The sequence below is a fragment of the Lynx rufus genome, unplaced genomic scaffold, assembly GCF_022079265.1.
Source record: "Lynx rufus isolate CCGP_SWC_20201006 ecotype Redwood Valley unplaced genomic scaffold, mLynRuf1.p SCAF_4, whole genome shotgun sequence".
NCBI classification, from domain to species: domain Eukaryota; kingdom Metazoa; phylum Chordata; class Mammalia; order Carnivora; family Felidae; genus Lynx; species Lynx rufus.
The window spans coordinates 69,991,486-70,135,664 of record NW_025814856.1 but is presented as its reverse complement, the minus strand read 5'-3'; the positions used below and the strand labels follow the sequence as shown (position 1 = coordinate 70,135,664).

The following is a 144,179-nucleotide window of genomic DNA, read 5'->3' as shown; positions in this document are numbered from 1 at the left end:
CCAGCTGTTAGTAGCATATTTACAGAGTTGTGTAAACATCACTATAATTTTAGTAGACATTTCTTATTCCACACCAACCACTAACCTACTTCTGTCTCTAAAGATTTACTCAATCTGGAGATTTCATGTAAGTGGAATTATATATAAGGTAGACTTTTGGGTCTGGCTTCTTTTATGTTTTCAGGATTTATCCTTATTGTAGTCTGTATCAGTACATCATTCCTTTTTTATTGACACACAATATTCCATTATATAGGTATATCGCATATTATTCATCCATTCATCATTTCATGGACATTTGGGTTCTCTTTATCTTTTCACTGTCATGAATAATACACGTTCACAGCTATGAACATTCATATGCAAGCCTTTGTGTGGACATATGATTTTCATTTCTCTTGTGTATATAACCAGGGGTGGAATTACTGGATCATGTGTTAACTCTATATTTTGTCTTTTGAGAAATTGTCCAGCTGTTTTCTAAATCATATGTACAATTTTGTATACTCATTAGCAGTGTATGAGGGTTCTAATTTCTCCACACCCCCATCTGTATTTGTTATTATCTATCTGTCTGATTATAGTTGTCCTGGGCATGAGAAGAGGTATCTCTTCATGGTTTTCATTTGCATTTCCCTAAAGACTATTGACATTAAACATCTTTTCATGTGCTTAATGGTCATTTGAATATATTCTTTGGAGATTAATCTGTTTAACAGGCAACAACCTCTCTGACCTTGGCCACAGCAACTTCTTACTAGACAGGGAAACAAAATCAAAAATGAAGTATTGGGACCTCATCAAAATAAAAAGCTTCTGAGCAGTGAAGGAAACAATCAACAAAACTAACAGGCAACTGACATAATGGGAGAAGATATTTGCAAACGACATATAAGATAAAGGGTTAGTACCCAAAAATTTATAAAGAACTTATCAAACAACATGCAAAAATATAATCCAGTGAAAAAAATAGGCAGAAGACATGAACCAACGCTTTCCCAAAGAAGATATCCAGATGGCTAACAGTCACACGAAAAGATGTTCAACATTACTCATCATCAGGGAAATACAAATCAAAATCACAATGAGATATCACCTCAAACCTGTCAGAATGGCTAAAATTAACAACTCAGGAAATAACAGATGTTGACAGTGTTGCAAAGAAAGAGGAACCCTTGTGCACTGTTGGTGGGAATGCAAACTGGTGCAGCCACTCTGGAAAACAGTATGGAAGTTTCTCAAAAAATTAAAAATAGAGCCACCCTACAACCCAACAATTGCACTGCTAGGTATTTATCCAAAGGATACAAAAATGCTGATTCAGAGGTGCACGTGCACCCCAATGTTTATAGCAGCATTATCAACAATAGCCAAATTATGGGAAGAGCACAAATGTCCATTGACTGATGAGTGGATAAAGATGTGGTATATATATATATATATATATATATATATATATACACACACACACACACATATATATATACACACACATATATATATACACACACACATATATATAATACTAATTGAAAATCAAAAAGAATGAAATCTTCCATTTGCAACAATATGGATGGAATTAGAATGTATTATGCGAACTGAAATAAGTCAGTCAGAGAAAGAGAAAGATCATATGATTTCACTCAAATGTGGAATTTGAGAAACACAACAGATGAACATAGGGGAAGGGAATGAAAAATATGACAAAAATAAAGAGGAAGGCAAACCATAAGAGACTCTTAAATACAGAGAACAGACTGAGGGTCACTGGAGGGTATTGGGTGGAGGGATGGGCATTAAACAGGGCACTTGCTGGGAGGAACACTGGGTGTTATATGTAAGTGATGAATCACTAAATTCTATTCCTGAAACCATTATTACATTATATGTTAACTAACTTGGATTTAGATTTAAAAAATTAAAAATGAATGCTTTCTTTTTGTTAAATGCATTTTCTGTATCTATAAGGAGAATCATATGGTTCTTATCCTTTCTTTTATTAATGTGGTGTATCATATTCATTGATTTCCAAGGATTGAACCAGCCCTGTAGCCCAGGAATAAATCCCACTTGATCATGGTGAATAATTCTCTTAATGTACTGTTGAATTTCATTTGCTAGTATCTTGTAGAGAATTTTTGCATCCAGGTTCATCAGGGAGATTGGCCTGTAATTCTTTTTTTTTAGTGGGGTCATTGTATGGTTTTGGAATCAAGGTAATGCTGGCTTCATAGAATGAGTTTGGAAGCTTTCCTTCATTTTTATTTTTTGAAACAGTTTGAGAAGAATAGGTATTAATTCTTCTTTAAATGTCTGGTAGAATTCCCCTGGGATGCCATCTGGCCCAGGACTCTTGTTGGGAGATTTTTGAGGACTGATTCAGTTTCTTTACGGTTACGGGTCTTTTCAAATTTTCTATTTCTTCTTGTTTCAGTTTTGATAGTGCATGTTTCTAGGAATTGTCTATTTCTTCTAGATTTCCCAGTGTGTTGGTATATAATTTTTAATAGTATTCTCTTATTATTGTTTGTATTTCTGTGGTGTTGTTTGTGATCTATCCTCTTTCATTCATAATTTTATCTCTTTGGGTCCTTTCTCTTTCCTTTTTGATGAGTCTGGATATGGGTTTATCAATTTGTTTATTCTTTCAAAGAATCAGCTCTTGGTTTCATTGATCTGTTCTACTGACCTTTTTTTTTTTTTGGTTTCTATATCATTTATTTCTGTTCTAATCTTTATTATTTCCCTTCTGCTGGCTTTAGGCTTTATTTGCTGTTCCTTTTATAGCTTCTTTAGGTGTAAGGTTAGGTTGCATATTTGGGACCTATCTTGCTTCTTGAGATAGGCCTGAATTGCAATGTACTTTCCTCTTAGGACTGCCTTTGCTGCATCCCAAAGGGTTTGGACTGTTGTGTTTTCATTTTCATTGGCTTCCATGTATTTTTTTATTTTTTCCTTTAATTTCCTGGTTAACCCATTCATTCTTCAATAGGATGTTCTTTAACCTCCATGTATATGAGGGATTTCAAAATTTTTCTTGTGGTTGACTTCAAGTTTCATAGTGTTGTGATCTGAAAATATGCATGGTATTATATCAATTATTTTGTACTTGTAGAGGGCTGCTTTGTGACCCAGTTGTGATCTATTCTGGAAAATGTTCCTTGGGCACTCTGAATTTATACGTTAAGTCCATTTGGTCCAATGTGCCAATTCAAAGCCACTGTTTCCTTGTTGATTCTCTGCTTAGATGACCTGTCCATTGCTGTATGGGTGGCATTGAAGTCCCCTGCTATTATTGCATTATTATCAGTGAGTTTATTTATGTTTGTGATTAATTGATTCATATAGTTGGGTACTCTTAAATTGGGGGCATCAGTATTTACATCTGTTAGATCTCCTTGATGGACAGACCACTTAATTATGGTATAATCCCTTTCTTCATCTCTTGATGAAGTCTTTGTTTTAAAGTCTAGTTTGTCTGAATTAAGTGTGGCAACTTCAGCTTTCTTTAGATCTCCATTAGCATGATAGATAGTTCTCCATCCCCTCATTTTCAATCTGCATATGACTTTAGTTCTAAAATGAGTCTCTTATAGGCAGCATATAGGTGGATCTTGGTGTTTTTTTTTAATCCATTCTGATACCCTATGGCTTTTGATTGGAATATTTAGTTCATTTACATTCAGAGTGATTGTTGAAAGATATGAATTTAGTGCCATTGTGTTACCTGTAGAGTTGGTACTTCTGGTGATGTTATCTGGTCCTTTCTATTCTTTGATGCTTTGATGCCTTGATGCTTTAGTCTTTTTCTTTTTTCTCCACTCAAAGAGTCCCCCTTAAAATTTCTTGCAGAGCTTGTTTAGTGATCATGAACTCTTAGTTTTTGTTTGTCTGGGAAAGTCTTTATCTCTCCTTCTATTCTGATTGATAGCCTTGCTGGATAAAGAATTCTTGGCTGTGGGGCAGCTGGGGGGCTCAGTCAGTTATGTGTCCAACTTCAGCTCAGATTATGATCTTATGATTTATGAGTTTGAGCCCTGCATTGGGTTCTGTGCTGGTGGTGTGGAGACTTCTTGGGATATTCTCTCTCTCTCTTCCCCTTTCCCACTTGTGCACTCTCTCTCTGAAAAAAAAAAAAACTTCATATAAAAAAAGAATTCTTGGCTGTTTATTTTTCCCATTCAACACATTGAGTATATCCTGCCACTCCCTCTGGCCTGCCAAGTTTCAGTGGACAGGTCTGCTACTAACCTTATGTTCTACCCTTGTGGGTTAAGGACATTTTGTCCCTAACTGCTTTCAGAATTCTCTCTTTATCTTTGAATTTGCAAGTTTCACTATGATATGTAGTGTTGTTGACCTGTTTTTGTTGATTTTGAAGGGAGTTCTCTGTGCTCTTGAACTTGGAAGCCTGTCTCCTTCCCCAGATTAGGAATGTTCTCAGCTATAATTTGTTCAAATAAACCTTCTCCTCCTTTTCCCCACTCTTCCTCTTCTGGAACCTTTATGGTATGGATGTTGTTTCATTTTATGGAATCACTAAGTTCTCTAAATGTCCCTTCGTGATCTAATAGTTTCCTTTCCCTCTTCTTTTCAGGTTCATTATTTTAAGTAATTTTATCTTCTATATCACCTATTCTCTCCTCTGTTTCTTCAATCCTTGTTGTGACTATCCAGTCAGTTTTGTATCTCAGTTACAGTATTTTTTACTTCAACCTGACTCGTTTTCAGGTTGTTGATCTCTTTGCAAGGGTTTCTCTGGTGTCTTCTATGCTTTTTTCAAGTACGGCTAATAGTCTTATGACTGTTGTAAATTCTTGTTCAGATATATTGCTTATATCTGTTTTGAGCAAGTTCCTGGCTGTGATTTCTTCTTGACCTTTCTTTTGGGGAGAATTCCTCCATCTTGTCATTTTGGCAAGAACACACTTTTGTGTGTTTTGAAATCTTGTTATATTTCCTGCACCCAAGAATAATGCTATGTTAAGAAGGGGTCATACACTGTCCAGGGCCTGGCACTTCAGGAAGGGTCTCTGGTGTATACTGTGTGCACTCTGGTTTTGTGTTTTTCTGCTCTTTCTTACTGCTCAGTCCTCTGAAGAGTTCTTTCTTGCTTGCAGTGGGGAATGTTTGGGCGTTTTTACTCGGTGTGTTTTTATTTGTTTGTTAAAATAAGTCTGGAAAAACAAAAAAAAAGACAAAATGGAAACAAATGAAACAAACGGAAAACAAAACAAACAAAAAACCAAAAAGCCTGATGCAGAGAGAAAGAGCGAGAGAAGGAAAAGGAAAAAAAAAAAAACCCAGTCAATCAAAACTCTAAACTTGATGCCAAAGAAAAGGAAAGGTAAAAGAAAAGAAAGAAAGAAAAAAGAAAGAAAGAAAGAAAGAAGAAAGAAAAAAAGAAACCTGGTTCAAAAAACAGAGAAAAGGAAATGAAAAATCCAATCAAACAAAAAACTATGAGTTTGACTCTAAAAGAAAACAAAAGAATAAGAAAGAAAGAAAAAAGAAAGGAATCCTCGCATTATTTCCACCAGAACTCGATGTATAATTTTGAAGCACTCGATTTTCAGTGCACTTGGTGCATGGGGGGGGGGGTGCTGCCTGTGCTGGTCTTCTGTAGAAGAGGTCCCTTGCACTGGCTCAGAGTCAGTCTTGCCTCAGTAAATAAGCAGTTGCTGGGCACAGGGGGTCAGGGTTTGGTGTAAGCGGGTCCTGCCTCCACTGTGGGCTGCTGTGTTGTTCTCTGAAGTCTACCTTGTTGGTGGTGGGTGTGAAATGGTGCCACCCAAATCTCCCATCCCTGGACAAAAACTCTCACACCCCCTACTGTTCAGGAAGCAGTGAGGGCAGTAAGTTCACCCTGAGCCACAGTTCTCCTGTGTCTTTTTCTTTTTCTTTTTTTAAAGAGAAGTTCCTTTTTTAAAAAATGTTTATTTATTTTTGAGAGAGAGAGAGAGCATGTGAGTAGGGGAGGGGCAGAAAGAGAGAGGGAGTCGGAGGATCTGAAGTGGGATCTGCACTGAGAGCAGAGAGCCCCTTGTGGGGCGTGAACTCACTAAACGTGAGATCACGACCTGAGCTGAAGTCAGACACTTAACCGACTGAGCGACCCAGGTGCCCCTCCTGCATTTTTTTCCTTTGGTGTACAGCTGGGATTCAAAACTTGAAACCATCCGGACCTGTCCCCTTCCTCTGCAGTAGGGCCTCTGAGTGCTGTGTCTGATGTCTTTTGTCTGAGAAAAACAGTCCGACACCTGTGCGGTACGTTGAATCTATGGTTTAGCACTGCTAAAAGCATCGACAAGGTTTACGCCCTCTGCGTGTGCCTCTGCCCCTACTGTTAAAAGTAGGCCTTTTTCTGGGGGCTATAAGGTCTTTTGTCCTTGGACAGGCAATATACCCTCTTCCAAAAGTACTCCAGGAAGGGGAATGCTCTCTCCCAATGAACCCAAGAGACCCATACACCGTGCTTACATTCCAGACCAGCTCTCCCCTTTCCAGGAGTGCATGCTACAGATATGCTTCATGGAAATTTTTGTGCACTTCCAAAATGTCAGAGTTTGAGCTCCACACACTGCAAAAAATCTGCAGCACTCAGTACTTCTTACTCCCCAATCAATGGTCCAAGAGGACCATATATTTTGTGTGAACCCGATGCCACATTCTCTCAACGCCTCTTTTATTCCCCTCCCTTTTGTCCCTCTGTGGATAGGGTTTTCTCCCCTGTGGGGCACTGCCATTTTTCGCACCCTCAATTCATTTGCACGCAACCCGCACCTGCCATGCTATCTCCCTCCAACTATGTAGATCCTTCTGAGGATCGCCAGTCCTCAGATCGATTTCCAAGTTATCTGGCCTCAATACAGCTGTGTTTGAGGGATGAGGAAAGCCCAGGGTCCCCTATTTCTCTGCCATCTTAACTCTTTCCCCTTTAATAGTCTCTTATGGTTTGTTTCCCTCTCTTTCTCCCCCACCCCCCCATATGTTCATCTGTTTTGTTTCTGAAATTCCACATACGAGTGAAATCATATGGTATTTGTCTTTCTCTGACTTATTTGATTTAACATAATACACTCTAACTCCATCCACATCATTGCAAATGGCAAGATTTCATTATTTTTGATGGCTTAGTAGTATTCCATTGTACCACATCTTCTTTATCCATTCATCAGTCAATGGACATTTGGGCCGTCTCCATAGTTTGGCTATTGTTGATAGTGCTGCTATAAACATTGAGATGCATGTACCCTTTCCAGTCAGTATTTTTGTATCCTTTGGATAAATACCTAGTAGTGCAATTGCTGGATCATAGGGTAGGTCTATTTTTAACTTTTCGAGGAACTTCCATACTGTTTTCCAGAGTGGCTGTACCAGTTTGCATTCCCACCAACAGTGCAAGAGGGTTCCCCTTTCTCCATCTCCTTGCCAACACCTATTCTTTCTTGTGTTGTTAATTTTAACCATTCTGACAGTTGTGAGGTATTACCTCATTGTGGTTTTGATTTGTATTTCCCTGATGATGAATGATGTTAGGCATCTTTTCGTGTGACTGTTAGCCATCTGGATGTCTTCTTTGGAAAAGGAAAAGTTTCTCTTCATGTCTTCTGCCCATTTCTTAACTGGGTTATGTGTTATTGGGGTGTTGAGTTTGATAAGTTATTTATAGATTTTGGATACTAACCCTCTATCAGACATGTCATTTGCAAATATCTCCTCCCATTCCATAGGCTGACTTTTAGTTTTGTTCATTGTTTCCTTCACTGTGCAGAAGCTTTTTAATTGATGAGGTCCCAATATTTCATGTTTGCTTTTGTTTCCCTTGCCTTCAGTGATGTGTCTATTAAGAAGGTTCTCCAGCTGAGGTCAAAGAGGTTGCTGCCTGTGTTCTCCTTTAGGATGTTGATGGCTTCCTGTCTCACATTTAGGTCTTTCATCCATTTTGTGCTAGTCAATTTTCTTTTTTTTTTTAAGTAGGCTCCATGCCCCGCATGGAGCCCAACACAGGCCTTGAACTCATGACCCTGAGATCAAGACCTGAGCTGAGATCAAGAGTTGGACACTTAATCAACTAAGCTACCCAGGCATCCCTTCTTTCATCCATTTTGATTTGTTTTTGTGTATTTTATTTTAGTGTAATAAAGTGGTCCAGGTTCACTCCTCTGCGTGCCGCTGTCCAGTTTTCCAAACACCACTGGTTGAAGAGACTGCCTTTTTTCCTTTAGATATTCTTTCCTTCTTTGTCAAAGATGAGTTGACCATATAGTTGTGGGTCCATTTCTGGGTTTTCTATTCTATTCCATTGATCTATGTGTGTTTTTGTGCCAGTACCACACTGTTGTCTTTAGTTGTTTTAAGATAGCAGTTACTAAATAATTTTTCATCCCATCACTCTGATAAATGATGCCAGCTCTTCAATAGCAGCAGTGGGACACTGGAAGAGGTGCTTCAGTGGGCACTGGGGATACATATCAGAATTTCTGGGAGGCATTTGCAGTTCAAATGACCTCCTCTGATGACTCTAAGATGCTGGATCAGGACTTCTGATATAAGGGCAGATTTTAAGGTATGATGTGGCCAACTGTTCTATTTGCATTGCCACTACTTTACACTCACAGCTTATAATCTACAGATGCAACTCCATGCATTGCATATATCTGCAGTTTCCATTTGACTCTATAAATAAGAGTATATAATCTAGACTCTGAATATGTCAGCCAGGGCACAGCTAATATGAAACAGATATTCTTTGATATTACTATTTCCTAATTATAATAACTTAATAAAAGTTATTTTTTAATGTTTATTTTTTTTTTATTTTTTCAGAGAGAGAGACCACGAGCAGGGAAGGGGCAGAGAGAGAGGGAGACCTAGCATCCAAAGTAGGTTTTAGGATCTGAGCTGTCGGCACAGAGCCTGATGTGGGGCTCGAACTCATGAACTGCAAGATCATGACCTGAGCTGAAGCTGGACGCTCAACCAAATGAGCCACCCAGGCACCCCCAGTAAAATCAAGTTAACTAATTTAACAGTCAGCATGTGGGAGGATGTTTTTTTAATCTAGTAAGATTTTGAAATCCCAATGTTGTTATTTGTCAATGCAGCCTCAAAAGGGAAGTGGAGAAAGCTTTGCAGGGGACTTGCTTGGGATCCTGGATCTTCTGGAGTTAATAAGATAGGGCAGAATGAATGGTTTGCAGCCATTGTTGGGGGGAAAAAGACCTGATGCCTGCTGTATTCAAACAACTGTCTGTTGAAGAGAGCTGAACACCAAAGTTGGAGAACCACTGATATTGATTGACTTTTCCTGCTTCTCTATTTCCCCTTTGTCTTCTCTCTGCAAATCCCCAGCACCTTTGTTGCTACCTGCTGGTGGCGAGAAGAGTCTTGGTGCTAGAGCTTTTGTAAACATTAATTTTAAAATGGGATAAGCTGCATGTCTGTAAGTAGAACAATTCCTGAAGTTAAATACCAGACTTATGAAGAAGCAATATTATAGATAAAGCATAAATTTTCTTCTCAATTCCTAATGACTTACCGTTTCAAATCAAGACACGCAGAGATTTGAGGAGGACAGAAAACTTCTAAACACCTTCTCTTTTAATTTGTGATTACATCTGAAATTTAAAGTTGTGGTTCAATTATCATTTTACTTTTTTCCTTAATAAAATACTTCTGAGGCATGAGGTTGTTAGACATAAACTTATTTAGATAATTCTTTTGTTCTTTTGTGTAAACATAGAATTTGTTATATGATTATATATGTTAATTATAAAAATTAAATGTTACTCATATTGAAAATGAGAACTAATCACTGTTGACATTTTGTTTAATAGAGTTATTGTTCTTTCCCTCCTTCCCTCTCTTCTTCCCTCCCTTCCTTCCTTCTTTCCTTCCTTCCTTCCTTCCTTCCTTCCTTCCTTCCTTCCTTCTCTCATTCCTTCCCCTTTAAATAATGCAAACTATGACTGTAATATACATACTCTTATGATCTGTTTTTCGACTTGCCCGTGTATGTTGGACATTTTACCATGTAAACACATTCTCCCTCAAGATTTCATGGCTGCATAGTTTATTACTAAATTCATTGTATCATTTATTATTAGAATTTAGTAATAATTCCTCTTGACATGTTTGTTTTCTTAGAATAAATTTCTGCAATTGAAATTGATGACAAGTACATGTTTTGGGCCCTAAAAAACCCACTTTATTGGCTATAATTGATATACAAAAAGCTCTACATATTTAATGTATACAACTTTTAATTAATTACCTTTCCCAAAGACTTCCCTACTTGCCAATAGGGTGGAATGTGGGCGGGGAAAGGGGTTAGTCAGGGAAATCTTGCCAGGAAATCACCACAGGTTTCTGAGCCTCCTCTGGAGGCTACAGCTTGCTCTGGGGTGAGGGTTGGTCTGTCTGTGCGCCTCAGGGGTAGATCTCTCTGAGGCACATGGGCAAAGAAATAAAAACTTGTTTTATTCTCTTTTCCTCTCTCAACTTCCCCTAATATTTTCTTCCACTCCCTCCCTAGCCTGGGTCTAAAGTAGGAGAACGTGGTGGGTGGGGGATGGTTGGGGAGTGGGTGGGAATCCCAGGTTCCTTTTTCAACTTCCAACCTGAGTCTGACTTCCAAACTGAGATGACCCGTCTCCAAATCTGATAAGTAGGAACCACTGCCCTCTACTGTTTGCAGTGCTGGTGAGGGTTTAAATCTTTCCAATTCCAGCTCCCAGAAGAGTGCCTTACTTCTGGAGGCACTGCCTTACTTACTTCTCTCCTCCAACAGCTCCTAGAGTGCTCTGCTGGAGGGTGCAGGGCTGAGCTACAAAATGTCCACCTGCTAGTTAGGAAAATTCAGCATTTGGGAAAGGAGTAGGAGAACCACCAGGTACAGCTGGAGACGAGGTGAGGAATATAGAAAGAGGACTGAAGAAATGCCCTTGAAAAGATACATCATATAAACTAGAAAGTGGCAGCAGAATATAAAATTAAGGGAGAGATAATCATCTGGAGAACATGTGCAGACTTCTGAAACATACCTACGGATGCCTAGAAGTTCCATGTGAGCTTCTTTGAGACTCACCTCAGCCCTGAGGTTTGGAGAGTTAGAGGAGCCTGCTGAGGGTCACAGAGCTGCCACACAGGGACATAGGCAGGGCAGTGGACTCAGCCCTACAGCCTCTAGGGACCCTACTCCTGACACCCACTCTGAGCTCCAGCCAAGGCCAACTCCCTGGGCCACAACACGTGGAACCAGCTCTGAGCTCCAGCCTGTCTCCCTGGTTTGAGGAACTATCTAGAACATTTTTTTTGTAAAAAAAAAAAAAAAGAAAAGAAATCCATTTTGCTTTCTTTTCTTTGGGAAGGGAGCTTCAGGTTACACTTTGTTATTGTCTCATTTGTTCCCAGCTATAATTCTGTCAGGTGGACAAGGCCAGTATTGTTATTTTCCTTGTTTAACTGAATGGATTGAGGCCCAGAGCAGGCTAGCAACTTGGCTGAGGTAACAGCTAAAGGGTGAGACAGCTGAGGCAGAAGCCAGAGGATTAGCTTGTGTCACCTGCCCTCTGGGACCCTGGGAACAGTCTGAGACCCAGCAGGAGGCAGGGTAAAGGGTTTTAACAGCAAAGGGTCCTCATCCCAGCCCCTCTATTATGAAGGCCAACAGCACTGAGTACATGAAGAAGGTCTTTATTCCTTTGTCTTGTGCTGTGTTTAATTCTTGCTTTCTGATAACATGCTGCACAGTGTAGCCTGGAGTCTTTGGATGAAGGAAGGATTACTCATTGTTCAGGGCCCGCCTACTCGTTGCCCACATGCCACTGTCCCAGCTCAATAATGCCAAGGCCCTCCAGCTGTGTTGCTTCCCTCAGGCTCCCTTTCCCTGGAATTCTGGGGTCCCTCCTGGAGTTGAAAACATCCCTTGGAGGCTCCTGCTTTCCATTTGAGCCTTTGACTATCCCACCAGCACTTTTCCTCCAGGCCACCAGGGGTCACTGTAGTCTGCATAGAATTCTTGAGGTTGGAGGCTGTCCCAGGTTGTCCTGCAGAGTTTGGGATTACACCCAGTAATTTCAGTGAGGGTGGGAATGTGGATGTCAGGTTGGATGATCTCCCTCAAGCTTGATGAGACCATTCTCATGTCCTCAAATTACTGGGCAAAATTTCCCTCAACTCCTTCCCTGTGGGTCCTGTCAGCTTATGATGGGGAGGGTAGTATTATTTTTTACTCCCTGAGAGTTCATTTTCTCCAAATTCTGCTTACATTTTTCTTTGTTGGCATAGGTAATTGTTTATTCAGGAGTTCACGCTGATGGCACAATATCTGTCCCCATGGCTAAAAAGTGATGGTAGTGGTGGTGATGCTTCTTGGGGGCTTAACAGAATGGGTTAAACCATTCTGTTGCTGAGGCAACTCTGGGCTGCTGGGACCAGTGCAACGACTTTGCTCTATGGGTTCAAACCCTATTTCAACTGCCTTCTTACTGGCTGTGGAAACTGGGTAATTCCTTTTTTTTTTTTTTTAATTTTTTTTTTTCAACGTTTATTTATTTTTGGGACAGAAAGACAGAGCATGAACGGGGGAGGGGCAGAGAGAGAGGGAGACACAGAATCGGAAACAGGCTCCAGGCTCTGAGCCATCAGCCCAGAGCCCGACGCGGGGCCCGAACCCACGGACCGCGAGATCGTGACCTGGCTGAAGTCGGACGCTCAACCGACTGCGCCACCCAGGCGCCCCGAAACTGGGTAATTCCTTAAATCTCTCTAAGACTCAATGTTTGGGTTGAAATTCATGTTCACCTGGAAGCTGAGAATGTTCCAAATAACCTTATTTCCAAATAAGATCTCTGCAGATATAATTAGTTAAGATGAGGTCATACTGAATTAGGGTGTGTCCTAAATCCAATGACTGATGTCCTTATAAGAAAAAGAGAGGTCAGAGAGACTGGCACACAGGAAGGAATGCCATGTGAAGACAGAGGCAGAGACTGGAGTGATGTGTCTATAAGCCAAAAAAACGCCAAGGATTGGCAGAAGCCACCTGGAGCTAGGAAGGGGCATGGAAGGATTTTTCCCTAGAGCCTTTAGAGGGAACAGGACTCTGCTGACACCTTGATTTTGAACTTTTGGCTTCCCAAACTATGAGAAAATAAATTTCTGTTCTTTTAGGTCACTCAGTTTGTGGTAATTTGTTACAGCAGCATGGGAAACTAATACACTCAGTTTCTTCAGATGCAAAGCAGGGATAATGTCACCTCAGAGTTTGCTGTGAGATTAAATAATGTATGTTTTATGAATGGCTGTGCAGTCACTCTGATAGCCAATTCACAGCTCTGGATGGCTGAAGGCCATTTGCCAGGCATTTAGTAAGCCCTTAGAATGTTAAAAGTTATTACTTGTGTTGATTTCTTTGCTTTTGAGTGTCCTCATGGTTGACAGCCTCCTCATTCTTGGGAATCCCCTCCCACTTCATCTCAGGTCACCTTCCCTGTGGCCTTTTCACTCTTCACCCAGTTAGCAAATCCCTCAACCCAACACCCTCCATGGCAGCACTGGGGTTGTTTTCTCGGTGCCCTGCTGCTCTGAGGAGCATGAGCCTCCCTTCAGTGTCTCAGCCACTGCTGAGCCTGTGCCCTTCACCTTCATGGGCCTCCTGCCATCTGCTTGGCCCTCCCATCTGCCTTCCCCAATGGGACCAGTTGAGTGGATGCAAGTGTAGTGTGGCCAGTGGAATTGTATCTACACCATACTTTTGCTTGTGAGGCCCGGAGAGCAGTGCCTGTGCCAGGCACCATTAGTGCCTGATGTCTGGTCACAGGACCACCTCACAGCAGCTGAAGGGCTAGGGCAGCCTGAGAGTTTGTCTGCATTCCGTTCCCACTGTGTCTTGTCATCCACATCTGAAACGAATCACAGCATCTCAGCTACAGCTTAATCCCCCTCACAGATTCCCACGCTGTTCCCTCAGAGCATAAACCAGTTCCAGTAACTACTCTTCAACACTCTCAGCCTTCTGCTGCCAGCTCCCATCTCTGTCACTCGGCAGCAGGTGGACCCCTTGTCGCTTCACATCTTCTGTTCTGCAATAGGCAGAGCCATACCAGACATAGGATAGAGGTGATTCAAGCACAGGGCCTTTCTGTTGGGTTTTCAAGGATGAGTATTGTAGGTAACTGAGATGGTAATTGAACCGAATTCATCAGTTCACTAAATATCTGTGCTTCCCGTGTACTAGGCAGAGTGCTGTATGTTGGAATTTTAAAAACAAGTGAGAATTTCTTCTGCTGCTTTCCCGGTAAGACCACCAAGTTGACTTCCACCCCTCTCATTTCTGCACGAAAAGGCCCGGGACCTACAATTACAGTAACTCTATGGATTACAAAATAATTCTACTGCTGATCATCTCTATGAAATACCAGAAACTTCTCTGCTTCAGACTGGGTATGAATCTTGATGTATCCAAGAGGTGTTGTTCCTGTCCATTTTACTTCAGGTGGTTTTTAAATATGTCTGCACATTCCTTGACACTTGTCCTATCAAGAGGTGGAGTCTCTGACCCTTCTTTTATCCCAGTCATCTCAGACTGCTATAATAAAATACCATAGGCTGGGGCTTAAACATTTATTTCTCACCATTCTGGAGACCAAGTCTGAGTTCAAGGTGCCAGTGTGGTTGGGTTCTGGTGAGCGTCCTCTTCCTGGTTTACAGATGGCTACCTTTTTGCTATGTCTTCGCTTGGCAGAAACAAAGAGAGGGGGCAAGCTTTTTGGTGTCTCTATGAGGACTCACCCTCAGACCTCATCTAATTACAATCATTTCTCAAAGACCCTATTGCAAATATCATCACATTAGGGACTTAGGCTTTAACATATGAATTTTTGGGGTGAAACAAGTCAGTCCACAGCACCTTGATCTTGGGCTTTTGTGACTGCCTTGATGACGAAATGTGGTGGTGTTGCATGACTTCCAAGGCTGGCTTATAACAGATTCTATAGCTTGTGAGGGTTTCCCTGGGATGCTTACTTTTGGAAGCCAACCATCATGCTGTGAAGAAGCTCAGCCCACATGAACAGTGCATGTGGATGTTCCACCAAGAGTGCACACAAGATCCAGCTGACAGCCAGCATCAACCACCAGACAATCTTTGAGGAAGCCTTAGAGAGGACTCCAGCCCTCACCACTATCTCTCTATAACCACATGAAAGAGTCCAAGTAAGAAAGCATCTAGCTGAGGCCAGTCCAAGAGTGATAATTACAATAAATGGTTACTGTGGTTTATGCCACACAGTGATGGATAACAGAACAGCAATCCCATTGGCTATTTGATTATTGCCCTTCAGAAGAGGGCTGACTTTAGTGTGCATGGTCCCAGCACCCCTGCACATTAGCTACATTAGAACAAAGGGCCCCCAGTTTTCTGCTTACGCTCACTGTACACACATTTAGTGCAGCCGTAGAAAGATACTGAAGCTCTTTGACTATAGCAGTGGTTCTCAGCCACGGCTGCATGTTACAATCACCTGGGGAGATTTTAAGACTTCCCCCCATGCCCAGGTGATAGTCCAGACAAATTAAACCAGAATCTTTGGGGATGTGGTCCAGGAATCAATACTTTTTAAAGTTCCCCAGGTGATCTTAATGTGTAGCTCAGCTTGAGACCCAGGGACCAACGCAGTGAGCATCCAGGCCAACTTGTTGGAGCAGTGTGGGCATTCCACATCACTGAAAACAATGATGCCAGTCCTCCTGCACCCTGGAGGAGCACTGTGACTCTTTCTGGGAAAATAGGAATAAATGTGCTCTTCTCCATTTCACTTCCAGTGAAACATATTGTTCCTGACCTAGATTATTGTTCTACCTAATGTCCTCCTTTCTGTCTCTTCTCTTTCTCATCCCTTCTCTTATCAGTGCTCAGAGTCCCATTTCCTTCATGAAGTGGTCCTGATCATTCCTTTCTGCTTAATGAATCACCCCAAAGCTCAGCAGATTAAAACAATAATAAACATTTATTACTTTATATCAGTTTGTGGGTCAGGAATTCAGGAGGGACTTAGCTGGGTATTCTGCCTTGGAGCCTTTCATGAGGAGTCATGTAAGGAAGAACTAACATTTAAAGGTTTCACTGGGGTTGGGGTATCCACTTCCAAGATGGTGCACTTATGTAACAAGGAAGTTGATGTTAAACTGTTGGCAGGAGGCCTGGGTTCCTTTCTATGTAAACTTCTTTGCAGGGTTGCTTGAGTGTCCCTATGACACAAAGTGCCAGAAAAGTGATCCAGAGAGAGTGAGGAAAAAAGCTGTGATGTCTTTTATGACCTGGCTTAGGACCACACATCATAATTTTTGCAATATTCTATTGATTAAACAGGTCAGGGCTATTCATTGTAGAAGGAGATTCCACAGGGTTTAACTACCAGAAAGTTTGAATTATTGGGGGTCAGCCTAGAAGTTGGCTGTCACTACAGGCCTCAATCATCTCTTCCTTCTTCCACGCTGCCCCAGTGATTCTCAGATCTGGATGATCTACAGGATCATTTGAGAAGCTTCTAAAAGTAAAGATTCTCAGATGCCACCTGAGATGTTTTGATTCAAAAAGGTATATAATCCATATTTTTAGTCTCCTGAAGCAATTCTGGTGGTCACAATAGGAACGTATGGTCTCTTTGATTTGGGCAGTTAGTTTCTGGTCCAGGTGGGACTCTTAGATTTTGTTCCCATGGGCCAGGCCACATAAGGGGGACTCTGTAATCCCAGAAAGGAGTCCCTGTGTTAGTTCAAGAACTGCTATTTTGTACCTTGCTCCTCTTCTGGTCACTCCTTTATTCCCTGGCTCCCCTTGTCCTTATCCCCACCATACCAATTGCCCAAATGGTCATTTTGATGGATCCAAACCTTTAACTTAGCCTCTCATCCTGGGAAGAGAGTGTTTTCAAAGACTGAAAAATGGCCTTATGACCTCCTACAACTATATATGGCCTATCATCATGGTAATGTGTGGGTGGTGAAATAGAGAGGGTTTTGAGTAAACCTATTTTTTTCATCTCAAAAATAAAAGTTTCGCAGGTCAGCTGGACAGTTCCTTAGTTATGCCAGACACTCTCCTCATCCAGCCCTTGTGTTTATTTTAGCGTCGTGTGGTTGAGAGCACTGACTCTGGAGCCAGACTTCCTAGGTTCAATTCCTGCCTCTTCTATTTACTGTCTTTACTGTCTTTCTGTGGTCCTGGTCCTGCATGTGGTAGCCAGTGGAAATTGCTCTTGTCCCTGCTTATTCTTCACAATCTGTCCTTCCTCAGGGGCTGTGGTGTTCACAGCATGGGCAGCAATCTGTGCTAGAGCTTGAGAGGTGTCATGAATCTGAACACATGGCTGAAAGGTCGTGATGAGGAGGGTTTGGATTCGGGGTTCACAAAGTAAGAATGAGTGTGACCTGCTGAGAAATTGCAGGAAGAATTCCAGGGTATATGGGGAAAAGAAGTTAATGAGGATTCCCAGGGTTTGATTTGAAAATGGGGGAAATATTGGTACCATTTGCTGAAATGGGGATGATCAGAGGGACCCACAAGTTTGAGCAGAGCTGATAAGAGTTTTGTTTTGATTTTACTGAACTTGAGACACCTACTAGGTATCTAACTCAGCACTGAGATATCTGAGGTTGGATCTCAGAAAAGACATTGGGCTAGAAATAGACTTTCAATAATCATGAGCACGTTGGTGTCATTAAAGCCAAGGGACCAATGAGATGTCATGGCATATGACTGTAGATAGAAGAGATGCCACCCCGGGCTCCATTTAGAGGGTGAGGAGCCAGTGAAGGGCCCTACAAAGGAGCTGTAGCAAGGCAAGAAGCAGTGCAAGGGGGACCATGGGTTCCAGAGAAATGACTTTTTTAAAAGGTGAGAGATACTAGAACATATTATATGCTTATGGTGATAAGCCAGGATATAGGGGTAGATTTATGATGCCAGAGGGAGGGAAGATAATTATAGGAGAAACGTCCTTGAGTATAAAGGAGAGATAAGGTCCAGAGCACATGCAAAGGGGCTGCTTAAGAAAGAAGCAAGGACCGCTGGCTACCTGCCATGGAGAGAACAGGGAGTGGAGGAGTCTAGGTGCAGGGAGATCAGCAGATGTGGTGGCAGGAGATGATTGCATATTTAGTGAGGACAAGATGCTGGGGTCCAGCATGAGAGGGGTGTGGGAAATTCAAGCACTGAGGAGTAATGAAATAACCTTCAGGGGAAATGAGAGAGCAAAGGATTCTAGCAATGTGGTAGGATGACTGGGCAGGGTAGGGTCCCTTTGGGATTTATGGTTATAAAGGAGAAGAGAACCCCCTCTCCCCAAGAGGAAGCAATAGTCCAACTGAGGCAGAGAATTTGCCTCCACTTGACAAAACTAGGAAGAGAGCTACAGGGTGGGAAAACCAGGCCGAATATCGAGGACAGGTGACACCCATGGTGTAAGAACAAATGGGGCATTTCTGTTACTGTTGCTTGGAAGCAGCCAGAAAAGCAGCCAGGAATTGTCCAAGGCCCCACTATTTCCCCTCATCAGGGAAACAGCTATTCAGCTCCCTGCCTGTTCTGCTCCACACTTTGGGAAGGAAGCAGTGAGAACAGCCAACAGGGACCCACCCAGTGAGGCCATTTTCCATGCACTTGTCCAGTGTGGCTGCTCTGCTGAATAATTGTCAGAAAAAGGTTCTTGACTGTAGCCCAGCTTCTGACACAACTAAGACATTTGTAATTGGAAGGCCTGCTTCAGTCTGTGGCTACTTGACGTACTCCAAACTTTGAGGCCAGTTGACTAGGTGGGCCCTGAGACAGGACTTTGCCTAGAACTTAATTTTCCTCAAAGTTGACCCAGCAGACTTGATTTCCTTCCTCAGGGGGGAAATCGAACTCCTGGTCATAAAGTCTACCCTTCCGTTCTGCTGGCCTCACATGGCAGGCATCTGACCAGCTGTGGAGGCTTCCAGAAGTTGCAGCCTCTAGCTGCCAGGCAGCAGCCAGGACATAGTCCCCATCCTTTTTGCATGTGGAGTTCAAGGTTAGCTGAGGTGCTGTCTCAGGTTTTGTCAGGAAACCACAATATCAGATGGGTGTCATATCTACTAGAGATCTTGGGACATAGCTATCCAAGAGCTTTATGATGCATGTCTTAGTCCGCTCAGAACTCCAAAACAAAATACCACAGATGTGGGGAGGAAGGCAGAGGGCTTAAACAACAGAAATCTATTTATCATGGTTCTGGAGGCTGGCAAGTTCAAGATCAAGGCAGGATTTGGCTTCTGGTGAGAACTCTTTTCCTGGCTTTCACTGCATGCTTGCATGACAGAGAGAGAGAGAGAGAGAGAGAGAGAGATAAAGAAAAGAGGTCTCCTGTGTTTCTTCCTCAGTAGGACACCAGTTCTAACAGATCAGGACTCTACCCTTAACCTTAACTTTATCCTAATCAACTCCTTAAGGCTCTATTTCCAATCAGCTACATGAGGTTAGGGCTTCAACATATGAATTTGGAGGGGACACAATAAAGTTTGTAGCTATCCTATGGCCTCGCCTGGACTTGATGAGTCCCTTTTAGAGTCCAAAACAGGCTGTGTCCAGGGATGTTTGGTTGCTCTACCAGATAACCCAGTGGCTCTGAAAACAAAAATGGGCTCCACTCCAAATAGGTGGTTGTACACACTGGAGTATGAGTTTCTGACTCCGCTCACTTTGGTTCTCTGGATTTCTGGGGGTGGGGGCACCACATCAAAGTGGACATGTTCTGCTATTCAGAGTTATGTGCCCTGGAAAAACAGGCTGGTGTTACAGGTCCTGAGGCTAAAGCCCTGTTGGAGGAAAGCACCTCTCTTGCTACTTTATGTTGGCCTTCCTGACACCATGGTGCTGTTTCAGGCATCTGATGTGCCCAGTGTAAGATGACGACCTCCTCTTGGTCCTGGCTCAGATCTAGCAGGGAGCTGTGTTTCTTGAAGGCACTGTCTCCCTGCTGCCTTCCCAGATTGTTTGACATGAGCACTGGGGAAGAGGCAGGAAATCTGTTGTTAGTGTACATCCTAATTTTAAGTATAGGCTTAGTAGATTTCCCTCTGTTCTAGCTGGGACTAATTGACAAAAGTAAAAGTTGAATCTGCCTAGAAAAAACAAGGGACTTTGCTGACTCTTAGAACTAAGAATTCATTCAGCATGTTTCTTCAGCAATGCAGAATTCTGGTTTTCAACCCTTGTTGTCAAGAGTTGGTTCGTCTCTTTCTCTCAGCTCTGCTTTGCTCTGGGAAGCTCTTCCCTGGTGGTGGGAAAAATGACTTCCAGATGCCCCAGGTTTACATGATCCCCATAGCTAGCAATCTGCTAAGGAAAGAGAATTGTGTTTCCTAATGCCCTCATCCCTCTGCCTGAATATTCTGGTTGGTTTTGTTGGATCATATCTTACCCCTTAACCAATCACAGAGTCTGGAGGGATGGGGCACACAAATAGGCCAACTTTATAATGGAAGAGGCTGCAATCCTCAGTTTTCAGCCTTGACAATATTATTTTGAGGGCAGAAGTTTCCATAAGAAAAGCATGTGTCACAGACCAAAGTGTGAATACATCTGCTATTTAACTTCTCTAGTGCATGCACTTGAGGTGGGGAGGTTTAGCTGGGGTGTATTGACACACACAAGAGAGCATCAGGAATCGTACCTGCCACTCTCACAACAATGGGACCACTTGGTTCCACACTGCCAAGTTCACACATAGCTATCCTTCTGATGCCTCCATTTAGAAAACATTGCAGCTTGGTTTTTGTCCTTTGTACATCATACTTTTAGCACCTTTGCTGCCTTTGGATTTTGACGAGCATTGTCTTAAATGATGGATACACAGGATGAGATTCAAGGAAACCTGACTTCCCACATGCAAGTATGTGGTACTTGGCCATAATCTTACAGTGCTTTGGCTTCCTGCCAATGAATTTTTAAATTTTTGGCAAGTGTTCTTTGGTTTGCCCTTTTCTTTACATGGTGACCTATTCTCCAGCATGTCCCTGCCCCCTCAGATTCTACCCCACCCAGCAAAGGGAACCCAGGTGGTGAGGACTCATGGTGGGGATGTGGATGGCAGCTATGATGGGTTAATTTCTTTGAAATCCTGTTCCTGGATTCACTGAATATGTTTTACTTTTTGGATGAAAACCCAGCCCCCATCCCCAGTGTTCATCATCCTCCAAAAGAGGGATAGTTTAGTGAATGAATAATATTTGTGGAATTAATTTTAAAACTATTTGCTCCAAGACAATCATGGGAATGTCTCAATGTTAGATCACTGAGTGACTTTCAGAATCATAGCAGGAAAGGAGTAGATGTTTTGTTGTCAATCATCTGGAATGATGGTGATGCTGGACAAAGCACAAGGCTCATGGAGGTGAGCCTGAGACAGAATCAGGGGAAAGTCCTAATGTCTGTGATGGGACTGTTTGATCAAGGCTCTGATGTTTCGTAGGTATGGATCATCCTGATTTTGGGACTGTGGTGCCATATCTAGTGCAACAATATGGAATTCTGAGTGCAGGCCCCTGTGCTTATTGCTTAGCTTCTAGAGAAAGAGAGAGAGAGAGAGGTGGCATCTGCATCTTCTAGGCCCAGGAGCACAGTGGTCTTAGAAGCATCAAGGCAAGCACAGTGGTGGCATGAGAGCCTGGACTGTGCTTGACAATGAGACAAGACCCTGGGGGAACCCTCAGGAATACTTGGGCAAATTTTAAAGCATGCTAATCTCTAAAACAAAATACCCCTGTGATGTGGGCCAGATACATGTGACCACCTCATGTTGACCATTCTCTGGTTTTCCATGTTTAATCCTTCTGCTCTGGTATCCAATTCAACTATTACTTTCTGGCTCCCAGGCTGTGGCTTTGCTTGATCTTTCCCAAACTCTAGCTTGATCTTTCCCAAAGGTGGTTAGTGGTCAGCTCTGGGAAAAGTATTTAGTCAAACTTCTCTGGGTATTCAAGTCCCAGGTAATGAATGCAGAGCCTCAGATCCCAATCAGAGAATGACCCTTTAGGTGCTGCCATCTGTCCATCATATACATTATCATCTCTAGGGAAGCTGTGAGAAAGTATTTCCTATGTGTTTACATGAAGACCATAAAGATGAAAATAAGCAAACCCTTGCTATAGCAAGGGAGTCAGCCACCATAACTTGCTTTTGGCAGAAACTCAGATGAGGAGTAGGAAAGCTTCATTGTGGAAAAAGCAGAAGGTTTTAGTGTGTCCTGATTGGAGGCTGTTGTCATGGCAAAGCTGGAGATGGGTACTAGAAGGAGGACATTCTATGTGATTGGTTACATTTATAACCAATGTGTAACCAGGAGTGTATAATTGGCTTTCTCTGCTTGGACCTAAGTTGGAAATAAGGGCAAAAACTAATGAAGCTGTAAGTTGTTAATCAAGTCCTGGCCCTTTGGGGCCAATTGTTACAGAAGCTGTTGTTTGGTTTCCTGGATTGTTATCAGAGATAGCAGTCTGACTTCCCCTAAGTCTGACTTATGGCAGGCTGGCTTCCTGGGCTGCCTGCTGCAAGTTGTAGGTTAGCTCTATTTTTACAAGTAGGCTGGCCATTGTCTGTTTATATGTTCATTCTCTCAAGTGCTTGGACATAGTAACAAACTTCTAAAAAGTAGCTATTATTGTTATGGTCACCCCCACTGAGGATGCCCCAATTGTTCACCCAGATGGTTTTAGAACTAGGTATTGTTTAGGTCAGTGGCTTCTCTAAAGCATGCATGCCCTGGGCTATTTTCAGATCTGGATGATTAGTTTTGTGGCCTGTCCCTGCTGAGGGAGCTCTTCCCAGGTATTGCTGTATCAGTGCGGTCAGAGTCTTGGGTGCAGTTGAATAAGGCTCCTTTCCTAGAGGCTCCAGGTTCCACAACTGATTTTATCATACTCTGTGCTTTGTGTTTTAAATTCTCTAGTATTATAATCTTCTCTAGGCCAGAAGGACCTGCTACCTTCTGAATTCCTTACCAAGTCTCTCTCTCAATTTCTTTTTCTCCTTGTTTTTTCCTTCCTCGTTTCCTTTGGTATTGTCCCTTGTTCTCTGGTTTTTCATTATTTTCTGATTATTCTTCTGATTGTTTCCCCATTTTCACAGCTTCTAAAATATATCCAGACTGGAAAATTATATTAGTTTTCTTATTGCTGCGATAACAAATTCCTATAAACTTAGTGGCTTAAAATAACACAAATTTATTATCTCATTGTTCTGGACGTCAGAAGTTTCACTGAGTTAATACCAAGGTGCCAGCAGTGCTGTGTTCCTTTGGGGGTTTCTAGGGGAGAGTCCATTTTCTAGTATTTTCCATTTTCTAGAAGTCACTTGTGTTCCTGGACTCACAGTCCCTCCCTCCATTTTCAAAGCCAGTTCTCTATCTCTCTAAGTCTGTCTGTCTTTCTCTGACTTCTGTTTCTGCTGTCATACCTTTTGCTCTGGTTCTGATTCTTCAGCCTCCTTCTGAGGACATGTAAGTACATTGAGGCCACCTGGATAACCGGAGTAATATCCTCACTTTAATATCCTTAAATGAAATTACATCTTCTAAGTCCCTTTACCATGTAAAGTAACATATTCACTGGTTCTGGGGATTAAGATGTGGATATCTGCTATAGGCTGAACTGTGTTCCTTCAGAATTCCTATGTTGATGTTCTAACCCCCAGTACCTCAGATTGTGACTGCGTTTGGGAATGGGGTCTCTAAAGAGATAATTAAATTAACATAAGGTCATTAGGGTGGGCCCTAATTCAATATGACTGATGTCCATATAAGAAGAGGAAATTTGGGCACAGACACAGGCAGAGGGAAGATAATGTGAAGGTACAGGGAGAAGACAGCTCTCTACAGCCAAGAAGAGAGGCCCCAGAAGAAGCCAATCCACCAACACCTCGATCTCAGAGTTCCAGTTTTGAGAATCATGAGAAAATAACCTCCTGTTGAACCCACCCAGTCTTTGGTACTTTCTGTGTCACAGTCTGTGTTATGGCAGCCCTCACAAACTAATACAGCATATTGTGGGGATATTATTCTGTTGACCACAAGAGTTATGGTCTAAAGCTTGTCTGAGTGTAGTCTATTTTGCGAGTGGTAATATTTCTCATTTTATTTGTGACATTAGAAATCAGAGGCCTACATGCACTGAAGTGCTTAAATGAGCTGAGATGATATAAGCCTCCCAGTAATTGAAAGGCTCTGAGTTCAAAATTTGACATGGACCTCTTTTGGAGATAGTTGGGAGTGAATTTGTTTTGTTTTGTTTTGTTTTGTTTTGTTTTGTTTGGTGAGAGCATACAGGAGCTGAGTTAGGACTTTGAACACTGGTAGTTAGAACAAAGAGACACTCTCCTGACAGACATGACAGCCTGTGGGCCAAACCACAGGCAGTGGTAGAGAGGTAACTGCATGGGGTTCCCATGGTGGACAGATATGGTACCCCCCTGGGTGCAGACCATAAGGGGTGGACTGTCTCAAATGAATTTACAAACCGTCATAAAGTTGACTAAAATACATCTGCTTTTTATAGTCTCCACTTGCTAGAAATTCTACACAGTGTCAGTGATAGAGTCCTGCCCCCCTGCAGTAGAGGGTAAGTGGGGATGGGAGTGAGTCTTCCTCCCTCCCCTCAATACTCACCACTGGGACCACATGGTGTTAGAGGTGACTGGGAAAGAAGAATATGGAAGAAAAGAGGTTGTGTTACAGGATCACAAAAATATTTGTGCAATTATTTAATGTCTTTCTCCCCCACTAGCCCACAGCAGCATGAGGACAGGGGTTGTGTTTGTATAGATTATCACTATAGATATAGATGGTTTACCATAGTGTGTGGCACATAATAGGTCCTGAAAATATTTCGTGAATTAATTAATTAGTTAATTAATTGAGTCTGAAAGGGAATTTGGAGAATGAGATGAAGCTGACTTATCATTTGTACACTATTTTGCAATTTTTGAAGGACTTTTGTGTCCATTTTCTCATCTGATCCAAATACGTGAGGTTGCTCATATTTGGAGGATTCTGACAATGATGGTCCCATTCAGAGAGGCACAGGGACATGCCCACAAGCCTGTGATCAATGGCAGGACTTGGAAAGCAGTGGTCTGATCTGTCCCATGGTGTTCAGCTGCCTCCTTTCCCAGATAAAGAAACTAAGACCTCACTTTTAAGGAGAATTACTGGCCAGTATCTCTGATGAACATGGCTGCTAAAATTGTCAACAAGATACTAACAAATCAAAACTAACAGTACATTAAAAGAGTTATTCACCATGATCAAGTAAGATTTATTTCTGGGATGCAGGGTGGTTCAATATCCACAAATCAATGGACATGATACACCACATTAATAAAAGAAAGGATAAGAACCGTATAATCCTCTTAATAGATGCAGAAAAAGCATTTGACAAAATACAGCATCCTTTCTTGATAAAAGCCCTCATGAAAGTAGGGATAAAAGGAGCATACCTCAACATTATAAAGGCCATATATGAAAGACACACAGCTAATATCATCCCCAATGGGGAAAAACTGAGACCTTTTCTCCTAAGGTGAGGAACATGATAGGAATGTCCATTCTCATCACTGTTGTTCAACATAGTATTGGAAGTTCTAGCCCCAGCACTCAGACAACAAAAAGAAATAAAAGGCATACAAATTGGCAAGGAAGAAGTCAAAATTTCACTATCCACAGATGACATTACACTCTATGTGGAAAACCCAAAAGACTACCAAAAAATTCTGCAAAGTCACAGCATATAAAATCAATGTACAGAAATCTGTTGCATTTCAATATACCAATAATGAAGCAGCAGAAAGAGAAATCAAGGAATCGATCCCATTTTCAATTGCATCAAAAACAATAAAATGCTTGGGAATAAATCTAACCAAAGAGGTAAAAGATATGTATTCGGAAAACTATAGAACCCGTATAAAGAAATAGAGGAAGACACAAAGAAATGGAAAAATATTCCACGCTCATGGATTGGAGGAACAAATATTGTTGAAATGTTTACAAATGTTTACACTACCCAAAGCAAGGTACACATCATTGCAATCCCTATCAAAATACCACCAGAATTGTTCACAAAACTGGAATAAACAATTCTAAAATTTATATGGAAACACAAAGGCTTCAACTAGTCAAAATAATGTTGAAAAGCAAAGCAAAGTGGGGGACAGACAGCACAATTCTGGACTTCAAGGTGTATTACAATGCTATAATCATCAAGACAGTATGGTACTGGCACTAAAACAGACACATGGATCAATGGAACAGAATAGAGAACCTAGAAATAGACCCACAACTATATGGTCAGCTAATCTTTGACAAAGTGGAAAAGAATATCCAATGGAAAAGGCAGTCTCTTCAATAAATGGTGTTGGGAAAATTGGATGGTGACATGTAGAAGATTGGAATTTGACAATTTTCTTATATTATATATAAAAATAAATTCAAATGGATGAAAGACCTAAATGTGAGGCAGGAAATCATCACAATCCTAGAGGAGAACACAGACAGCAACTTCTTTGACCTTGGCTGTAGCAACTTCTTACTACAAATGTCTCAGGAGGCAAAAATGAACAATTTTTTGTAAATTTTATTTACAAAATTTTATTTTTTTACAAACTTTAATTACAAAAAAGAGAGAGAGCATGCTCAAGATGGGGAGGGGCAAAGAGAGAGTGAGAGAGAGAATCCCAAGCAGGCTTCATGGTGTCAGCACAGAGCCTGGCATGGGGCTGAGTCTCAGAAGTCATGAGATCATGACCTGAGCTGAGATCAAAAGTTGGACACTTAACTAGTTGAGCCACCCAGGCACCCCATGAACTATTGGGACTTCATAAAGATAAAAAGCTTCTACACATCAAAGGAAACAACTACAAAACTAGAAGGCAGCCAATGTAATGGGAGAAGATATTTGTAAATGACACATTGGATAAAGGGCTAGTATCCAAAATCTATAAAGAACTTATCAAACTCAATGCCCAACAAATGAATAATCCAGTGAAGACATGGAAAGAAGACATGAATAGACATTTTTCCCAAGAAGACATCCAGATGGCTAACAGACACATGAAAAGATGTTCAACATCAATCACCACCCGGGAAATACAAATCAAAACCTCAATGAGACACCACCTCTCACCTGTCAGAATGGCTAAAATTAACAACTCAGGCAACAGCAGATGTTGGCAAGGATGTGGCAAAAGGGGAACTTTCTTACACTGTTGGTGGGAATGCACACTGGTATAGCCACTCTGGAAAACAGTTTGGAGGTTCCTCAAAAAGTTAAAAATAGAACTACCCTATGACCTAGCAATTGCACAACTCTGCATTTATCCAAATGATACAAAAATAGATTTGACGGACCCACAAACTAATCTTTGACAAAGCAGCAAAGAATACCCAATGGAATAAAGACAGTCTCTTCAGTAAGTGGTGCTGGGAAAACTGGACAGCGACATGCAGAAGCATGAACCTGGACCACTTTCTTACACCATACACAAAAATAAACTCAAAATGGATGAAAGACCTAAATGTAAGACAGGAAGCCATCAAAATCCTCGAGGAGAAAGCAGGCTAAAACCTCTTTGATTTTGCCTGCAGCAACGTCTTACTCAACACATCTCTGGAGGCAAGGGAAACAAAAGCAAAAATGAACTACTGGGAACTCATCAAAATAAAAAGCTTCTGCACAGCGAAGGAAACAAACAGCAAAACTAAAAGGCAACCGACAGAATGGGAGAAGATATTTGCAAATGACATAACAGATAAAGGGTTAGTATCCAAAATCTATAAAGAGCTTATCAAACTCAACACTCAAAAAACAAATAATCCAGTGAAGAAATGGGCAAAAGACATGAATAGACACTTCTCCAAGGAAGACATCCAGATGGCCAACCGACAATGAAAAAATGCTCCACATCACTCATCATCAGGGAAATACAAATCGAAACCACAGTGAGATACCACCTGACACCTGTCAGAATGGCTATCACGAACAACTCAGGCAATAACAGATGTTGGCGAGGATGTGGAGAAAGAGGATTTCTTTTTCATTGTTGGTGGGAATGCAAGCTGGTGCAGCCACTCTGGAAAACAGTACGGAGGTTCCTCAAAAAACTAAAAATAGAACTACCCTACAACCCAGCAATTGCCCTACTAGGCATTTATCCATGGGATACAGGTGTGCTGTTTCTTTTTCTTTTTTAAAAAAAATTTTTAAATGTTTTTATTTATTTTTGAGACAGAGAGAGACAGAGCATGAGCAGGGGAGGGGCACAGAGAGAGGGAGACACAGAATCTGAAGCAGGCTCCAGGCTCCAAGCTGTCAGCACAGAGCCCGATGCGGGGCTTGAACTCACAGGCCACAAGATCATGACCTGAGCCGAAGTCGGACACTCAACCCACTGAGCCACCCAGGCGCCCCCAGGTGTGCTGTTTCAAAGGGACACATGCACCTCCATGTTTATAGCAGCACTATCAACAATAGCCAAAGTATGGAAAGAGCCCAAATGTCCATCGATGGATGAATGGATAAAGAAGATGTGGTATAAATATACAATGGAATATTACTCAGCAATCAAAAAGAATGAAATCTTGCCATTTGCAACTATGTGGATGGAACTGGAGGGTATTATGCTAAGTGAAATGAGTCAGTCAAAAAAGACAAAAAGCAGATGACTTCACTCATATGAGGACTTTAAGAGACAAAACAGATGAACATAAGGGAAGGGAAACAAAAATAATATAAAAACAGGGAGGGGGACAACACAGAAGAGACTCATAAATATGGAGAACAAACTGAGGGTTCCTGGAGGGGTTGTGGGAGGGGGGATGGGCTAAATGGGTAAGGGGCATTAAAGAATCTACTCCTGAAATCATTGTTTCACTATATGCTAACTAATTTGGATGTAAATTTAAAAAATAGATTTGAAGGGGCATATGCACCCCAATGTTTATAGCAGTGCTATTAACAATAGCCACATTATGGAAAGAGCCCAAATGTTCATCAATTGATGAATGGATCAAGAAGATGTGGTACACACACACACAATGGAATGCTACTTGGCTATCAAAAAGAATGAAATCTTGCCATTTGCAACAATGTGGCTGGAACTAGAGTATATTTTGCTAACGGAAATTAGTCAGAGAAAGACAAATGTATGATTTTACTTATATATGAAACAAAACAGATGAAAACAGGGGAAGGGAAAGAAAAATAAAAACAGAGAGGGAAGCAAACCATAAGAGATTCTTAACTACAGAGAACAAAGGAACTGAGGATTGCCAGAGGGGAGGTGGGTCGGAGATGGGCTAAATGGTTGTGGGCATTAAGGAGTGCACTTGGAATGAGCACTGGGTGTTATATGTAAGTGATTAATCACTGGGTCCTATTCCTAAAGCCAATATCACACTATATGTTAACTAACCTGAATTTAAATGAAATCTTGGAAGAAAAAAAATACTTTGCAATAAATCAGCAAAAATATGCAAGACCTCTATGGTGAAAAATACAAAATGGTGCTAAGAGAAACTAACGACTTATGTAATGGAGACATACACCATGTCTATGGGTTAGACGACTTGGTAGTATGGAGCTATCAATTCTCCCCACATAGGCATTCCCTGCAATCTCAATCATAATCCCAACATGACTTTTTGTAGAAATTGACAAGATGAGTCTAAAGTTTACATGAAAATGCAAAGGACCTAGAATATCCAAAGCCATCTTGGGAGAAAAAGAGCAAAATTGGAAGGCTTACACTCCCCAATTTGAACACTTGTATAAAGTTAATAATTCTACAGTAGTCAAGACATTTGGTGCAAGCAGAAAAATCAACAAAGAGGTCAAAAGAACAGCAGAGAATATCCAGAACAGGACCCACTGGTGTTTAATCATGACTTGACTTGGGAACAGTGGCTCTTTTGAATTCATGTTCAGCATACTCAAGACAAGGAAGTGTGTGCCAGCTGAAAAAAGACCCTAATTTGTAGGAAGGTCCATAGCTCATGGTAGTATTTCAGGAAGTTAAAGTTTAGAGCCATTCACCATAGGCATTGGGTAAAATCATCATTCTCCCTCCTCCTTCATCTTATATTGTAAGTAAGAGTTATACGACAGATATAAATCTGACCTTGTGGGATGGAGCAATTGTTAAATAATTGACACCACCTTCTCATGCCATCCATGTATCCTAGATGTTCTGTGCCAGTCCTGAGTTCAAGTAGTCTATTCTGTGATTCTCAGATCACCAGTCCTTATTCAGGATTCAGAATATTGGCACGAAGTGGGGGCATGGGTCCTCTTTCTTAGACAGTTCCGGTATCGAATCCCTCCTGCATGACCTGGAGCCAGAATGAACCCTTTCCACCACAGGTGGTAATTATAGCCACAGTTATTAAACCCTCGCTTGCCCAGTTACGTGACAAGCACTTTATATACATTGGACGATGTAGTCCTAACTCAACCCCAGTTGGGAAGATTATTTTGACTACTAAGTTACTGACAACTAGGTAAACTAAAACTAGGAGGAAAGGTGGATTCTTCTAAAGAGAGCAGGGAGCCACTTAGATTGAAAGCTTTTTATGGATTTTGATGCAGGTTTACAAGTTTTTAACTGCAATTCTGAAATCCAAACAACTCTGAAAAATGGAACACTTTTGGTAACAAATTTGGTCGCAAAATGCAGTCCTACATGCTGACAGAAATTGTGAATCTTCTAGAGGGGAGTAAATTATTTGCCTGTGCAATCATTTTATCTTGGGAGCATCTCAAGGGAGTTTTATTTAGGGAAGTGATGCCCTGAGATAATCTTGCTTTTGCTATTTAAGACCTCCTAGTTTCTTTTTCTTTTTTTTTTTTAATTTTTTTTTTCAACGTTTATTTATTTTTGGGACAGAGAGAGACAGAGCATGAACGGGGGAGGGGCAGAGAGAGAGGGAGACACAGAATCGGAAACAGGCTCCAGGCTCCGAGCCATCAGCCCAGAGCCTGACGCGGGGCTCGAACTCCCAGACCGCGAGATCGTGACCTGGCTGAAGTCGGACGCTTAACCGACTGCGCCACCCAGGCGCCCCTCCTAGTTTCTTTTTTGCATAAATTTGTAGTTTCCTTTTAAGTTTACTTTGATTCACTCTTTACTGGGAAAATATGGCCGATGGTTATTTGATGGCATTCTATACTAACGATCACATCTATATGCATGATCTTCAAGCTTCATAAAGCAGTACTGTGTTCATTATCTTGTTTGCTCCTCGGGAAAACCCCTTCTTTTTTCAACAATGCAGAAATGGAGACTCAGGACACACAGGTGGCAGAAGCAGAACTGGAGCCTCTAGCATTGCCAGGTTCCCCAGGCCCAGGGCCCATCAGGAACAAACCAAAGTTCTGGCTTCAGGACAGCTTGTCGATGACCCTCACCAGCAGTAAGAGTCTCATGTGTTAGTTAATGCACAATCTGCATACCTCCAAGTGAAAAAGTTAAAGAGAAATTCAAAGGATCAGCCATGCCCAAGGTGGAAAGATGAGTGACTGTTCTATCTTGGGGTCATTACCTCCCAGGATTCAGACCACTGGGAAGCCCATGAGCATGCTGGTCACTTGTGTGTTCAGGAATTTCAGCCAGCTGTTTCCTTTGTCTCAGGTTTCTCTCCAGTCTAGTGTAAAGTCAATAAGTCATGATAAAGTACGTGATACGTTATTGACCTATAGGGTATGGTGGTTCAGGGAGTTTTATTGCTTCTCTACCAGGTTATATAAGGGTCTGGTTCCCAAATTTTGGCAAGAGCGTGCATCTGAGTCCTGTGCTGTCTAGGAACGTAGGAACCTGGAGGCACTGCAGACCACCTGACTCAAACTCCATTCTGGAACAGACCACTGAGGCCCAGGAGGCGGAAATCACTCGTATAATGTCAGGAAGTCAACTTGCAGAAGAGTTGGGGCTGACATTTAGTTTCTTCACTTCTGAGTACTTCTAACACGTCACACTGTCATTTCTGAATCTCAACATTGATGACCTTCGGCCTTTATGCTGTAAAGCACAAAGTGCCACCAGCAGAGGGCACCATTAATCTATTGGTGTTTTTGACAATTTTGGTTTCTAGTCCAGGCATTGTAAGGAATGCATTAATATTTGATAAAATATAATATGGGGATATTGCATTCATAATTTTAAGAATATATGCTGAGTGTTTGAAGGCACTGGACTTTATAAAAGGATATGAAACATTGTGATGTACTCTAACCTGGAGACAGATATCCCTATGACACATGGAAGCTCATTTGAAAACCAGGTTTAGAGAAGCATCAGCATTGGCTGAGTACCGCAGAAGCCACTGGATATCTCTGTCCCTGTGTCATCCAGGCACAGAAATACACTGCCATTTGTGCTGACAGAAAACAGGTGGCCACAACTGGATTTATTTTTTCTTTTAGAACAATTCATCACTGCGACATTACCACTTTCAAACAAATCCATGCCCTTCCACAATGCAAGGTCCCCCGGGACAGTTTAACAGACAGATGGGGTGAAACTCTGCTCTGCACATTCCAGCTGTTTGACCTGAGGATAGTAAGACCTCCTTGCAGGATTGTGGTGGGAATAAAATGAGTCACTGTGTGAGAGCCATCCAGCACAGTATGTGACACATAGTAAGCCAGAGTGATGAGGATCTGTCTCCAGGTGAGGGTGTTTGGGAGTTAGGTAGGGTTGGAGGCAGCCAGTCCTTGGCTATGTTTGACAAATAGGAATCCCAATAGGAAAAGGGGCTTGGGAGTCAGGATGAAAGCAGAGGCCGGGTGCTTTGAACATGGGCAAGCTGGTGGGCACAGCTTTGTCCCTTGACTCAGGAGGCCCTTGATCAGAGGGCAGAGTTAGAACTGCTGCATGAATAAGGCGGGAACTCAGCAGTCAGAGGCATAGCTCCATGGCCTGAGTCCACGCCCCCTGGACTCCGTGTGCATGTGTGTGTTGGTGTGTGTGTGGCACTATGTGTGCGTGTGTGAGTGGGCATGGGAAGGGCAATTTACATGGTGGAGCGCTTTCTGTTCCCACTGGGTCTTGAACTAGCAGACCGAGCCTGCAGGTGGTGCAGTAATCATTCAAGCCAAGGTTTCTCATTCCGATTAGCTATTAGAAATTACCTCGGGAAGCTTCTGCCCCAAAGTAGGTTCTCATTAAAATTTCCTTCCCTTCCTTTCTTTCCCCATATCCCTCTGCCCACTCGTCTCCTCCTTCTCTTCCCCTACCCCCCTCCCCTTTTCCCCTCTCTTGGCCCCTCTCCTTTGCTCCCCTCCCTCCCCTTTCCTTCCCACAGGTTAGAGAGGATGTCCTGAGATCTCGGCCTCAGTAGGGACCCCTGTGGAAGCAGCAGTGGCAGAGTCTGCAAGGCTCTGCGGGGGGAAATGGGTGAAGGAATGGCAACTGATGCCCGGGTCATGATGCCAGTTGCAAATTTGGTGACTTGAAGACCTTGCTGTTCTTTTTAAATTATTTTTTAGAGGGAAGCAGGGGTAGGAGGAAGTTATGATGTTTGGTTTATAGATGCAGTAGATGTGCATGTGGACTTATTTGGATGTTTTCCATATGCAAGTTATAAATTAAGTGTGGATAAAATCTCTGAGGTGTAAAAAAACCAAGCCGAGAGGGGGCTTGGATTGAAAATTGAGATAAGTTCTGCTTTAGGGCCCTACAGGGGACAGAACAGCCTGCGGAGAAGGCAGCAAAGGGGCCGCAAGAGGTGTGAGTGGGAAACACAATGCAGTGGTGAGGGAGGTTGCAGAAACTGGGGCGGGGGGGGGAGTCCTCCCTTTGGAGCTCAGCCACTGAGTGCTCATGAGCTGACATCCTTGCCAGGGACAGGGCTTTGCCTCTGAAGCCACTTTACTGAGGAGGCAGAACACAGGGCAAAAGGCAGCCTCTTCTCTGCTGAAATTACCAACAAGTCACCGCATGACGACATCGTGAACAAGTGAGGTGGAATATAGCGCTGACTGAAGAAACAAGATGGAAGGGTAAGGGGACCTCCTGGCATTCACAGAATGTCATTCCACTCCATTCTCAGTTGCCCTCTGAGGAAGGTATTTTTATGTGCATTTGCAGAAGAGACCGAGGTTCCGCTTAGCTGTTTGTCCAGGATCACAGAACTAGTAAATGACAGAACACGCTTCTAGCCAAATTGAATGGTTCTAAAATCTAAGTTCCTTCCACAATGCCCGGCTGCCTTACAGAGGCTGCATGCCTACAGGACCAGACTGTCAGTTTTCCAATGACCCAGTTCCTCCGTGGTCATGCCCAGCTACCCACTTAATACAACTCTTCGGTAGACCCTTTCCAGTCCTTATCTTCTGTCACATCCATCTGGTATTTGACCCAGACTGTGTCCTTGAAACTCTCCTCTCCTTTGGTTTCTGCCAATCCACTGGACCATTTTTTTTTATTTTTTATTTCTTAATGTTTATTTTTGAGAGAGAGAGAGAGTGTGAGCGGGCTAAGTGCAGAGAGAGGAGGGAACAGAGGATCTGAAGTGGGCTCCACACTGACAGCAGAGGGCCCAATGTGGGGCTCGAACTCGTGAACCATGAGACCGTGACCTGAACCGAAGTCAGGTGCTCAAACTGACTAAGCCACCCAGGTGCATCCCCCACTTGACCATTTCTTCTATGTTTAACTGACTTGTTTTTCACTGTCCATCCCTTTGTTAGTGCTCTCCAGGATTATGTTCTTGGATATCTTCTTTAACTTTACTCTGGGAAACACAAACTAATAAGACTTTAGGGGCTAGGGAGTGAATGTGAATGTGAACAGCCAGTGAATGTAAGATAGCAGTGACACACCCAACTACTGCTAGGTTAGAAAGATGATACAGAGACGTATGGTCTAAGTGAGGGGTAGTGAGGCGGGTGGGTAGTAGGGTCTGTGAGAAATGGACAAGCAGTGTCTAAAAGGGGCCGAGGCAGAAAAAGACTGGGAGAACATAGAGTCAGAAAAAAATTAGCCTTGAGGAAATTAGTAGGATGTCTGGAAGTAAAGGAACCTAAAAACATATGACCTGTTTAGGCCAATCAGATACCAAAGGCTGGCAGATCACTGTTTACACTGTGTCCTTAGACAAAAGCTCTGAGTTTTTTAATAAGTAAATAAACAAGCAAGCAGCCTCTATTTGCAACATCCATCCCCAGCATGCCCATGGTCATTTTAAGGTCAGTATTAGAACTGGCAGCAAAGCAGGGGGTGTGAACGGAGACTGGGACACTTTGTCACGTGGAGGCAGATAATGAGGACAGGGAACACTGAATGGGTACCAAAGGGCATTGTTGGCAAAGGAGGAGTGGCTTCCACCAATAAACGAGAAATTCCATTCATCCATTTCAGGAACTTTTGTTTTAAGAAGACTTCGTTGTCCCTACCAGGTACACTGCCAAGATCAGGTAGTTGTATTAAAGTCTGAAGACAGGCAGGTGAAGTTGTGACACCATTGTTGCATCTTAATCTTTTTTTTTTGTTTTTTTTTTGATGGATGGGGAAAATTGAAATGTGAAAGCTTCAAAGAGCTGTATTTCTAGAGTCATGCTATTAGGTGAGGTGTCTTTTTTGAATATACACTTCAGAAAGCCTGGGGTGTCAGGTGACCACCAGGAGAATGCTTTCTATGGGAGTTCCAGTGCTTTTTTGAGAAATGGCCCAGATGGTCTGAGGACCACCAGTCTGGATTTTTAGACACTGGGATAAGATTCATGAACACACATAGAGCAATAAGAGTGGATTTACCCTTGGGCGTGAGGGAGAATCTCTAGGAGTACATGAAACTCCATCCAGGAACACCAGCTTTTGAAAAGAACACTTTAGGGACTGTGGTGGCGACCCTTCTGTGCCATGAGCACAACCACAGTGACATGTAAATTCTTTCACGGGAAGGACAGCAAATTGGAGGAGCAAAGTGACCTTTTCAAATGCTTGAGGTCACTTGGAGATTTGAAGCTGAGGGTGGAATCCTTCCCCCGGTAACCACAGAAGTGGAATGGAGAGGGATGTTGGAGGGAATCCCAAAACTGTTAGTCCTCCTCTGAGTCTCCTTCTACCAGGTTCTCAGAGCTTCTTCGCTATCATTATCATTATCAAGTAAGCAGCTGAAAAACACCCCTTCTGGCCCACGTGTCCCTGTGATCTCTCGTGCACCTGCCCCTGACCATCATTACTATTCTCAAAGCAAATACAATCCCAGGGATTATATTCCACCCCACCACCTCTCTGACCAACTCTTAGGAGAAGGGTACGTCAGTTTAATTTTCAGTCCCCCGGGATTCTGAAATCATTAGATGTATTTTGGCGCATGCTGTATCACAAGTCCCTTCAGACAGAACTCAACTTCCTCGTGTGGCTCTGAGGCTCTCTACCCTCTTCTCTCAGATTTGTCACAGGCTTCTGTGGCTCCTTTCCTGCCACTTCTCTCTCCTCAGGCTTGGGGGGAACCTCATTAGCTAATCAAGCCGTTCTTGTCCACCGTGCCTCAGACCCCTGGGGAGCCACTGCCTCCAGCTGATGGGAGCTGGCACTTGAACTGAGACAGATTTATCTGCTGAGGGTTGCATCTTTCTAGCCCTGCCTCTTATAGCACCTTGTATCCTCACTTTGCTGTTAGTTCCTGATTTGAGGCTTCACCCTCCTAACTCCATGTCTTTTCTCACCTTGTTACTTCTTCCTAGGATGGCCAGCCCACCCGCCAACAATTCCTCAAGCCGAGACTCCATCTATTCAGACATCACTCTTATTGGCCACCAATAGTAGTTATAAATTGTGCATACCTGCCTTCTTTAAAAAAAAAAGTTTATTTATTTTGAGAGAGAGAGAGAGAGAGAGAGAGAGAGAGAAAGAATCCCAAACAGACTTCATGCTCAGTGAGGATCCCATGACCCTGGGATCATGACCTGAGCCAAAACCAAGAGTCACATGCTTAACTGACTGAACCACCCAGGCACGCCCCTGCCTTCTTCATCAGTACCCGAGGGAGGAAGGCAGAGAACATGAGGACTCACACTGCTTTCTACTCTTGGTAGTAAGGCTGCATTCACCAGGACACCAGGAAAAAACTCAATCAGATGTGTGAGAACTCCATGTCTAACCAGAAAGAATCCACCAACACACATGTGGATAGTGTGGGCTGGAGATATTCTCCACTCCCTGTGACCTGGAGAAATCTCTTCCTTCAAAGATGAATGAATGAATCTTTCCCTGCCCAGGTCAATTACACCCCACAAGAAAATGTGCAGAACTCTGGTATTTTGAGCAGCTCTGCCTCAGTATAGCAACTACATATCTCCCCCAAAGCAGGATGCAGCAACCCCAGTCCTTCTCCGAAACAGATCCGGCTCCACACCACATTAACAAGGCACCGATACTTAGGGAGGATTATGTAGGTATTCAGTACAGAGGGTTTCCATTGCAAACCCCTATTACAAAATCCTCTACATTTTTTTCCCTTTTGCCTGAATTCTTTCCTGGAGTCAGCAGTCTCATGTCTCCACCTAAAAGTCAGTGCGTCTGGGCTTTTCTGGCTAGGCTGGCTCCAGCCCTGTCTTCCCCGACCCCCCACACCATCTCTTCCCTAAGACAGAGCAAACCGCCATTTGTATCTTCACATTCACCCCTTTGCTGACCTGACAAAGATTCTCCTTGGAATTTACTCCCTGTCCTAGAGGCTGTTGGTAGTATCCAATATCTGCTCTCCCACTTTTCTACAACAAATGAACTCAAGTATATTATCTGGGCACAGAAAAGACTCCATTCCCCAGCATCCCCGTCACAGTGAGGTGTGGCTACATGAGAACATAGCACGGATGACATGTAAGCATGGGCACAACTTCTGAGAAGCGTTTTTGAGAGCTCATGGCACAGCCCTTTCCTGCCTTTGTGTCCTTTTTTGCCCAGAATGTGGATATTTTGGCTGCAATTAGAGCAGCCATCTTGTATTAAGATGTGGAAGCTTTGTGCTGAGGAATGGCAGGGACAGCCAAAGAGAGAAAACAGGGGCTCCTCATGGATGAGCAAAGTATTATTTAAATTAAAAAAAAATTATAAGAATTCTTGATTATATTTGTTTCTACCTGCATTATTTTTGTAATCAAACATAACATAAAATTCCACCATTTGAGACCTATTTAAAATTTTACTTTATCTATTAAGACTTCAAGTATTTTCTGATATCAGAGAAAATAAATAAAATAATTGATAATTTGATTCTTAAAGTACTCGACTGTTTCAGGAACAAAAAAAAAAAAAGAGGGTTTTGGAATACTTTTGGCAGAGGTCAGATTTAGACCCCAGATTTTTTTTTTCTCTGTAGATGCTGAAGCCTTGAGCCTCATATTTAACTGGTCCTTCTGTCCTACAAAGTATCTGAACCCTGAGGCTTCCCTTGACTGCGACATAGGGGGAGCAAAGGGTCATAAAGACTAAGGATCTAGCAGAGGAGGAAGTGGTAATTGATTCTTTTCCATATTCCTGCTTTTCAGGAAGCTGATCAGATGTTTTTACCTGGGGCGAAGGTGGTCGCTGGCGAGTCAAGAGCTTGGCCTCCTCATCCCCAGACCCAGCCCCTTGTCTGGGGCTGTTCCAATGCAGGGTGGGAGGGGGGCTGTGTGCCTGCCTCCAAGTTCTGAGGCCTGAATCATTTGACATCCTCCGGAGGGAACGATGGCCTGGCTCTCAGATGGTGTGGGCTAGCCTCCTGTTTTCATAATCTGCAAGCTCCTTTTACTTAGTGGGACATACAGATCCCTTTGCCTGATCCTCCTCCTTTAACCTTAAACTTGGGTCAGGAATAAAAGGAGCAGCTGAACAACAAGGCTTGATGGCAAAACCAGAGGAAAAAGTCTTTTTAACTCTTCCAACTTTCCCCTTTCTAGAAGTCTGAAATTCAGAGATGCAGAGTCTCAGCAAATGGAATTAAGCCTCCATTATAAAAAGTTGCAGAGCTCTGGTTTTCTGGCTCTTCTCGACCTTTTTACCCAAAGAGTTTCCATTCACAGAACCCCCTCTCTTTCCATTCTCTCAAATTAAATGATAGATACTGTGTAATGTAGAAACCAGTGTGCTGGCAGCCGGGAAAGAGCTCTCTGCCTGCAGATGCTCACAACATAGGGAAAGATAGTCCCACCAGGGAACCTAAAAGTAAAAAGCTTTGGAAACTCAACACATTGGAAACTCAATGGGAATAGGATAAGGGAGAGATTCCTTTGGTAGTGGGGAGGGGGATATTTGGATCTATGACAACCTTATGGAAAAGGTGGAGGGAAAGCTAAATCCTATAGGGTGGTTGGGGAGAAAGGTCTCCTCAGGCCGAACGGGGATTGGAATATGACACAGAGGGCAGGTTGGGATGGTGATGGTGGACATTATCATGCAAATCTAGAAACCAGACACAGATTACTTTCTAGACATCTTTGGACACCATAGATAATATTTTGCATGCAAAGGACAGTTCTGTATAATTTTGGAAGACAAAAATGATAGGTGAGCATCTGTGCTTCAGAAGAAAGAGTAAAACACAGAGACCATTTAGGAGTAAAAGTATCCACATCATGTCCGTGAAAGAGATGTGGGAGGATGGAAAGGGCTAGATGCAAGTGGAGAGGGTGGGAGACTAGTGTGTGCTGATCTGTGAAGGGGAGGCGGGGTGGGGGGGCGCGAGGTGAAGACCCAGTTTTTGGCCTAATTGTGTACAGTGTTTTCTGGAAGAAAACTGAAGAGTCAGTTGACTTGACAGTTTCAGGGCAATTCCCTAAGGAAAGAATTTATAATCCCATTACAGGCTGGACAGCTATCAAAATCAGAATGAGCTTTCCTGCAGAAGAGGGGTCAGGATAAAGTCCCAGACTGACTGTAGACATCCACGGCAGAGGACCCAGCCCAATGAAAGGAAAGAGACTCAGATGAGCCACATGATCGTGAAATTTCAGAATTCATACAACAAAAGAAAATACTGACAGCTTCTAGACTAAAATAAACAGATAATGATAACAACAAAGTCCCACCCTCAAGTGGCAGTAGTCAAAATATTTGACACTTTGTATGGCCTGGGCACTGACCCATCAGAATGGATGCTACTAGAAGTAACACTAAAATAGTGTCTTGCTGTACTGGGCATTAGCCCGTTAGCTGTTTGGGTTGTGGGAAGTCTAGGGGATCCAAGAGGAAAGTCTTCAGAGGCCAGGACAGCTTGGGGAGACTTTGGCGGGGTGGGGGTGGGGGCGCTAGAGGACACTGGCCATGTACCTACTGCTACAGAAGAACTTCTGTATTTTAGCAATACATCTTAGTGTGAAACATCTGTCCACTCTGCCCACTCTCTGCCCCACTCCACCAAAGTAGGGAACTGAATCAAAATGGTATTCTCAGCACTGGTTCGGTGCTTTTGGGTATCTGATAAACAAAAAAAATCAAACTAGAAATCTGACTTGGCCACACTATCCATCAATAAAAGTCATTTTTAGACTTGCAAGGCCTCAGGAAATGTACTTCCAGTAGAGTGATGGATTCAAGTTTGGTGGGGCCTGAAGCTTATGCAAATTGGGGGGGCTTCTCTTTAAGAAAAGCATTAATACTCACTACTCTGGGGGCGTCTGGGGGGCTAAGTCGGTTAAGTGTCCGACTTCGGCTCAGGTCATGATCTCACAGGTTCATGAGTTTGAGCCCTGCGTTGGGCTCTGTGCTGACAGCTCAGAGCCTGGGGCCTACTTCAGATTCTGTATCTCCCTCTTTCTCTGTTCCTCCCCAGCCCACGCTTTGTATCTCTCCCTCTCTCTCAAAATTAAATAAGTATTAAAAAATTTTTTTTAAATAAAAATAAATTACTACTCTGTAATTAGGTTCAAAAGTGAATATTTACTTAGACTCATGAAGAAATCACAATTAAACAAAAATATTAGCTTTAAATATTATAAACATTATAAAATCCAGAAAAATTTTGATCCACTGATTTCTGTCATTATTTATTTATTTAGAGAGACAGAGAGGGAGAAAGAGAGAGAGAGAGAGAGAGGGAGAGAGAAAACAAGTGGGAGAGAGGCAGAGAGTGTGGGAGAACGAGAATCCCAAGCAGGCTCTGTGCTATCAGTGCAGAGCTCAACTTGGGGCTCAGGCCCATGAACCATGAGATGATGACCTGAGCCAAAATCAAGAGACAGACACTCAACTGACTGAGCCACCCAGGCTTATATTTTTATAGAAAGAATAGAAATATTCAGTCTTTTCTGTGCTCTTATGGTTGACCAAAATTTGTTATTTCTGATTGATAGTATAGGAAACTAATGTGTTCATATTGAGATATGATCTCAGGCTCTGAGCTGGTGAGGCTGACAGGGAGAGAGGGAGGAGAAACAGAGAGAAGAGTTTTCTGGAAGCCATTTCTTTGAATTCACAAGTACTCAATTATACATAGAGGTAGCCATGACTCTTACACCCAAACTTTGTATCGCCAACTCAGCTTCCCCTTACCTAATTTTCAACACGTTTCTAGGCCACTGCATCATCACCTAGCAACATACGTGTGACAGAGGGAAAAAAGGAGAGAGATGTTGTCCTAAACAATTATTGTTAAACTATTTTATTTTTGCAGATTTTATAAAAGCACACAATCATGTGATGCTAAAGCAAAGGCCGTTCCTTCCTTGGGCCTTGGAAGAAGCCCATGCTGGTTGGGGACCTTAAAGCTTTTATGCTTCATTAGCATCACAGTAAATCCGCATTTACTTTTCTGTGTCTGTCCTGGGAAACTGTACTGTAGCAAATATTAGGATCAAAGAAAAAAGAAAAAAAGCTGTAGGATCCAGGAAATAGTGGGTCCAATTCAAGAGAGCTCCGAAGAAGGTTGGAACGTTGATGAAAAGCAATTATTCCTAGTCTGAGAAAGCAGCACATTCTTATTAATGTAGGATGAGCAGGGCTTACAGGAGTGCACAGGTGAGTCCCAGAATTACAGGCCTTGGATATTTAGAAGATGCCTAAGGGATCCCATAAAGGAGCTCAGCCGTAAATGGTGAGTCCACGTATATGGATCAAGGCTCGCACCACTAAGATAATCTACATTTGTCAGTAGACTTGTCCAGCTGAGTGCTTACTGTCTCCAACAGCTAGGAATCCTAAATCCTAAATCAGAGCAGAAAAGGGATTTGTCTAGTGGTTTGATATTTATTTTTATTTCCCATTTGATTTGGATTAATAAATGAGTATTAGTGATTATAGCTCAAAAAGAAAGAAATACATCCTGTCTATATTGATGGGAAAATATAGAGAGAGGTAAGGATATAAAGTTATACAGATAATAAATAAATGAGTTAAAAAGGCATTATAAACATATATTTCCTATACATACATATGTATATAGCAGGTGAATGTGTTATAAAGAAAGATATCGGGGTATAAGCAAACTAAACTGTCACGTAGCACAACAGAAAGTTTAAGGATAATATATAAGGCTGATGAATCTAGAAATAGCTCCATGAGCTTGTTATTGAGAACTTCAGGCACAGAAGAACTAAATCAGAAATTATTAAATATGATTGCCTCTGGAGACCAGGATGGAGGCTGGGGGGGCAGGCAGGGGACAGTTGTTTTTCCTTATCTGTGTCTCTACACTATTTGATTTTTAGAAAACACGTACATGTCTTTCTGATAAAAAAAAAAAAAGTTAAAACATTTGAAAGACAGCTCTGGTTATGAGCTTTACCCAGAGTCTGGACCATGGGATTTGTGTACGTAACAGCACTTTTTCAACCTTCTGCTTCATTTGACCTTTGCCTGGAATGGAATTAGTTTGTAACGCAAGGTTTCATTTCAGGAGATTCATCAAAATTTGTATTGTTCTAGAATTTCAACCATGTCCTACTGACAAGTTCGTGTTCACAGATTGTTGACTCCTCAAGAGATCAGGTTGCGTAACAGGAAGGGTTTCCTGTGCACAGATGACATTTCTTTTTTTAAATTTGTTTATTTATTTTGAAAGAGAAGGAGAGAAAGCAAGCAGGGAAGAGACAGAGAGAGAAGGAGAGAGAGAATTGCAAGCAGGCTCCATGCCATCAGCTCAGAGCTCAATGTGGGGCTCAAACCCACAAACCATAAGATCGTGACCTAAGCTGAAACCAAGAGTCGGATGCTTAACCGACTGACCCAGGCACCCCAGAGATGACATTTTAAAACTCTCCTTGATACTGATATTAGACATTAGCATTCATAATATATTTGTAAATCAAATGAAACAGTTGTCTTCATGGAGTCAGAATCCAAAAAGAAACATGGCTGGTACCCATAAAGAGGAAAACTTTTGGTTAACGCACTTGGTTCTTTCTTCTTTTTTCTTTCTTCTTCGTTGCCATCTGACACAGACAAGCATAAAGAAGCAGTGACAGAATAGGGAAAGGAAAGTAACATTTCCTGGCACTCACTAGCACGAGGTCCCATACTGGGCTCTTCTCGTACACTAGTTCATGGGCTGCCTTGCCAATCCCATGAGACATGTCCTGGCGCTCCTCACTTACAGTAGAATGGGGTCTAACCCCCTGTTTTTATGATCTTTCCTGGCACAAATAAGAGCGCACACAGTACTGAGGAGAGCTTGTGTTTACGACAGCCCCTGGGCTAGCCCTGGCAAGGGTGCAGCCTGGTTGGCACCGGGGCCGGTCCAGGCCATGGTGACAAGGAAACGTGATTGGCTGAGTCCCAAGGTGGAAAACCCTCTGCTTTCATGGGTGCACGAGCAGAACCTGAGCAATGGCAGTGACTCTGTGTGTCTCTGAATCAGGCAATATTCATGCTAGGCATTGTCCTTGCCACGTGCCCATGGGCAGGTCACAGGCTGATGAGCAGGAGCACGGCACAGTGCAGTTGTGCAGAAAGAGACTGGCCGCTGTAACGTCAGTGATCAGAGGAGGCACGGTCCTGGACTTAGGATCATGCAGCCAGCAACCTTCTCCCAGACTACCCCTCAATTCTGTCACACGCATTAGGGGCCTTACTCTCTTCTCTTATTAATGAGGAAAGTGAGGTGCCGTATGGTTAAAGTCATCTGCCATCACAAGACCACCATGGGGCCGAGTCAGGATTCCAGCCCAGACGTGTCCACGGCCGATGTTTCTCTTCCTGTATCACCAATGGAGGTGGGTTTTTTCTTTTTAGTTGATTTATTATTTTGAGAGAGAGGAAGGGGCAGAGAGAGAAGAGAGTGAGAATCCCAAACAGGCTCTGCACTTGAACTCACGAACCTTGAGATCATGACGTGTGCTGAAATCAAGAGTCAGACTCTGAAACCAACTGAACCACGCAGGTGCCCCGATGGCGGTGTTTTTAAAGGACAGCAAGACTGAAAAGAGTGATGGAGGGACAGAGGCTCGTGCAGGCGTGGCAGACAGAATAAAGATTAAAATCAGGGAGCCCAGGTGGGTGCAGAAATTTGCAAGTTCTCTCCCTCCCCTTAGCGCAAAATGAATTTCTTCGCTCACAAACACAAGCATGGGACGGCTACAAAGCACCTCGGCACATGTCCGGCAGGGAATGTCATCCTTTCCAGGTTTCAGGCCAGCAGCTGGGGGCTCCATGGGCCCGCGTTGGCAGGAGTCCAGGGAGACACAAAGTGCTGTGGCCGGGCGTTTCCAGCTCCCCTCCTCTCTGTGGACAGAGCCACCTGGCTCTCCTGTCACCTCGGCCAGACACTTCTGCCTTCAGAAAATCAGCTTATGAAACTCAGCCTTGTTCCAGAATCCCTGCTGGAACGCTGGGACTTTGGTCTAGCACAACCCTGGAAGCCAATGGCTTCGTGCTGTCCTGGGGAGACGTTTGGCCCAAGGCCACCTCTGTGTCTGCCTGTCCCACTCTACCCCACTCTGATTTATCTTCTAGGGGGCGGGACAAAGTGGCACAAGAGGGAAGGAAGGGAAAGCAGGTGGAGGCAGCTTTGCATTTTATTTTTCTCAATTCTGGCTCACTGTTCCGTCATAACCTGGGGCTCACTTTTTTAAAAAAAATTTTTTTAACTTTTTTTTATTATTGCGAGACACAGAGAGACAGAGCCTGAGCGGGGGAGGGGCAGAGAGAGAGGGAGACACAGAATGTGAAGCAGGCTCCAGGCTCCAAGCTGTTGGCACAGAGCCTGACACGGGGCTCGAACTCATGGACCATGAGATCATGACCTGAGCCGAAGTCGGAAGCTCAACCGACTGAGCCACCCAGGCGCCCCTGGGGCTCACTTTTGACTAGACCTGGCAGTGTCTTGTGACACTGGTACAGTCCATGTCCCCAAACTCAAATCCAAATAGTTATATGCTCTTTCCACTTGTTCTTCTTCCCCACTTACAGGAAGAGAATCTCATTTTATATTATCCTGTACATAACATTGGGGTCCCCTTATGGCTTATGGCTTCCTAACATTGGGGAATAGGCTGGGCCATGTAGGCATTCTAGAAAATATTTACTTACAGTCAGTGAGAAAATACTTGTGTTAGGACATTACAAAGTCCAAATTTGCCTCAAGATGAGTCTTTTAAAAATGATAAGGCACATCATTGTGGAATCATTGCACATTTTCTGGCCCCCTGGTGTTTAGCTCCTATATACCTGTAAACATCACACCAATGGCTACTTTGAAAACTTCACTGCCAAAGTAGTGTTAGCCCATGTGCAATCCAAGCTGGCTTCCTCCTTTTTTCAAAGAGCATAAAACAAGGTAAATAAAACAGCATTTCCCTGCCCTTTGCATGAGGCTCATTACAGACGTGCAGCATAGAGCTTCTCAATCTCCTTTCTTCCCAGTTATGTTTTCTTTAATGTTTATTTTATTTTTGAGAGAGAGAGAGGGAGAGCTTGAGGGGAAGAAAAAGAGGGAGACAGAGGATCTGAAGCCAGCTCTGTGCTGACACAAGAGAGCCCGACATGGGGCTCGAATTCACGAACCGCGATTTCATGACCTGAGTCAAAGTCAGACACTGAACCAACTGAGCTATCCAGGTGTCCTCCCCACCCCCACCCCCCACCCCCCTGCCACTCCCAGTTATGTTTTTTAAAGCAGGGACAATGGGAGAAGCTGGCCTGCTGGGAAGTGCACACATCCCACAGGGACACTGTGTGTAGACATTTTAACAGCATGCCACCACGAAAACACATGCGGTGCTATTTCCCACCAGGCGAAGATCTCTGGGATCTATCGCTTAAAGATTGTGGACTTTGCAGGTGCTTGGATGGCTCAGTTGGTTAAGTGTCTAAGATGGTTAAGGGCCAAATCTCTTGATCTCGGCTAAGGTCATGATTTCATGGTTCATGAGGTTGAGCCCTGCATGGGGTTCTGTGCTGACAGCACAGGGTCTGCTTGGGATTCTCTGTCTATCCTTCTTTCTACCCTCCCCTGCTTGCACGTACACTCCCTCCCTCAAAATTAAAAAAAAAAATTAAAAATATGGTGTGGACTTTGGGGCAGGCCTCAGTTCAAATCCTAGTGCTGGCATGCAGTATTTGTGGGACTCATATTATTAAGAAAGTTACCTACTCTCTTTGAGATGCAATTTCCTCATCTGTTAAATGGGAACAATATTACTGACACCCTAATAATCTTGGCAGGGTGTATAAAGACACAATGCCTGTGTCCAGCACAGAATAGATGCTCAGTGAATACCCAAGACATAGAGGAAGGTAATGTCTGGATCCAAATTTCTTTTTCTGTATGTTGAACTCTCCTCAAATAGATATCTGCATATGTTTCTTTTATTCTAGACAGATTGTCTGACCTTGGGACTTCAGAGGTGGTAGACCTCAGGGACCTTCTGGCCCATCTTCTTCATTGTAGGGGGGGGTGGGGATATACGATTTACTTACAGTCACCCAGAACTGAGTGGCAGAACCAGATGAGCTCCTTGGGTGAGTAAGGAAAGGTCTGCTCCTTGTCCATTTATGAGCTAAAACCACACTTATGGGATAAGTGCGGATATTTCTTCTACTTCCTAATTTTAGAATCTGTAAGGTCAGCATAAGCTCATGCTTTTGAAACTGACTCAAAGTGCCTGTTACTGGAAAAACCATATAGCTGGGCAAAACCCAGACGGTGGGTTTTATTGTTTTGTTGGGAAGAAAAGAAAACTGGAGCTTCCGTCACCTGCCAATTAGTCTTGGTCTACCTCCAAACCAAACTTACGCTCAGTGAAGCAGATTAATAAAACGATGGGGCATCTCTGGCTGCTGAGAAACTTTGATGAATATGCATGCAGAACAGATAGTGCAGCTTAAACCCTTTTCTCACCTTGGACTTGGGCAGCAAGGGTTCTACCTTCTTAGTTTTTTCTGAGATAAGGTGTGCTAGAATTTTGGGGCCAGAAGGGACCTCAGTGAAGCCCATTTGGCCCAGTCCCCTCATTTCAGAGAGGAGTAGACTGAAGCCAGGAAGGAAAGTCCACTCAAGGCCATTCAGTGAATGGCTTGCAGACTCGGGACCAGAGCAGGTCTTGTGGCTCCTATTCCAGATGATGCTCTCTGCCCAGAGTGTCCGTAGTGCCCACAGTGCTCCATTCATGTTTTCTTGTGGAAGCTTATTGATTAAGGTCACATGGAAAGCAATTTAAGCCTCAAGTTATATGCATTCAAGACCAAGAGAAATGTGACTCATCATGAGATCTGTGTTGAGGTCTCCCAGGGGGTCCCCTCTCTTAACTGTATAGGTTATGACATTGTCATCTTAGAACCCACTAAATGCATTCTTGAGAAATAACATGACAATTTCTGTTTTCTGAAGAACTGTTCTATACCAGAGGAGAAATAACATTGTTTCTAAACTAGAAAAGTGGCTCCTGTCTCACTTAGCAACCTCACACATGCACCAGCCCTCACTTGCCTGGCAGCGCAAATACCCCAATATTGCATCGTGAAAGGGTGAACCATCACAAGATTCATCGTGGAGGACAGAATGCCACGCAGGCTAAAAGTAGGAGGAACAGGGCCTGTAATGCTCCTCATCTCTTACTGAATGTGAAAGACACTACAGCACTGAAAATGAATTTACTCCAACTTGACAAAACAGGAGGAATCTCACCAACATAATTCAGACTGGGAAAAGCAACCCTGAGACACTGCCTAAACTAGGGATTCATTTTTAGAGTGATAAAGATCAAACAAGATGAAATAATATATTGTCTATAAGTACATTTCATTTATGATCATTGTTTTTTTAGAAAAAGCTAGGGAATGATTTAACACATAATTCAGGGTGGTGGTTATATCTGAGAAGTCCACAGGGGAATGTGATAGGAGAGAGGCAGAATTGGTGATGTTCTTAATAATGAGTTGGGTAGTGGGTCAAAAAGCAGTGGAGGGGTAAGATATTAAGCCAACTTCTGGATAGAATTTATGACTTCATAACAATTGTGGTGTCTTTATTAAGCAAGATGTCTTATTCTAATAATCAGGTAATTTACTAGCAAGAAGATACCCTATACTCTATATTGTTTAGGAATGAAAATCCCAAAATAAATGAAGCCATGTGTCACAGTGCTTCACTGATTCTTGCTCTGTAGTAAATGCTCATCATGTTATGTTCTATTATATGGAGGAAGACAGGAGACCAGGAGGTAGAGGGTAAAAACTGAGCTGCAATATGCAAGAGATGACAAAGTCTTAAAAGAAAATCTTTAGGCATCCCTCCTGGTGGCAAGATGGCCACTGTGCTTCCAAGCAACAAGTTACAATTCCAGGTGGGAAAGGGGGTGGGAAAAAAGTAAAGGGGTTCCAGATTCCAGTTGTAGGAAGCCTGGAGCATAAACAATTTGCAGGTTTCTAATGTCTGTCTACACTCTAGGTTAACTCAGTAGATGGAGCGCTCCTGTATGAAATGGAGAGCAATGACGCATAAATAAAATCAGGGGGTACACAAGTGCAGCATGGCCAAGAGTCAAAACCTAAGCCAAGAGAATGGGAAGGAAGTAAAGGGGAATAAAAGAGAAGGAGGCTTATTTTTTCCATCTTTCCTCTAGAACCATAAACATGGATGAAAAGAGGTGAAAGGAGTGGGTTGTCTGCTTCATTATAGAGATGGATACAGAGAAGTCTGATGAATAAGGAAGAGTTGAATAGAATGTGTTACCTCCTGTTTCCTTCGATTTTCCAACTCTAGCCATTGATACCTCAATTAGGAACAGCTTTAACAGGCCTGGTCATTTCCAGCAAGGGCAGGGGCAGGAAGACTATGAGAGCCTCATCTCGACCAGTGTCTTGAGGCTACACTCAGTCTTCCTGCTTAAACCTTATTCTTGGCATTCCTGGGGTACACCTGGAGGCAATTTTGGGTCAGAGGATGTCTACAAAGTCTGACCTTTCCTTTTTAATGATAGCTGTGTCTTCTTGGGCCATAGAGTCATCTATGTCTTGATTTCTCAGTTGTCTTCTAGATTCCTCCTGAAGCTGCTGCTGAATCCTGCTCTGTGACCCACTTATCTGGGCCTAGACACTCTGTTCCAGTCCCTCTTCTATGGGTTGGACTCTTTTCTTCTTAACCCCATTAGCTTTCCAGGGTTCTGCTCCACACTAGGTAGAATATACAACATAATTGTAGGATTCAAACAGCCCTGGCACCCCCAACTTTCTAGAAACACATCCCAGCTCATCTTGGGCACTCCCTACATCAAGCTTGAGTTTTCCAGTCTGTCTGATGGAAGTTGTGATAGGGCCACTGATCACCACCTTGGAGAATTTATATCCTTTACCACAGTCCTGTTTTCCCACAGATTTCCCTTTGCTGTGTTCACTGGCTATTACTTATCCGACAGCATTTCATCTCTCTTATCATCTGATGTAGAATCCCCAATTGTTCAGGCACTTGGCAGAAATTCCTTGATCCTGGGAAGGCAGGTGAGAGCTCTAGCCCAAATGGATGAAACATGACTGCCCTACAAGGGTTATGTGCCCTTGTTGCCCTTGGCCAGTGTCCAGCAGATGATCTACAACCAATTTCTAGACTTCCTGATCAAAAGGCACTAGCTTCATTTGGAATTCCTCTTTATCTCCTTATCCTCCCCCCATCTTTTTGCCTGGAATTCTATATTATCTGGGGGAGCAGCAGTTATCCCGCAAAGCTGTCTGTTGATGAAAGCCATTGCTTTCTGAGTAGGAAGAAAAAAGTCCAGTGCCCGAAGGCAGTGCTGAGCAACTGTGTCAGCCTTGGGTTACCTACCTCCAGTCTCACCATAAGGAAACTAAATTCTTTTATGTTTAGGCTTGGATCCTTGCAATTTATGTTGTTTTCTGACAAAAGGGAAGGTCTTTGACGGAGGGGAAGTTCTCTCCCACTGAAAAAGTGTAGTAATCGGAAGTCTGCAGGCTCCAGAGAAGTAGGGACTCCTTATAGGCACTTGGGGGTGTGAGGGAGTTTTCTTTCCAGCCCTAGGAAGAAGACAGGCCTGGCTATGTGGTTGACTCTTTCCTATGGAGGCAACTCAGTACCACTCTGGTGGCCAAAAGCATCTAAGAGTTCTTCTTGGAATAATTGTTCAGGCCGTGACAGAACCTGCCAAGATTTTTCAGATCCCTTCGCTGCTACTTTCTGTGGGTACATATTACTTTGCCAGGAAACACCAGACAAGCGTTTTCAAGGATTGTCTGGGAATCACATGAACCTCCTATCAGTGAGGTAAGTCCCAGGGTTTCTCCTTGGTTTTGAGGCTCTGTGGGTGGTGTGGGAGGCTGTGAGGGTGGATGTGAGCTGCTGGGGAGGACACAGACCTGGTCAGACGGAGACTGAGGCCTGGAAGGGCCAAGTGCAGAGTGCCCAGGATAGAAGAAATGGCCTCATCAGCAGGGTGTGTGGTCTAACACCAGAAATGGTAGGTAGTCCATTGAAACTCATCAAGTGGAAGTAAAAATAGCCTGCGGACAGGAGAAATACGGGAAAACATTTTTATGTCCTTGAGGAAAAGAAAGGCTTTCTGAAACAAGATGCATAAGCAAATACCACAAAGAAAAAAATAAATTTGATGTAAAAAAAGTCAAAATTATGTTTTACCAATGATAATATTTACAATATATGTGTGATTAGAAAATTAAAAATGAGAATCCAGGATGCATAATGAACTCCTATAAGTCAATAAAAAGGAGACAGACATACCAATAAAAAAAAAAGGCCACAAATGAAATTTGAATGGGTAATAAAGTAAGAAAAATAAGCATATTGTATGTATGTTTATTTATATTTATTGTATGCTTTATTTAAAATAAGCATATTTGATGTGCAAATATAAACACTAAAAAGATGCTGATCTTCACTGAGAAAATGCAGAAAACAAAAAGGAAAAGAAAACAGAAACCAAAACAAACCAGTTATTTAACCTCCATTGACTTGACACAAATTACAAAATTTGATAATATTAGGAATTGGCAAGGATGTGAAGGAATGGGTCCCTCATATTCTCCTGGCAATTTGATAATTTCTATTTAAAATAGCCCACAACTTGACAAAGCAATTTCCTATTGCAGAACCCCTGAGAGAGCCTTGCAGAGGTACAAGAGGGGATACAAAATAATGTTCATCACAACATTATTTATGATAGTAAAAGGTTGGGAGCAAACTACCAAAGTCTATCAACAGAGAGACAGACGCTTTTTACTTAAACAAATTTTTTAATGTTTATTTATTTTTGAGAGAGAGAGAGAGACAGAGCATGAGCAGGGGAAGGGCTGAGAGAGAGGGAGACACAGAATCCAAGGCAGGCTCCAGACTCTGAGCTGTCAGCACAGAGCCTGACGCAGGGCTCAAACCCACAAGCCATGAGATCATGACCTAAGTTGAAGTCTGGTGCTTAACTGACAGAGTCACCCAGGCACCCCAAGATAGCTGCTTTTTAAAAAACCTATGGTCACACTGCAGAGTATTAGGAAATACTTAGATAGAATAAGCTGAACTTCTATGCCATTATGAGAGAGGTTTCCAAAACATATTGCTGAAGGAAAAGAGGAAGCTACAGGATTATAAAAGAGTGACTAACCCTCGACATTAAAAAAACCAAATCCAGTGGCACCTGGGTGGCTCAGTCAGTTAAGTGGCTGACTCTTGATTTCGGCTCAGGTCATGATCTTTGAGGTTCATGGGATTGAGTTCTGCATCCACACTCTTTAAGCAATAGATCCTGGAGGTCTCTGCCTGGTGGGAAAGCAGGCGTGGAGCCTGCTTGGGATCCTCTCCCTCCCTCTTCTCTGCCCTTCCCCTGCTTGCGCTCTCTCTAGCTCTCTAAATAAATACATAAATTAAAAAAAATTCATTGCCATCTGCAATATTTTAGTTTTTAAAAAGAAGGATGAATTCACATAAACACATATTACATGAATATAAGCCTTAAGGGCTATATGCAAGAATTACAACATTTATTAAAGGACAGAGGTGGAGCAAAAGAGGAGTCTTGTGTGGAACAGGATGGAAGAAAGGAACCAACATGTTCCTGATACAGGTCATGGAAGAGAGATGTGATACCGAACATCTCATGATGAGAGATTTCAACTAGAACTTTCTTGGTCATTTCATTCTGCTAATTAGACCCTTATTACTGAAAAATTAATCTTACAGAGCAAGTGGAAAGTCACTATGGGTGCCTCCCCTTTCTGGATCTAAGTGAAAGATTGCTTATTAAGTGAGGAAGAAGGACATGGGATTGTATTAGTTCATTTCACCAAATCTTTACTGAGCATTTTCTAAGCAGCATTATTGCTTCAGGCAGCAGAGAATAATGATTAATATGGACAAATCCTTAATTCCAAGGTGCTTTTTTCTAGTAGGGGAAAAGGCTCCATACAATAGAATTTTCGGTATTAATGTGATATGTAAGAATAGAGGTACAGAGTGCTATGAATGCCCTAAAAACAAGCACTGGCCCAAACTGGGGGTTCAGAAGTGGCTTCCTTCTTTTTAAAGTTCATTTTTATTTATTTTGAGATAGAGAGAGAGCGCACACAAACAGGGAAGGGACAGAGAGAGAGAAGGAGAGAAAGAATCCCACGCAGGCTCTGAGCTGTCAGTGTGGAGCCTGATATGGGGCGCAAACCCACAAACTATGAGATCATGAAATCAAGAATCGCTTAACTGACTGAGCCACCCAGGCACCCTGATGTGGAGGTTCTTGATGAATGAATGACAGTTGGATTTGGTAAGGAAAATGGAGAAAGCCATACATTCACAGGGAAAGGCTGCATGATATTGTATGAGTAATGGACACCAAAAGCCACTCAGCAGTGCTTGAACAGAGCAGTGAGGGGGAGTGATGAGCTGAGGTGGGGCAACGGGGGAGGTCATGAGGGCTTCGGACATCATGCTGAGGAGCTTGGACTTCATCCTCTCGGACAATGTAGAGGATCTAGAAGGTGAGCACTCTGGTCAGATCTGAGCTTCAGATAAATCACCCAGGCAGCAGAGGAATGTCATCCTTGGAGTTATGAAGACAAGTTGGGAGATAATTCAGGGGTCCAGGTGAGAAATGACAAACGGTCTGTACTTCCTTAGGGTTTGCAATAAAGAGGAAGAGGAAGTCTGGGCCTGGTTAGATAACATTAGACCTGGTAAGGTAGATATTTTGTCAAGGCATGAGCTTCTTAAAGGAAAGCTCACTGAGGGGGGTTTGGAGGTCTTCAAAATGAATAAATATCTCCCTGAGGAAAAGGAACCACCTAAATAATCCAATAGGGCTGTTCTGGGAACTCCTTGGTGCTTTCAGATCCAGAGATTGATTGATTGATTGATTGATGAGAGAGAGTGAGAGAGCAAGGGAGGAGAAGAGGGGGGGAGAGGGAGAGATTCCCAAGCAGTCTCCACAGCTAGCACAGAGCCCAGACATGGGCTTGATCTCATGACTGTGAGATCATGACCTGAGCTGAAACCAAGAGTCAGGTAGGTGCTTAACTGACTGAACCACCAAGGCGCCCCCAGACCCAAATATTTCAAGTCATCTGTATCCTCACAGGAAAAAGGGAACCTAAAAAATAAGCTGTACGTTCCTGGAGGAAGGCATGACCTTTTTGGTTTGTTCCCATCAAATTCCCAGCATCTCGCACGGTTCCTGAAAAATGGTAGGTGCTCAATAATATTTGTTGAGAAAATGAATGAATGAATGAATCAAAATTTTCTATTGGTAAGATCTAAGCAAATAGTTTCAGCCAGGGTAATATCCTACATGAGTATTGTAAAAAATGATTTAAAAAAAGAGAGAACAAAATGGACATTTAAAGCTATTTTTGGAAAACAGAAAGTTGTCATTTGTGGATGGGTGCTGAAAGATATAACCCTTCGACTCAAAAACCTCTGGTTTTGGACTGAAAATAAGAGACTGTGTAGAAGTAGGATGCTGGTGAGGTGGGCAGAGTGATGGGTAACAGGTCTAAAAGCACAGGTAAATTACATCTTTGGGTAATGACAGAACCCTAACCCAGCTCACTGTGCCCATCTAATGCTGGGGTCTGGCGACACAGTGCTGGAGGATTCTGCTCTGCAATGTAATGCTTTGTTCTAGAAGTTTCAGGAGTCACTTTCTTCATAGCCTGGTAGTCAGAAAAACCACATGGCCCATTCGCTTCATAGGAGTAGGAAATGCAATCTCCCATGTGCCAAGAAGAGGAGGTGTGCTGGGCAAGGCTGTCTTTAGAAGTCTTTACCAGAAGTATAAATGAGAATTTATTGAAAATATACTTCTCTTTCCTTGAAGAAGATCTTTTTTATTTTCATCAAAGTAAACTCTGCTTCTGTATCTCTTGTGCTATGGTCTGTACTTTTTATGCTAAAGAATATGATCTTGGCTGCCATGTTGATTTTTTTTTTCTTTTTTGCTTGCCCTTTATCAGGATGTATGATTTCAGCTGAACTGTAACCATTTCCGGTTGTCTGAATTCCCACCTGGCAGCTGAGGAGGAGGGGGTCCATGTACATGGCTCTTAGCCAACTTTCTGATGTGTGTGCATGTGTGGGGGCGTGTGCACATGCACGCAGCTTTACTTGTTTTGCAACACTAGTCTTGGTATTTTCACAGAGCTCAACACCTGTTCTGGAACAGAGTGGGTCAATTAATGTTTGTTGAGTGAGCTGAGAGTCTTAGTTGCATGCTGGTTTAGTACTTTGTGTCTGTGCACTCTCAGGGGCCTGGAACCAATCCTACACCAGAGATGACTGGTTTTACTTTGGGTTTGGAGTCCAGGAAGTGTGGTACCTGATGTCTAGGAAATACTCCAGCTGTAGGCTCTGGTCCTGAGCAAGCGTGACATGATTTTTCCTCTGTCCAAAATAGTAGCAGAATATTACATTTTAAATACTTCTTCATCTATAAAATAAGAAAATCCTTTCTCTTTCCTAAGTGTAGATGGGCACTAAGCACAGTGTCTAATATGTAAGTATACATATTGTTTATATTTATATATGCTATCAATTATTATTGTTTCGTTAGTTAATTCTTTCATTGTTCCAAGGATTAATTGGCACTTTACTGATTTATTGAGCATATTCCTTTGATTAATGTAATGGGTGAAATATGGAATCATCGTTTATTTTTGGTGGCCAGCAGGAGTACCTGGAGAGAATTAAACCTTATAGAAAATAATTTAAGTGACTATTGTTTCAATTCTCCCAAGGATGGTGCATAACTAGCACAGTTCCAGAAGGGCAGGGGAGAAGTTATTAGCTACATACAGTGGATTCCTGCAGCATCAGGGCTAAATTCTGTTGTGGAATGGGGTTGAGGCTGGCTTCAGGATGTGCTGCTTAAAGTGAATTATACTTAAGGAAAGTCTTCCTAACCCCCTTCTACTCCAACTCACTTTTTAAAACACCCTCTAAATCTTTCTGTGGCTCGTGCCTGTGGCCCATAAACTTAAAAAATATATTGTTTTGTTTCTTAAGCTTTAAAATGTTATGTGTTGGAACTTTGACCTCTAATGGCTGACACTTGGATGCTTGAATCAATATCTCATTTAAAGAAACAAGACCCAAACAGAAATTCCAGGCCATATTTGGATCTCATCTAAACTATAGAACTTTACTCTCAGGAAAGTCCTCTCCTCTTCCCTAATCTCTTGCTCCTAAATTAAAGAAGACTTTCTGTTATAGACTGTTTGTGTTTCCCCTCACCCCCAAAGTCTTATGTTGAATTCCCCGCCAATGTGATGGTAATTGGAGATGGGGCCTTCAGGAGGTAGAGTTAGATGAGATCTCAAGGGTGGGGCCTCAGCATAGGATTAGTGTCTGTCTAAGAAGAGACAACAGAGATCTTGCTTTCTCTGCCATGTGAGGACACAGCGAGGAAGAGGACTTGGACCAGGACCAAATCAGTCAGCAGCACCTTGATCTTAGATTTCTCAGACTGTGAAAAATAAATGGTTAGCCACTCAGTCTGTGGTATTTTTTTTATGGAAGCCTGAGCTGAGTAAGACACTGTCACACTAGAGGGGTTCTGTCATCCTAGCTGCGTGTCCGTCTTTGGTCATCGCAAGAACCCATGCACTCAGCCCCAGATGCTCTCTGCCCACCACATCCTCCCTGCCACACACAGTGCCCGAGGACTGCATTCTCCTTCCACTGATGGCTTTCCCAGGAGATGCTGCCACAAGGATTTTCTCGGACAGAGAGATCAGGAAGAAGAGAATGCTAAACTAGAAATTGCTAAATGTCTTGTGAGTGGAGGGCAGGGAAAGATTATGAACGGATATAGTTTAAATTTTGTCCCAACACAATTGCCAAAGTAATACACATTCATTATAAAAATCCAAACAACAGAGAAGTATAGAACATAAAAGGTAAAATTCCCTCCTTGCTACTTTATTATTCACATTTTGCTCCCTACTCACCACAGGTCTCCTCCATTAATGGGTTGACATTAATGTTTCTAGATGGTTTCCAGATTGTACACGTGGGGGCACGCTCACGCAGTAGGTATATACACAAATATAAGCTTTCTTAGAAAACCAAAAATATTATTCAGCATCTTGCTTCATTTCACTTAAAACCATATCATACAGTCTTATATATCGTATATCATATATTGTATATCACATGTTGTATATCGTATATCATATATCATAAGGAGGGAATATACCTCCATCCCACTGCATATGGATTTATCCTGTTCTAACAACTGCACAGAATTCCATACTACCATACTCCATGACTCATTTAATAATTTCCCTTTTGATGGACATTGAAAACTTTTTTCCCTATTACAAATAATGTTTTAGTCAACATTCTTATTCATATATCTTTGCATAGTTGTTTGAATATCGTCTTAGCTCAGGCTGCCAAAACACAAAATACCATAGGCTGGGTGGCTTAAACAACAGACATTTATTGTGGAGGCTGGGGTCTGAGATCAGGGTACCAGCATGGTCTGGTTCTGGTGAGAACACTCTTCCTGACTTACAGGTGGCTGCTTTCTTGCGGTGTCCTCATTAGGCGTAAAATGAGGACCTTATTTTCTTATAAGGACACTAGTCCCACATGGGATCCCAGCTTCACAACCTCATCGAACCCTAATCACCTCCCAAAGACCGTCCTGGGGTTAGGGCTTCACTATAGAAATTTTAGGGGACCCACATTCAGTCAATAACAATATTTTAGTAAAGTTTTTATTTCTGCAAGTGAAACTGCATATCAAAGGATACACATATTTACTATTTTGATTGTCTTCCAAAAAGATTGTGACACTTCCTATTCCCACCAAAATGTGTCGTGAGATGACATTATCATTTCATTTTAACTGGCATTTTCTTAATTGTTAGAGGGGTTGAACACACACTTTCATAAATGTTTTAGTCATTTGTAATTTTTCCACGAATTGTCCATTTATGCACTGTCAGAGTTTTGGTGGGTGTTTAACTTTTTATGGGCTCATTGGAATTCTTCATATTTTAAGATATTAATCCTTGCTGTATCTTAAATTTTTTTCTTCATATGAATTTTGACTTTTTTGAATGGTGGTTAGTTATTTTTTTTCTTTAAAAACTAAAAAAAAGAAAAAAGAAAAAAGAAAAACAAAAGGAAATTTAGGTGGCCACATTGCCAATCTTTTTCTATTGGCTTTGGGGTTTTGTTGTTATGCGTTAGCAGCTTCTCATCATGAGATTCAAAAATACTCACATACATTTTGCCCAGTCCTTGGATTGTTTTGGTTTTTATGCTTAGATCTTTAGTCCATCTGCAATTTGTTTTGGGTAAGGTGTGAAATAGAGCTCTAATTAATTTTTAAATGCATAGATGTTTTCTCTAAAACCATTTACTGGAATTCGTCCACTCTCCGGAAAGTTATCATTGTCATATGTTGCATTTACACACATAGTACGTGTCTATTTCCAAACTTCTGAAGTATTTCCATTAATTTGTGTCCTGGACAGCATTGGTAAACTATGCAGCTTCAATTATTAAGGTTTTACATGGTGTGTTTTTATATCATTGATATCAATTGAAAACTCAATTGTTTTTCACCTGGTCTTGGCTGTTGTTGTGCATTTTCTTTTCTAGATTCCAAGTTCTAATACTTCTACTTTCTGAAACAATAATTGGAATTTTCATTTGAATTGCATTGAATTTATATAATAGAGAGAATTGGTATGTTTACAAGGTTAAGTCCTCACATCCACAACTGTAATATATTTTTAAGTGTTCTTTTTTATGCCTTAGCAAAATTTTGTGGTTTTTGTTTTCATGCTCCTCTTGCACATTTAAGTGTGTGCCTAGGTATTTTGTAGTTTTAGTTGCTATTTTAAATAAGATTCGTTCCATTATATTGTCCAGTTAATGATTGGTGATAAATGCAAAAACTATTGATTATATTTACACATGGCCACCCTATTGAATTTTCTTGTTTTTTTTTTCAAATTTTTATTTAAATTCTAGTTAGTTAACATACAGTGTAATATTGGTTTTGGGAGAATTCAGTGATTCATCACTTATATACAACACCCAGTGCTCATCATAACAAGTGCCTCCTTAGTCATCAACCCTCAGTTTGTTCTCTGTCTTTAAGAGACTCTCAGGGTTTGTTTTAATAATTTTTTTCCAGCCAGTTGCTTTGGGGTCAGCAAACTCCTGTAAAGGGCCAGATGGGAAATAGTTTTGGCTTTGCAGATCATAGGATCCCTGTTGGAAGTACTCAACTCTGCCATTATAGTGTGTAAGCAGTAATAGGCAATATGGAAAGGAATGGGTTCAATTGTGTTCCAATAAAGCTTTATTTACAAAAAACAGCCTGCTGGCTGGATTTAGTCCTTGGGTATGGGACAAGTCTTGCTGACTGTATTTTAAAGATGCAAGTATATCATACATAAATAATATGTTTTTCCTTGTTTCTAAAACAGTGAACTTCAGGACAGTGTTGAAAAAATAGAAGTGCTCTTGTTCTTATTTAAGGTGCTCGTATTTCACCATTAAATTCAATGTTTCCTTAAAAAAATTTTTTTAATGTTTACTTATTTTGGAGAGAGAGAGACAGAGTGTGAGCAGGGGAGGGGCAGAGAGAGAGGGAGACACAGAATCTGAAACAGGCTCCAGGCTCTGAGCTGTCAGCACAGAGCCTGATGCAGGGCTCGAACTCGCACCGTGAGATCATGACCTGAGCCGAAGTCAGACACTTAACCAACTGAACCAGCCAGACACCCCTAATTCAATGTTTCTTATTAAATTTTTGATAGATATTTTTACCCAGTTAAAGATGTTGTTATTTATTTGTAGGTTACTAAGAGATTTTAATAGCAATATGAAAGAATTTTATCAAGAGCTTTGTGAGCATCTCTTAATCTTAACATATTCTCTATTTTGTTTTTCATGCATATAAACAAAATATCTTATGTTGAATTATCTTTGAATTCCTGGAATAAATGGCTCCATTTCCTTTATTTAGAATTTCTACACCTACATTCATAAATGAAGCCATGATTTCCTTTTTGTGTATTTATTTGATTTTTAGTACTATTCCAACATTGTGGAATGAATTGGGAAACTTTCCATCTTTTTCTATGTTCTGAAATACTTTAGTTTTTAAATTTATTAATTGATTGATTGATTTTTTTATTTTATAGAGAGTGTGAGCAGGGGAGAGGGACAGAGGGAGAGAGAGAGAGAATGTCTATGCTGAGTGTGGAGCCCGATGTGGGGCTCTATCTCATGACCCTGGGATCATGACCTGAACCAAAATCAAGAGTTGGATACTCAACTGTCTGAAATATTTTAAATGACATAAAAAATAACTATTCTTCGCACGTTGCCCAGAACGCCCCAAAACTCTTTGAGTCTAGTGAAGTGTTTAGTGATGAACCTTTGTCATTTCAATTTCTTTTATGTTATTGTTCTATGTGAAAAACAGCGTTCTCCCCTGGAAGCCTGGTTGTGTGCTGTATTCAGTCAATTTCACTTAGACTTGCCCTTGTGGAAATTGATCAGCCAAGTGTAAAAGCTGAGGGAAAGTTGTTGTAGGTTAAAATATCCTTGTTGGTTTATCTGCCCATTTCTGTTTGTGGTCAACAGTAAAAAAAGATAAAAGAAGGCGGCTCTGGAAACATGGCAAAGGGAAAAGCAAGCCATTTAGAAATAAAAACAGTTGGTAAGGTGTGGCACTAAGCTCTATCTGAAGTAGAAGGGAGGATGCTATTCTTTTTCCAACCTTCGCTTTCACCTAGATGGAGCATCACTGTTTTGTTTGTTTTTGTTTTTTACATCACTATTTAAAGAAAAGAAAGAATGGTGCATTTTAGAAACTGAATTGGCCTTTAGGCTCCTGGAAACTGGAATCAAAGAAACCCAGTTTCTATTAAGTTATCAGGTCTCATTTGCTTGAGCAAATGGGACCACATCTGGTCCCAGGTGTTGGGGACCCTGGGTTGTAGACCTCCCCAGTCTCCCCAGTCTGTTCTCTCGCCTCCCCCTCCCATTCCATGGACTGTACCCTTTCTCAGGCAAGGGAGCACCTACCTGGAGCCTGCCCTCCCTCTCCTGCCCCATGCTCAGGTCCGGGATCCTGGGGATTTCTTGCCAAGTGGTCCCAGGCTGGAGGCTTGTTCAGCATCTTCACCTGCGCTGATCTCATGCCAAAGAGTGGCCCAGGGGTGGCCTACATGGTGGGGGACTGAGCCACAGGTGAGAACACAGTGGGAGGCACCACGGGTCCACCTGTTCTCTTGCTCCAGGTGTACACGTGTTGGATTTAGGACTAGGGATGCGCTTTGCTTGGGCTCAGAAGGGTTGCTTTCAAGAATGGGGTAAAGGATATATTTTTATTTCCTTTAGACCCTAGCATCCAGCTTTTCTAGCTCAGTGTCCCGGGCAAGGAGAGAGATTCAAGGTAGAATCTGTAGAAGCATTTCAGAGTGTGGACTTGGCTGTTCTTCCCATGATCTGTATCTCTCAGGGTTCTCAGTGTGACTAATGGGGAGCAGAATGGGAGGCTCCTTCAAGGGACTAATTACAAATATGCCCATAGGCTCTTTCTCGTATTTCGTTTACTATTTTTGAAAGTAGGGTGGACATCAGATCTGTTCTTAGGGCTTTTCTACCCAAGTTTTTAATTTTTTTTTAATGTTTATTTATTTTTGTATTTTTGACAGAGAGAGAGAGACAGAGCATGAGTGGGGGAAGGGCAGAGAGAGAGGGAGACACAGAATCCAAAGCAGGCTCCAGGCTCCGAGCTGTCAGCACAGAGCCTGACACGGGGCTCGAACTCACGGACCACAAGATCATGACCTGAGCCGAAGTCGGACGCTCAATTTACTGAGCCACCCAGGCGCCCGGTCTACCCAAGTTTTTAGATGTCCTTTCTGGGTATAGAGGAAAAACCTTGAGAAGAGCAAGGTCTGGAGGACTTGCCCAAGCCCCGAGCAAAGGGAAACCCAAAGAAAAAGAATTCTGTCCTCCTTTTCAGACCCTCCAGTTCTTGGGAAAACTTTTCTCTCCCCAGGTAGTTATAATTACTCTCACAAGATTATTGGCCCAGAGCAAAATCTCTTCAAGCTGAAACTCCATTTGTCCTGAGCTTCAGCTTGGAATTATGGGGAGCAGGATGGTGGGGCGGTGGTGGAGATTATGGTGTTAGGGAGTTTGCCCTGAGGTAAGGGCACTCCTCTGGGATCATAAGCCATGGCCTTCCCTTGGGCATGACATTGGAGGCTTGAGGGGGCCAGTGCCCCATAATGCTCTCCAAGTCTACCTCATTTGCTGACATTTGCCTTTCTCTATGTGGGGCTAAACCCCCTAATCGAAGGCTTTGAGCTCTAAGAGGCTTACTCCTTCCCAAGGTGCCTGACAATACCAGCGTGTGGAAGGTCAGGAGGCCAGGAAGCCAGGGGAGCCTGGGGCCACAATGGGGAACTGGAAAGTTCCCGATTTGCTTATTCTTCAGGGACCCGGTTATCCTGAAGTCTTGCTTCCACATGAATTACAATTTACTCTCAGCCCTCCGTTTGTATGTAGGCGACCGATGATCTTCTGAATGAACAACACAAAAACAAAGCTGCAATTTTCCTGGAAATGATGAGAGTCAACCCTGCAGGGATCAGTGGTGGTCGTGAGCCAGCCGAGCCCCACTTCCTGCTCTCTGTCCTCCTGTGTAACAGGAACAAGGTAGAGCATTGTGTGGCGACCAGCTGGTCCAGGAGAAAGCAGTGGCAGAGGGAGTTGGGGCTTTATTCTCTGGGGTCAGAGCACTGAAAGTCAAAGAAATCTGAAGCCCTGTGGACGATTCCAGGCCAGGGCCAGGGGATTCCAGGTGCTAGTTCCACAATCTAAAGCCAACTTAAAACCGCACGCCCACCTCTTCCTGCCCGGTGCCCTCCCACCTCCCAGCTGGTCAGCTGCTGGTCCCGTTTCCAGTTTCCTCTCCAGTGCTGGCACCTGCTTCATCACCAAGTTGGCTTTTCCTCAGCTGTTGAGATGGGTTTACACCCTTTGACTCGCACTCTGTGGTTACTACAGATGAGAAAACTGCTTATTCCCTTACGTGTTCAAGTACTTAGCTGGAGAACCGGGTTCTTACAGAACTTTTACCTTGACTTTGGCAGAACAATTTCCCTCCATGCTGGTGGTTACTTTCCTGGCTCACAGGAAGCATAGGATATAAGTGTTTCCGCCACATGGAGTCCTCATGGACTGGGAAAGCCCTCAGATGTAAGGGAGGTGGGTGGTAAGGTGTAAGCCGTGCAGCCCAGAGTGGGGGGCGTGACCCTCACACAAGGGTGTGCCTCGTTCATTCCTCAGGCTTCTAGAATTTGTGATTTAGCAGAATCGCAACAAAACTTCTGTTTGCTTTGGTGCCTGCCATAGGAAAATCCCGTCCACTGAGGAATTCCCTCTTGGGAAAATGGGTGATGGGCATTGAGGAGGGCACTTGTTGGGATGAGCACTGGGTGTTGTACAGAAGCCAATTTGACAACAAGTCATACTCATAGAAAAATAAAAATAAACAAAATTAAAATTAAATAAAAAAAAAAGGACTTTCCCCTTGGCTCTGTGTTTCTCCACCATGGAGGAAATCAGGAGAAGGGAGGTCCTAGGAACAGGTGCGAAGACGCGGCAGACCCCAGTCAGACCGCACGCTGCTGCCACACAGCACGGCATTGAGGAGTCCCAGTCTCGCACAGGAAACCTCCAAATATTAAAAAGTTCCCAGGCCACTTGGGTGTGGACGTGATACAGCGGAGGCAGGAGTGGGGGGCAGGGAGGATATGGGAACCCTCTGTACTTTCGCTCAGTTGTTCAGTGTTTGAAGTTAAGACTACTCTAAAAATAAAGTTTATTAATTAATTTAAAAAAGTTATCAGGAAAGAACATCTACAGTAGGTCAGATATGATTAATAACTACTGTCAACACTGCATCGCTAACGAAGGATACAATATTATTATTTATAAGGTACTTATAAGAAAAGACCAATGAATAATATACATCTAATTTTTTAATACGCAATATACAATCAACATGTTCTGATCAACAGTGTAAACCATATAAAAGAGAATCTTGCTTTTCATTTGTACACATATTGCTTTCATCACAGCAAAATTTTACATTGTTAAGACGTACCATATATAGAAGCTATAAAGCTATTGCTTGCTTGTTTTAGAAATGAAGGTATTGCTGTCTGTTGTTAACTGGACATGGTCACCCTGATTATCAGGCATCAGATCTATAGGATCTCTTCATTTCCAAGAGATGGTGTTACAGTATAAGATTATTTTGTAACCAAATCAGGTCAAAGGGTTTAAAAATAACAAATGCACCTAAGGAAAAAAAAAAGTATGCTTTTCCTTGAAGTTTCGTCTGCTAGGTGATAGGGTGGGGATGCATAGTAAGAACTTTTGTGGGCAATTTAGACAGGACAGACCTGTGACCTCGGAGGGCGTAACGTGGCTGTAAAGTTTTAACCGTGGAAGAGAAAATCCTAATTGCTTTAGGTTTTTTTTCCCCAGATGCAATTTATGGAAAATATATAAAAGTGTTTCTTAAGAATCCTTTTCTTGGACTATTGTTTTTGTAAAAGCCATCCAGCTACTTACACAATCTTCTTAATGTCTCCCCTTTATAATGTAACATATATGTCAATGTTTTATTTTAGCCGGGCAAACAAAAGTTACCTGCTTATGATAGGTGCCATGTTGGTTGGACCAGCAGTGAGAATGCTCTCTACCTTTATTATACCACCAGTCCACCTTTAATAGGGGGAATGGAAAAACCTATCTGTTCCACATTTCCTTCCCTTTTCATCAGCTGGTTAAACCTCTCCCTTCTAGTGCTTGGGCAGCTTGTCACGGAACCTGTCCTCCCCCGCAGCAACTGGCACTGAGGTCCTTGAAGCGTTAAGTTGTCCAGGCACCTAGGTTGGTGGTTCTCAACCTTGGCTGTCCATCAGAATGACCATTAGGAGCTTTCAAAGGTACGCATGCCTGGATTTCACCCATAAAGATTTGTATTGAATTGGTCTGGGGTGCAGCTGGACCTCACTAGTTTCAAAAGCTCCCCAAGGGATTTCACTCTGCAGCCAGGGGCTGAGAACACTTTTTCGGGAATGGGAAGGTGAGGTCATGAGAAGGCTTGGGAAACATGGACTTCATCAGTGTACTGAGTAACCAAAACATGCTGAACATTATTAGGGTTCTGCAGATCTGTTTAGTCTATTGGTAAATGCACATCAGCTATAAATATAAAAATAAAAATAATTTGTATCAAAGTCAGATTAGTGTATATAAACCAACAAAGTGCTATATTATTGCTTTTTTTTTTTTTTTTTTACATCGACAGGATCATGCTGGCAGTTGAGTACAGCATAGCATGCAGTTGGATCCGTGTTAGCAATAACAAAGTCATTCTTTTTCTCTAACATGGAGAGAGCCTGCTTTAGCGGAAGACTAAACCATATGTGCTTTTTACCTTTTCTCATTTTATAAATATAAAAGGCATGATTCCTCTTTATCAGGACAATGACCTAGCTTAGCTCTGTGATGAGGCTGTGCCTTTTTACGAGAAAGAGGAGCGTTCCATTGCTTTAATTAAATCCCTTCAAAGATTTCAGTTTCGACTTTTGATTCTATTTCAGTCTTTTAGTAGAAAAATGAGTTTTTCTAAAAACATACCTTACAAAGTTCAGTGCTACAAGAGAGGCTACTATTCCTCAAAAAAAAGTTACAAAAATAGATTAACATTTACAAACCCTATGTGAGTGTGTCTTTCATAGTACAAAAATGTATGCCCCTGATACGGCAGGTGTGGCTGGTAATAGAGGCAGGGATTTCTTTTCAGTAAGGTTTTACAGCCCGTGGGCAAGGAAATATAAACAGATTGTTACGTTGTAATAAAAACGTTCACTTATCAAAAGAGAAATGCAAAGTAGACGTTGAGGGCAATTCCACCAGCTGTCACGCGGTGAGCGCCTCACTGTGAGAGAGACGATTTTTCTAACTTCTTAGAAAACGCAAACTGTTCCGGGGCTTTCCGGAGGCTCAGGTTTGGGTATTTGCCACTTTCAGGGTAAGCTGCCGGTGACGAAGAATTAGAGGCTTTGGAACGGTCACGAGTGGGCAAGTCTCAGGAATATTAAGGACTCCACCACCTTCCTTTATCTGACTCAGGCTTTTCTATTCGGCCCTGACTTGGGGGCATGGTATAGACGACCTTACAGGTCACCTTAGAGGTGAGGGTTTAACTCTGCCCATTAGGATCACGTGGGGAGCCCTGAGAGTCCCCTTCATTGGTCTGCAGGGCCCCTGCCCCTGCTTTTTAAGCTCACCAGGTGATTCTGTTTGGCAGCAAGGGTGAGATCTGTGGGTCATCATAACTCAGCAACTTGACCCCTGCTTGTGTAACCTGAGGCCAGGAGAGTGTGCAACAGGCCAGCGGGATGCCTCCAGCTGAGGGATGGGCCTCCCCATAGGCCTTTCCTTTATACCAGTGTTTCCCCAAACTTTGGTGCTCATCAGAATAAGCTGGGGAAGCTCTGAAAAGCCCATGGGCCCAGGCTGCACCTGAGCCAAACTAAGAATCCTTCAGATTAAGCACTTTCAACAAATACCTAAGCCTTGTTATCAACTGGAACGCAATATGGTGCCTCCACAATGCTCCTGGTTATAAAACCGGTGACAACTGGCACTCAGCAAATCTAGAATTTGGAAGATTCATCTTTTTTACTTTGTGAGGTGACAAAAGTGTGTTTCATAGAGTATGATGGCAGGGACTCCTTAAAGTTTATACGAGACGTGTGAGGACGCTGGCCCATTGTAAGTGTTCACTTACAACTACTTTTCCCTGAACTGTTTCCAAAGACCAAATCTAAGGTGGGGTCAAGGGGAATGTTTCCAGGAACTGACTGAGAAGGAACAGGCTCTCTCCAGGGTCTTTGAACCCAGTGTCAACAAGGAGGAACTGAAGAGACAGAGTAGAAGCTTTGAACCCTGGCCAATCAGGGCCATGAAATGGAAATACTGGTGCTGCAGGGAGCCCTCTCCTCATCTGCCCACAGTGACGGCTGGGGCTCTTGACTCAGGCTCTGCATTCTCAGGTTCTGAAGCATCTACAAGCCCCCTCTGCACCTCCCTGGATAGCCATTGTGAGGACATTTTGGGAAACACAGTCCTACAATTAAGAGAATTTAGCAACCAGATTTTATGCAGGAAAGCTGAAATACAAAAAAGAAAAAGCTTGAATAGTTTTTGCTGTTTTATTATGTTATAGTAAAATATTGCAAATTACAAAAATACTAGGATTTAACTGCTACAGTTGAACTCACATTCAGTTGCTCTCCCTCACTAGTCCCTTGCTTCTTGAAGAATAAGTGGTGACAGAAATGTGCATCATTCTGTTTCCTGGGGCTGGAGAAACTTATCAAAATATTTATGTTCTGAGGTGAATAAATAACAGAAGTGCTTTACTGACAATGGCATAAAGTGTTAGATTCTTAGAACGATGTTTAATCTTTTTGCTCATCATTTTCAAATCCCCATAAGGACCCACATGTAGGGCACTTGGGAAATGTTACAGGCTAGTTCCCAGGCTTAAAGGGACAGTTTGTAAAGACCACCTAAGGCAGGCTTTTCTCCCACTTTCATTAGTGGTTCCTCTGGCAGATGCTTTCTTGGTCAAGTTTTCCTCTGCTTGGAACACACGTCCCATTTCCCTTGTGGCTAAGACCCTGGTCCTGTTTTGACCCAACTCCACCACTCCCTCCCCGAAGAGCCTTCCAGGTACCCCCCAGGCAGGGCCCATCCACTATTCCCTGTTCTGTGCTGTCCGTGCTCGGCAGACCTGTCTTGCCTACCGTCCCATCATGTTGCTTTAAGGTTGGCCTTTATGAGTCAATTCCCTCGGCCAAATTGTGAATTTCTTGGAATCGGGATTATGTTTTATTTATTTTTCTATCATTAGTGCTTAAGCTGGGCTGGGATAGTTGCTTAAGAGTATTGAATACCATTGGGACAAGATCAATATTTTGGTAACAAAGCTGTGCGGCCCTGACCTGACAGTCAATAATTTAATAGCAAAAGGACAATTGTGTGTGTGTGCGTGTGTGTGTGGCTGAACACATCCGTAGGCCGGAAATACTGTCTGCAACATTCTTCCCTTGATAAGCTGGATGTTGACTAAGAGTGTTTAAAACACTGTATACAAAGCACCGCCGTGAACCGATTGGGTTACAGGGACACACAGGTTGGAAAAACACTTAACGTCCTAAATTATCTGGATCTTCCAATAACTGGGAAATTGTTTTAAGAGGGAATTTTTTTTTTCTAAAATACCCGTAGATGTCGTTAAGGCATTGTCATCAATTTCAAACTCTGATTTCATATTTACCACTTTCTTCCCCTATATATAATGTTGTCTTTATTTCCACCTGTAAAATGCGCCCCCCAGCGGCGAGGGCTGTGCGTTCCCGCACAGGGGCCTCAGAGCCTGGATCCCTTCATTCCCGAAGAGCGAGGCGGGCGCTTTGGGGCAGCTCATCAGAAAGGAAAAAAGTACCCTTTGAGTAAAAATCTTCTAAAGTGACATAAAAAGAAAATTATCTCCCATAAGTAGCCTAATTTGGTGGTGGGAGGCTGAAAGTGTTTTAGGAGCGGCTGTACCTCAGCAATGTCCCGATATATGGCCACTCCTTGACCCCTAAGGGACTTGATGTATTTCCTTCGAGACTCAAATTTGAGAGCCATGTTCTTGTGTGAACTTTTGCATTACTGTTCCATCTTGATTAAAGGCTATTGGTCTAAACACAAGCCGATGCTGGTTATGGTTTGATGTACCGTCTCCTCCTACTGACAGGGAAAGCATACTGAGTTTCAATGGAATGGAAAATAAACAAGTAAGTCTAATACTTATAACTAGAAAACACTGGACAACCAATGGAGAGTAAGTACCATGAGGAAACCTGTATAAAAAGAAGTCTGAAGAAGAGTTCTCCCCCCCTCCGTTTCTTCTTCAGTCAGGAAGGGTTCAAAGTGGCTTTATCCTCTCGTACCTGGTATGACTTGATACAGTACCAATAAGTCCCGCTCAGGACATAGAGCACTTCTAGTTTTGTCTTGCAATGGAAGAATCATGAAGCAGAGTCAGTGGAATCAAATGTTAGCTGGAAGACGCTGACCCTTGCTTCTTGGTCACAGTTGGGCCTGGATCAACTCAGTGCAGCAAGTGCTACAAGCAAGCTTCTTCCTCATTGGAAAAGCCCATTATAAACAAAATCAACAATGACAATTAAAAACCCCAAGGGCCCCCAAGCAATAAAACTCCTTACACAGTTTGTTTCATCAGATATACCTCATGGCAAGGCGAACTTCTGCCCAAACAGACAATATTCTTGCTGGATGCCTTTTTTGTGGAGGCCTCACAGTTCGAAGACAAAGGAATGTCCCAGAAATTTCCCCAAAGTGCATCCAAGTAGGGGGAACTTCCTGCATGAAAGATGGGTCCCATCGGAGCAAATATGGCTGAACCAGTCCACGGGTCCAAGAGTTAACGTGGGCATGACTATCAGCACTGAGTAGCTGCCGTGGCTTGACCCAGGGACTGAAACATTGGAGATTGTGACGGCCAACACTATCCTCCGTGGTCAGGCTCCAATAAATTCACTGCTGGGCGGTGCTACCCTTAGGTAGTCTGCATTTTCAGCTGCAGGACCCTTAAAGATGCCATTTGACTTGGCTTCCTTGGGAAAGAAGTCCTGCTGGTAGTCAGGGTTGTCCAGGCTAATCTGGTGGTTGCCTTTCTGGGCCCAGAGGGTGGGCCCACTGTTGACGCAAGTGGGGTGGGTGTTGAGATACTCAGGGTTGTCCACTGCATTGCTGTGGGGATTTTGGTAGTGAGGGTCTCTGCCAGGAGCTGGATTTAGAGGCTGATTGTGATAGACGGGGTTCTGGACGGAACCCGCAGGCCTTTTGGGAACAGCCTGGTTTATGTATTCTGAAATGGAAAAGAAATCGCAGGTGAAGTACTCAGCAAAGCATCGTCCCAAGCAGGATTCCTGTGTACCATCTGAACCCTATCAATATTCTTCCCTGAGGCAACCAAGTGTAGGGACAGCTGGGAGGATGATTCTCTGGCTGTTGCTGCAAAGTAAATTTGCAAAGTTCCTTTCTGTATTTCTCAAAGCAATTGGCACATCTGTCTCTTGCCAATTTAAAGTTTGGAAAAAGATGGCCCGCCTTGAGGCGCATGTGTGCACACAGGTATGGTACGTCTGGGGATAAAGCTCAGATTAGGAAAATACATGTTTCATGGGCCAAGAATGGAGCCAGGATCGAATCTGTCACATGTGTTCACACACTCACTGGCACACACACAATCATACACACGCACACACACGCCTTTAATACCTGCTTCAAATTCTAGAACGTCTTCTGATTGATTCTAAAAGCACACCTCCAACCTGGACGTGACTTGAGCTCAATACAAAGACCCTCACGTGTGCTCGGTCGGTTTGTATTTCTCTGCCTCTCACTGTCTACATTGTGTCTGTGAATTTGCCAGAGTCCCCACCTCCGGATTAGCCTGAACGAAGCATGTCCTCTGGGCACCAGGGGACGGAGGCTGGCCCTGCTGCCTGGGGAAGCCTATGACCGTGTTCAGCGTTAGCCACTCACCAGGTGCCGGGAGGAAAGTGTCATCCATGTTGTCCTCAGTCAAGGTGCCAGTGGGGTCTGAGCTGTACCGCTGCAAGAAGCTGTCTTCCTTGAGGGGGCAGCTCTGAGGGGAGGGAAGAAGGCAAGGTTATTAGTCGGTGCTGCTCTGACTTCGATGTGTATAAAAATCACCTGAGATTTTGTAAAGTGCAGATTCTGATTCAGCAGGCCCTAGAGAGGGCCTGAGATTCTGCATTTCCAGCAAGCCTCCCCCCACCCCCCGGACGATGCCAGTGCTGCTGGCTCACAGACCACAGAGCAAGTGGCAGGGACCTGGTCAGTGCTGTGAAGCAGGGATTTCGGCAACAACAGAAATGTTCCATAATCTGTGCTCTTCAGTGGTTGCCGACTGAAATTGAAGCAGACACGTGTGGCTGGTGGCTTCTCTCTTGGTAAGTATGGGTCTGGATCAAGGCTTCATGTGATCAAGTATGAGCACCCCTTGGAAGGCCGGCTCAAACACAGATGGCTCGGCTCTGCCTCCAGCATTCCTACGTAAGTAGGTCTGGGCTGGTGGCTCGACAGCTTTCATTTCTCACAAACTGCCAGGTAATGCTGCTACCCCAAGTCCACAAACCACATACTGAACAGCACTGTGATAAGTGATAGCTATTACTGGCCTCAGAGTAGGGGTCAGGGAAACCAACCAGGGAAGAAAGGAAGGAGATACAGGAAGGAAAATCAAGATTAGTTGGGTTAAGACAGGCATTTTCTATGTCCAAGAGAGCCACGATCCAGAGCTGTTGTTTAATCCTGGTTTATTAGGTGTTCACACATACCCCATTTCTATCGATGCAAGTCACGGTGGAATTGTTGCTGGTGGCACTCTGAAAGAGGTAAACAAACAAACAAACAAACAAAAGGTAAACAAAAAATTGCTGATTATACACTTGCATCTTCTCTCCCATTTCCACTGACTGGTGGGTCTCATGGAGGGGATATAACTAAAGGTGCTTAATTTCGTCTTGACCCATTAGCTTTAGAAAACTAGGCTTCATTCTGATTTAATTCTAATCCTTAGTAGACCTAAAAAGGTTATGATCCAGTAGAGGCAATGCAATAAGAGAATTCATACACTTAACTGGTTCATTCTGACACTGGCTTGACCATTGGGTTGAAATTTACTTCTTTGACTCTATGTACATTCCACTAGATGGGTCTCATTTTCTCTCACTTTCTCTCAACATGTCATTCAAACCAGTGGATACAGCTTGAGAGTGAATGATGTTTCCTACCAGAGAACTCAGGAGGGGGGTCCGGGATGTGGAGGGGCTGTGGAAGAAGCCTTGCTGGGGGATGAGGTACTCATCGGCATCTACGACGTCTTCCATGTCTTCTTCGTCCATCAGGGCGCGGTAAAAATTGGAGTCTGTAGGGCTTGGCAGATGCATTCTCTCATCTCCCTGGTGCAGAGATTGTGAGACAGTTAGTGAGGCCCAGAGAGATGCTAGTCCACTTCCTGCCTAGAGGAGGGATCTGTGGTCACAAACAGGGAGGCCTATTTGTTCGCCAATTTAGTTATAACAAAATCACCCTGGTTCTCTGAAGTCTAGCCGCTTCCTTCCCTCCCCTACTGACATTAAGACACTAAAAGTTCTTTGATGTTTTAAAGGCCCTGGATGAGGGGCGCCTGGGTGGGTGTCCCAGTTGGTGAAGCGTCTGACTCTTGATTTTGGCTCAGGTCATGATCTCACGGTTCATGAGATCGAGCCTTGCATTGGGTTCTGCTCTGTCGGCACAGAGCCAGCTTGAGATTCTCTCTCTCTCTCTCTCTCTCTCTCTCTCTGCCCCTCCCCTGCTTAAGCATGCTCACGCTCTCTCTGTCTCTCTCTGTCTCTCTCTCAAAAATAAATAAATAAACATAAAATAAAATAAAAGACCCTGAATAAAATAGAAACAGCATAAGAGGAAGAAGACAGGGGCGAAGCAGCAGCATTTATTGAGTGTTACTATGCTGTTAGGTGCTGTGGTCATTTGTAATAAGAAATTTATCCCTACTCAGGACACAGAACTCTTAGACCCCAGGAATTTCCGAAGTGATGAGAGCTGCAAAGGTGTCTTTTGCTACATTAATGAGTGGCTTTAGGACCACACCCAAGGACTGGAACTATCCGTCTCACCCCTGATGTCTTGGAATGGGGGAGGGGCTGGAGGTTGCATCAGTCCCCATGGTCAGTAATTTAATCAATAATGCCTATTTAATGAAGACTCCATATAAACCCACAGGGACCAGGGTCAGAGAGCTTCGAGGCCGGTGCACACATGGAGATTTGGGGAGAGACACCCAGCTGGTGTCAGAGAACTGCTTGCTTGGAGGTGCGTGGAGACCCCCTCTCCCCCACCCCCCAACACACACCGGAATGCTAAGCAGCACCTTTGGATGCTATGCGATATATTTTGCATTCATTATTTCACTGACTCAATTAAAACAGCCCCGTGAGTTTGGTTTTAATCTAAAGTGGGAAGTGGAGAGCCAGAGATCTAAAGCCAGATTGGTTGACACCAAGCCCCGCTTCTCCATCAGACCGCGAGAAGGCTCTGGCTAACTGAAATGTAAAGGTGACATACGGGAGGGGGTGTGTCTGGGCACTAGACTTTAGAAGGGAATGGCAAATGAACTTGGAGGCACCACACATGCCCTCCTCTTAGTTCAAGGCTTGCTGCAAATGCATTGAGGATTTAAGGATGGGACCTGGGAGACAGGGAGGCCAAGCTGGCCCACGATGCAACACGGTGACCTTTGACGCCCATCAGAGGGACCTCTCCCAGTGGAAGTTCAGACTGTGATCCAGTACCTGGATGACAAGGTAGCGCTGGGGATCTCGGGCCATTTTGGAGAATTCAATGATCAACTCACGGAATTTCGGGCGACTGTCTGCATCTATCATCCAGCCTGGGGAAGGAATGAGGAAAACAGTACAGTCAGGCCCTGAAAGAAATGACAGAGATGGCACTGCTTCACGGGGGCATTTATGGTGACCTCTTTGTAGGCAAATAAGTGATGCGGAAACCTAATCTCTGTGATAGACGTTTCTGTCTTGGCCGACGAGCGTTGGTCACAGTATACAGACCGTGATGACACAGTACGCTTGAATCAGAATGACAGGAGCATCCTCTAATTTTCTATGCCTACTCTTCCTAGAGCCGGAGTGCCGGCATTTTCACCGCAAGTGACCCAGCATCGGAGGCCACAATATTTGTGAACTGCTCTGACTGTAGGCAGCCCCCGGCGTGCAGGCTCTCCGGCAAAGTCCTCCCTGGACGTCCACGCTCGTCTATATTCACTTGGCAGTCTTGCAAGCTGGACACTAGATTCAATTTAGAGAAAGTTAGGGACTTTCTTAACAGCCTCAGGGTTTGGGAACTTCCCATCCTGGTGCTTTCATTGTCTTACATATTCAGTAACCAAGCACGCAAGCGATGGGGGGTGTTCCCGAGTCTTCCTTAAGACACATGTTAACCTCGCTGGCACATTTGATTACACAACGATCTAAGTCTGGATCAAACAAGCTGGAGGAATGGTTTTCAGCTGGAAATCCTTGCATCTCTTGAGGGTTCACATTTACTTTCTATCAGCAGGATGTCAAGCTATTTTTGGACAGACTGTTATGTGACCTTAGAGGAATCATGTAACCTCTCTGGGTCCCAGCTTCCTCGGCCCAAAGCGAGGAAGTGAGAGTAGCTTACCTCTGTGGTCTGAAGTTCAGAAAGGCAGTAATATTTACATCAACTTGGCCCTATCATACCCCCTGTGCTCCCTTGTTTCATCAGTATAACGTTACCTTCAGAGCCTGCTGAACGCGTGGAATAACAGCATCAATGAAGTTACACACTCTTATTTAGATTAAAATGTGTACTTGCTACACTGCACAAGACCTCACGTTGATCTATTATTTGAAAGGCTGAAGTCAAGACGCAAATGTTGACTCTGTTAGCCTCATGTGCTTACTCATTGTCAGGCATTTAAAAACATTCTGTCTCTCTGGTAACGGGCCTCAAAATGCAGAGTGCCTTTTTCATTGAGCAACTCAGAGACTAGAATATTTCGGTGTAATGGCTTATGGAGGAATTTGATTTTATTTATTTGCTTCCAAACATGGGCACATGCCAGGTCACAGTGCTCAAAGGGTCAAGCAAGTGCTTCCTGAAGAATGTTGGAAGAGGCTGTTTACAGATGTTCCTGGACTTGAGTGCCTGCTGTAAAGATGTGACAATATTTCCTCAGGGAATCAGAGGCCTCAATTTTTTTGGCTAAGGGCAGTGATGCCTTTCCAGGCACAACAAGGGGCTCTGAGTGCCAAGGTCCAGCTAGGCAAGAGTGGATGGCCACAGCAGTCACTCACACTTGACCATGATCATGTAGACATCGATGGTGCATATGGGTGGCTGCGGGAGGCGCTCTCCTTTCTCCAGGATGGTCGAGATCTCACTTGCGGGGATTCCGTCGTAAGGTTTAGACCCAAAGGTCATCAACTCCCAAACGGTGACTCCTGAGAGGATGAAGAGTTGCTTTACGAGTCAATAATAATCACACCGCCTTGTCTTTAGTCATCATTTAAATGTTTCTAACATTTAAAAACCCATGTTCCTGTGGCTTTGGGCCATTTGCTTGAGTGCTGGAAGACTCATTTTACCTTTGGGTAAAGTGGGATAATAACAGCATCTGTCTTAGAAGACCGTTGTGCAGATCAAATGAGATAACACAACGGAAATGTTCAGACAAGGCCAGGCGAATAGTAAGTGGCCAATAAGTGGTAAACTTCAGTAACAGCAACAATGACAACACAAGCACCGTAATGACATACATGTTATTATGCAAGGAAGCAGGAGTCACACACTCAGACATCTCCCCTAAACAACTTGGATCTGCGGAAGATGGAGACCTACAGACAGGGTTATATACACTGCACGTTTTAAAATGATAATAAAAACTGGAAACCAGAGAACCCCATAATCTTTTTAACAAACCTAAAAACACCATACCTTTTATTTCAAAAAACCATCAAGCATCATGATTAAAAAAAAAAAAAACAAAGCAAAGCAGTTTTAGAATTGGTGTTTTTCCAGGCCCTCCCTGAGTTCTGACGATCCTTCCATCTCTGTGCCTCCTCCCTTGACAGAATTCTCTGCTCTAGAAACCTGGACAGCGAAGGAGCACTGGGGAGACTAAGAGAGGAGTCCGGTGGGACTGAGCCCAGGTCCCCGACTGCATGGAGAGGGACAGACACAGGATCCTGGCAGTTTCCTGATAATCCAATTGGTCTAATGACAGACTTTCTTTAGAGCTGGCCTCTAGATACCTATTACCACAGGTCTGCTTGGATCATCCAGAGGCCATCACCAAACTGAATGACCTGAATATGCAACATGCAGGAGTGAAACATGGAGTAAAGTAATGGTTCAGGGGTAAGAAAGTAGATTCTCCTGTCCTTCCTCACCAGTGTCAATATGGACTGGATGAAAAAATATCTCATCTCCAGATCCACGAAGTCAATGAATTCTCCTATAACTAGGTTTAGACATTGCGTTTAAATATGCACATCGAGGGGTGCCTGGGTGGCTCAGTCGGCCAAGTGTCCGACTTCGGCTCAGGTCATGATCTCACGGTTTGTGAGTTCGAGCCCCGCGTCGGGCTCTGTGCTGACAGCTCGGAGCCTGGAGCCTGCTTTGGATTCTGTGTCTCCCTCTCTCTGCTCCTCCCCCACTCGTGCTCTGTCCCTCTGCCTTACTCTCTCTCTCTCAAAAATATAGAAACATTAAAATTCAAATGTGCACAATTCCTCTGGGAAGTCAAGGTTTGAGTGGGCCTGAAACATGGCACAAATTCTCTTTTCAACTCCTAAGCATAACACATACATTCCTAATTTATTAAAATATTTTGTCTTGAGTGGGGACTAGAGAGTGGGGTAACAGGATATGTTTTCTAAACTAAAACTTCAGGCTTACGGTTTAACAATTCCAGCGTACTGCCAGGGATAGCAGATCGATCCTAATGGCTGACAGCACATCTTCCGCCGAAATGAAAACCACATGACCGCCATAGTGATGCTGAGTCTCTGATACTGGTTGTAATCATTCAAAGGTATTAAGTCACAGAACTGTAGAGAGTGTTCATCGATTCAACAAATGTGGATCAATTCACGGACTGTGAGTTGGCTCACGCCAGTGGCAAGGACAGAAACTCGGCCACGTGATCCTGGACAAGCCAGACCTGTGGTGATTGTGATCTCACCCACCGTGGTTAGGGGCTCAGGTCTTATTTGGAACATACGTGGAAAACCAAAGAAGGATGATACTCAGAGAAGTAAAAGCCTGCTTTAGTTTAAAAATAGTTTTTGCCTGTTGTCTGGAGAATAGATGAATGTGTGTAGAACAGGAAGAGAAAAGACCCATGGCAACTCTTGCTATGGTGTCACTGAGGGAGGGAGGTGACAATGCGGATGCCTCTGGCCGGGATTCAGGATGAGGAAAAGAAGCATTTCCTCCTATCCCTCTTGGGGAGTAGACATATCTTGGAAACGACTAAACTAACAAGGCATCAGAAGAGCTTTATTTCCTCATCTGGTTCATTCATGGCAGGCAGCCCCGCTCACAGGCACGTGTAAAAATTCACTTGTTCACCCACAAAGATCTCTGTCTTTGTAAAGCTTGCATTCTCAGCAGAAGACAAAGATCCATGAAATTAAAGCACATTTAGAATATTAGGAAGTCAATAGTACTATGAAAAAAACCTACTAAACAGATGATATCCTGAATGATTTGGTTTTGTGATAATAACTAAATTACTCTTGGAAATTTGTTTCAATATTTCTCTCCCCAAGTACCCATTTCTACGGAGGGGTTGGCCCCTCCCCTTCACCCCCATTGCTTTAATAGTGGAAATAGACGGATAATTCATGGATAAATATATTAGATGAGCTGTTTGGCAGCCTTCCAGCAGATTGCTGGACTTGTGAGGGCTGACTGTGAACAGGTGTGGGTGCCTAGCACAGCAGTCAGTGAAAATGTGCTAGTGACACTTTCTTAAATGGTGAGGCCCTTGTAGGCTCAGGATGTCCTTTGTACAAAGGCAATGAGGCAAGAATGGGAAAGGAGTGTTTGAGAGGAGAGGCACAGGCCTGTGCAGGGCCATGGGGAGATTTGGAGGGGGAAACAGAGAGTCAGTCCCGATGAGATGTCCTCACTAGAGCCACAAGCAGTAACTATTTCCCTTGCCTGCTATTATTATTTTTTTCCCCACAGACACATCCTCACAGTGCACTCTTGTCAAGTCATTCTCTCTGATACACACAGACCACCATTCACTGCAGGAAACAACAGCCACTGAGTTAGTCTGTCACAAGACCTCATTTCTCTACCCGGAAACTCTTCCCCATGAAACCTCATTTGTCATCTGCCTTTGGTTCACTTCAAATCCATGGCAAGAGGTCAAGTTTGGTTTGATGTCGCAGGTACAGGCATTTCCTAAGTCCAAGCTCTCTCTCTCCCTCTCTTTCCCCCCTCTTGACTAGTTCACTGATATCTCCAGTGACAGGCAGTGTGGTAGTTAGACTCAATTTCCTTTGTCATGTCCTTAGTATAATAGACAGCAACGAGGACACTATTATTAGCCATTGTCTCAAAAGACAGTATTTGGATGACAGAGCATATAATGTAAGTCAACAAACTATACAAGCCGGCTTAGTCTCAGTACGCATTCATTAGCATCAAGATTTTGACTCACCATAGCTCCAGACGTCACTTTGGTGGGTGTAAATTCGGTGTAAAATTGATTCCAAAGCCATCCACTTGATAGGCACCTTGGAAGGATGAGAGAAAAAGTAATAAGGTAAACTGTTAGCTTCCCTCTGTTGAAAAAAAACTAGATCACATTGGAACAAATTACAAGTGACAAATGTGGGAGAGCCAGGCCACTGTACCCCAGTACCCCAGGAGCAGTGCTCCCCCTGCCAGCGGGAGGAGCAAGTTTAATACCTGGTAGAAAACAGGGCTATTCTGTTGGTCCCCACATGCAGTTTCATAAATGCCTCAGCTGAGGACCTTTGGTCTGTGGGCTCTTCTGGTGAACTGGGTGCACCTGCTGGGGGCTGGGGGCCCTGGTCATGCACTGTGGTCCTAGCCACCTCACATTTAGGGGTGTTTGAAGCTGCTTGGAGCCATAGAGGCCAGAATGAAGCTTAAGAGGGGTACAGCTGCTTCGGAAATCCTGGGGGACCTGCACCCCTCAGTGCTGGGAGAGAGTCCCACGGAGGACCCTCAAGCCTGTCTGGGAGGAGGGAGCCAACTCTACAAGAGTCACGGAGACCCTTGGGAGCTCTAGAACAGCATGGGGAATTTTCCATATTTCTAAGATGTCCTCAAGAGTTGTGTGCCACCAAATTAGCTGTAACACTTCCCAGATGCTCCTCTGAAGGGTCTATATCCTGGAGGAGGAGGCTGAAACCTAACCTTGGCCAACGGTCACCTGAAGACAGAGCTGGCTCGCGGTCGTGGCTTTGGCCTCTGGACGTGATAGAACCATCTATACCCACTCTCCCAGCAAATCCTGCTCTCAAAGCAGCGCCTCCAGCCTGCGCGGCCAGAAGACGACCCTGGCTTAACCCAGGTGTCAGGGCAGCTGCTGTGACCTCACCCAGAACTTCTGAGAAGGTCCCCTACACGGGTCAGTTTGCTGGCAAGAAAATGCTTGCTGGTCTACCAGCCAGCTTCTTACTTTGCCTCCTTCCGCGTGGTATTCTTTCTCCTCGGCGCCAAGCAGTTTGGCCAGCCCAAAATCTGTGATCTTGACATGCTGTGGTGTCTTCACCAGGACATTCCTGGCTGCCAGGTCACGGTGCACCAAGCGCCGGTCTTCCAGGTAGTTCATGCCCTGAAACATGGGGCCGTGCAGTGAGGGAACGCACTGGTTAGCCGACTCCCCTGGAGAGCGCGGACCTGGGTTCATACAAAGATGGCAAGGTGCTCCCCTGGGGAGAGCTGGTGCCTGCGCACAGGGATTTGAGGCCATCTTCACACAGGCTCTGAGCTGTCTGCGTCAGGGACTTGTGTTTGCACCCATCTGTGTGCTTCCTCAGCAGGACACAGTTACTTGCACCTTCAACACTAGTAACCACCTACTAAATTTTTTTTTTTTTTAACGGTAATTCATTTTCGAGAGAGAGAGAGAGAGAGAGAGAGAGACAGACAGAGTGCAAGCAGGGGAGGGGCAGCGAGTGAGGGAGACACAGAATCCGAAGCAGGCTCCGGGCTCTGAGCTGTCAGCACGGAGCCCGGCATGGGTCTTGAACCCACAAACTGAGCCGAAGTCGGACGCCCTACTGACTGAGCCACCCACGCGCCCCAGTAACTACCTACTAAATAGTGACAGAGCCAGAAGTCTGCTGTAGGGCTGAAACTTGGCTGGACGACTGTCTGGACTCGGGCAACCGAACCCCCTGCCTGGTGTCCCCTTCTCTGTGCTTAGTTGATCTACGAAGCAGGGAAGGTAAGGGTGCTCACCAGGCTGGGGCAGAGCCCTGCTTCTGGGTGATGTGAAGCCACACTCCCCCCCTGCTTCCCTGGACGACCTGATGGGATTCGCTACCAATGGAGAAGATTGTTTCTTTTTCCAGTTTGATTTTTTTTTCATTGCAATCACGTGGATACTGCATCTGCTTTTACAAGGTGGCCCTTCCCACCCCCTCTTTGGGTTGCCGCCCTAATTCTGTTGTAACCAGAGTCACTGCTAAAGCAAAAGAAAGAATACTTGAGAAGCACCCAGCACATTGCCTGACACCTGAATTCCCAGAAGTGTTACCCCTCAGCACCTGTCCTTGCCCACAGCTTTCTTGGGGTCTGTCGCGCGCACTTCCTGCTGGCAGGTGAGGTCACTTCCGGTCGCTACTCCTCCTTGCTCCATGCCTGCCTGGCTCAGCCAAGCTCCCTGGGACCCTCCCAAGCTCCAATCTGTTGACATGAGCGTGGCAGCTCTCACCTCTGGCCAGTCTGGCAGGTGGGAGAAGCCATTAAGTTCTGCAGACATCTGATGTTGTTTGTCCCACATTCTCTCCCACTTACAAATGTGCCTCTCTCTCTCCAGCCGGGAGAATGGGCCAGGTTTCCAACCTCCTTTACAGACAACACTCATGAGGTCCCCAGTAAAGACAGGCACAGAAATGCTTATTGAAATGCATGAAATGGAACCAAATGGGCTTCACTGACCCTGCGTTACTCTCTAGCTTTTTCGTAGCTATGGCGGGACTTCCATGTTGGGGCAATGGCAGGGAGTACCTGTAGGTAGGTATGGATTCCCAGATTTTCTGGCAAATTCTTTGCTTCCTTTTGCATGGATGTTAGGTAAACATTATTAGTGAAGTGACATTAAAATTTTTTTATTTTTTTTTAATGTTTATTTATTTTTGAGAGAGAGACAGAGAGTAAGCAGAGGAGGGACAGACAGAGAGGGAGACACAGAATCCGAAGCAGGTTCCAGGCTCTGAGCTGTCAGCACAGAGCCTGACGCGGGGCTCAAACCCATGAACTGTGAGATCATGACCTGAGCTGAAGTCGGACGCTTAACTGACTGAGCCACCCAGGCGCCCCCAATTTTTTTCTTTCTAGAGCAAAACTAACCCTCATAGGAAAGTAGGATCTTAGGAAGATGCTACCAGTAATTAGTCTTTGCGGGCTATTTTTGAGGGCTTCAATGTTTTTCTTTCCTTGGGAAAAAAATGATTAATTCCCATGTCTCCCTTCTCTGTGGTACTATCTAGAAAGTTCCTGAATGTTTAAGATACTGTTTGACTTAAGTGCCCCCGTTCTAAGATTTCTCAGGTGCTGCATAATAAGGTTAATAGGGCTCACGTCTACTCAAGAGGAAACCAGCAGGCTCTCCCTGGGACAGCGTTTCCAAATTAGGGATTATTATTTAGGAATGGCATGTGGAGAGTGAGAGGGAAGGAACAGAAGCTGAGAAAACACTTCCAAACTGAAGGCTGACTTACTACGCCCTGTCACCTCTCCCCACGACCCCTTCACAGGGGGCTCCATTCATCAGCTTCCTTTTCTCCTTTGGTTCCTGCTTGGTCCTCCTGTCTCTTATACAAGAGTAAGTCCTCTATTAAACATGGTGTACTCTTACCCATTCCAAAAGGGTTAGTTGAGCTTGGCCTCTCGCCTGGTTAGCGCAACATGTGCATTCCAGGCTGTATTAGCTCACTTGTTCTCCCTCCTTCCTTCTCTCTCTTGCCCTTGTTTTCTCTTTTTCCTTCCACCCTGCATGGCTTGCGTGCTCATCAGACCTTTCCCGAAGATTGCCTCAGTGGTAAGGATCACGTAGCTGTTGCACATTAATATAGTAATGATCACATATTAAGTCCTGACACACGGGAGCCCGTCAACCTTGCCCTATCCCTCTCACTTTATTTCAAATTTGTGCTCTGAGTTCACAAGACCCCCAAGGGGGGACGTTAGAGGGAATTTCCAGCTTCGTCTAACTACCATCTCAAACCTTTCATTCTGCCTATTGGAATGCCTAACAATCTGTGCACTGGACACATTTGCACAAAACTTGTTGAAAAATGAATGAATGAATGAATGATCAGAGCAGTGGACAGTTGTGAGCACTGATGATGTGCCAGACATTTCAAATACACCTCCAAAGAAAGCCACTCTGGTGCTGGGGTCCCGGCACCCACATGACCACCTTGAGAGCCGCCCCAGAGGGTTTAGAGGCCGGTCAGACCAAGTGCTCTGGGTCCTTAAGACCACCATTGGGACCCAGACCTAATTTCCTACTGATACTCGCATGCTGGCCCAAAGGCTGCCTCAGATGTCGAAGAAACTCCAAATAAACAAACAAAAAGACCCTCCGGTCTTTAAAGGACCAGAACCACTTTAATAAATTGTGACGTTTTCTCAGAACATTGGTCTTTAGAGAAGCCTTGGGAATGGGGAGGAAAGAGCCGTTTACATCCTCTGGAGCACCAGCTAATCAGCCAGAGGGGTTTAAATCAGAGATGATTTGGGGGCGGCAAGATTAGGCTCATTTGAACATAGATAAAACTCTATTCATCAAGTCTCTGTCCCACACTATAGAGGCAGTTTCAAAGACCATCTCAGTGCCCAGCAAAGTTATATTTTAACCAATCAGCAAAGATAAGAGATGTGATAAGAGCCCATCTACACAGAGAACCACAGGAAGCTGTATCAGCACCGGCTCAGTAGGGCCTCTTTGGGGAGCTCATTTCCTGAAGAGATCCTCTCTTTAATTTAAACCAACATATTTATTTTTGTTAATTACTACAGGACAGCTAGGATGAATTTTGAAATATGAAGGTTATACGGGAATTTGAAGAGCCAGCTTGGAACCTGTATGCACACAAGAGAAGCCCAGGGATATGCTTCACACGGATATTAAGGATTTTTCTGGCATACCACCTACGGAAGAAGAAAGGACTGGGGGTGGTTGGGTTTGACATTTACAGACTCTTTTCCCCGAGGGCTGCAGCATCCTACAACTCTTGGGAGGAGTCCAGAGTGAGAGGCTGGGATCCATTTCTGTTCTATTTCATAAACAGCCATGGGGAGTCCATTGACCCCTGACTTCGTGAGTACGGAAATGGCACAAAGTAGGAAGTAGAGAGGTTGGCAGATGGTTTTGGCAGAGTAAACTCAATAGTATGTTTCACCTACCACTGAGCCCCTACCCAGAAGAGGTAGAAAGTGTCAGAATTTCCAATCCCAGACAGGGCTCGTTTGGCACCAACATCCTACTGTGAGGGGACAGGAGACCAGCCAGGCTCACTGGTCTGTGGGTTCTGCCCTGAGCCATGACAGCAAGTGGAAGAGTACGGAAAATGAAAACCACGATGAGATATCACCTCACACCTGTCAGAATGGCTAAAATTAACAACTCAGGCAACAACAGATGTTGGCGAGGATGCAGAGAAAGAAGAACCCCTTTGCACTGTTGGTGGGAATGCAAACTGGTGCAACCACTGTGGAAAATAGAACAGAAATTCCTCAAAAAATTAAAAATAGAACTAGTCTACAACCCAGCAGTTGCACTACTAGGTATTTATCCAAAGGCTACAAAAATGCTGATTTGAAGGAGCACACGCACCCCGATGTTTATAGCAGCACTATCAACAACAGCCAAAGTATGGAAAGAGCCCAAACATCCAACAGCTGATGAATGGATAAAGAAGATGTGGTTTATATATACAATGGAGTTTTACTCGGACATCAAAAGGAGTGAAATCTTGCCATTTGCAACAACGTGGATCGAACTAGAGTGTGTTATGCTAAGCGAAATAAGTCAGACAAATATCATATGATTTCACTCATGTGTGAAATTTAAGAAACAAAACAGATGAACATAGGGGAAGGGAAGGAAAAATAAAAACAGAGAAGGAGGCAGACCATAAAAGACTCAACTATAGAGAACAAACTGAGGGTTGCTGGAAAGGAGGTCGGTGGGGGATGGGCTAAATGGATGATGGGCGTTAAGGAGGGCACCTGTTAAGGATGAGTACTGGGTGTTATATGTAAGTGACGAATCACTGGGTTCTACTCCTGAAACTTTATGTTAACTAACTTGACTTTAAATAAATATATTTAAAAAAAAAAAGAAAAGAATAAAAAACAGTATGGACTTGGGAGACTGGCTGCCTGGGGCCCAATCCTGATTTTGCTACTTACTAGCTCAAGACCTCGGCAAGTGACTTACACATGCCTGTGCCTCAGTTTCCCCATATGTAAACTGGGCTCCTCAGATGGTTAAATAAGTTAATCCATGTAGAACACTGAGGATGGTGCCCAGTGAAAGCCCTTCATCATCTCCCCCGAACTGCCAAATCCACCCACACTTCTCCCTCCCTTTTGCCGTGAGCTTGAATTAGGCCGCGACTCCTCCACTTTCCCAAAAAGTCTGATCGTGAACAAATTCCCGAGAGGCGCCCTTTGCTTTCTTCAATCGAAGCTGTCTTCTTGTTGGGGCTTACAGGGCCCTGCCGGGGCCTCCCCTCCTCCTCTCTAGCTCCGCACCCTGCCCTTCCCTTCCCACAGCAGCCCAGCTCTCAGCCCCTGAGCTGCTCTGCATTCCTGACACTGTGGGATGGCCACCTCTCACTGTGTGCTCACTGCCAACAGGCGGGCCAGGCCTCTCACTCACGTCTCCAGCACAGAACTCTCGAGGCTAAGCCACAGGCTGGTGTGCCCATCCCCTGCCCATCCCGCCCGTCCCCTCCCCACTGTCCTCACAGCACCTGGTGCCTGGCTGATAGACTGAGCCCACCTTGCCGGACCCCGTGTGTTCTTCATAGCAGCCTGCGGGAGTCTGTCCTCCGTGCACCCAGCTCTCCTGCTCTGACCATTCACTCCCTGCAACACTGCTAGCTGTGTGGCTCCGGTTCCCTCACTGGCTTATAAACTGGGGAGATAAGAAATTTCATCTTATTTATACATCTATTTCACACGATTCCTAATACTGGCACATACATGCCCAAGAAATGACGAAGTGAAATATCTAAACGTTGGTATTTTGATGCTTTGATATTTTAATAGCACAGTAACTTTCGACTTTTTAATGACTTCCTGCAAAGCGATCATTTAGGTTGATTAAATGCAACTGTAACTTTTTGTGGAACATTCGAGAATAAGTAAAAAATAATCCAAATAACTGAAATGTCTGGTAACTGGATCTACTGTTTGGCTCTGTTGCTGATCTGTCTTGTTGCCTAGGTGTTTACGGAGGAGGGTGCTTTGCAGGGGAATCAGCTCCTGGAAGTAATCCTTTCTGAGGACGGAGCAGAGGTCAGTGGTGAATCAGCACCCTTGGGCTGCACCTTGAAACTCATCTTGATGAATCCTGACCTGGAGCATAGAGGGAGCTGACCTGAGTGGGAAGGCCAGAGCCCAGGCGGGACCAGGAGCCTGTGCATCTGAAGTTCCAGAGAATGGAGTGTCTCTTTGCCACGACACCCTGGTTAGACTAACAGACTGTAGCTCTTTTCCTAGTTCTTCAGCCAGCATGATTTTCATTCTCTCACACCCCTGCTCATCTATTATGACCACAGTAGAGTTTGTCAACATGGGTTTCATGACAGGGCACCCAGAACCGAACATACGTGGCCTGGAATGTTCCGGCTACATCAGGGTAGAACGAGCACTTCTTTCTCCTCACCTGGACCTGATAACCTGCGAATGGCTCTGCCCATCTTGTCTCCTCCCCCTTTTAGCGGCTCCCAGGCAGTGACGGTTCTGACAAATGTGTGGCCCATGAAAACACCTGGGGCTTCTTCAAATAAACTTACACCACACCAAGTAATCCCGTGTACTTCCAAAATGAAAGCTTTGAACTAACTTTTTAAGTTTATCCTTATTAAACTGTATCTCACAGCCTGACCTAAGCATGGTTTGGTGCCCATCGAGCTGTGGTCAGAGAATGGCCCTGCAGCCCATGTCTTCCCGAGAGCCTCTGCCGCCTCCTGCCTTCTGTCTTCAAACCCCACTGGGGCCTGATCCCGAGGATCCTCGATGTATGCCAATTCCCTGAAAACTCAACTCCGTGAGATCTTAATCAGGGTTAGGTGATGAGAAAGTTCTTTTGTCCCAAAGGTTTGGGAAAATGACGGATTAAGCACAGTCCGGAGAGCTTGCTTTCCTGCAGGACTTTGCAATAATGTGCGGGACAACGGATACTCTGAGGGGTATTTTCCAAGAGATGGATGATAGGATGATAGGATCTTTCAGATTAGAACATACTATAACATTATTGTGCCATCTGATATATTTTCGGACTTACTAGCTGCCTTATGCAGCCAGAAAGAGTGGATACACTTTCTGAAGCAGCTAAGTCCCAGCAAGTGGGAGCTACCCGGCCTCATGAGCCAGGAGCTTAGGAAACAAAGATCTTTCTGACTGGGGGCAGGTGGCGGTCCTGAGACCGGAGAATAGAATCCATTTTCACTGTGTATGGTGAGGGGCTGTGGCTCTCTTCTGCTCTCCCAGTCCCATCCTAACCGAGTCCCTTCCTTCTTCTCTTTTCTTTTCCTTTTGCCCAGGTGATATAATTTGTCCTCTCAGCAGTTCAGCCAGGAAAATAAACTTGCCTAGCAGTGGCCAGCTCTCCATCAATATTGAGAAAACTTCCCAAGAGAGTCCATGCCTTTGTAAATCAATGCAGGACGTTTATAAGTCCATGCATCCCACTTTAAAAATGCCACGAGTTTAGTTTCTGGTCAGCCACTAAGTGTTTCTGGGTGGTTTCAAAAACAGCATTTCATACTTAGATAAAAAGTCACTAACCCAAGAGCAAATTTCTCTCTTCACAACTGAGGAAACCATTATTTTCCTTTCCCTCCGGGACAGGCACTCCATCACTACAGCTATTCAAATAGAGTGGGAAAAGATTTCTTTTCTGAATTAGAGAGCAAATCTATCCCAGACCGCTAACAGCCACCACCTGGAAGAACATCAATGTGAAGTAGAGCTAAACAAAGTACAATAGACAGAATAGTGGATTTCAATTAACGGGCTGAAATTGTGAGTAACGTTATACGGAGAACGATCTTGCAAAACTCTCAGGCCCTGGAAACTCAACTCGGGGACTCTGGTAACTTCTATGACAGGGCCCAGGCAAAGCTGAATTCCTCCTTGCTGTGGCTACCAGCATATTTATGTTTGTGTGTTTTTTTTCCATTTTGGTCGGAGAGGCTGGTGTTTAGGGTAAAATACACTTCCAACTTTGTAGACACCAGGGGTCAGGCAGATTGAAACGTAAGGTTGCAAAGGAAAGAGAGGAAAAAAAAAAAAAAAACTCACGACTGTGAGAAGATCCGGAAACAGGAGATGCTCTACTAAATGAAAGCGATGTACAACTCGAGGAAGACAGCATTTCAGCTTAGATTTCACTTGTTGATGCAACAAAACTTAGCCAAAATACGGGGCAAGAAACGGAGAGAGGGAGCATTTAGTGAGCACCACATGCATGCGGGAACCATGATAGATGCGTCAGAGGCTAAATGGGGTTGTCCTCACCACCCGGGAGGACCGATGGCAGAATCTCGTTTACAGCCAAAGAGACTAGGCAGAAAAAGACAAGCAACTTGCCGGAGGTCACATGGCTAATAAATGCCACCACTGAGATTCGAATCTACACTCCGCTGACTCGTAAACACAGTTCTGTATTGGACAAAACTTGCTGAGGCTATGTGCCCCATCGCAAGAAATGTCACTTTCGTGGAGCTGGTGGTTGCCATGAGATAATTAGAGAAGAAATGCTCAGTCTCTTGGCACCCTCTGGTGAAGTGGGCCTCATGAATCTGGGAGGAGAAGCCGGCCGCAGATATACAGAGATCTGGACGCTCTGCCCCGGGTGGCGATGCGGCCAGGACACCCACTCTTCCAGGGCTCACCTTCCAGATGGGGCAGGTGGGCACACACTCGAGTGAACAAGTACATAAGCCACATCTTCCCAGGTAGCAAGATGTGCTTAAAAGAAAATAAAGCAAATAAAGCAAGGTACGGCGGGCCATACTCCCAGTTTGTTGCCTTAGATAATCGAGGAAGAAAGCTAAGTGAGAATTTCTGGGTTCAGGAGTCAGCGTATGAGCAGACCTCTAGTAATAATTCTATATTCAGTAAAACCTACTTGAGGCTAACCACCTCCTCCCCCAGATCAGCCACTGTTCCGGACTGAATAGGGTCCCTGAGTTTCATGCTGACCAGGAGCCTCAGAAAGTGACCTGGTTTGTTTGGATACAGGGTGTTGGAGATGTAACCAGGTAAAGGTCTTGGATGAAATCACCCTGGATTTAGGGGTGACATGTGTCTTTTAAGAGAATGGAAAAGGCAATTTTGACTGAGACACAGAGAAGGAGGCTATGTGAAGACTCAGGCAGAGGTTGGAGGGACACAGCCAGGAGCCTGGGGATGTCTAGAGCTACCAAAGAAGGAAAGGCAAGGACAGATTCTTCCCTAGAGCCTTCAGACAGGGCATGGCCCAGCTGGCACCTTGATTTTGGACTGCTGGGCTGCAGAGTCGTGACAGGGTGAGTTACTGTTGTGGTAAGCCACCAGTCTGTGACAATTTGTGGCAGCCTCAGGAAACTAAACCAGTCACAGAAATAATGAGCATTTTCATGAAACCACAGCATCGGAGGCATGGCTCCCCACTTCCAGGGCTGTTCTCTAATAACACGAATAACCCCTCTGCTCTGTGGCCAGGGTACGGCTGGGAGAATGACAGGAACACCAGGCGACTAGAGATGGTGAGAGGAGGAGAGCCCCCCCACTTCCCAGGGTGCTGGGAGCCTCTGGCAGCTGTAGATGGCACCGGAATAAACAGCAACGTGCTGCTCTCTGGTCATCCTGGGAGGTGGCCTCCCACTTGGCCAACGTGGCCCAGAACCCTGGATTCAGGAAAGGAGCCTGCATTCCCTTGGTGCCGGTGCTCTCAGCAAGAGTCTGTCCTGTGGTATTATGGGCATCCACTGGCTGGCCAGTGCCCCAGACATGTTTTATTTGTCCTATCAGTCACCTCGCACACCTGCTAGGAATTAAGATCAGAACACTGTCGAGTAATTCCACAGGACTGACTACCACCACGACTCGGGGTGATGTGAGCAGGCAGGAACCAAACAACACCTGGTGGAAGACAGGCTTTCTGACTCTGTGGCCCCAGCACACCCCTCCACACCCTGCCGCATTGGGGAGACAGACAATGTCAATGACATACACGTTCAGAACGGGGCCTGCCCACAAACTCCCCAAATTCAACCCAATAAAACATTGCCAGGAAAAAACAGAATTTGGCCAGTTGGGTTGCAAATAACTGATGCAGTGCTGGGATCAAGAGAGAGAGGTCTGAGGGGAGCCTGGGCCACTCCATCGGTTCAGTAACCGACTTTGGCTCGGGTCATGATCTCGCCGTTTGTGAGTCCGAGCCCCGCAACGAGCTCGCTGCTGTCAGCCTGTCAGCACAGAGCGCGCTTCAGATCCTCTGTCCCCTTCTCTCTGCTCCTCCCCACCTCGCACTCTCTCAAAAATAAATAAACATTAAAAAAAGGGGGGGGGGAGTTTTGAGATTAAAGTACAAGTCCTTTGGAGGCCAGATGGGTAGTTAAATACCCAGCACATGGCTCTGCTTCTGTCCTCAGCACACAGGTAGGGCCACCTGGCCACTGTCAGCGTTATCCGCCCTCCCTCGCTCTGGATCAGGCCTGTTAACAGAGGAGGGGTGGGCACATAAGGAGTCCCAGTGAAGCAGCAGAAGCACCTGTTCACCTGCCAGGTCTCACACCCAGCCCCTGCCCTCGTCGTCACAGCCACACTGCCATCTGAGTCCCAGCCTCGGCCTCAGCCTCCCTGCTTGCCTTGTTATCAAGTCCCGACTGGACAGAAGCCACATCTTGACCGTAATAGTCAACACAAAGAACGCCAGAGAAATGAGAGCATTGGCCATCAAATCGTACTAACCACCTAATAAAGAGAAAATTGTTTAAATGTAGTCATATCATTAGATTTTCAACGTGCAGTGGGACAGTCACTGATTTGATGCCAAAAGCAATCAATTCAACTGAAACCAAAATAAAGGAGAGCGTATGCTGTGTGTCTGGGTACACACGCACACTCACGCGTGTACCCTCGTGGCAAACTTAGTTGTCCCAGGATGGAGAACCCAATTGTCGATTTTCCAGCTGTCTTTATTTTTTTCCCCTTGCTGTTTTTCTTCGGGGCTCCCACGAATGACCGCATCCTCCCAGGCGATGAGGGACAGGCACCGCGAGCTAAGGCAGCCGCACCTCCTGTTTAGTGGGCATCTCTGCCCTACTTTCAGAGCCGGGCCCTGCTCTGTGCACAACCCCTCTGGGTGGGCTTCCACGTCGACTTACCTTCGCAATCTGCACACACCAGTTGAGCAGGTACTGGGAGCCAATGTTGTCCTTGTGCTCTCGGACATAGTCCAGGAGGCAGCCGAAGGGCATGAGCTGTGTGATGAGCTGGACCGTGGACGTCAGGCAGATGCCCAGGAGGCGGCACACGTGGGGATTGTCCACACTGGCCATCACGTAAGCTTCCTGCATGAAGGAGAGGAGAGGAAAGCATTAGAAAGGTCCCCCTATGGTGGCTGACGGGAGAGGCAGGCAGAGCCCTTTCCGGGTAAAAAGAAGCAAAGCGCAAACGTGACTTTGAGTTCCAAAATGTGTGCTTGCGGAGGACGGGGCGGCCCATGAAAGATTCAGTGCAACGGACATTTACATTCACGCGAGGTCTACTGCATACATATTAGGCTGTGAAAGGACCCGTGAGTGGAAGACGGGACCCTGTGAGTGTGAAGCAAGGCTTTTCGTCTACAGAGAGACCCACGCAGCATTTGGCAACAGCACACTGAATGAAAACGGAACCCGCTGACATCTCTGTTCTTAAGACCTCTGTCCGAAGGCCAAAGCTGCTGCACCCTGAAATGTTGTCAGGGCTGCAGAAATCCATGTCTGGGCCCCTACGCCTTGGTAATGCCTTTCTCGCTGAATGGAGACACGCGTGCAGAGGTATGATGGTGAAAGTTCCCAGCAGAGGTCACACAAGCCCGCAAGTGGCCCCGGAGAGAGACCTCACTTCTCAACAAGGCCGGTCTCAGTGGGCAATGGTCCACTGCACCACCATGTTCCTGGGAGTAGCGCCAGAGAGGCCCTTCTGGGTGGCTTTGAACCAGACAGAGGGCATTACATTAGTGACTGCAGACTCTGTTGGCTGCCTGGGATTCATTTGTTTTTTGTTGATGTTGTTGTTGTTTTAAGTTTTTATGTATTTTTGTGTGTGTGAGAGAGAGAGAGAGAGAGAGAGGAACGCGCGCGCACATGCGAGCATGTGGGGGAGGGGCAGAGAGAGACAGGGGGAGAGACTGAATCCCAAGCAGCCTCCACACCGTCAGCGCAGAGCCTGATGTGGGGCTCGAACCCACGAACTGTGAGATCATAACCTGAGCTGAAACTGAGAGCCAGACACTTAACCCACTGAGCCACCCAGGCGCCCCTGCCCAGGATTAATTTCTCAAGAGAGGGGGGTCGACGTTGCCGCCGTGCCTCAGTCTCAAGATGGGAAACTGTGCTGTTCTGCAAAGTGCCCCCTCCCTCATTTAACTGGCTGTCACGGCAGAGGCCTTTTGAGACACAGAACTGTGACTACAGACTTTATTTTAACCCTTCTATTCTTGGGTGCAAGAAGCAGGTTTTATTTCCAACTGCGCACACAATGGGACCCTCTCTTCTGTCTCACAGCACCCATAAATTCTGTCCTCCCTTCGAACACCTTTAATTCAGATGTGACAGGGACCATATGGCCTGCAACAGAGAGCTCAGAAGTTCTTTCATATATTCCCACCACTCCTGAGGGCGGAATGTGGACTTGGCCCCCAGGAGAAGGGGGATGCTTGGGTGAGAACATCACAGGAGCCAGGGGTGACAGAGGAGACCGAGGACACAGGTCGCTGGGCTGGGGGTGGAGGGCAATACACATACTCCCAAACTCAAACCTGATCACATCATGTTTCTTGCCTTCAGCCTTTCTCCGGCCTCACAGTTCCTGGGCAGCCCCAGGCCTTGAACGTCAGCCCCTCCTCCGGAACCCCCCACCCCCCCTCCTTCCCCTTCTTCCTGCTCTGGGCTCTCTCAACCTCCCTCAGGCCCTCGCCCACAAGAGGGCCTCTGCCTGGAATGTCTTTCCACCTCCTCTTTCCTTCTCTGACTCCTCCTCCGAGGGGCCTTCCCGACTCCCCAGTCTCAAACTCTCTTGGCATCTCGCAGTTTTTCCTTGGGGGAGCAGGCTCTTCACTGCCTGGGAACTTGCTGGAGATACAAATTCCTGGGCCCCACCCAGGCCTACCCTACCGTGTGAGATGCCGGGAGGTGCGCCCAGCAATCTGTTTGAACAAACCCCCCAGGGGATTCTGAGTGCTCAGGAGCGCTAATCATAATCTGCTCTTAAATACTTGTGTGATTCTGAAAATGTCCTCCCTCCCCATCAAGCTCTTTGAGGAAAGGACTACATTCTCAGCTCCCGTCATTTGCCTCTTTAGCGCCATATTTTGCTGGCAAACGCTGTTCATTTGTCGCCTCAATATCCCCTGCATGTACCTGAGGCCTCAGCAAGTGGGGTTAATGCCTTGGTGCAAGGGTAGACATTTATTCCTCTTTTGTCCTTCCAGTGGTACCAAACACCTGTCTAGGCACATAAGTGCCTCAAAACGGTCAGGACTGAACTACACTGAATCATACAAAGGCAGAAATTCAAAGCAAATCAGAGACCGTGCCACTCCCATTAACAACAGCAACAAAAATTCCCTTAGCTTTTAACATTTGCTGCCAACGTCTGTGTGGATGCTTTCCTGCAGGCCTAGGCCCTCTCCTTGCAGGGAGAGCTGGGAGAGCTGGTATTTCTTCTGTATTATAAACATCATATCACAACATTTAAGGGCAGGGTAGACATTTGACACTTATGCACATTCAAACATCGTTTAATCTTGGAGAAGCGCTGTTTATAAAACTTAGAACTGGAGGGTCCTGCAAGTCCCATTTCTTCTGAGGCTGTTACTTGCCTGAAAGGGAAACTGAGGCCCAGGGAGGCGAATGGAGACGCCTTGTGTCAGAGCTGGGCCCACAGAAGGGTCTCCTCACAAGGGAGGCACCCTCCACGAGCCCCCTCCTCACCCCACACGCTGCACCCCGTGGTCTCCTGTAATGCCTTGTTGAGCGCTCTGGTTAACAGGCTACCAGAAAGCTCGGAGACCTCGTGACACACACAGCACATATATAAATGTTTGCATTCTTTTTCCATTGCCTTCCCTAAACTTAAACTGGGAAGTCTATGGAAAAATTAAGAGGCCACGCGATTGCCAGAAAAGCACAAATCACGTCTCTCCCCCAAGTCTGGGAAACTGTACAACCATAACTCCAAAGAAGTCCTCTGGCCGTTCCTATTTTCTCAAGATCTGGTTGAGATTTGGAAACATGTTGTATTCATTTTCGAGGGGAGAAAAATCTGCAGAGCAGAGCAGTTTGAGCTGCCCATCTGTTGTGGGGCCGCGAGGAGCTGACCTGGACCGGGGGATCGGGGAACGGAGCACGGGGCGTGGGTGTCGGGCCACACAGAGCCTGGAGCCCTGCCAGGTCCCCGATCCTATTAAAATCCGATAGTGCAACAGAACTAGGTCATCGCTTCCGCCCCGCCCCCAAATACAATGGAGACGCTGTTTGGTCGTGTGTCCTGTTTGGTGTGCACAGAAGTTGAAGCGAGCTTTGTTCTGAGCTGTTTATCTTGGAATCTCAAAGGTGCACTGTGACTTGCAGAAAGAATGCGTGGTAGTCCACAACAGTGTCTGGACTGGACACGCCAGCCACGCGCACAGACCGGCAGGCAGAGCCCACGTTCAGTTCAGAGACCCCGAGGCTGAGTCACATGGCAGGGTGCCTCTGAGGCTTTGGGACCTTGACAGTCTATTATTTTGTCCCGGTTGCCAAAATGATGTTTGATGCCTTCCTTTTCACTTTTCTCCTTCAGCTGTGAACTATTTTAGGTTAAGAATTGGGGCAAAGAGGGGCGCCTGGGTGGCTCAGTCGGTTGAGCATCCGACTTCGGCTCAGGTCATGATCTCGCAGTTCGTGAGTTCGAGCCCTGCGTCGGGCTCTGTGCTGACAGCTCAGAGCCTGGAGCCTGCTTCAGATTCTGTGTCCCCCTCTCTCTCTGCCCCACCCCTGCTTGTGCTCTGTCTCTCTCTGTCTTTCAAAAATGAATAAACATTAAAAAAAAAATAAAAAAAAAAAAGAATTTGGGAAAAGAGGGCACCTGGGTGGCTCAGTTGGTTGAGCGTCCAACTTCATCTCAGGATCTCACAGTCCATGAGTTTGAGCTCCGTGTTGGGCTCTGTGTTGACAGCTTGGAGCCTGGAGCCTGCTTCAGATTCTGTGTCCCCCACTCTCTCTGCCCCACCCCTGCTTGTGCTCTGTCTCTGTCTTTCAAAAATGAATAAACATTAAAAAAAAAATTAAAAAAGAATTGGGGAAAAGAGGGCGCCTGGGTGGCTCAGTTGGTTAAGCATCTGACTCTTGATTTCGGCTCAGGTCATGATCTCACGGTTCATGGGATTGAGCCCCGCATCAGGCCCTGTGCTGACAGCATGGAGCCTGCTTGGGATTCTCTCTCTCCCTCTCTCTCTCTCTGCCTCTTCCTTGCTGGCATGAACTCTCGCAGGCTCTCGCTCTCTCTCAAAATACATAAACATTAAAAAAAAAAAAAAAGAATTGGGGAAAAGGATTCCACTACATTTTAAACTCCTTCAGGAAGACATACACTGAACCTTAAGAATGAAAGGTAGGTGCCCCTACATTTTTGAAACTGTACCAGTTAACTAAGCCACCAGCAGCAGCTTAAACCAGAGGCTGCCGCGTGTATGTTCTGGATCTCAGTGCCTGATCTCAGTAGGGGAAGAAGGGTAGCCAGTATTGGGTGCGTGGGACCATTTACAAGTGAGTATGAGCACTTCAAAGGACACGTTCAGCCCCATCGGGCTGTCCTGTCACAGAACTGACTTGCCCTTAGCTCACTGTTGAAACTGACCTTATAATCACTTCCCTTACTGGCTCCTCCTTTCCTTCAGGGGCTCTCCATCACCCAGGAATCACCCTGCCCTGATGGGATTGCCTGCGAATTCTGGGCAGACTGGGCTTCAGGAAAAGCAAATGACAAGTTCTCAAGTGTGTCACCCATGAACTGTGACAGCTGTGATGTCTGATATCAGAAAAGATAAGAGTCCAGTAGAAACAAGAATCAAAGGCAGGAACAAAATAATGGGGGGCAGGGGGGTAGAGAAAAGGAGTTGACACTGTGGTATGGTATACAAGAAAGTTAAGAGAGTAGATCCCAAGAGTTCTTAGGCAGGGAGCAACTTTTGTTTTTTTGCTTTTCTTATTGTATCTATATGAGGCGAAGACACTAGTGAACCTTACTGCGGTATCACGTCACAGTATGTGTAAGTCAGGCCACCATGCTTTACGCCAATTATATCTCAGTAACCCTGGAGAAAAAAATGCAAAAAACAAAACAAAACAAACAAAACTTCCCCCAAAATGGAGGGAGAAGAGAGCAGGAGAGAAGCAGAGCAAGAGGTAAACAGAGGCTCGTGTTTTGTAAACTTTTCAGGGTTTACTTTATTGTCCACCCCTCCTCTACCCCACCACAGCAGATTTCCTACGGTTTCAGGGGACCTGGAGGTCCTTTTCAGTGAAAACGACTTCTCCCCCAAAGCACACCTATTGTCTTCAAAATCCCCCTTACTCTGGGTTGTAAACATTGCTGAAATTCACATTTCAGCATTGTTTTGTGAGATTTATTGGAATGCCCTGAATGAGTAAAACACGAATTAAGGAAGCAGACTCCGCAAAAAAGATTTTCTTTTCAACGCAATACGTGAGGGAGCTGGAGGTTCTAAGTCAAGAGTCTTCGCAAACATATTTCTTGCGGTTATGCCAATGAGAGTTGACGGTATATGTTAATTGGACTTCACGTTAATTTGTAAGCCATTGAAAATGAGAGGTAATTTTGCTCGATACGTATATCTTCAATGTGTGCGATTTGCTACTGCACTTTATTTATTAATACATCATCTCTCATTTAGGGTGTGCCAGAGTGGGAATCTCCTATTATAAAGGAGGGAAGTCAGCTGGGGGTAATTGAAGTGTATACAGTGTTATGCCACTGGGAAGCTCATTGTGTCTAAACACATTTTTTAAAAGGCCCATGTTTGCTTTGTTTGGTATATATCCTGTGGGTTAGATGTAAGATGGGGGAGTATTACATTTGCCTCCTGTCCCTCCCCACCGTAGGATAACCAAATTCTCTAGATTTTTGAGGCGGTCAGTTTTCTTTTGCTTCGACTTTGTTCCCCTAACCTCCTGCTAAGCCTCTCCAGCTTCTCTTTCTCTGGCTCTGCCCTGGGACAGGAGCAAAAGTTTGCATCAACCCACAGCAAACAGAGGCCAATGGTGTTCACAAGGACACCCCAACGGGATTGTCTGCTGGATCGTCCTGGGCATCCCTTGAAGCGGGCTCGGCCACATTCCATGGTGGCCCCTCTTTCAGCCAACTGCTGTTTAAAGGGATGCAGTGCCCTCGCCGACTGGTGAGGAGCCAGAGAAGATGACGAAAGTTCAGTGGTACCGAAAGTAAAGACGTGCAAATAATCTTGTGGCACATTTCAAAGTCTTGCCCCATAAACTAACGAAGAACACTGGAAATAACATTTAAGCTATTTGGGGGAAAGTACCAAAGAGGGGCAACACTTTACAGAGCTTCTAGAGAGCATCCATACTATAATCACAGGCACCTTTAAAAAAAGCCACTTCAAAGATAACTTGGTAGGGCGCCTGGGTGGCTCAGTCGGTTAGGCGGCCGACTTCGGCTCAGGTCATGATCTCACGGTCCGTGAGTTCGAGCCCCGTGTCGGGCTCTGTGCAGATGGCTCAGAGCCTGGAGCCTGTTTCAGATTCTGTGTCTCCCTCTCTCTGACCCTCCCCCGTTCATGCTCTGTCTCTGTCTCAAAAATAAATAAACGTTAAAAAAAAAAATTAAAAAAAAAAAAGATAACTTGGTAGAGCAAAATGGACACGTGCTTCAGGGGCAGAAATAACGATAGGCTGGAATCCTGTGCCAATCGCGTGAACGTGAGCAAGCTTCTTTATGCCTGCAAAGCATACTGAGTGTTAACCCCTGCACCACAGACTCATGGGGAGAGTTCCTCGTGTGCAAAGCAACTAGTCCTGAGCCTGGCCCTTGGTGGACAGCCAGCGATTGTGAGTTTCTATCCTTTGGGGAGACATAGCAGAATGGAGGACCCAAGTCTTCTCTATCGGAGAAGCCGTGAGAGGGAATTATACCAACTACAGCCTGAAGGGAAAAAAAGACATGAAAGTGAACATTTAGAATGTGGTGATGGAGAAAGTCTAAAACAGGGCAGTGTGTGGCTTCTAAAATGTGGCTTCTGATGTCCACGCCTGTGGATAACTAGGAAACAAAGGAGAAACTCACATCAAGGATTTCCTTGTTGGCTTTTGGAGATGTGGCTTCTCGTAACTCCTTGATGGCCACGGGAATTTTAACCTTCTCACCTTCTGGGATCCAGAGTCCCTGTGACGAGGAGGGAGAGAAGACATTAACTGGCGATTGTCACATTATGCAATATGCTGACTCACGAGATGCACGGACTTTACCAGTGACACCATCTGAAAGGGTGAGGGACCTTGAGCACAGCTCTCTGCTCCAAGGTCACCAGTGCTAGGTGCCATGACATCTCAGCAGCTCTTTGGTTATATAGTGTTCCATGAATCAGAGTAGTTAGATTACAAAAAACCCAAAGCTTGTGCGAGTTATAAAACCAGTGTGGATCATTTTGTCCAGAATTCTGAGATACTGGCTCTGGGTCTAACGGAAATCAGACTTGATATAACAGGATCCACGAAAAATAAATTAAGAGCTGTTTTGACCTGGGCATTATTTGGATGCTGTCATGCAGTGAGAGGCAGTCCCCCTTCAGACTCCATCCCTGCCACTCACCCCTTTACAAAGTCAATGCTGTCCTCCACGATAACTTTGTTGTCTGTGTACAGGTCTCACAGGACCACTTATACGTCACCAGTATAAAAGATTCCCTCTCGACAACTTGGGGAAAACATCAGAATTTCTTTCCCAAACCCTGAGCTACACATAGAGTAGACAAGCTTGATAGACAGTACACAGCCCAGGACTTTGAATATGCCCACCAAACTGCATCCCCAGAAGTCTCGGTGCCCTGGTGGCCTCACCTTGTACACTGTGCCAAATGCTCCAGAGCCCAGCACCTTGATCTTTTTGAATTCTGTTTCCTTTAAGATCCTCAAGAGAGCTTGGTTGGGAGCTTCTCCACTGGGCGTAAGAGGCTCAACAAGCTGCGAGAGACAAGGAAGGAGGGTCGCGGCCTCAATGCTCAGGCCCACATGGGAGGAGGTGTGAGCCAGGCCCAGACACAGCCATGTGTGGATGGGCGTCAGCACCAAGAACCCGCCATGCTCACTCGGAAGGAGGAATGCACACCTTCTCTTTAGGACTTCAGAAAAGATATGTTGGGACAGGGACTCCCTGATACAGGTGTCCTCGCACAGAAGAGCTCCATTTCAACAAATGCAATTTCGATTTCTGTTTCCAGCCAATAAGCTGGGCTGAGAGAATTCTGGTGAGGGAAGTTTTGATATGGTTGGTCATTTTGGTAGCCTGTCGGGCCTCCTAACACACACAAGTGCCATTGTGCTATGAGCTGCTACGGGTCCCTCCTCCCAGGGACTCTGGCTTCTGACACACTGCCGGACACAAAGAGGCCGGCCGAAGACCCACCAGTAGAGTGAGTCACAAACAGAGCTCAAAATGGAACGGCACTATTGTAGACAATGGGATTTGCCAAAGTAACATCTCAACATGTGCCTTCACAGGAATCACCAGACAACCTGTTTGCAAGCCCTTCTCCTGTGCATGTACCTGAGTGCTGTATGTTAAACAGGACTCCTATGGCTTTTGTATCTGTGTCGTGAGACTTATAATAGGAACATTGGCATCTCACTCCAGAGAGGTACCAAAACATCATTAATTGTTTATACCTGGACATTCAGAGATTCTTTCTGGTTTTTCCATCGTAAGCAATAAGGCATAATAATACAATTACATATTTAAAATAGTTGGCAACACTTGGCAGGAGAGCCTTCGTTCCTGTCTGGGGTGCTGGGGAGAGGGGCACTGGTGGGCGTGCGGGGCCTGGGCACCTACTCACCTCTCTTTCCTGCAGCAGTCTGCGAAGTGTGCGCTTGCGGACGATGTGGCGTCGGCGCAGAAAGAGGCCCACCCCAAGGGCCACCACCACCACCAAGAGGAGGCCCCCAACAATCCCAGTGGCGATGGATGGGATCTTGGGCCTGGAACAAGAGGGAGACGTGGAAAAGTGAGGTTTGGTGACAGACTCTAGTACATTGGCATTGTATGTATTTCCTGCATGTTTTGGTACATTGACACCATTTAACATCATCTCAGAAAATAGATACCATGTGGCTTCTACAGAGAGGAAAGAAAGCAAAGAGTTTCTAGGGTAGTGTTTCCACCTTCTTGAGCATAAGAGGCTTTGCCCCCAGGTTTTTTTTTTTTTTTTTTGCATTTTTTAAATTGACCTATCATCTGGACATCTCCATGCGACTCCTTTTCTTTTCTTTTTTCTTTTCTTTTTCTTTTCTTTTCTTTCCCTTATTTTCCTTTCCTTTTCTTTTTTCCTTCCTTCCTTCCTTCCTTCCTTCCTTCCTTCCTTCCTTCCTTCCTTCTTTCCTTCCTTCCTTCCTTCCTTCTTATCATCTATCTATCTATCTATCTATCTATCTACCTATCTATCTATTGAGAGAGAACATGCACACACACACATGGGGCAGGGGCAGAAGGAGAGGGAAAGAGAGAATCCCAAGCAGGCTCCACACCAAGATGGGCTTGATCCATGAGATCATGCATGACCTGAACCAAAATCAAGAGTTGGACGCTTAACCAACTAAGCCACCCGGTGCCCCGACAATTATATTTTAATCTTTTAAGAAACCACATAATTCAAAAAGTAACTCAGACTTCAGTAATGCTTTTTATATGAATTTTCATGTATCCCCAGAGTATCTCCACACATACGAAGCCTAGAACATCACATCACATGTATTAAGACATGCATTGTCTACTGGTTTGCCTAGGTGAAGGGACTCTTTCCATAATGTTGAGATTCTTCAAAGTGTTCTTGGCTTTCAAGATGGGATGACAGCCATGTGGAATGCTTTATGAATAAGCTTGGGGGAGGTTATCATGTGATAGGATTTCAACATAAAAAAGATCATTGTCATAAATGAGTGATGTCACCATGCAACATCAAACCACTCTGCCACATTCTTCTTCCCACAAAGGTGGTGTTTGATTCAGGGACAGCAAAAACTCAAAACTCAGGTTCTAGAGCTCACTGAGGAAACAACCATCTGAATTCGTGGGTTCTGAATTTAGAATCTTCAAATTCCATAAATATAATCTGTATTTATAGATTCTAGAAATACTATAATACAATCTTCAAGTCCTATAAATATAACCTATATCAATTTAATATAAAATAACTTAATTTTACATATTAAAATTCTATAAAAATCATCTTAAAATTATTGTTCTCAAGTATCTATTCTATTTGAATTTCTGGCAAACTTTGTATTTTTAGGAAGAATTGTTAAAGAACATCAAAGATTAATTAGTATCATTAGCACATAAGTATCCCAAGATCCTTATAAATTGCTTGTAAGTGGGTCAAAGGTACTTCATGACAATGATATTTACAACACTTTCTTCTCAGTGAGTGAAAAAGTCATCTCCTGCATTATCCCATCTCCCCAGTGAATGCACTTTGGATTAATGAGTTTTTATTATATTGAAAAGAACACCAGAAAGATATAAAGAATAATTGGTTACAGACTATCTGTTCCATGGGGAGCTGTAGTAAGGGTGAGTGAATAAAAAAGGAAGAAAAACATAAAAAGAGTAAATATCACAAAGAATGGCCATTGGCTAGTTTCCAGGTGGGGCTTTGACAGAAAACCTCATTACAAAGGTACCGAGTGTAGCATGAAGATAGGACAAATTTTGCTGACATCCCGGTAGGCTCAGCAAAGAGGAAGCGAGAGACTGCCTTACTTGTCTTTAAGGTTTCACTTGAGAGTAGGGTTAGTTCTGGGGCAGAAGAGTCAGCTGACAGGGAGGGCAGGTTATTGAAGGGATTTTGTAGACATGATGAGAAATGGAAGAGATGGAGGTTTGGTTAGCGTTGGGGACATCAGGAATGACAAAGAGGAGCCTTGTACATCATTCTGATTCCTCACTAGACAGTGTTGGTCGATAACACCACTCTGTCCTGAGGAGTCTGAACAGCCATTCCCCATTCTGCCTTTCCTAGTGCAGCATTTCAAGCAATGATAGCAAATGAATCAGAACTGAAATGCTAGTGGAAGTCATTGTTTAGAAAAGGGGAGAAAGTCCCCCCAAGCTGGAGCTGTCATCACACAGGAAGGTTTGTGATACGGTCAAATGGATCATCAAGCAGGAAAAGAAGAGAAGCTAGAAGGAGGCTCTAGCAGAACTGGTGTGACCAAGAAGTCATAAATAGACTCCACATAAAGAGGAGCACTGTGTACCAAGTACGAGCTGGGCGTGGAACTGGCCCCAGGGCTCACATCCTGCATCCCTCCCGCCGAAGCACACGACAAAGTAGGCACGGGAGAGGTGGGTGCAACCAGCAGGATGGTCTCTTCCAGGGATGCTGTGCCAGCCCAGAGAAGAAATAAGAACTGTGAAGGTAGGGGCACCCGGGTGGCTCAGTCGGTGAAGTGTCTGACTCTTGATTTCGGCTCAGGTCACGGTCTCACAGTTCATGGGACTGAGCCCCACCTCGGGCTCTGCGCTGACAGTGCGAAGCCTGCTTGGGATTTCCTCTCTCTCCCTCTCTCTCTCTCTGACCCTCCCCTGCGAGTGCTCTCTGTCAACATAAAAAAAATAAACTTAAAAAAAAAATCTGTAAAAGGGGCGTCTGGGTGGCTCAGTCGGTTGAGCAGACCTCTGACTTGGGCTTAGGTCATGATCTCGCATTTGTGGGTTCGAGCCCCACATTGGGCTCAGAACCTGGAACCTGCTTTGGATTCTGTGTCTCGCCCTCTCTCTGCCCCTCCCCTGCTCGTGCTCTGTCTCTCTCTGTGTCTCAAAAAATAACGTAAAACATTTTTAAAAATCTGCAAAAAAAAAGAACCTGTGAAGGCAGAGGGGAATCAGAAATGCAGGAAAGCATTATCTGTGCAGATAGAGTGTTTGGTCATTTCTGAGAAGGTCCACTAGACTCAAGTAGAACACTTACCCATCTGTTGCACAGCCTTCAAGACCTGGCCCAGAACAGCTGTGGGTATTGAGGGAGAAATACACATTTTGATCATAAGTCAACGTGCTTTAAATTACTCTCAAATCATTAAAATCACCATGAATCTCAATTTGGGGGGGCAGCAGTTAATTATTTATTTATTTTGCATTTATTCATTCGTTCATTCACTCGGCACGTATTTTTGAATGTTGCACTCTGTGACACGGATTGTTCTAGCACTTAGCAGAGTGGACATTTTCTGGCCTCTGTTACTGAAATGCGTTCATGCGTACTTTATGATATAGGTATAGCTGTCTCATATCTGGCTCTAGGATGTCAGTACAGGCAGGGGAGGAGAGGCGGCCAAGACTAGAGCCATACTAATTAAGGGGTAGGAGGAGAGGAACCGATGTGTGAGGATGAGTCTCAGGGGCAGGGCAACGCTAGTGATGACTTCAGACCCTGGAATCCAGGGGCAGTACGGGAGCTGGTTTCCTCTCCTCCCACAGGACTGAAACATCTTACATACAGCAGAGACGGCATTGGTCTTAAATGACTCTTGAGAAGCTGGGTCCCCATTCTAGTGAGGGAGGCCACCGTCCCTTATTTTGATTACAGAATGATATAAAAAGGCAGAATACATTGGCTTTGAAGTATGGCAACATTTGCCAAGACAAACATCAGTAGGAAAACAGAATATTCCAATTAACTGCAAAAGACAACTCATGCTGTTGCACATGGATGGACCTAGAGAGAATTATGCTATCTGAAACAAGTCAGAAGGAAGAAGACAAATCCCGTAAGATTTCATCTATATAATGGAGCCTAAAAAAATAAAACAAACGAACAAACAAACAACAGCAACAGACTCATAAATACAGAGAACAAACCGGTGGTTGCCACAGAGAAACAGGGGGGATGACTAAAATGGGTGAAGGGGTTAAGGGGTATGAGCTTCTAGTTATAAAATAAATAAGACATGGGGATGAGAAGTGCAGAACAGAAAATATAGTCCATAATGTAATAATTTTGTCTGGGGACAGATGGTGACTATACATATTGTGGGGAGCACTGTGTAATGTATAGAATTGTCAAATTGTTATGTTGTACACCTGAAACGAATAGAACATTGTGTGTAAGCTCTATATCAATTTAAAAAAGGAGATGGGGGACACTACCATTTCATGGCCTGGGGAAGGATGAAGGACTACATTTCAAGTATGTGACCAGGCCAGAGGCGCCTGTCAAGCACCCCATTTCCTACTTCAGTCAAGGGCTGGGATTTGTACACTCCTCCCGGAGGTTAGGGTCTGTTCCCTCCCCCATTTCCAAGCTGTCCTGCTCCTTTCTCCCCAGTGCCTTTGGGCCTTCCTTCCTACACCACACACACACACACACACACACACACACACAGGCTTTTTCAGGAAGTGGATGCATGGGAGGCCTCCCTATTTCACACTCTATTATCTCCTAGGGAAACCAAAACTCAAAGACAAAAGGCATCACTAATGAGTGACCACTGATAAACTCCCTACTCACTAGCTTTTTCTCCCCCACAATGCCCCGCAGTCTCCAAGAGGGAATACTACACAAAGTGAGTGCAAATTGAAATTGTCCATTTTGGGACCACACAAGGGGTTTTTTTTGTTGTTTTTTTGTTTTTTGTTTTTTTGGTTTTTTTTGGCAGCCTCTGAAGGTGCTGCGGGGGAAACAGCAGGGGTTACTAGGGAGAAGCTACTGATGCAGAAGTAGCTCAGGGGGAAAGAAAAGCCAGTTTACATCTGAAGAGGTGACTTGACAAGGACAGTGACAGGACAGGCGCTGGAAGAGTCTTGATTTGAGTACCCAGCTCGAGCCCCTTGGGAAAGCTGATAACACCTTTGCATAATTTTGCAGAAACAATTGTTGAATATGAAGTAAAAGAGCCCATATCACGCTATCATTTAACGTCATCAGAAAACTGATTCTCTGTCCTCTACTTGACTTCTTCTTTTTTGGTTACGTACAATGAAAACAGGAAACATTCTGCCCGGCATCGTCTGCACCACAGTCAGGCTGTCACTCACCCGTAGGTACAGTTTGAATGGCACAGGTGACACATGCGATTGGCGTCTGCAAACTTCCAGACCAGGGTGTTGTTTTCTCCCATGATGCCAGCCGGGCAGGTCTTGACGCAGTGAGGGCCGTCAATGTAGTGTGCACACTGCACGCAGCTGTCTGGTCCCTACACCAAGATGGACAGAGACATGTATATAGGCTTCCTTCTCTTTCGAAACTGAAGTAACTTTTTACTTATAATACTTTGTGTGAAAAAGAAGTCAAACAACAGACGTTCTTAAAGCAGAAACACAACAAGCTTGTCTGTGACTGTGAACCACTGTTCACAGCCTACTGAGAAGTCTTCGAATGCATTGACGATATAACAACGGAAAAGAAACTATTCTGTACGCTTCGTGACAGTTTACTTAACAGACTGTGGGCAAGTTTCTTTGTCAAAACAATCTTGATGAGTCTACGTGTACGTTTACATCTCTATCGCTCAGATGGCATTGTTTGCATATCATATCTGAACTTAAACAGCAGCTATGTGGGAAGCCAGGCTTGCTGAGGCGAACTGAAGAAAGCCCACATCTATGTTTCTCCAGGGACAAGAAGGCAGTAAGTGGAAGTAAGCGGTGGGGGCATAATTAACTGTATACTGTGTTTATTCGATTTCATTTGCTAAACTCCGAAAAACTCACAGAAGTGAAACTTGACTGTTCGGGTTGTGCCCTACATCAAGGGAGTGAAATAAAGCTGGTAGGGAAGGATGTGCTCACTGGTGAAGTTCTCTGATGTCTCTGTTTTGTCCAAAGACTGAGCGTTCCCAGAACCAGAACGGTCAGATGACTAAGTCAGAATCACCAACAGACTTATTTCAATGATGAAAATTTAACCTAACACCATGTGAACTTATAAACCGATGGTTTACTTTGTAAACTGCCCTGTTAGCAGCCTACACCTCAAAACACAGCCTTCAGCCTGATTTAGAGATAGCTTTTGAAAAATGTGTTCAATTAGAAGGTTTAGATATGGCTGTTGAAGCTCAAATACAAACAGAACTCCTTATAAATAATATTGAGAATGAACAACATTGGGACATTGATGTGAGGAGGACCTGAATTCTCACGTATACTCTTTATGTAAATAGAAACCTGAATTTTGAAAAGTTTTGCTATGTGTTTCTTTAAAAAAATTTTTTTAACGTTCATTCATTCTTGAGAGACACAGAGACAGAGCATGAGTGGGGGAGGGGCAGAGAGAGAGGGAGACACAGAATCCGAAGCAGGCTCCAGGCTCCAAGACATCAGCACAGAGCCCAGTGCGGGACTCGAACCCACGAACCGTGAGATCATGACGTGAGCCCAAAGTCAGAGACTTAACCGACTGAGCCACCCAGGTGCTCCGCTAGGTGTTTCTTTAAGAACTCTTCAAATAATTATGAACGAATGTTAAATAAGAATCTGATGATGTTTGATTAAGATGACGAAGCAATGATGACAGATGTCAGAAACAGTGAACACTGGCTGTCGATGTCCCCAGCCTCCCACAGGCATCCCTGGTTTTTGGTAAAAGAGTAGATGTTATTAGATTTGTTGGAGGGTGTTGGACAGAAAGGGTGAATTCTCCTACAAGGTGGGTTGCGTGATGACGTCAACTCAACCACAGCCTCTGTGACCCAGCTGGGAGGTCACAAGGCCCCCTGTATGGGCATGGCTGCCTCTTTGGTAGCTGCAGAGTGATGCTGGCTCATTGCTGTGGTTCTGCTGCTTGGGAAGGCTTTTCCCTTGGACGTATGAGTGAATAACATCAAACGTGCTCCTTACTCGTCCTGTGCAGGTGATATTCATGGCCTGGGGCAGGCATTCTGGATGGCACTGTATGCACTCGGAATTCTCCACAAACTCCCTTGGCTCCCTGAGAGAAGAAAGAAAACCGATCAGTGCTATTTCTAGAGATCCTGATTCAAAATGCCGGCAGGTTACCACTGTCTGAGTTGCAATTGTCTGAAATTTCAGGTGACACAGAACACCTTTCTCAGAAATGCGAGAAAAATTTAGGTAAACATTGAACGGTAGGGAATCTAGGATTATATTGCTATATGATAAACCGATTGTGTTAACTGAATCCATGGTCATCTCCTCTCCGAATAAATGCACAAGCTTCATTTATAATCAAAATATCTTCCCTACGTTTTTCTATAAGGCACAGTTTTTGTCTATTAGGCAAACAGGTCAACAAATGAAAAAAGTAATAGTCCGGAAGAGGTGACCACCTCCCCCACCCCCCACAATATCAGATTCATGGATATTTAAATTAAGCTAGAAGGAAATGGTAACTGTAGATTGACTCACAGGAAAAGGAAGGAGAGATATTAAAACGTACTCAATGATTATTAATAAAAATAGGAAGTACGGAACACAGGTGTGAACACTTTTGCTTGAACTAATTTCCCTGTTCCTCAAAGACGTATGGGTCGACATTAAGCAAGAAGATGATGTTTGATTGAAAAGACAAAACAGTTGTGACAGCTATTAAGACTGAATGCCGCCTGGTAATTAACTGCAGGCTTTCACGCCAGTGAACAAGGAAACACAAGGAATGTTTACACCCCGCAACATGTTCCCTAAGTCTTCCCTTATGTCATCAATTAAACCAAATGTGCCCACTTTTTCCTTCCCTCCTTCTCTGGGTCATGATGCCGGCCGGAGGAGCCCATCTTGCAAACCGAGCAAGTGCTGCCGAAAGGCACGGGCACCAACAACATGGTGGTTTTAATTCCCTCTCCCTTTAAAAAGATGTAGAAAACACGACATTCACGTCTACTCATAGCAGTAAGGATTGCATTAATATTGTTGAATTACACAGAGGACTCTGTTAGGTTACTCGGTGTCTCTGCTAAAGGATTCCTACAGAATTAGACTTGGTCCTCTCATTCTGATCCTGAATATTTCTTTTTTTTTTTAAATGTGTCTTTATTTTGAGAGAGAGAGAGAGAGAGAGCAAGCACTAGTTGGGGAGGGGCACAGAGAGAGGGGGGCAGACGATCTGAAGTGGGTCCTACGCTCACACGGGGCTCGAACTCACAAACCGTGAGATCATGACCAGAGCCGAAGACAGACGCTTAACCGACTGGGCACCCAGGAGCCCCCTGAATATTTCTGAATCCGCGCTGTGGCCCAAGCCCTGATAGCAAAATAAGAAGGAAGATTTCCCGTAGCCATTTGTAATTCCTATGGCTCTCCTCTCTCACAAAATGTCCCCTTTTCTTTTTTTTTTTTTTAATTTTTTTTTTTTTCAACGTTTATTTATTTTTGGGACAGAGAGAGACAGAGCATGAACGGGGGAGGGGCAGAGAGAGAGGCAGACACAGAATCGGAAACAGGCTCCAGGCTCCGAGCCATCAGCCCAGAGCCTGATGCGGGGCTCGAACTCACGGAGCGCGAGATCGTGACCTGGCTGAAGTCGGACGCTCAACCGACTGCGCCACCCAGGCGCCCCAAAATGTCCCCTTTTCTTTAAATTAAAAAGGAAAAAGCCTCTGCTTCTCTCTATCCTTATATTTTACTTTCCTATTAATTTATTTTTAGTCATTATTTGTGGTCATTTGTGGTCAGAGCTTTACATCAATATCAAGATTCCCACAGAATCAAGCAACTGTACTTTTAACCGATAGCAAAAAAATCCAACAAAGTTTATATGATTATTTCTTTGCCCATGGTTATGTTTCAAGTTATTTGCACTGTTCAATATTGCTTGAACATAAAACAAAAATTAACCAGGAAATATAATTTGTATTACTATATTCTGACACACCAGGAAAAATGTACTGCAAAGACAAGTCTAAGTGACTGTGGTCTTGGCCACATGAACCATTTATGGCTTTTCCATTTCTCTTGGGAACTTTGTGTGGCTTCGAAAGAGATTAGATATTTCCAAAACCGAGACTCTATAAATTAGTGGATTGGATTAAGTAATGCAAAAAGTTTGTTCATTTCCTTTGGTGATTAACAGCTGTCAACAAATAAATAAAAACAAAGGAAAAAGAAAAAAAAGGAAAAGTATCAAAGTGAACAACAGTAAACTTATAAAAACAATCGCCTTAGTTTTTATCAGAACAAAGGGGTTACAAAATAACCTTACCCCTCCAGAACATTGCACTTCTCCACACATTCCTTGCCACGGGTGACGTTTTGGCAGGACACACAGTCTTTCGGCTCCGGGCCCCAGCATCCCTCTGACGAGCATAATGGATGACAGACATGGCCTATGGCCTCTGAGAAGACACAGGGAGCCACAAGGAGTCAGCTAGGGGACAGCGACTAGAGGGGCCAGTTGAGACAACACCTGTAAATGAGGCGCTGGGTTCTCTGTGACCCTGAGCTGCACAGACATGCTGGGGGTCCCTGGAAGAAGCAGTGACACAAAATGGGCTTCTAGAGGCCAACTTCAAGTTCTCTTTTCCGGACTGGGAGTCAAGGGTTCCTGGTCCGGACCTGGGTAGCACTTTGCTGATGAGTGTCATAGCTGATGGAGACACAAGGGAAGGTTTGTGGTTCCTTGCTGTGTGCTGGGCACCATGTCAAGAGTTTTATATACAAAATTTCACTTCATTCTCTCACTAGCAGTGGGAATCACTGCGGTCTCCATTTCATGGATGAGGAAGCCAAAGCCTAAAGGTATTAAGTACATTGACCAAGATCTGGAAGCTAGGAAGGGCTAGAGGCAGAATTTGAACTCAGATCTGCTTCCCCCAGTGACCAGGGTCTTGGTAAAAAGAAATGTGCATGGCCTGGCTTCAAGAGAAGCCTGTGGCTCTAAACTCAGATGAGGAAATGTCACTGTAAAATGCTCATTCTATCTGCATGCGTGTGTATGCCTCTATGTGTTGCCAGCTAGAGTCATTAGAGGCTGAAATGAGCAGGGAGAATGGCTGAAAGGTAAAATAATTAATGCTGAATTTAGTTCTGTACGTTACAAATAATTGACAGCTTAAACCTCCAGGCAAATTCATCCTACGAAATGTGAATGATCTGGAAACAATTCCGGTGAACTTCCCATGATAACTTCACATGTAGGACTGTACAGATTTCTTTTAATTTGCTTCTTTAGGAATGAAAAATATAATTTAAATGTTTGGGAATCTTCTAAATCAACATACATGACCCACGTGAACCATCTCCATGATCAACGAAAGTGATTACTTACTGCAGCCTTTTTCATCTTTGTTGTTTATAATTTTGGTTTTCTGACTTGAAGTCCCAAACAGTTTTTTCCAGTTTATTGTATTTGCATAGCACAATTTTTGGTTTCCTGAAACGATCACATCTCCATCACTTATCTCCTTGAGGGAGCGTAATCCCAAGGACGTTATGTCCAGGCCGACAACCGCAAGAGAAAACTGACCACTACAGTGGAGGGAAGAAAAATAACATTGTGAAAAATGACCAAAAAATTCTATCACTAAAAGCTTTATTTTAATTTTCTTCTGGACCACCTTATATGTACTACAGTCCCCCTCCCAGTGACTGTAAGTCATATTGCAGGAAGTCTGTATTGCAACTTTTGAAAATGACAACAGATTTTTTTAAGCTCCTCCAGGGAAAAGCTAGTTCCTTGTGAGTATTCAGTGGAATACTGAAGGTGAATAAATATTAATGTCATTATTATATTTACTGCATGTTTTTTTTTTTGCCTGGGAATTGAACAGCATCTTCTTTTTTCATGTTTATTTATTTATTTTGAGACACAGGGCAAGAGCATAACAGAGATGGGGGAGGGGGAAGGAATGCATGGGAAGGGGCAGAGAGAGGGGGAGAGAATCCCAAGCAGGCTCCACACTGTCAGCACAGAGCCCGATGCAGGGCTGGAACTCACAAACCTGAAGATCATGACCTGAGCCTATTGAGAGTTGGACACTTAACTGACAGAGCCATCCAGGTGCCCCGAGAGCATGTTCTAATCCCTCAAATATCCAAATACACTTCAAAAATCATAGGTTCATTTTTTCCATCCACCCACCTACCCATTAATCTATCTTTCCATCCACTCACCCATCTATTGATCCATTTGTCCATCTACTTATCTAGGCAGGCATGCTTCCATCCATCCATTTTTCTATCTATCTATCTATCTATCTATCTATCTATCTATCTATCTATCCATCCATCCATCCACCCTTCCATCCTCTCATCTATGCATCCATCTACCCACTCATCTATCCATTCATCCATGGATTCATTCAACCATCCATCCACTCAGCTATCTATCCATCCATCCATTGATCCACTGACCCATCAATCCATCCATTAACCCATCCATCCATATATTGAACAAACATCTGAACCATCCAACTCTGTCTGTGCTAGAACTCTATAAGACTATCAATATGTTTTCATCAAGAGACTGGATAAAAGTAATTCAGACTAAAAGGAGGGAAATCCTGAACCACCAGGAGGAACAGGAAGGCAAGAAAGCATCTGATGGGGTGCTGAGAACCAGGAGCTCCTGCTGGAGCAGAAACCTGGAGGTGAGGAGGCTTGGGCAAGGGATCTAGGGAGGGTGACAGAAGACCTTGCACACCTTGAGCTTGGTTGTTTTGCAAATGATGGGGAACTACAGGAAAGAGACTTGCATTTTTAGGAAGCTCACTGGACACCAGGACAGGGAATAGACCAGCTGAGGCAGCACTCAATGAGGAGACATCAGACAGGAGATGACAAAAGTTGAATTTGGAGACCCCTCCTCTCCTTGTTTCTCTTTCTCTCCTGACCCTTTCCTCCTTCTCCTTTCCCACAACCCGGCTCCTGTGGAAAGCAAGGAGCCCTGTGTTGAAGACCTGTAACTCTACTGTTTAGGAATTCTCTCTCAACATGTGCCCACAGAAGCCTAGGCACTGGGACAAAGCTGGTGTCTTCCGTGCAGGCCAGACCTGGCTCTGATGAGCTGTACCTGGAGCCAGCGATCACCCTGCCCCAGGAGGGACTGTGTATTTTGGACTTCTCATAAATGTGAAAAGGAAAAAAAAAAAGCAATTCTAATTTTGTTTAAATTCCGAAACATAAGCCAACTGGCACCTGTCAGTCACTTAAGAAAATGGATCTAAATCTCTTGTCTCTATGAAAGAAGTGGTTCAAAAGAAGTGGTCTTGAGAACTCAGAACAAAGGGGTCTTTCTGGGAAGCAATGATTATTATCAGAGATGCACAGCCAAGAATGTTTTTAAAAAGCAGTATATATTTTATGTGTACTGTACTCTAATTTTCTTTAATATAATTTTAAAATGTTCATTTATTTTGAGAGACAGAAAGAGAGAGTGCACATGAGCAGGGGAGGGGCAGAGAGAGAATCTGTCAGTGCAGAGCCTGACGCGGGGCTCGAACTCACAAACTGTGAGATCGTGGCCCTGAGCCGAAATCAAGAGTAGGACGCTTAACTGACTGAGCCACCCAGGCGCCCCATGATTTTCTTTAATATTGAGTGATATTCTGTAGTAGTTTTAAAGGACAATTAATGAGTAATAGTTCTCAGCATCAGACTGTTTCCAAGGCAGGTCTGACAAATTCTCTAACCATTATTACTCTGAACTATATTCAAGATGCTTCTACGTGAGTATGCCACTGTTGGAGTTGGAAAAGTGGAACCCCTGAACCAGTCGTGTATTAAAAAGTCTGTCAGCCCCCTCTGACGTGGTGTGCTCATAAGGACATGTCATTTCAGGACTCCTCTTACCAAAACACATACAACCTCCATCGAATCATGAGAAAACATCAGTCCTTCCACAAAATGCTTGGCCAGTACTTTTTAAAAGTGTCAAGGCCATAAACGAGACGAAAAGACACAGGGACTGTTACAGATTGGAAGGGACTAAGGAGACACAGCCACCAAGTGCAGTGCGGGGTACTGGACTGCACACTGACACGTGGCATTCACGAGCAAACTGGTGACATCGGAGTGACGTCTGGTAGTGGAGGTCACAGCAATGTGCCGATGCTAATTTCTTCCTCTGCCTCTCGTGCCATGCTTCGGTGAGAAGCTGGCTGGAGGACTGATGGCAGCTCTCTGCAGGATCTTTGTAACAGCTTTAGAAGTCTAATTTCAAACTCTTCTGTTGGTCTTATTTAAAAAAAAAATTGCTTTTTAATCTACCAGGCTTTGGCTCGGGTCAACTTACTGTTGCTTTGTTCTTCCACGTATGATTTCTAGGTTCTCGAAAGCATGGAGGTCAGTCCTGTTTTCAGGCCAGGCCTGAATCAGCAAAAACCCTACAAAGGCAGAAGGAAGGCTCAGACACGCACCGCTTATACGTTTCTTTTTTATGAGACATTTTAGGATTCTCGAGAGACTGTAACAGGACCAAGAAAGGTGGACATCTGATTGGATTCTTTTTCTAAACTTTACCCTACCCACGTGTTGATACAAGCCAAGGCACAATTATACAGTGGACATCCTGCCTCTCACGTAGAACCCCCGTCCCTCCCTGCATCTCTCCCACCACCCAACACCCCCACAGGCTGTCCCGTGGTTCCGTAGCCCTGACAGCCTTGCTGGGCTCCGTATCTGATGACCCAGACTGGCTTCTTGATGACAAGTGCCATGTCTTAAGCTGTCACAGAGTGAGATTCACAGATTTTCCTGACTTAATTCCAATATTCCAAACAATCTTGTTATTTAGGTCCAATTATTCCCTTTTTTATGGATGAAGGCAGTGGAGCTCTGATGGCAGTCATGGACCAAATGTTGGCCGGTGGCCGAGCAGGGACGTGAAGTCCAGTCTGTGAGGCTCGAGAGCCTGTGCTGTTCCTTCAGCACTTTGCCTTTCCTCTCCCTCTACCCATGAAAGTCACTGGGCCATCAGGACGGCTGGCCGGGGCTGAGAAGACAAGGACACAAAATCGGGAATGACTCAAGTCTTTGATTAAAGTGTTTACCCTTCATGTGCAGGGGAAAGCGCATTTGTGAAAATGATCAAAGAACCCATTAGTCATTAGTGGTAGACGTTCAGAAGAAATGTCCTCATGCCAAGAGAGAAGAGATTACATCCACAAGTTCTCTCTGTACAACACCCATTTTCCATTTATGTTGATGGATATGTTAGCAGCACACACCTGTAATTTCCTTTACAGTTTTTAGAATATCCAGTTCCTTTGGATCTAGAGGTGGAGTATGCGTGAAGGAGTCACTGAAACAAGCAACAGAATGATTATTGATTAACAATCTCATCCAGTGAACAAAGTGGATTTTGTTTCTCCCTACCAGTGTCTTAATCTGTTACTTACCCTCTAAATGCTACTGGCAGGATATGAAGATCTCCACTGATCGAGGTGCAATTTTTGAAGTGTTTAATATTTGTAGCATTGATGGAAAGTGTGTCTTTAAATTCACCAATTCCTATTCCATTACAAACTATAAAGAGAAGGGAGATGTTTATTCCACTCACATATGTTGGATTAAGAGTAGCTAGGGATCTACAGGCAGAGGGAAGCGGGAAGGGAACTGTAGCCATTTGACTATCACTGCCATGCCATCATTCATTCATTCAACAGACATTCACGGAGGCCGGCTGGGCACCCTAACTGTGGCAGGGCTTGGAGTTAAGCGGTTGGAGAAGGTGACGCTGTCCTCGTTGATTGCCGTTGCTGCCCTCAACTTGGATTCTCTTCCTCACGATCTCCCTCCTAGACTTAGTCTAATTGCTCTTAACTACTCTTGCTTCCTCTGGTTTGTGTCCTTGGCAGTGCAATCCACGGGCTGCCGCCAGCACCACCTCTGTCCGGCTCTCGTCAGGGCATTCCCCTAAAACTCAACACCTTTCCATTGTTCTAACCTGGTTACGTCTTTGTCACCCGTCTTACAGAAACAATGGGCACAGATGTTTTTTTTTAATTAGTAAGAGTAAGGTGCATTCCTCTGAGGATGTTGAAAAATAGAATAAAGGGACCAAAATGACCAGAAATTCCACTCTAGGATATTTTGAAAAGTATTCCTTCCAGCTATCCTCCGTGGTGATGACACGCCAGATATGTATTTTTTTTTTCGCTTTTTCTGCTGTGAACATTCCTCATATCATATAAACTATTCGTTGAAGGTGATTGTTAATGGCTGTCTTATATTACATCTTAGGGAATACTGTAATAACTTTTATCAGATTAACTGCTGTTCTTCCCCTGTGTTTACTTGAGCCAAATGCTTTGATCTGTGTCCTATTGCTACATCAGTCTCAGATGCCCTTTTCCACACCCTGAGCCCATTTATTAATTTATATCCACTCCTAAATTTCCATCTCAAATGCCATCTCTGCCCTAAAGCTCATATTTATCTGCTATAATTCTCCCTCTAGAATTTGCAGATAAATTTTGGTACCTATCTTCCAGACCTATCTTGACTTTGAAGTACAGTCACTGAAAATCTCATTGCTCAGGATAAGGTCCTATCCTGTCCTCCCCCTGGACTTCTAGGGGGTACAGTCAAGCCCCGCTGTCCCACCGCCCGCCTCTATGCTCTGCTCCATTGGGAGTCCCTTGTCGCAAAGAACCTTCCACTCTGGCAGCCATGACTGTCCTGCTGGGTCTCTGGGCTCACTCTGTGTGCCAGCCTCCTCTCTGGTCTGGGGGTGGAGGGGGCTCCTCTAAGGACTCCTGTGTCGACTGGCTCACTCAAACCTTCTGGTGCGGCACCTAACGTATTGTGGGTTGTGGGATTCATGGCCAGGCTTCTTTAGGATTCATAGGGTCTGGCTGACAATGGAGAATGAGGTGGCCATATAAGGACTTGCCATTTAATTACAGGTCTGGCAGAGAATTCCATATGTTTGAGAGAATATTCATTCTCTCTCTCTTTCTCTCTCTCTCTCTCTCTGCTTGTGTGTGATAGTGGGGGCAGGGTGACTTTAATTCCTAAATTCAGAGATAAATTATGTATTCACTCCTAGACATTCCTGCACCGTCATCCTTACCCAGTGGTATTGCCCTATACCTGAAGGGCTCTGAATTTGGGATACGCAGAAAAATAGGTCAGAATCACTACAGGAGAATCAAACTGTTTACGTGTTTGAACACATAATGTGTTTGAACACAAAATGGACAAAACCAAACCCAAACCATCTCTGATTATGTCAGTTGTGCGAGGGCGCTGACAGTAACCCTCTCTTTCCTCAGCGGACTCTTCTCTCTTACTCCCTCTGTGCCAGGCACCGCCCCACATTCTTATTTTCCTCCTTCTATGTCTCCTCTGCCAGACAGTTTCCTGAAGCCAAAGGACACTCATCCATCAGGGCACTGACCCGCCTGCCCCCCAGGGGTTATAAGACCGGGAAGAGGTGGACCGGGCCGACGGGCTCATGGGTCTGGCCTAGGACCAAGCTTGCATGAACTTCAAATCTTGGCTGTTATTCTTAGCTGTTGAAACTTGGGCAAGTCATTTAGACTCCCTGGTACTCAGTGTCCTCATCTGTAGAATGGGATCAGGATAACACAGAGGTGTTGGGAGGGTTCAATGACATGGAGGCTAAGCTGGCCCCGTGGAGAATGTGTGTCAAATGTCTATGGGAGTAAAAAGGGGAGCAATCAGTTTCAACTGAAAAGATGGATAGCTTCACAGGGAAGGCGGCACCCGTGGATATCAAGGTAAGCAGCTGGGCACTGAGGTGTTGTTTATAACACCGAAATAGTGGAACAATCAAAATGAGCACATAAAGCGAGATCGGTTGAAAAAATTCTGGTGCAGCCACAGAGGGGAGCCTATGTGGCTGTACCGGAGAATGAAGAAGATTTACATGGACTCATCCGGAGTGATTTCTAGGATATATGAAGTTTAAGAAGCAAAGTACAAAGAGCATAGACAGTGGCTTTTGAGCAGAAGACACGACTGGGACACAGGAGCCAGCTGTAGGGGCTCCCACTGGCCACATGTTGAGCTAATTTGAGCACCCAAAGGAATGACAGGAATGAATTACAAGAAATTGAATAAAGAAGGATTCCATGATCTCATGTAGGAGGTAAAAAAAATTTTTTTAAAAGAATGCCAACTAATAAATGTAGAAGAAATGACAGAAATAGGAAGTCACTCTTTTATAACCACCCAAAAATCTTTTCTGATTTGTCATCATTAGTAATGAACTAACATGGCATCCTATGTCCCTTGCTGTGAGACGACGAGAGGAAATCAACATGACGTATGCAATGCTGCTGCCCAAAAAAAGCTCAACGTGAATGTGACCATGAGGAAAAACAGCCAGTGAAGCCAAACTGAGGGACCTACTGCAAAATACCTGGCTTAGCCTCTTCACATCAGGTCACGGAAGACAGAAGGAAAGCAAGTGGGGGGAGGGGAGCTGAGCCACAAATGTCAAGTAATGAAGAAAATGGGGGCAAGACATCTACCTGAAACCCATGATTGTTGATTGGGGTCTGGATTGAAAAACAGCTAAATATGACATAATGGGGACAGAAAGAGGAAGTCTGAACTATGTAGAATACTAGGAAAGAGTACTGAGTCGATGTTCAACAATCCTGAGTGTGAACCTGGTCTTTTCTTTACTTAGGAGAATGGCCCCCTTTGTAAGAAAATAGGCTGACAGACGTAGGGGTGAAGTGTTACAATATCTGTAACTGTCCTATAGATCAGAGAACAATTTCACCCATGCATGCGCACATAACACATACGCACACACACATACACACAAATATGGAGACAGTGAACGCAATGTGGCAAAACGCCAACCAGTGGCGAATTCATATATGAGAGGCATATGGTGTTCACTGCACCATACCTGCGATGTTTCTGGGGGTTCAAAAATTTTTACAAAAATGATAAAGTAAAAGCCCAAGTAGGAGCACGCTAGCATTGAGGATACTCCAAGAACAGGGCACGGGATGAAGGAACAAACTTGCGAGCCTGAAGAAAAAGACTTGCTCAAATTTCTTCCCGAGTCTGATGCCGAGGGGGGTCCGGCAGAGGTAGGGCAGAAAACCCCCAGCTTCGTGACCAGAGAGAAAGCCTCATCCCCACCCCGTACAGGCCTCCTACCTTTACGGCAAGGCCCCTCACACTTTTTACACTTGCGGACGCCATCTTCCTCCACTTCGTAGCTGTCAGAACTGCAGGCACGGACACACGAACCGTGGTCTGTCACCACATAGTTACCTGGGGAGAGACAAGGAAAGGAAGGTGGTGAAAGCAGCAACAGGTGTTTCTGGGCCTCACACAGTTGTCACCTGTTCTCCTACAAAGGGGCGGATGAAAGGGGCCTATCATCCTCTGCTTTTATTTACTTTAAGGACAAAGAACGAAAGGTTGCAAACAGACAAGGTATCTAGTTCAAGAGTTTTTAACAGCTTATGCAGCCATGACATGGAGAAATAGATTTCAGCACGTAGGAGACGGACGTGTCAGGTAGAACGTGGTGCCTGCTCACAAGTTTGGAAACATCTCCTCACAGTTCATTTTTCTGGACGTTCTACCTTCAGGACCTATGGTTAAAGCCTGAATACTTATTAAAACTAAGTGACCCCGAACAAAGCCCACTCTTCCAGCGAAGCTGCCTCATCTGAGGATACGCATAATTCGTGTGGCAGACCTGCTGCCCTCTGTGGTTCTGTCCAGCCTGACAACCTTCCCTTTGCTGGGGGCTGGGACCACCAGCTGGTGCTGCATGAAGCCAGGCACATGGGTCATCTTCCAAGCCTCCCCTCACGCTGACTTAATTTAACATAAATATCAATGTTTCTGGAGCTCTAAGTGTTCCTGTTTTGACTTCCCCCAGTATGTCCTCACACATATTTCTTGGACATTTGTAATTTTTCTTTCTGTAAATTGTCTGCTTTTCTCCCAGGTTCTGTTTTCCTGTGGATTTATTTTTTTTTCTTTTTTTAATGTTTATTTATTTTTGAGAGAGACAGAGCGTGAGCAGGGGAGGGGCAGAGAGAGAGGGAGACACAGAATCCGAAGCAGGCTCCAGGCTCCGAGGCATCAGCACAGAGCCTGATGTGGGGCTCACACTCACCGACCACGGGATCAAGACCTGAGCCGAAGTTGGGCGCTTAACTGACTGAGCCACCCAGGCGCCCTGTTTTCCTGTGGATTTTTATTTTTTTTTTTAATTTTTTTAACATTTATTCATTTTTGAGAGTGAGAGAGACAGAGCATGAGCGGGGGAGGGGCAGAGAGAGAGGGAGACACAGAATCAGAAGCAGGCTCCAGGCTCCGAGCTGTCAGCACAGGGCCCGACGTGGGGCTTGAACTCATGGACTATGAGATCATGACCTGAGCCGAGGTTGGATGCTTAGCTGACTGAGCCACCCAGGCGCCCCTCCTGTGGATTTTTAAACTCTACCTAGTAAGCCCTCCATCAAAAATGATACCTGTGTCATAATTGTGGCAATTTTTAGAAATTTTATTCAGTTAGTCCCATTACCATGGTGTACTGTTCAATTTGTAAATTATTTTTCTGTATAGAATTTAAAGGTTTGCATGTCCACAAATCTGGTAGGGCAATGCTTCCTCTCATAATGGTACCTACAATTGTTTTTTTCTCTTGGTTAATTTTCCCTCCTAGAAATTAGGAATGGTTTATAAAGCTTTTTAATTAGACAACTCTACACTTTCTCTTTTAGGACATAATTCCTATCACCATTTCCCTGAATACTATAGCCATCTGTAGAGGGCAAATACAAATAAGCAAAACCCAATCCAAAACAATTAAAACAAAACAAACCAATACACAAAATCCCTCCTGTGCAGTGTTAGAACCCCTAGAAGGCACAATTTTGACCAGGATTTTAGCCACTAAAGAGGGCGGGTCTTGTGACACACTCTCTAACTTAGGTCTACTGGGGCAAGAGCTAAACAGTGAAATGACCCAGTGGCCATGGGTTTGTGCCAATCAGACAACTGATATTCTGGACCAGTACAGCTGGACCTCGGTCCCAGGGTGTGTTTCTTGTCCTGGCCACCATGGATGTGAAAACTGACAGTGGTGAACAGGGCACCAGCCATCGCCTGTCACCTGTGGCAGTGTCCTAACCCGTCCCCTATACCGTTGGACAGGCCTACGGTCACCTGTCTGTGAGGCAAACATACGGACAAAAAGATTACCCAAGACAGAGGGACTCAAGGATTCTAGTAGGAGACAAAACAGGAAATGGATGCCTGATAACTGAAAGGGTTTTGCATGTGATGAACTCACGGGGGCATTTCTTCACACAGGTGGCACCAAAGCTGTATTTTCCCTCTGGGTTGACGTCCATCTGGTAGGTGGTGGGGTTGTAGAGCATGAGTGGCGGGCAGGTGTCCTTGCACGTGGCTTCATCCCGGAACTTGCGGCAGACCTGTTCACAGGAGGGACATGCACTGGTCAAACTGGCAAGGATGCTCAGCACTGTGTCAATTCTGGGAAGAAAGCTCAGGTTATAGTTCCCAATGTCCAGGAATTCGATTCAAGCAAAAAAAGAAGACAAAAACAAGCAAAAAAAAAAACAAAAAAAAAAACAAAAAAAAACTGGCCAAGTACTTTCAGTAGAGTCAGAAAGACCTTTTTCTTAAAAGTATGATTTTTCTTACACTGTCTTAGCTGTGATAATTTATGGTTTATGATGGAAAAAAATACATCTTTATTAACTACGAAAGGATGCAGGAGTTCACATATTAGAGTGAGAACTATAGAGTGAAATTATTTTTAAACTCAATTTACATTGGGTTTCCTTATAAGGAACACTTGAGGATATATGTTAAACATTTATTTTTTATTTTTATTTTGGGGCAGGGCAGAGGCAAAGGGAGACAAAGAATCTCAAGCAGGTTCCAGGCCCAGCATGGAGTCTGACGCAGGGCTCGATCTCGTGACTGTGAGATCGTGACCTGAACCGAAATCAAAGGTCTGACACTTACTGGATTGAGCCATCAAGGTGCCCCAATTCTTAAAAAGCATTTTATTTTTACTTTTATTTTTTTGAGACAGAGATTAAGAGAGAGAGACAGAGGCAGAGGGAGAGAGAGGATCTCAGCAGGCTTCACACCCAGCGCAGAGCCTGGAGGATATATTTTAGCACTTACTGCCAAATTGCAGATAACCGTGATGAGGAAGGGTACCATGCAGAGGGGACCAGACCATATACGGTCATGGCCCTGAGACCTGCATGCCGTCTCCCTTCCAGGGGCACATTACAATCAGCCCAGACGAACCAAGTCAAAATCCTGGCCAGGTCCAGCCTCTGGACTTTAAAAATCCTCCCTTCCCTTAAATTGAGAGTCTTCTGGATTCCACCTTAGGTGGGCCTCCTCGCCCGGAGCCCACAAGGGCGTCATAGCACTTGGTGCTGCCTCCAGACTCACATCTGCCAGCCCTGGTGTCTCCAGGACTCCCATGGTGCTCACAATTGAGGTACCACCTACATGTGGTGCCCACAGCCCCTGGGACACAAGGCTTTTGCCAGGGCTTTGTAGTAACAGGGACAAAAGCGACTGCTTCAAGACCTTGTGTCGGGGGTGTGGGCAGAGGCTCTGAGCTGTGGTGGAAGGAGCAGAGGGACTCGGTCAGAAGATCCAAACACAGCTCCAAGCCGTGCTGAGATCCATGTGGCTCTGGATGTGTCGCGTAACATCTCTGTATCCAGGTTGGGGGCCTTACGAAATCAACTCCATAGGTTTATACTGAGACTGACATGGAACAATAAAGAGTGTGAGAACAGTGCTACTGGCCGCAATACACGTTAACCCCAGAGAGCTCGTATTTATTCTGATGCTCATTCGATGCTCAGGTCCCAGTTATGGATGCCACATGCGCTGTGTCACTTAAATAACCTAACAGGTGGGTATTTGCTATCCATCGTTGTCAGGGGAGGAAACCGGGGCACAGAGGGGTCATGTGATTTGCCTGAAGTCACAAGGTGAGTGGTGAAGGCGGGGCGATACCAGATGCTGTGGTCGGGCTGGGGGAGGGGTGAGCCTTACCAGGCAGTCGCTCTCTCGGGGCCCCGTGCAGCCGGCAGCACACTGGTTATGGCAGCAGTCGCTGGGGGACCTGCCGCGGCAGCGCCCGGAACACTGCTGGGCGCAGATGATTTTGGTCACTGAAAAGGAGCAAAAGTCACCTGTGAGCTGAAGAGCCAGGGAAGGGTCATTCCTCAGGAACCTTGCAGAGCACTTGGAAACAGATGAAAACGTGAACCAGGTGATGAATTTAGTGATTCCTGGCTCGTTAAAATGTTCCCAAACATTCACGCTCTGCCTAATAACACTGAATCATGACATTTCTTTATTGCGCCTCTGTTTTCTACTTATTTTTAATCACTTAGGAGAACTAACCAGATCAAGTCTAGACTTCTGGACCTGCTCAATAATTACATGTTAGTTAGAACTGAGATTCTGGATGATATGGAAAGCACATCAAATAACAGAAATGCTGCCAGAAAGGAGTGTTTAAAAGGGCGAAACCCTCACATCACAATTAAACTGAAGGACAGATAATGAACTTTTAAGGTGACAGCTCCCCAGATCCCTAGGCCACCCATGCTCGTAAACCAGGATTCCTGCAGAAAAACCCTCCTGAGAAGCATTCCTCCTGCTTCTGTATAGGCGGGCTCCCAAGAGAGAGAAAATAAGAAGTGTTGTGACGCTCAGGTAACATGGCCGAGTCCTCTGTTCCCAGGAAGATCTGCCAAACATACTGCTCAGAGAGAGTGGCTGTATGCGTGTGGCTGGCTTTCACTCACTTATGACAGGCTGGAGTGCCCCAAAGAGCCCACTCTGGATTAACCGCATGCGGGGAGATCTGCAAGAATGTCATTCACATAACTGCTCACATCTGGCCTTAAAACAAGACCGCGTTTAGGAATCTTCAAAGGGAAAACACATACAGTTCGCTAAGCATAAGGGGAAGAAGGTGGGCACACATTTATCCGAAATTTTGTTTGCTGACTTACATTTCTGGCAATTCTCCTTTCCCGGACCCCAGCAGCTTCCATTGGGACATCCTGGATCACACTTTTGGCCTAAAATGTAAAGGTAATAGTTGAATTCGTATCTCAGAGGAAGCAAGCAGGCTGATGGCAGGGACTGCCCAAACCCCTGAGCAACCTGATGTTCTAGAAACAAGGAACAGCTTTCACATTTCTTATTCTCTGTTTATTTGCTGGTTGACTTGTAAGATGATTCAAAAGACTTTGATAAGAAAAAAAAAAAGATGAACCACGTTCTGCTTTTATTTACATTTCAGCTGTAGAAACTGAGGCAGAGAGTAATTATGGACTTGTCACAGGCTATGAAGACTGGAATTCAAATGAACTCAATGGTCCAGTTTTCCATATTTGTTTAAGCTTGGGAGAAGTTTTCAGCTTCTCCCATGACATTAAGTGTGACTAATCTGGTGGGGCTGTTATGCACCCATTACATTCTCAGTATTTTTACTAGCATGGTTGTATCATAATTTCTTTAACCAATCTCTTATTTTTAGATATATAAGTTCCTTCCAAAATCCATTATAAATAAGGCTGCAAGGAATATTTTTGTACAAAAATAATTTTTTTATATCCTATAATTTTCATTCTTCTTCTTATTTTTTCTTACTATTCCTAGACATGAAGTTCATAGGTCAGGGGGGTGGGGCATACTTCAAAGCTTCAATACATATTGCCAAAATTCTATCCCTGACCATGTTTTATTAATTTATATGCCCACAAGAAGAATATGAGAATTTCTGCTTCTCCATACCCTTCCTGATCTGAGTATCTAAAAATCAAAAGGAATCCAAATATTTAGCAAAGACAAAAATGAGATGCTTCTTTGTTTTATTTTGACCCTTTTAAAATTACAGTAAGAAATAACTTCTTACTTTATTTCTTGGCCATCTTGTGTGTGGGGAGATACAAACTGTTCATGTCTTTGGCCCATTTTTTCTTTTTTTATTGGGAGGTTCACCTTTTTCTTGGGATTCCTAAGACTACTTTATACATTCTTATCATCAAGAATATTAGCCCTTTCCAAGGCAAGCAGATGACACACAATATTTTCTGTTTGTCGTTAACACGGTTTATGGTATCTGACTGGCTTTTCTCCAACTTGATATGACACACATTCACCTTTAAGTTTCCTTCTAGCACTTACATATATATTCAGTGATTTATTACATATAATATGATTTGGGATTGATATGGATGTACAAAGTGGATGATTGATTTATTTTAGTTTCCTCTTAAGTAAACCCACCTGATATAACTTTGATTGCCAAACAAATCAACAATAACATAGTGTAGGGGCACCCTGGGTAACCTTTCTGAATCTCAAATCCATTGTCCATGAAATACTTAAATCACCTTATCAGATTTTTTGGCTAAAAATTTAAGAAGACAAGTTCTCAGAAGGTATGTGTGGCCTGAAAAGGGCTGGAAAGGGAAGGGTTTCCCTTTCCACAAGGACAGCAGCAGACTCCTGCACTTGTCGCTGGTCAGCGGATTAATAAGGATGGCCGGGGAATGGTGTTCCTTTTTAAAACAATCATTATAGTTCTGTCACTTTGACGTTTTCTCCTTAACAGTTAAACAATTCTGGAGGAATTTACTGGATAATGAATTCTTCCCTTATTTGCTTGAAATGTCATTTCTTCAGGGACATTTAATTTAGCAAGGTTTATTCTTACTGTCTTTCTCTTACATATTGGTGGCTTATTGTTACATGTCTATTCTTGATCCAATATCCTATCAGATTGCAATTTGTGGCTTTGTTGTATTTGAATCTTGCTATTGCGTGCACCTGTCATTCTTCCTTCCCAACACTTTCTTCCGGGTCTTTCCCATGGTCTTGGTGTGATGGGGGCATGTGTGCCATTCAGGCTGTCTGACCTCATGTACAGGAAACCCATATAAGCCTCACAGCCTTCCTGTGTCAGTTTTTGTTTTTGTTGTTGTCGTCATAAATGTGCACGATTTAACTTCCTCATTGTCCATCAGATAGCTAGGGAAAGGTTAACCTTGATGTGATGGATAACACAAAATCTTGTGTCGTAAAATACAGGTTTCAGTTTCTTGCAAACACAGTAGGTGCCCTGCTGAGTATGTGTGGGAATAATCTACTTATCAAACCAAGGGGCTCAAAACCCATGTTCATAGCAGCGTTGTTCGTAACTGTTAACAGATGGAAGCAACGCAAAAGCGCATCAACTAATGAACGGAGAAACAAAGCATGTGGGATGTGGGTACGTATACACATGCAACAAAATACTGTTCATCCACATCAAGGTGAGAAATTCTGATGTATGCTACAACATGGATGAAACTTGTGGTCATTATAAGTGATCGAAGCCAGCCACAAAAAGACAAAAACTATGTGACCCGACCTGTATGTGCTCCCTAGAACAGCCACACTCACAGACAGAAAGTAGCACAGTGGCTGCCATGGGCTGGGGGCAGGGACGGGGAGTTAATGTTTGATGGGGACAAGGTTGCAGTTTCGTGAGATGAAAAGAGTTTTGAAGAACGGAGGGTGGTGATGATTGCACCACGGTGTGAATGTACTTAATACCAGTGAACTGTATACTTAAAAATGGTTAAGATGGTAAATTTTACGTTAGAGGTATTTCACCGCAACGAACAAACAAACAAACAAATCAGTAAGATTAAGTGAAATCCCCACAAAGGGGCTCCAGTCAATTTTGAAGAGCCGTGTGCGCTCCAAATTCTTTGAGACCAAAGAAAACAACAACAACAACAACAACAACAACAACCAGAAAAAACCCCAAACAAAAACATGCATCCATGGCATAGTTTAGGGAAACAGAGAAGCAGGAAATGGGGATGGCTTCTTATTTTAAAGGATTGAAAGACGAGGGAGATCAGGAAGGGGGATGCTTAGCGGAGCCTGGTAACTGTAGGCAAGTGTCTGCAGATTCCCACACAGCACTGCCAGGGAGCCAAGGGGTACAGCCTTGACCTACAGCCTGGCCCCCTGCCAGCCTCTCCCTGGCACGGGCCGCTTTACTGATGAATGGCAGTGACTAGGTCATGGGCATTAGGGGGAATACGGACAGACTCCCGCCCTGTGTGCTGTGCCCAACCTTGCCTGAGGCTCCGTGTAGGAGGGCGGAGGTCAGCTTAGTGCTTCCGGAGGGACCTGGCATCACTCTGAGGCTCAGCAGCAAGTCAGAAGCACACAAAAGTTTGGTCTGCCTCCTCCAGCCAGGACGGGAGAACCCCCCATGCCAGGACTCAACGGCCACACGAGGGCTCAACTGTCTCAGGGGTGATCTGCCAAAACAGACTTTCCCTCTGTCTTAAATAGGTGCTCTTCTCATGGGCAGATCAACTGTCGCTAGATATCTTGGGTTTAGATTAATGTGACTTAAACAATGGCTCAGCTTTCCGCCACCCCCACCCCCTCCCGACCCCAAAGCACCACGGCTCTGTCCCACCACAGGAGCTACAGGCAGAGGGGACGTCTGTAGAACACTTACAGTTGCCCACGTGGTTCTGGAAGTCCATCGACATGTTGCTTATGAAATCGTTGTCAACGATATCCCGCCACTGGATGGTTTCCACGTTGCAGAGGACAGGGTTGTTGCTGAACCGCACAGCACCTTGCAGGATTTCTGCACGTGCAAAGAACCTCAGTCAGCCATCTGCCACGTCTTTACACTCCCACAAAGTACATACGCATTTCTTTACATTTTGAGTCCTGCTAAAATGCCAGTGTGCAAACGAGACTCCCCATAGAGCTTTAGTGGGGGCAGCTGAAAAATGAGTTGATGACAGTGCCTTGGAGGAGTTAGGTTCCCCCCACCCCGAAATGGGCCTTTGATCAGCAAACTATCAGAATTCAGAAATGTGGGGAGGAAGGAAGCTGTACGATGATGTGAAGGGGCAACCAGGAAGGCAGGGCCACGGCAGTCACTCACTGTGGGCCGGAGAGGCCAGGAGAGGGGGCGATGCTGTGAGCTGCCTCTGAGCTCCTCACTGGAGAAAGCGGGGTGGGGGTGGGGTGGGCAGTGAAGGGGTCTGAGAACAATCTACGTGCATGATAAAGACATGGCAGACACTGGGAATGCAAATGGCATGAAAAAAAACCCGTATGATTGTTTCAAAGGAAGAACTGATAGGACAGGAAAAATCAGGGCAGATTAAGAAGAGATTCAAGCGTGAGCAAAGGGAGAGCGTTGCGTCGATGACATTAGACAGAAACAGTGGCACGAAACACTGCAGCAAGAGCTGTGGACCCTGCGAGGATGAAGCACATCTAGTTGCCGACAGGCAAGGGGAGCAGGGCAGGTCACATGATGAGGTCATGCCGCAGAAGACCGTGCATGCCATGCGACAGGGCCAGGTACTCTGCTAGTTGATTCAAACACATTATCTTAATTAATCTCCAGAATGGTCCCAGGACTCTCTGTGCACAAAGTACCATCATGGAAAAGGAAGGGGTCTCCCGAAGAAGGGGTCTGAGGCTGCTGGAAAGAATGGCATTTCGCAGAACACAGACAGGAGTGCACTCTGAAGGAGCACAGAGGGAGGGCGCAGTCGGCTTTCTCTCGCCAGGAGACCGCAGCCAACGTGTGTCGGTGAGACAGGCGGGCATTTTCCTCGGCGGGTGGTGGGGAACAAAGGAATCACGGAAGGAAGGCTGGGAGGTCCAAAGGGCCAAGTTGTGGAGCTTTGGGTATAAAGTCAGAGATGACAGCAGGACCATCAAGAGAGAACATCCGGCCAGGAGGCAGCCAGAGTGGAGAGGATGAATCTCTGATGAGAGGTCAACACTGGATATGCACACTAGGGGCATCAGAGCTGCTGTGACAATCAGGACAACAGACCACGGTGGCAAGAAAGAGTGCGCGATGGAAGGTCACGGTGGGGCCGTACAGAGTACCTACGATCTCCAATCACGACAAGGAAAAGGAAGGCAGCAAAGGTGCCGGGCAATTCAGGTGCCCCTGCCTAGGCAGAGAGCACCTAGAAGAGAAAGAGGTGATCCATCTTTGTCATACCTTTAACTTTCAGTATTTCGTGATTATATACCTGGTGGTGGGCCCTGAGTTAATTATTAACAACAGTACTTAATATTAAAAAATTCACAATAATTACTTAATAACATTAACGAATCCGCATTTCTACAACCCCATGCCAACCCCAGAAATAATACCAACAATGGGAGTAACTTCTAAGTGCTTTTTCTATGGCAATCCACTTAATTTTCTCAACACCCCTAGGATGTGTGCTACCATTGCTACCCACATTTTTAAAGAGGAGGAAACTGAGACACAGAGAGAATCTGCTCCAGGGGCATCTGGCTGGTGAGTGATGGAGGCAGGGGCTGGAACCCAGACAGTCTGGCTCCAGGGTCCACGCTCTTAACCACATCTGCCTGTCACCATGAGATAGCATGAGGCCAGACAGGCAGATTGAGACACGCTAAATGCACATACTCTTTCGCAAAATGTGTAAATAGCACAAATTAGTATTAGCGTAAACACAGACCGTGTGCGTGGGCGCTCTGAGCAGCTAAAGCGGTGGGTGGAAAGTCTTAGGGCGGTTTTATAGAATGGCCAAACCAGGAGCCCCGCTCGTGTGGTGTGCCAGCCGCCCGCACGCCCGGGTTTGGATGTGTTGGCACATTCCAGCACTGTCGCCTGTCAGGCCTCCACCGTCCCCAGGACTCTGTCTTGCATCCTCTGCTGTCACCCCCGCTCCCCTCACTTTCCTGGTGAGCCCCCTTCCCATCAGAACTGCACGGCATGTGGGAAGGGTAAGGACTCTGGGGGCAGACATTTGGTGGCCATTCCTGGCCATTTTTTCACTAACTTGGGACCTTAAGAGAGTCACTTTGCCACCATATCTTTATGTATAAACTGGTGGGAGTTTAAACGCCTGCCCTGAGGGGAGGTGGTGAGCACGGAGTTCCTGATTTAACATGAGCGGCACTGCGCCTGCCACATAGCGAGGGCACGGTCGTCATTATCTTCAGTTTTGTTTAAATCCACTTCCTGTCTCTTCTATGATCTTCCTTAGTTCCCACTCAGAGGATCTTCACAAGTGTCCTACTCAGAGGAATTCAAACTTCTTCTGTAATCACGTCATTCCCTGTCCTTAACTTACAGATCAATTTCTGTATAACAACATTATGCCAAACACGGTCTCAAATAGGGGTTGGTTTTTAATGTGTATCCCTTATACCCGAGGTCCAGGTAGTAAGATAGGCAGTTTATTCACTCCCTAGGCACAGAAAGCCTGCATTCCAGCCAAGGTCGCCTGGATATTTTTCCATGAATATAAAGGAAGTGGTACCTGGCTTAAATCTTCTCTTAACATTCATCAGCTACCATCTTCTTAAAAACTTCCATCTACTGTATCTTGCACACAGTTGGCACTCAATACCTTTGTATTTGATGAATAAAAGTCTTCTCGAGTGGCATTAAGAAAAGTGACAGGTTCACTGAGGGGATGCCTGGGTGGCTCACTTGGTTAAGCATCCAACTCTTGATTTCGGCTCAGGTCATGATCTCATGGTTTGTGAGCTTGAGCCCCGTGTGGGGCTCTGTGCTGACAGTGCGGAGCCTGTTTGGGATTCTCTCTTTCTCCCTCTCTCTCTCTGCCCCTCCCCTGCTCATGCATGCTCTCACTCTCTCTCTCTCTCTCAAAATAAATAAGCTTAAAAAACAAAAGAAAAGAAAAGTGACAGTTTCGCTGAGTACCACCTGAGTGGCTCTCTGCACCCACAGCCTCCCTGTACCCTGGCCTCTCACCATGTAAGTTTCTCATGGGCAGCTCCCGCAGTCCGGTTTTATTTGTGCCATAGTTGGATAAGACGGATAAGGCATGGGTGTTTTCATAGAGCACATTTCCTCGGATGATCTGCAGGTTTTCCAAAGGAATCTTCTCCACTGTGTTGAGGGCAATGAGTACATAGCCGGCAACCTCTTGGATGGTCTAAGGAGAGAAAACATGAACACGTTATTTCTCTTGTGCAGAAGTCAAGAATGCAAGATCTAAAATGGGTCAAGAAAGCCCAGGGCACCTACGTGAGCTATGCACGTGAGTGCTGACAAACATAAAGCATGTAGATAACTACAGTGGGGACATGGGAGGTGACAGAATTTACGATGACTCCTGTACTTTCACCTCTTGAGCCAAAGGGCAATGTACATTATTCAGGAATGCTGTGACTCATTTTACTTGGTGTTCAATATACTCAGAAGAGAATGAAAATGTTTTATTAATTCATTTTGTGTCTTCTTGCATCCTTTCTTATTAGAAAAAAGAAAAAGAAAGAAAGGAAGGAAGGAAGGAAGGAAGGAAGAAAGGAAGGGAGGGAGGAAGAAAGAAAGAAAGAAAGAGAAAGAGAGAGGGAGGGAGGGAGGGAGGAAGGAAGAAAGAAAGAAAGGAAGAAAGGAAGAAAGAAAGAAAGAAAGGGAGGGAGAGAGAAAGGAAGGAAGGAAGGAAGGAAGGAAAAAAGAAAGAAAGAAAGAAAGAAAGAAAGAAAGAAAGAAAGAAAAGAAGAAAGAAAGGAAGAAAGAAAAGAAAGAGAAGCCCAGAAGGAGGCCAATCAAATCCAAAGTTCAACTATCACCAACATCTGAAGCCTTCCCAGCTGGCTCCTATTGGCTCACAAGAGGCTACTGTGAAATAGCTGGGAGATTGTGAATTGGTGTCACTGAAACCAACCAGAGTGGAAGTATTTACACAAAGGAAATAGGCAAATGGTACAAAACAGGACTTTTTTTTTTTAAGAGCCAATATATCAGGATACCCCAGCTAAAGCACTGGTTAAACGTTTAATATCAGTGTCTATGATGATAGAGGAGCGTCAGGCTAGCTTCCTTCTCTTTGACATTATTTCGTAGCTCTAACTTCACACCAGCTGGTGAAGTAGCTTTCTGATAAAACCTGTAATTGGCCCATAATTGCCATGGCAAAAGCATATAGACTTCCAGTTAAATTCTGTCAAGGTCTTTGTCTACTTCTATTTCCTTCCATCATATGTGGGTAAGACAGTCAAATTCATTGAACTAACTTTTAAGAAGGAAAGGTCATAATTCCTTTGCATGTAGGTGATTTCCAAATTCCCAAGGACCACCTCACAGTTATTAAACATCCTCTGCAGGCTGAGAAAGTGGTCCTCAAAAGTGCCCAACTGGGTGAGCCGGTTACTTGTGCCTTGGCAAACTGCAAAAGAACAAAAGGGAAAAAGATATCACATGAAATGCCAAGTAGAGTAGCAGAAATAACATAAAATGTTCACAAATTTCAACAAACTTTGAGAGTCTCAGTGACTTACAATATTAATTCTGGTAAAGGGTCACTCAAGACAAATATGGCCAAAAATGTTTATCTAAGGTATACAGTTCATAACAAGAGATAGCTCATCCCTATAATGCATGGAATCTTTATAAAATGTTAAAAATTCAAGGGGAAACGGGAAAATTCTATGAAAATCTTTAAGACACAATAGTCTTTTAGAGCTTCGGTAGACAAAAACATATGTATCATTAGATAATAAGATAATTACAATGTTGAATTAATAACTATATAATGAATGTTTTACATTACGAAAAAGACAGATTATCACATTACTGTGAGCCCAAAGGATATTTACAAACATAACATACGCTAGCTGATATTTTCTGACCGCGGTGTTGTACAACTTAAAATCAGTGACAAGAGTGTAAATTAAAATCCAACTGGCCAGAGATTAAAAATATTCTTCTAAACTAATGCATCAAAGAATAAATCAAAGGTCTACTTATACATCTAGAAAATAAGGAAATGGCAAAAACACACTCAGGTACTGAGAAACCAATACGTCCTTCTATTTGTCCACACTCTATGTGAATCCACCCAGCACAGGTGGAGACACAATTGCACAGTCTTGGCATGCTCACCTCCCTCATGTTTTAACTTAATACAAGAAGTAAAATGGGGGACAAAGTTAGACTATGGAAATACACTTGACAGTCTATATTTAAAAGCAAAGGAGATTATAATAGTCATAGCTCTTTGAAAGGCATGTTTGAGCAAGCATAACAAAACAAAGAGGTTTGGGGCTTTTGAAGCAGGGAGCTTGTTAAGCGACTATACTTTGAACCAAAATTATCATAAGAGTGAAGAAATATGGCCTCTGGCTTTGGAGGTTAGATTCAGAACTAGCCAGGTTCTTCTACATGTGCGAAGGCATGGCTGCAATCCGTAACCAGGTGGCTGAACGCAAAACCAAGGCCAAAGTCAATATGCAGGTACTTTCCTCGGAAACTCTTTCTAAATTTACATTTCCATTTTATAGATGTCTTTGTTCCCTCCCCATGGGAACTGCTCCGAAGGGCACCATCTGACCGTCTGCCCTCACATTTTGGTGCCACGGCCGTGAGCACATGTTGAGACACCACATTCTCAACCCAAAGCATTTACACCAACATTAAAAATGAAGCAATCGCCACATCCTCTGCAACTCCGTGGGGATTTCCCTCCTCTGCTCTTCTGTGGTCTCATTCAAATCTGGCGGTAGAGAGAACGCTCGCATGGGAACTTCGACAGTCGACAAGACTAAACCCCTATCTACTGGCTCCAGGGGCAGAATGATTCCATATTTCTTCCAACTATAACACTGGATGGACCCAACATCTCTGGGCTGCTTTCACTCAGGAGTATGGGCCGCTCTGATTGCAACCTCACTTTGGGACAGCTGTACACAGTTAGGGCCAGACTAATCACATAGATGGGGCCAGACTGCTTTCCCAATTCCAAGGTCCTTAAAGATGCCACCACCAATGTAGGTATGGGGTTGTGACAATAACCCATGACCTTTCAGTCGACACACGGGTAAACAAAAGCTGCTTTCCCTGCTGGGAGACTACGGTCCCTAAATTTCATCCTAACTGATTGGCTATCCTTGAAGTAGCTCAGTATTGGTCACGCCTTCATCCCAGCCAGGTGAACAGCATCCTAGAACTCAGGGTTGGAGTGCGTTTCAGAAGAGTTTCTTCAGTTCACAGAGAAATGAAAAATAGTAACGATTGCTCTCATTTTAAATGATAAAGGATTTCAGCTTGTAAATTTCTCTCAGGGTGCGCCGGGACTTTTCATTACTAAATCAATGACAAAGTAACTTTTGTCAGTAAAAAAAGAAAACATGTCCTTTAAGTTTAGCCTGTTACATCATAGCAAAAATAATTTCAAAAATGCTGTATTTGTGCTTTCATTCAGTCATTCAAAAAAGTGCCAAATGAGCTCCTAAAATATTTGTTTGATGAATCTCTACCATCATCCGTCATTGTTTACAATTAGCATGAACTACTTCTATATTCAGAAAACCAGATGCTGCTATATTTGGAAGCAATAGCAGCATTGCACAATATTGATATGAACCTTTATTCATAAAACATTTTGGGAAGCAACTAGACAACTTGTGTAAAGAAATAAATATGCTTTAAAAAAGCTTCATGCAAAATGTTTTTTTTTAAATGATGGCAAAAAAAAAAAAAAAACCGCAAAAAGCCCTAAATGTTCAATTGCCTGTCACGTGTATTCTTGAGAACAAGAAGGCAGCTGATACGCTGCGTGATTCAGCGTAAGACAAGTCCGTCTTGAATTCTATTCCAGGATTAATTACTAAAGGATCAAGAGAAATCATTACAAAGGTGTTTCTTCAGGGGCTTTCTCCTGCCATGTGCCCCAAAGGGGATGACAGTGTCCAAGTGAAATCCAGAGTAGCAATCAGAATGATTTGACCTAGGTTTCCTGATTCAACAAAGCCTAATCTTTGCTCTCTATTTATACCAAATGTCTCACGTTATGACTATAAAGCAATGGAAAGATTTAAATGCGAGACCACTGAATTAGTAAAATTATTACGTTTTAAATCACAAAGCAGGCAGATTGAAGACAAAACTGCCAAGAGCAAGAGCTTTTAAATTCATCCAGGAGAAAGTTTTTGTTTAGCCACTTCCTCATGATGTGACCCTGGATGACTTCTCTAAGCTCTCTGCGGCAGGCTTTCCTCAAGTAGCAAACGTGGTGAAACTAATACTGACCTTCAGAACTGTTTCAAAGGCTGAGTGAACACAAAAGCTTTCAGCTTTCTTTTGTTAAAGTTAACTACTGAGAACTGTGACTGTGATACAAGATGCAACTGCACAGATGTTAGTGGATCTCTGTGGACATAAACTTGCCCAAAGGTATTGCCTGAACTGGGAATATTTGTATCTGCAGACAACCTGACTCAAATATTGGGCATTAGATTACTCTGTCTGTAGAATATGTATCAGAAAAGGAAGGGAAAGAAAAGGAACACGTTTAATGATTTCATTAAAATACACATTGAGGGGCGCCTGGGTGTCTCTGTCAGTTAAGCATCCGACTTCGGCTCAGGTCATGATCTCGTGGTTTGTGCGTTCAAGCCCCACATCAGGTTCTGTGCTGACAGCTCAGAGCCTGGAACCTGCTTCGGATTCTGTGTCTCCCTCGCTCTCTGCCCCTCCCCTGCTCGCACTCTATCTCTCTGTGTCTGTTTGGTATCACTTTAGGGCTATACATTTGAAGCCAAGATAATTAAAAGTTTATCCAGCTCCATACAAAATGCTATTGATTTGCTCTACCTCTTACAAATCTGAAGACAAGTTCTACTGAATCAAGAGCAGTCCCCGGGACACAGGCCCTACAAAGCACTTGGCTTTTCATCCTCCAGTGTTATTATGAAGATTCATAAACGGGCAGACAAGCTGAAAGAAAGATATAGTGTGAATATCCTTAGATTAGCCTTGTGTTCATTTTGTCACATATCTATCCATCTTACTTTTTTTTTTTGATGCATTTTAAAGTAAGGTATAAATGTCAGTACATTTCACCCTGGCATACCACTGATCGCAGCTCAAGATTAATTTACAGCTATTGTTGTTGTTGTTGTTGTTGACATCATCCACAACTGTGCAACATCCACAAACTGTGAGGTAATCAACCGTAAGTATAGCATTTGAGAGTTTCAACAAATGCACACACCCACGTAACCTGCACTCCTACCACCACATAGAACATCATCCATACGGGGCCCCCTCATGCCTCTTCCCAGGCAATCCTGGCCCCTGTATACCATAAACCACACAGTGACTTGTTTTCACTAAGAACAGTCCTGCCTATTGTAAAATTTCATATTAATGGAATTACGTAGTCTTGCCCTTTTGTGTAAGGCTTATTTCATAGTCTACTATTTAAAAAAATTTTTTTAATGTTTATTTTTGAGACAGAGAGAGAGAGAGAGAGAGAGAGAGAGAGAGTGCATGAGTGAGCGGGGGAGGGGCAGAGAGAGAGGGAGACACAGAATCCGAAGCAGGCTCCAGGCTTTGAGCTGTCGGCACAGAGCCCAACACGGGGCTCGAACTCATGAAATGTGAGATCATGACCTGAGCCGAATGGACACTTAACCGACAGAGCCAGCCAGGCGCCCCGAGACAAGTGTTTTATGGGAAGTTATCTGTGTATTATCCTTGGGCATCTAAGGCTGATCCACAGTCTGGTCGTTCTTTTTCTTAAGAACCCCCCCCCCCCGTTTATCTTAACTGAAAATAAAAACAATACGCCTGCTTGAAGTCTTGGATACCCCTGACTTTATGGGTTAGGGCCTGTGGCTTTCCCGTGTCATTATGGGGGTGGACACCTCTCTTTCCCCACAAGCCTGGGCAAATATGTCCTGCTGATTAAGACACAACATTAAAACAAGTTTCTCCAGATTTTCCCAAACCCACTTAGACACTTCTGAAATTGCCTAAGAAAATTTATAATTGTCTTAATTTGTTGTTTTCTCAACTACATATTAATGTTTGCCAAAGCAGTTGGGCTCTTGTAAATCTCTCCCCTTGGCCTCCTAAATTATCTCTGCTTTCATCCGTGCCCCATTTTCCACAGAACACCTTGTTTTGAAGCAGAAATCACATCACACTATTCCTTGGCTCGAACCAAAAGCTTCCCAGTGTAATTGGAACACAGTACAAGCTCCTTTCTCATCAGCCTGCCTTCTCTCAGCCTCTCACTGCTCACTCCCCTAGTTCTCTCCAGCTGGCCCAGTTCTGGCCCACTTCAGGGCTGTCCCATCTGCCCGGAATGTTCTTCCATTGCCCTCCAGATGTGTGCATCTTGGCCTCCCTTTTATCATTGGGATTCCAACTCAATGGCCATCCTTTCAGAAAAGCCTATCCTAGAACCAGATCAGCTTAAGTATCTACCATTACATTCTATCACGTCACCCTGCTTTCTTTACTTCTTGGTAAATTTATCACCACTTAAAATTATTGTTTCTGCAAATATATATATTTATTCATTTATCTAGATGGTGAAGAGAGGTGGACTTTGTATAGATATATGGGTATCTCGTTGCCCTGACTACTGTGAGACGTGCACGTGTGTGCCTGCATGTTTATTTTTGGTGGGAAAGCAACGGGTGGCTGTGTGATCATGGATGACAGAGATGTGACCGTGAAAGTCTTACATGACTCGACATGGGTCTCTTTGCCTTTATTGTTTCCAAATGTCTGATAGAGGAGGTGGAGGCAGGATGTCTTACGAGAGGGTTTGTCCTCACAACCTTCTAGTTGGTCACCGCAAAATCTTTCTAGTCTAAGTAACATATTTCACTAAGCCTTAAAAGCCAAAGGACTTTTTTCCACTTTCATGCTGAAGAGGTTTAAGGAAATCCCAAATAAGATGACATTTATACACTGGATTTTAAAATACAGAAGAAAAAGGGGCGTCTAGGTGGCTTGGTCAGTTAAGCGCCCAACTTCGGTTCGGGTCATGATCTCGTGGTTCGTGGGTTCGAGCCCCGTGTCAGGCTCTGTGCTGACAGCTTAGAGCCTGGAGCCTGCTTCGGATTCTGTGTCTCCCTCTCTCTCTGTCCCTCCCCCGCTCAAGCTCTGACTCTGTCTCTCAAAAATAAGTAAATGTTAAAAAAAAATTTAAAAAAATACAGAAGAAAAAGATCATCAGAGAACTTGCCAGAGGTTTTATCATATCAGAACTGCTCATTTCTTTTGCCTTACTGAAACTGTATTGTGGTGGTAATTTTAAAACGTGTACATATGTACATCTCAACTATGCTAAAAATGCCCAGAAATACACCAAGTTGTTAATGATGGTCTTTTATGAACAGTGGGATTCTGAGTGTTTTATTTCTTCCTTATATTTTTTCAAGTTTTCTGTAGTGATCATACATTCCTTTATAATAAAAAAATACCAAGGGGAAAATTTGCAAAAATCCATGTTGAAAAAAGCCAAAAGAAAGACATTTTAATAAAATACATTTTTAGAGGAGCAATGATCGAGTACAGCTATGAAGATCAACAAAGTTTTGCATTATCCGTGTTAAACAGCTTTATAAAAGTGCTTTAAAAATTAGAAATAATTGATGAACGGTGAAGTGCTAGACAGAGAAAATGCTAGAAGAGAGAGTAAGCTGTAGATTATTCACCTCATTGTTCTAAATAGCTGCATACTGGAGCCCTTGGAAAACACCATGCATTACACAGAGATAGTTCTGTTCCAAACAGTGATGGGCTTCTCAAATTTCATTTTTTCCCTGATCTATAAATTTATTTTTTACATTGGTTTTGGGGAGCATAGGGTAAATTTCTCCCATGGAAAAATATTATAAATTGTGATTACAGTACCACACTACCCTATGAAACTGATTTAACTCACACAACAGCTTGTAATGGGAACACAGAAAATCTATGGTTGAGCCATAATAAAATAATTGGGAAAACAATAAAAGTAAATACAAAGTAGCATTTAAATTTTCATTGGAGGTGGGGCGCCCGGGTGGCTCAGTTGGTTGAGCATCTGACTTCGGCTCAGGTCATGATCTCATGGTTCATGAGTTTGAGCCCCGAATCAGGCTCTGTGTTGACAGCTTGCAGCCTGGAGCCTGTTTTCGATTCTGTGTCTCCCTCTATGTGCCCTTCCCCCGTTCACCTCTCAACAATAAATAAATGTTTAAATAAATAAATAAATAAATAAATAAATAAATAAATAAATTTTCATTGGGGGTTTAACCAAAGGTTTTGTAGGTTTTGTAGAAGGGGAAAAGTCTCTAATTTATTATGAAGATTTTTCCTTATTTTCCAAAACTTTATATTTTATCAGTAGTTCGTTTGTCATATTTGATTTTTAACTAACCAGCAGTTCTCAGCTTGCAGGCATCCAAAGATAGTCATCAAGCTGAATTTGAATCTACGTTGCAATTTGGAAATGCATATGCAATAGTCAAAAAGTCCTCCTGAGTATTGGATGATCTACCAAGCTCTGGCATATCCAATACAACGGCAAACTACAGTCACTCCAATTAAGTTATCAAGCAGAAGATTTTAAAATAACATCTCTTTTATTTTTGAGTTAGGGAAGAGAACACCAAAACTGGTTGATTTCCATTCCCATGACCCTCCTCCTAGCCATTAACATAATCCCAAGCCACGTTTATGATCTTTAAACAATATGTGGAGTTGGGATACCTTTGTATAGTGTGTTCAGTCTCCTGGGAATTAACTAATGTGTCCGAACCCCAGGAAGTCCAGTTCTATGACAGACCGTGGAATATGCTTCCAGTGACATCAAACATCTATCAGAGTGACGATGGCGATAGTATCCTTATGGGATGGTCTCCCGCCAGTTAACTCTCTGGGTCTCAGTGTCCTGACTGGTTAAATGGGACCAACTCAGCAGAGTTGACAGGGTAGGGTGAGCAGTAATGAGATCACGGACACAGAAGTACTTCATAAATCACAACTCTCTCAAAATATAAATTATGTCTGACACTGAAGCTTCACCCTAGCAGTATCCACAGCAACCAAACCTTTGCAATCTATTTCTGCCTATGTTTTCAATGATACCAACAAACTATTTTTCCCCCGGGGCCTTAAAAATTTTTTTTTTTAAAAATAGACTCAGCAGAATTGAGGAGTTGTGTTGAAATCTGGGATGCTTTAAAATTCTGGAATAGGGGCGCCTGGGTGGCTCAGTCAGTTAAGCATCTGACTCTTGATCTGAGCTCAGTTCTTGTTCTCAGCGTCATGAGTTCAAGGCCTGCGTTGGGCTCCTCACTGGGCGTGAAGCCTACTTAAAAAATAAAATAAAATCCTAAGGTAAAATCCTGAAATAAAAGTCATCACTTCTCATTGTTACAGGATACTATCCAAAGGTTGGCCCTAACAATGGAAACTAAGTATCTTAAACCACAGGGCTTGGCAATCCATTCCATTTTTTAATAGGTAGTTGAATGGCTAGTCAGAGATGAATTTGACCTACATTGTTGGACTATGAGAAACTGATTTGGATTAAAAATGATTTCATAAGGCAATACTCATCCATCTTTTATTCATTCAATCCAATAAATCTCTTTTGAACACCTACTATGTGTCTGGCAGCACTCTGTCTTGGTGGCCAGTGTCTCTGTATTTTTTTTTTTTAATTTTTTTTTTCAACGTTTATTCATTTTTGGGACAGAGAGAGACAGAGCATGAACGGGGGAGGGGCAGAGAGAGAGGGAGACACAGAATCCAAGGCAGGCTCCAGGCTCCAAGCCATCAGCCCAGAGCCTGACGCGGGGCTCGAACTCACAGACCGCGAGATCGTGACCTGGCTGAAGTCGGACGCTTAACCGACTGCGCCACCCAGGCGCCCCTGTGTCTCTGTATTTTAAACATGGTGACACGTACTGAACACAAATCCACGGATGGAGGAATTACATGTATCAGATTCTCTATCAGCATCTACATCAGGTTATATAGAACTAGGGTTGTAGGTGGCTAACATATACCTTCACTGAATGCTGGATGCTGAGCAGGGCACCCTGAAGAAAAGAGAGCACTGGATTTGGTTTAAAACCTCTCCATGTGAAAATATAAACAATAGTGAATTTAGTGTGTCTGGTTTTTCCTTTCTAGAGATATCATGAGTAAGTTCCTCCTCTCTGGCCCGAGCTCTGTTTTTCTAATCTCCTAGCTGGGGATTATTGCTGACTCATATTCAGGGGCTCTCTCTTCACATATAAGAATACTTCTGAAGTGACTAATACCACTTCCCTTCCAAAAGTCTGGTGGCCAAGCTGCCGCTTGCTTATATCCTTTGCCTCCACTGCAATTTCATACTTCTGACCTATTTCTTCAGAGTTCTGTTGCCTTCTCAGACCTACCAGTGCAGGGCAGTGCAGAGTCAAGAATAACATTAGCGTGTGACATCTGCACAGTCCTTCAGTTTTCAAAGTTCATTCTCATGAAGGCTGCCCTAAAACCTGCCTGTTCCCTGGATGAGGAAGAGCTGTGGCAAAGCCATTACCAGAGAAGAACCCACTGAAAGGATGGGCTTGCCCATCTAACTCGTTGTCTGCCACACAGACGATGAGGGGACTTGAAGGGATGGGGCAGTAGGGGGTGGGATGGGCGGTAAAGGTTACACAAATGATTGCCACCGATGGTAAGCCCAGAGAAGGGCTGGTGGAAGAAAGTGGAAAATAGAAAATTCCAAGATGGGGTTGGTGTCAAGGACACTGCTTGAAAACTGAGTTTCAACCCTGTGAGAAAGTCTACCTCAAGACTGCCCTCATTTTAGCACCGCCTTTCAATTCTGACTTAGCTGGACTCTGTTCAGTAGAGAACTGGTAAGCAGAACACAGTCTGAAAGGCGAAGGCTGGGTGAGAGCATGCCAGAGCCCTCGGTGTGCTTGGTTGGCGACTTACTACACCTTCAACAGCTTCTCATAGTAGAGTCTAGTGTCACATCTCAGGGTGCAGCTTTTCTCTCCGTAGATACAGCCTCACAATCTATGTCCTTCTCAGCAAGGTGACAGGGAGGTGAAGCGAAGCCGGGCTGACAAGATTTCACTCCTCTGGGCACAGTCCTCACCCGACTCACATACCTTCTGTTTTATATTCTGCCCAGGTCCGCATGACTCACCCCCTAATGACAAAGGGTGAGTAACATTCCTCACATTGGGCTATTTAGTGGCTGGTTGAGTTGTCCCTCCAGAATTCATCTGAATGCCATGCATGGCTGAGAAGCATCATGGCAAGGTAGAGTCCTCACCCTTAGGTGTTGCTACAGCCTCTCAGTAAGGGTTCAGTCCCCAGTGCTCTGGGATCTTCACCTGGGCCACGAGGGCCTGGGTGTTCTTTTGTTCATTCACTTAGTGAACTAAAGCATGTTTCATAAAATAGTGTAAGCACAGTGGCCAAGAATGGCTCAGAAGTACTCACCGCCCTGAGGGAATATATTCGCTCTTTGGGGAGATGACACATGAAATAATCACAGGATATCCCAAAGATACTCGAGGTAGAGACATACTAAAGGAACACAAGTCAAAAAGCAGAGAAATCGCCAATCTGGAGTCATCTGGGGAAGGGATTCCAGTATCCTTTACTACCAAGCAAATGGAAACATGATACGCTTTTACTTACGTTCGGAGTAAAAGAAAAAGTTGCTCACAGGTGCCAAGTGATGAGCCTGGTGACTACCATACACAGTCCCACAATATACCACACCTAGAAAATCGGGTTTCTTCCATTCCTATCTGTTTTTCTGTGTTCTCCTCCTCCGGGTCATTGCCCGTATTCTAATTTGGGGGTACAAGTGACCCTTCCTGAGTTTGTTTATAGTCATCTGTAAGCGTCATGTCTCCATCCATTCTTACTGAACAAAATTCTGAAAAAGATTCGTAATTTGCAAGGAAATAAAAGGTTTCCAATCCAAAAACAGGGGACACAGATCTTTTTTGCAAGAGTTTCTCTGCAATTCTATGAGGCAATTCATGTCTACCCCTACCCCAAGATGGCTTAAATGTTCTTTTAAACTTTTTCCTCTATTATTATCCATGTTTTTAAAAAATCAGTCTGCAATGCACAATTGTTTTTAAGTCTGTCTCTAAATACATACACATTTGGAGTGCCTAGGTGGCTCAGTCGGTTGAGCGCCTGACCCTTGATTTCAGCTCAGGTCGTGATCTCACAGTTTGTGAATTCGAGCCCCACACTGACAACGCGGAGGCCTGTCAGATTCTCTCTCTCCCTCTCTCTCTTTGCCACCTCTCTGCTCGTGCTCTCCCTCTCTCTCAAAATAAATAAAAACTTAAAAACATAATTTGAAAAGCTTTAAAAAAATAAATACACATACATTTAAGTTGGTTTACCAATAAGCATTAGAAAAAAAACACAACACAGAAATAGCCACCACCACCCCTACAAAAAAACACAAAAAAACAAAAAACAAAGCAAATGACAATAAAAATTGAAACAAGGGAGCAATCACTAAGACACCAGGAAAAGGCCATTACGCCCACGTTTCCTCCTTAAAACAGTCCCAGCTCTCCTCTGTCCCCTCCCGTAGGCAGCACCTGCCATGGGAAGGTGTGACTAGCTCCTTAGCTAGCCTGCGATCCCAAAGGTGGCTCTTGCAGAACCACAGGCAAGCCTGGAAATGAAGTGCATGGAGATCAAAGGGCACTTCTACCCGGGAACCTCCAGGAGCAAGGGTGGATCTGGAATCTGCCCTGAGCATCGACATAGAACAATCAGTGCCCAAAGGAGCAGGGGGAAAGGAAGCATAGATGTTGGAGGCAAAAGGAAGCAGAGCCATTTTTTGGGGGTTCTTGGGAGACAGATGGATTTGGGAGACGGGGTCAGAGTACAGGGGGCTTGTTGGGGTGGGGGGTACAAAGCGGACACAACTGAGGTTTCCAAGCTGCTTCTCCGTCTGAGCATGCACTGTGCTACTCTGGGGTGGAATTGTTCTCTGTGTCATCATCTCCTCCCTTTTGCTGCTGGGAACAAATGAGAAGCAGGGAGCGGAAGAAAAATAATCTGCTTACAAAGATTAGTGGCTTGATTTCACTAATGAGGAGAGTCTCCCGCTTGCCTTTTTTTTCAAGATACTGAAACATACCAGGACCTCAGCAGAACTGTATGAACCAATATTTCACTTTTATGCCATAAAGGATTTGAAAAGTAAAATAAATAAATAAATAAATAAATAAATAAATAAATAAATAAATGTAAAAAAAGAAAATAAAGCAAAGTTAAGTAAAAAAAGAAAGAAAAAGAAAGAAAGAAAGAAAGAAAGAAAGAAAGAAAGAAAGAAAGAAATTTAAAAAAGGAAAACGTGGAAAACCATCCCCTAGCCATTCCGGCTACAGAACAATAAGGAAACTTTCACTGGCATCTGTCAATGATCAGTGACCCTGGAGTCACAAGGTCTGGATTAGAACTCTGGTTCCACCATTACAGAGGCAACTTCTTGATCACGTTTGGTCTCTTTTTCTTCATCTATGAAGCAGGGATTTGTGACTCAGGAGGATTCAATGAGACTGCAGAACCCCTGGGCAAAGCACCTGACATGTGGCAGACCCTTAACAAATAGGACTATGGCTTGAATCTGAATTACATCTAGACTGGACCCGAGTAGAATGAATCGCTTCCTTCCTCCGAGCGCTCTGAGTGGTGGACCCTTCTGCCTTCTGCTCACAAGCTGTGTGTGGCCTGGCCAGCAGATGTGAGCTCTCGCCACTGAGCTACCCAGTCTGCCTCGGTCCAGAGACAAGCCCATGGCGTGAAAGGAAGGTGTCTGGACCCATACCTGCCCAGGGAGTCCGTGCTGGGCACTTAAAGCTGAGGAAGCCACACCTATTACATGCCTTTTAGAATTCCCTTAAGAGAACTCCCAACTTGCTGCTCAGAACATTCTCTACTGTTATTTTTCACTTAGAAAAAGCCTCGTCTGACCCTTTGTGGTGGTTTCGTAAGAGTAGTTGGATTTTTGTGCTGTGTGCATGCACATGTTTTTATTTAATGCTTGCTTTAAAATGGGCATTTTTTCATTTACTCCTACTTAATCTAAATATTCCTTTTAAGTTTCACTTTCAAATGAGAAGAGGAAATAGCAGTGCAGAGAGCAGATTTAGGAGGACAGACCTGGTCCCAGTGGGGGAGGTCCAAAGCCTCTTTCCCTAGCTAGCTCCGTGTGCCCAAGCCCACTTCCCGGGTTCATGGACAAAGATGAAAACAGACCTGAAAATCACTGACACTAAGTTAAGTCAGGAGAAGCCCAAGCCAAGTTTCTGCCACAGGAGAATTTTCATTTTCGCTCATATACTATTGTTTCTAGAACATATTCACCCCTCCATGAAGAGAGCTGTCAATTAACATTAGCCATTCTCCTATGCAACCATTTGCTATTAGATGCATCACCTGCCTGAAAAAAGGAGGAAATAGCAGGTCTAAGTCTAGAAAAGAGAGAACCTGAAACACCCTTTATGGTATTCCAGAGCAGGGGCTGGCAAACATTTTCTGAGAATAACCAGAGAGTAAATATTTTCAGGTTTGCAGATCATAAAGTGTCCGTCTCAACCTCTCAGCTCTGCTGTTGGCAGGCAAAAACAGCCAGTAGCTGGAATTCATTTAAGCAAATGAACAGGCGTGTGGCATTCTGTGCCAATAAGCTTTGTTTACAAAAACAGCCAGTAGCTGGATTTGAACCATGGGCTGTGCTTCACCAACGTCTGTATTAGAGGAAA

General features: G+C 44.2%; 1 protein-coding gene across 3 annotated transcripts; it reads right to left on the bottom strand.

The window, feature by feature from the left end:
• Window positions 1-68,719: 68,719 nt before the first annotated feature.
• EGFR (epidermal growth factor receptor) lies at window positions 68,720-130,751 on the bottom strand. 3 transcript variants are annotated; one of them, XM_047095788.1, is made up of 27 exons: window positions 130,656-130,751; window positions 129,388-129,571; window positions 126,109-126,243; window positions 122,588-122,656; window positions 121,617-121,735; window positions 119,854-119,995; window positions 117,696-117,812; window positions 113,948-114,074; window positions 113,777-113,850; window positions 112,843-112,933; window positions 109,879-110,078; window positions 108,814-108,946; window positions 106,497-106,587; window positions 104,697-104,854; window positions 102,631-102,669; window positions 99,499-99,640; window positions 98,504-98,626; window positions 97,731-97,829; window positions 90,545-90,730; window positions 79,384-79,539; window positions 78,394-78,469; window positions 75,014-75,160; window positions 73,466-73,563; window positions 71,906-72,073; window positions 71,450-71,497; window positions 70,632-70,734; window positions 68,720-69,951 (listed from the first exon to the last, which is right to left on the bottom strand). In XM_047095788.1, exons 1-27 carry the CDS (start codon window positions 130,734-130,736, stop codon window positions 69,602-69,604), a joined length of 3,456 nt encoding a protein of 1,151 aa, XP_046951744.1. In that variant the 5' UTR covers window positions 130,737-130,751; the 3' UTR covers window positions 68,720-69,601. The 3 variants fall into 3 exon arrangements, with proteins under 3 accessions (XP_046951744.1, XP_046951745.1, XP_046951746.1); XM_047095789.1 differs by having other exon boundaries at window positions 69,602-69,951; window positions 71,444-71,497; XM_047095790.1 differs by lacking the exon at window positions 126,109-126,243 and having other exon boundaries at window positions 69,602-69,951; window positions 71,444-71,497.
• Between the last annotated feature and the right edge of the window lie 13,428 nt (window positions 130,752-144,179).

Excerpts from the sequence above, each read along its gene's own strand:
- EGFR (XM_047095789.1), bottom strand. The coding sequence starts at position 130,736 with ATGTTTAATAACTGTGAGGTGGTCCTTGGGAATTTGGAAATCACCTAC. Across the intron at positions 129,572-130,655 it reads ATGACCTTTCCTTCTTAAAA|ACCATCCAAGAGGTTGCCGG; the intron begins GTTAGTTCAATG and ends TTCTCTCCTTAG. Across the intron at positions 112,934-113,776 it reads AACTGTAAAGGAAATTACAG|GGTTTTTGCTGATTCAGGCC; the intron begins GTGTGTGCTGCT and ends CTGCCTTTGTAG.